The 144,179-nt window shown below is 37.2% G+C and overlaps 10 protein-coding genes and 1 non-coding gene across 37 annotated transcripts; 5 read left to right on the forward strand and 6 right to left on the reverse strand.

Moving 5' to 3' along the window:
- Nucleotides 1-373: 373 nt before the first annotated feature.
- Nucleotides 374-3,210, reverse strand: LOC143365361 (protein Fer3). Its single transcript, XM_076805510.1, has 4 exons — nt 3,052-3,210; nt 1,893-2,047; nt 1,026-1,185; nt 374-871 (listed from the first exon to the last, which is right to left on the reverse strand). Exons 1-4 carry the CDS (start codon nt 3,097-3,099, stop codon nt 719-721), a joined length of 516 nt encoding a protein of 171 aa, XP_076661625.1. The 5' UTR covers nt 3,100-3,210; the 3' UTR covers nt 374-718.
- A 6,438-nt stretch (nt 3,211-9,648) lies between these two features.
- L(1)g0196 (inositol hexakisphosphate and diphosphoinositol-pentakisphosphate kinase) lies at nt 9,649-25,668 on the reverse strand. 20 transcript variants are annotated; one of them, XM_076785977.1, is made up of 32 exons: nt 25,506-25,668; nt 25,208-25,270; nt 24,941-25,039; nt 24,766-24,873; nt 22,294-22,494; nt 22,090-22,230; nt 21,927-22,017; nt 21,713-21,867; nt 21,195-21,487; nt 20,877-21,071; nt 20,705-20,791; nt 20,435-20,623; nt 20,196-20,290; nt 19,987-20,124; nt 19,594-19,623; nt 18,015-18,249; nt 17,709-17,917; nt 17,404-17,630; nt 17,183-17,319; nt 16,987-17,101; nt 16,695-16,934; nt 16,505-16,624; nt 16,178-16,335; nt 15,937-16,085; nt 15,549-15,596; nt 13,348-13,662; nt 12,133-12,312; nt 11,667-11,943; nt 11,417-11,508; nt 11,218-11,329; nt 10,669-11,034; nt 9,649-10,584 (listed from the first exon to the last, which is right to left on the reverse strand). In XM_076785977.1, exons 3-32 carry the CDS (start codon nt 24,971-24,973, stop codon nt 10,107-10,109), a joined length of 5,214 nt encoding a protein of 1,737 aa, XP_076642092.1. In that variant the 5' UTR covers nt 24,974-25,039; nt 25,208-25,270; nt 25,506-25,668; the 3' UTR covers nt 9,649-10,106. The 20 variants fall into 20 exon arrangements, with proteins under 20 accessions (XP_076642092.1, XP_076642084.1, XP_076641982.1 ...); XM_076785969.1 differs by having other exon boundaries at nt 12,133-12,354; XM_076785867.1 differs by having other exon boundaries at nt 12,133-13,662; nt 20,205-20,290.
- Nucleotides 25,669-26,913: 1,245 nt separating this feature from the next.
- LOC143352958 (dolichyldiphosphatase 1) lies at nt 26,914-28,474 on the reverse strand. Its single transcript, XM_076786022.1, has 5 exons — nt 28,242-28,474; nt 27,758-27,858; nt 27,512-27,690; nt 27,220-27,447; nt 26,914-27,143 (listed from the first exon to the last, which is right to left on the reverse strand). Exons 1-5 carry the CDS (start codon nt 28,441-28,443, stop codon nt 27,014-27,016), a joined length of 840 nt encoding a protein of 279 aa, XP_076642137.1. The 5' UTR covers nt 28,444-28,474; the 3' UTR covers nt 26,914-27,013.
- Nucleotides 28,475-29,400: 926 nt separating this feature from the next.
- Marf1 (meiosis regulator and mRNA stability factor 1-like protein) lies at nt 29,401-41,901 on the forward strand. 3 transcript variants are annotated; one of them, XM_076786032.1, is made up of 24 exons: nt 29,401-29,721; nt 30,143-30,509; nt 30,596-30,739; nt 30,846-31,127; nt 31,429-31,595; nt 32,324-32,418; nt 32,500-32,698; nt 33,126-33,288; nt 33,375-33,665; nt 33,750-33,881; nt 33,968-34,120; nt 34,214-34,612; nt 34,864-35,039; nt 35,130-35,302; nt 35,395-35,606; nt 35,709-35,859; nt 35,951-36,126; nt 36,773-37,156; nt 37,242-37,445; nt 37,522-37,792; nt 37,905-38,305; nt 38,394-38,477; nt 38,574-38,955; nt 39,056-41,901. In XM_076786032.1, the coding sequence occupies exons 2-24, from the start codon at nt 30,183-30,185 to the stop codon at nt 39,109-39,111; spliced, it is 5,022 nt and encodes a 1,673-aa protein (XP_076642147.1). In that variant the 5' UTR covers nt 29,401-29,721; nt 30,143-30,182; the 3' UTR covers nt 39,112-41,901. The 3 variants fall into 3 exon arrangements, with proteins under 3 accessions (XP_076642147.1, XP_076642158.1, XP_076642168.1); XM_076786043.1 differs by having other exon boundaries at nt 29,416-29,553; XM_076786053.1 differs by lacking the exons at nt 29,401-29,721; nt 30,143-30,509; nt 30,596-30,739; nt 30,846-31,127; nt 31,429-31,595 and adding an exon at nt 31,610-32,069.
- On the reverse strand, nt 41,722-47,897 carry Nd-pdsw (NADH dehydrogenase (ubiquinone) PDSW subunit). Its single transcript, XM_076786132.1, has 5 exons — nt 47,807-47,897; nt 42,687-42,832; nt 42,461-42,596; nt 42,061-42,197; nt 41,722-41,983 (listed from the first exon to the last, which is right to left on the reverse strand). Exons 2-5 carry the CDS (start codon nt 42,766-42,768, stop codon nt 41,859-41,861), a joined length of 480 nt encoding a protein of 159 aa, XP_076642247.1. The 5' UTR covers nt 42,769-42,832; nt 47,807-47,897; the 3' UTR covers nt 41,722-41,858.
- Nucleotides 47,898-48,236: 339 nt separating this feature from the next.
- On the forward strand, nt 48,237-51,470 carry Rpl3 (ribosomal protein L3). The gene is made up of 8 exons (XM_076786120.1): nt 48,237-48,346; nt 48,713-48,905; nt 49,333-49,501; nt 49,771-49,906; nt 50,008-50,194; nt 50,418-50,620; nt 50,858-51,013; nt 51,213-51,470. Exons 1-8 carry the CDS (start codon nt 48,344-48,346, stop codon nt 51,411-51,413), a joined length of 1,248 nt encoding a protein of 415 aa, XP_076642235.1. The 5' UTR covers nt 48,237-48,343; the 3' UTR covers nt 51,414-51,470.
- LOC143361806 (small nucleolar RNA U43) lies at nt 48,565-48,640 on the forward strand. Its single transcript, XR_013083527.1, has one exon. It is a non-coding gene; the product is annotated as a small nucleolar RNA U43 (small nucleolar RNA).
- Nucleotides 51,471-54,414: 2,944 nt separating the features above from the next.
- Nucleotides 54,415-58,210, forward strand: LOC143353044 (uncharacterized). 2 transcript variants are annotated; one of them, XM_076786121.1, is made up of 6 exons: nt 54,415-54,724; nt 55,963-56,156; nt 56,938-57,100; nt 57,225-57,373; nt 57,464-57,814; nt 57,906-58,210. In XM_076786121.1, the coding sequence occupies exons 1-6, from the start codon at nt 54,664-54,666 to the stop codon at nt 58,047-58,049; spliced, it is 1,062 nt and encodes a 353-aa protein (XP_076642236.1). In that variant the 5' UTR covers nt 54,415-54,663; the 3' UTR covers nt 58,050-58,210. The 2 variants fall into 2 exon arrangements, with proteins under 2 accessions (XP_076642236.1, XP_076642238.1); XM_076786123.1 differs by lacking the exon at nt 54,415-54,724 and adding an exon at nt 55,642-55,666.
- A 753-nt stretch (nt 58,211-58,963) lies between these two features.
- On the forward strand, nt 58,964-63,003 carry LOC143353009 (prostatic acid phosphatase). Of its 3 annotated transcripts, none has more exons than XM_076786106.1 (8): nt 58,964-59,488; nt 59,575-59,783; nt 60,084-60,182; nt 60,512-60,934; nt 60,999-61,122; nt 61,184-61,395; nt 61,461-61,641; nt 61,722-63,003. In XM_076786106.1, exons 2-8 carry the CDS (start codon nt 59,685-59,687, stop codon nt 61,844-61,846), a joined length of 1,263 nt encoding a protein of 420 aa, XP_076642221.1. In that variant the 5' UTR covers nt 58,964-59,488; nt 59,575-59,684; the 3' UTR covers nt 61,847-63,003. The 3 variants fall into 3 exon arrangements, 2 of the variants coding, with proteins under 2 accessions (XP_076642221.1, XP_076642229.1); XM_076786114.1 differs by having other exon boundaries at nt 58,964-59,389; XR_013082042.1 differs by lacking the exon at nt 58,964-59,488 and having other exon boundaries at nt 59,536-59,783; nt 61,722-61,994; nt 62,074-63,003.
- Nucleotides 63,004-63,130: 127 nt separating this feature from the next.
- Mvl (solute carrier family member malvolio) lies at nt 63,131-68,341 on the reverse strand. 3 transcript variants are annotated; one of them, XR_013082037.1, is made up of 13 exons: nt 68,066-68,341; nt 67,674-67,870; nt 67,458-67,580; nt 67,146-67,372; nt 66,921-67,059; nt 66,586-66,741; nt 66,295-66,453; nt 66,176-66,226; nt 65,483-65,865; nt 65,189-65,399; nt 65,037-65,107; nt 63,898-64,052; nt 63,131-63,445 (listed from the first exon to the last, which is right to left on the reverse strand). XR_013082037.1 is itself a non-coding variant. In XM_076786085.1 (13 exons), exons 2-12 carry the CDS (start codon nt 67,848-67,850, stop codon nt 63,566-63,568), a joined length of 1,722 nt encoding a protein of 573 aa, XP_076642200.1. In that variant the 5' UTR covers nt 67,851-67,870; nt 68,066-68,341; the 3' UTR covers nt 63,131-63,445; nt 63,544-63,565. The 3 variants fall into 3 exon arrangements, 2 of the variants coding, with proteins under 2 accessions (XP_076642200.1, XP_076642187.1); XM_076786085.1 differs by lacking the exon at nt 63,898-64,052 and adding an exon at nt 63,544-63,590; XM_076786072.1 differs by lacking the exon at nt 63,898-64,052 and having other exon boundaries at nt 68,066-68,340.
- A 6,129-nt stretch (nt 68,342-74,470) lies between these two features.
- Nucleotides 74,471-128,372, reverse strand: LOC143353168 (parapinopsin-like). Its single transcript, XM_076786281.1, has 6 exons — nt 128,172-128,372; nt 114,621-114,715; nt 99,472-99,582; nt 84,012-84,271; nt 80,408-80,523; nt 74,471-74,668 (listed from the first exon to the last, which is right to left on the reverse strand). Exons 1-6 carry the CDS (start codon nt 128,370-128,372, stop codon nt 74,471-74,473), a joined length of 981 nt encoding a protein of 326 aa, XP_076642396.1.
- Nucleotides 128,373-144,179: the final 15,807 nt, after the last annotated feature.

Raw genomic sequence — 144,179 nt, forward strand, 5'->3', positions numbered from 1 at the left:
TTCATTACACAAGTAAATATCATCGGAATTATGTCATATTTAGTATCGTTTTCCTTAGAAAAATGCTACGAATATGATGGTGAAAGTCCCATAAAAAAATAATAATAAAGAAGTTTATTTTTTTATTTAAAGACCCGAGTAAACACACCGATGTACCCGACCCAATACGTATGTATTATGTGACACTCTTCGGCGACCGCGGCTGTCGAGTTTCACTGTCCTTTTCTCCGAGTTCACAATCACTCGAGGAGTTCCTACTTTGCGTTGGAGGAACATGAATGAATAGGAAACTATCATTGTATACGTGTTTAAATATATTTAAATATAATGACAATATAATATGTATACATAACTTACGTACATATATGCGCAAATTTGCATAAGTCATGGAAGACACGGATTTGTTATCTTACATCGTAGAATCACATAAACATTAAGTGTCGTTTAATGTTTTCTTTGTCATGGAAGAGTTCTTAACTGTTCATATCGCGGTATTGGCACTCGATCGCCAATACCTATACATGCGTACATACGTTTAAGTTTAAATACATCGTCGAGTCGTCGTCGTGTGTTAGCTCGCTTCCTAAGTTGCATTTCTCTCGTGACTTGCTTATCGACGTACGTACTGAAATTATGTTTCTTCGCGAATATTCCTCGGGTATCTTAAAAAATTTCGATCGATCAAATGGCTGGAACGGTCGATGTTCGCTATGTCGATTCAATTCGGCAAATAATACTCTCGTGGAATGTATTCCGGCTTGGGACTGCTCGGCTCGATTCCAAGCAGTTCCCCCATGAATGCGATGTAAGTAATTGCTAGACGCAGAGTTTCGATTCTTGACAGTCGTTTCTCATATGCGAATGTCGGTACCTGTAGAGAAAGCGATGGTTACAGAATGGACCGAAATGAAATTTTAGATGAACAAAGTTTCTAAATAAGGATTGGTGACAAGAGCTGCCGCATAGATGGCGCTCGCATATTTTTTATCAGACTTTATCTATTATCTACGGCTACGGAAACTCACTTTTCGGCGGAGTTTGTCGAACGCTTCGTTCAAATTGAACATTCTTCGCCTTTCGCGAATGTTCGCGGCTCTCCTCTGGGAAACGGTTGCCACCCGACGCCTTGGTTTCTTCGTGGTAGACGATGGAAGATTTGGAGATCTCCCGTTCGACGTATATCGACTGAAATCGAATCTTCTTTAGTAAGAATTTGAAAAACACCCGAGTAGTTTTGTTTTTTTCTATTATACCGTTCTACAATAATATAGTGACATACAATTTCTAATAATACAGTGCTCCGATATTTTATCGATTGTGTACGATATTTACGATAATGTAAGCTCATTATCAGTTTTAATAAACACGCTAAACGCCAAGCCTATTTTTCTTGATTTTCCATTTACTCGTCAAGCTAGAGAAGCAAGGAAGAGATGCGCCTATAAAGAAAAGCTGGTGCAGCGGTGTAGAATGAACGGAAATGACGGCGGCCACACCATACCGGTCCGCAGGGACGCTCGACGTGGCGTTTAAAATGTTTAACGTGTTAAACGAGAAAAAGTAGCTCGTAAACTAGTTCGTAATTCGTGGACAGGTATCTAGATACTTTACTGTATACGCACGTAGAGATTTTTGCTATTCGCCTCTGTGCTGTCGCGCAACTATGGCTTATCATTAAACTGCGGATCTTTATGTAAAATAAAAATGGTTTCCATCCGTTACAAGAAACAGGAGTCGAATAGAAATTTCGTTTGTTCCTTTAACGATTTTCATAGACTACAATTAATGCATTGATATTCTTAAATCTTTCCATCTGTTCACTACCTTAAATTGCACCTACTCATTTTTGTCCGAAATGCATAAAATAAAGTTTACGTTATCATTGCTATTACCTTTGATGCAGCAATGCACACGGTTGCCTATATAGTCCGTGATCGTTCACATGAGAGTGCGATGGTGGTGGTGCTTGATACAAAACAGAACTATCCCACATAGGGTAGCTCCCGAGTTCGCCACTGACGTATTGCGACATGTCCGCTGTAATCACCTATTTCATTTACTCCATTTACTTATATTTATTCTCATTTACGGCCGAGATTGTCGACTCGCGTCAAAAACCAATAGAAATCGTCGATCGAAATTGCATCTAATCGTTTAACCGAATTAACACATTGTATGCGGGACATTTCGCGCGCGGCCGATATTTTAGCCGTCGCGTAAGAAATTAGACATTTTTAGAAATCGCTATAACTTTAAAATAATACTATAAATAACAAAAGTAGTATATCAATCTAACAAGTATGTGTGTGTGGAACTGTCACAAAGACGATGGTAACATAATCCGTCGTTAAAAAATCAGTATAAATACGAGACCCGACTTCCACCACCAGCCAATGAAAACCGGATTTTTACGTGTCCCGGAAGCCACCTCCAGTCTAAAAAAAACGGATTCATCCGTGGCCTGACAACAATGTGTTAATTTGCGGACCCCAGGGCCAGCGAATAAAATATGGTGCTTTCGTTTTAGGCCATGTAGTCATAATTAAATTGTAGGGTGGCGTAATCTTGTCCTTGCAATATCTACAACAGTAGCGACAGATACACGACAATGTAAGTATACATACTATACGTACAACAGTTATAACAGACAACGATACATTTTTTCTGTAGCGGTAACGATTAAACGGTTCAATAAAGTTACAAGGTTTTCGCAACTTTTACTCGCTCTCTTTTATGGATTGAAAAATATTGATAAACCCCGTGTTCTCTGGCTCTGGATTTCACATATTTTAAACGCTTCAACCAATTAATTGTTTACTTTTGTGCTGAAATCTACGACGACGTAATAATTATTAATGATTTCTGACTGCAGCATCAAGCGGGATCAAGTTGAACGGGATCAGGCGGGATCCAGAGAAGAACTCGCAGCCGTTAATTACGATATGGTCGATTTGAACGTACAAGGTATAAAAGATCGATTAGAGGACGATTAGTCCAAGTATGTATGTAGTACCAGCGCGGCGAAAGAAGCGTATTCTACTATGTACTCACTGGTGCTTGATTTCCATTGATCTCCCACAGCGGTTCGGTGTAGCTCATATCCCGCGTTCTATCCAGCGGCGAGCGAGCTCAGGAGCACTGTGTTTTCGATGAAAAAAAAATGAAAAAAAGGCTCGACGTCGCGAACGGATTCTCTTCGAAATAATTGTTCGTCACCAGGACAAGTGTCACCTTCGATCTGAGGATGTCGAAGCAACCTTTGACCAGAGCGTATCAGGCTCCTAAACCTTTGAGCCCGCCCCCTTTGGGGACTACCCTATGCAGCCACGTTTATTCACCATTCTCGGACGCTTGCGTGGCGGTCCCGTGTTCTCATTCGAGAAACTCATCCCTGTCTAGATTCCCCAAGCGATCAACCATTGGCGAAGGGGCCACGGGACAGGGAACAGGCGGAGCCTGTGGGAACCCCTCGTTACGTTACTTGTCTCCTTTTTCGCGGCTGGGGTTCCACTGCAATATCGGGATTATCGACCGTGGTATTTTAAAGATGGACAAACCACCCTTTGGTATCCCGTTGATATTTTTCCGAATTTTAGCTATATTTCTCCGATATTTCTATTATTATTTTGTACGTTCCTACAGAATAGGTCTCTGTATGTATATTTCTACATACATGGTCTTTTATTGTACATACATAGAGAGGTGTCCCTATAAAATCTCGCATTTAACACTAGGTTTACGAAGCACTAAAAGTCACAATTTTGCATTACTTTATAAAAATAACAAGAACGTGCTACCCACATTTTTAGCAATATTTTAAAAATAATATATACCCAAAGAAATAAATTTGCTAAATAATTTCTCATCTATGCATCCTTAGAATCTTAATAATTTTAAATTAAAAATATTAGAACCCGTAATTTTGACGGGTCCCGTAAACCTAGTGTTAAACGTGTCCTCCGAAGCCTTTATTACCTTTATTAACATTCATATTATGTATTTTCTACATTCTTTTGGTAACCGTTGTCGCGCTTTTACAGAATGCGATCCGGAAAACCGGTGAACAATCGGTACATACTAGGAATAATTTGTCGACAAGTTCGTACCAGACGAGTTTTCGTTGCGCTCTTTTTTAAGAAGGATTCGTAAGAGTAGGTATCCTTTCACGCTTCGTTTTCTGTATACGCTGTGCCACGTGCCGTCAGTGAAGCGCAATCCTCTGGTAAATCTGATAAGTTTATTCTGCAACACGTCGATAGCATGGTAAAAACAGTTTAGAACTCATTTCGAGGGTAAGTAAATATGAATAAAATCTCAAAAAGGAACTTCAATGAAAGAGACATGTTACACTCGTTACGTGTTACCTTGGCTCCAAAATGTATGAAAATTTTGTTCCGTCTCCATTAGCCTTCAAGGAATTTTACAGAGTAGATCTCTGTTTGTATTTTTTCGTGTTCCTCTTTTGCAGAGTGTTGCAGAAATGTCGGAGATAATCGGACTGCGTCCAAGTCAATTGTAAGCAACAGAAGTTAAATGAAAATGTACATTATATTTTAATCATTTTAGAAAGTCGAAGATAATGTAACAATATTCTTAAATTCTTCTAATACCGTTTCAGCTTTAATACTAGACTGCGGATTTTATGCATTTATGACAAAAATGGGTAGGCGTAATTCAAAACAGTAAAAAGATTAAAAGAGTTCAACAATGTCGATATACTATTTTTAACATATAAAAATTATTAATGAGCAAAATAAACTTTTACTTAGTTCTTATAAATTGCAATTGATGTATAAAAATTTTTCTTATAATAATTCTTCGTACTTGTACTCGCGTCGTTGTCGCGGCTGTTGTTCTTTCTTCTTGTTTCTGACTGACTCCGAATGTCCATTCCAAGACAAATTGATTCATACATCGAGCCTCAGAATCGTAGCAGCAGGATTGTTCAAAAGGCTGTAACGGACTCTCTGTAGGAAGGGTAGCATATTGTTGGACGGAGGGTGGTCTCCCCTAAAATTAATTAAATAGATATTAGCCGATTCACTTGACGCGAAAGTCTTTTCCCTTCGAACGCGTCTAAATATCGCGCGGAATATCAACGTGTCGAATCCTATTGTGTTCGCTTGGAGAGGCGGGGGTGCGTAAACTTATTAATATTCGGCCACGAGAAGTCATTTTAACGGGATCATCCCTCTTCTTGTCATTCCCCGCTGCTGCTCTGTTATTGCAACACCCGATCGTTTAGCGTATCGTTGACACGCTTCGAATTCTCATAGAGAGAACTTATTCCAGTCTGACATTCGCAACATTTTCTCAGTCAAGTCTTTGTAGTAATCCGAGAATGAGATTCGTATATTTTTCGAAATCTTTCCATTTCGAATCAAAATAACACGAATAACAGTCTCGGCACAAGAACCGAGTAGAAACTTATTTGTCATTGGGTCACGGTTTTTATTAGACAGTGCCGTATTAATTGAACACGCGGTACGTATTCCGTAGGTTTGTATCCGCTAAACGTGTCGGCGGATCTTTAATTCGAGCCTAGTAATATGCACTATATCCATAACTGCAAGCTGACGCCACGGATCGATGCCTCGAGCGTCGGCGCGGAAATGCTTCATCCGGAATTTCGAAGCTTTTCTGGAACGAAAGATATTCGTTCCATCAAAATAACGATATCGAAAGGCTTGTTTTCTTTTATAATTTCAAGTCGAAAAAATAGTCGAAACTACCGTATGAAAAATGTATACATTATAAGTCATTTCGTACAGAACAATTTTACGTGAAGGATTTATGTGAAAAATGGCGAATATGTGAAATACAGAGCAGCGAAGACGGAATAAGAGTAGAAGAACGTCGTTATATTGTTTTCAATTTAACGAAACTATCAAAAGAAGAAATACGTTTTTCTGTATCCCCGGTTACTTACGCCAACGAGCAAAACTGAGTCTACACTATTTGAAGGAACATAACTTTTTAAAAATTAGATCAAATGACTTGAATTTTATTGAGAAGTTAGAAGGATTAGTTTATTAGACGAGGTGTAACAAATTTTTGGAAAAAGTTTGAATTGATCGGAATCGCAAAAGAAATAGTAAAAGTTGGTTTTTTTAGCTTTTTTATCTGAGCCTGTATTGAAAATTTAAAAAATGTGTTTGATTCGCTTGAATAAATTATATCCATGCTGAAAATTTCACCGATATTGGTTAATTCGTTTACGAGTTATAAACGCTTAAAAGTGGAAAAATTGCCGTTTTTCACGATTTTCGACTTAAAATCGCACTTTTAATCGTTTATAACTCGTAAACGAATTAACCAATATCGGTGAAATTTTCAGCATGGATATAATTTATTCGAGCGAATCAAATACATCCTTTAAATGTTCAATACAGGCTCAGATAAAAAAGCTGAAGAAACCAACTTTTACTATTTCTTTTGCGATTCCGACCAATTCAAATTTTTTTCAAAAATTTTTTACACCTCGTCTAATAAACTAATCCTTCTAACTTCTCAATAAAATTCAAGTCATTTGATCTAATTTTTAAAAAGTTATGTTCCTTCAAATAGTGTAGACTCAGTTTTGCTCGTTAGTGTATAATTGACGCAGAAAATGTTTATCTTGCAGAAAGATCCACAGTCTAAAATCAGAATGGAGATGGGTTCTGTTGGCAATTACAGTTAAGAGACTGCAGATCTTTATGCAAAATAAAATCTTTATACATCAATTGCAATTTATAGGAGCTAAGTAAAAATTTATTTTGCTCATTAATAATTTTTATATGTTAAAAATAGTATATTGACATTGTTAAACTCTTTTAATCTTTTTACTGTTTTCAATTACGCCTACTCATTTTTGTCATAAATGCATAAAATCCGCAGTCCAATAATTAATTAAATAGTCATCGAATTGCCCGTCAGATTCCAAAAAAATGATGCGACGTACGACACGTCTCGCGACGTCGCGTCGCGAAGGACATTAGGGATCAGAACGAAACAAAACAGAATAGCGATGATCCTTCCATCCTCCGATGGTCCCCTTCGGGTGCACGTGTTCATCCGATCTAATTCTGATGCGTTCCTAACAATGAACGAGCCCCTAATTCCGCAACGGGGTCACGCCACTGACAGAAGTTACGCGATTTCGTCACAGGGGTTTCCACCTTTTTCAATGGTTCGCAGCTTGTTACGCAAATTTGTCACGGAATATCCTTGCGTTAGGGAAACCTTCGCCGCAAACCTGATCCTTTCGAACAACTGATCTGCTACTCATCCAGCAACGAATTTCAAAAATCTCCTATTTTTTATATCATAGAACTTTATTTTATAATCAGGATATTGGTTATTCTATTCATTATTTTAACTAATGGCAGATGTATTACAGAATTTCTGCGGCAAACGTTCAAATTATTTAAATCTGTAGGGACGCGAAAGTCGTTGCTTTCTCACGTTATACATTTGTAAATAGATATCATTATTATTATGAGCTTTAGTTCATTCTGAACTTTTATATCTGTATATTTCTTGCCATCTTTGTTGATTTGTCGCTATTATCATTTACGTGAAAGTAATTGGTGTGAGAATGCAATTCCGGATAGAGTAATGTGCGTCCGTGAGAAGCTAGAACGCCAGAACTTGTAAGTACATAGTCTCGCGAAAGTATTCGAACGCCCTTTAAAACAGTATAACTTTCTTTAAATTGCACCAAACCACCTGACATTTTTTTAGCAATTAGAAGAATTGGTTTATCGAATGACGTGCAAAAAAAGATTTTGAACAAATTTTTACAATATTTATATTTTTACCACATTTTTAGCAATATTTTAAAAATAATATATACCCAAAGAAATAAATTTGCTAAATAATTTCTCATCTATGCATCCTTAGAATCTTAATAATTTTCAATTAAAAATATTGAAACCGGTCATTTTGACGGGTCCCGTAAACTTAGAGTTGAAGGCCCATTTATAGGCATCAATAATGTTTTTGAAGTAATCGCCGGTCCATGTTTACGTTATCGAGGTGTATTATTCTTATTTACAATTTATACTTTGTTTGGCAGTGTATTCGGAGCTCAATGAGACGACGAGCTAAGGTTTGTATTGAGACAGAAAGTGGACATATTGAACATTTCCACGAAGACGATGTGACTAATCTTTTCCGGACTTATGTTGATATAACTTTCTTTTTTTCTCTCAGCATTAGGAATCTGTTCTTAAAGTTTTGCCCACCATTTACGAAACACGGTGTCGGTGTTATTGTATTATGCGCAGTTATGTTATCGAATGCTGAGTAACCAAAGCTCGGTTAACGGACCAATTATGTTCAGTGATTTTAAACTTTCGAATTTCGCGCGTCCACAATCTTTCTCTCAATAAACGGTGAACGAACCAATAAACTAAAGCAATGTTATTTCGTTTTCGTTATTTTATTTATTTTACACTGATCATATGTACTCGTAAACATCTTCTACACGCAATTCGTTACACTAGAATTTGATCAAAACGTAGTACATATGTAACATTAATTTCTAAATTAATTGCATGTGCTTGCGAAAAATCGAAATATTGCCTGTCAATTTCTAAAAAGTTGTCTAACATCAGAACTTTGAACGATGCTTCGAAACGCTATCAAACATTAAATCTGCCAACGACAATCGTAATACTAAAAGCTCCAGACACATTTCCGAAGGACTAACGCGCCTTTGCGGTATTCGTTTATAAACGTAAAATTAATTGTTATCGGAGAATAGACGGAAATAACGTCGTTCAAAGTTCTGAACGAAACGATGCTTCGTTCGAGCACGATTCACAGAGTGAAACCAATTGGTAGACTCTCGTCGATGAAGTAAAATAACAATCTCAATTCCTTGTCGCCTAATTACAAACACGTAGAATGCTTCACTTAACTTTAACTCTTTCGAAGTACTTTTGTTCTTGTTCAAAATGGAAGGCGAGTTATTTTCTACGAAACGGTGAAGTCACTATCATTGGTCAATCTATTTCTACTGAAAAGATCCGTGTTCTTCTTTCGCCGATTTCAATGAAAATCAGTGAAGCAACCTATAAATGCACATGCATCTGTTCTATTGCCAATAATATGGGCGCGAAAAACAGTTGCAAATATAATCGGCTCAATTTACCTTTAATTTACCTTTTTCACCTTAAATATCTGACCACGTCAAGATCACAATTAATTATATCTCTGCAACTTTCAACCGTCGTATTTCCTCCGACAACAAGCTTGTTCGATACATTCGTGACAAAAATAGCATATGTATATCTTCTATTTACACAGAAACGAATGTTGGATTGTTACAGAGCGATTATAACACTTTGTACTTATTAGCCTTTGTACATTCACGAGAATCTATGTAGAGTATACGTGAATTTAGTTGTATACAAAATTAATAGAAAATTAATATTAAGTTGTAACAATCAGTAAAATACTGTGAGTGGCTTCTTCTATTCTGTGTGTTTGGTAAGTAACGAGAGCTTGTTGATCACTCGTGAATTTAAGTAGTTCGTTTCATCGTGACCCGACGTTTGATCAGTAAAACGATTCTTTTCGTTGATCAACCTTGTTCACGAAGCGTGCACATTCTGCCTATACTATCTACAAAAATACAATAGTAATATACACAAGCGTGAGTCAAAAGAAAATCAATTCCTTTATATATAATAAATTCATATAAGTACAAGATTGAACCATCGGTAGGAGGAATGTTACTTTTGCTATTGAATTAGATGTTATTGAATATTTCCTTTGCAGTCAACAATTCAATTACAACGGAGTACAGTTGTTTCAAGCTATCGACAGGAAATACATATATATTCTTATCCACGAAACTAGAGTTAAAGGAACTTGGTTCAGAACTGAGGTACTCAAATCCGTCTAGGAACGGTAAAGAAAATTCAATGTCGCCCCCTTCGAATAAAATGTGTAAGCTGCGTCTCTCTCTCTCTCTCTCTCTCTCTCTCTCTCTCGCGTGTGTGTGTGTGTTTGTAAGCAACAACCGTGTATGCAAAAATTATGTTTATAGTTGATCGTCTACTAAAATAGTGTTCTAATATCGATACACCAGTTTCAAAGGAGGTAATACTATTTAATTACTCTTTCTGCTCTTTCTTCTCTTTGTTTTCCTTGTTCTCGTGGACGTTGAAACCTATGGTTACGCTGGAGCTGTTCGTCAAACTGGCTGCCACGGTTAGTATTGGCTCTTCCTCGCTAGTTAAAGGCGAGGAAGGTGGCTTCGCGTCGACCAAGATCTGCTTCCAATCTTCCAAATCCTTGTCCGACATGTTCGACAACGAGCTCAATTTCGACGCGCATTTGTAACTCAGATTGGTCTGAGGCTTTGGAACGGATACTTTCGGAGTGGAAACGCTCTGCGACCGGGAAAAATTCTTCCTCTTGTGACTGTTGAACGAATGAATCTTTTCCGTGCTGGTGTCTCTGCTTCTCTGAGCTCTCTCCGCGTTCGAGGATTCAGCTTTTTGCTGGGTAGATACTTTCGCTTTATCGGAGACGTCCGCCTCTTTGATCCTAACATCCTCGTCCGCTATGTCCATGCTCTCGACGAGAAACCTGGAGAGAAATACGCGCAGTGTAACGAAAACAATTCTATACACAGATTTTCGTTGTCTTTCCGATTTTGTGAACGATACCCACCTTCCAATCTTTTTGCAGCTGGTGCTAGATTTTGTTCTCGATTTTTCCTGTTGCTCGAATATCCGCTTGACGTCCTGCTTCCTTTGCTCTTCGGTTTGCTTCAACGTTATCGTACGGTCCTCGTCGTCGTCCATATTGTCGAGAGGAAGATCATCGGTGCAAATGATTTTCTGTAGATTGCTACCAAAATTCGTTCCAAAAGTGCACTTTCGAATCTGTCCGTCCTCGTTGCTGTAATAGTCCGTGTACGACACGCTGCCACGACTTTCTCTATGCTCTTGATCGATGTTCATGCAGAAGTCGTTGAAGTCAACGTCCAGACAAGGAGTCGTCGGACACTTGGGGCCCGTGCTGAAAGATTGCGCCCTATAGTAAAGGTCATTGCGTTCTCTTTAGCTTTCCTACATCCTCTTTGTTAATCCTTGTGCAGGCAACCAAAGTCTCGAAATAATTCTCACGTTTAAGAAAAATTGTTAAAGAATATATGGTAAATGAGTATCTGGATATGTGATTGCCCACATAAGGATCAAGTATCGTTCAGATGCTTACCCTTCGTTGCTGATTAAGCTTATAGACATACTGCACTCTCCTGTGGAAGTTGGAGCAGGAGACGATGGTTCGGATGATATAAACGATTGTGGCTCGCTACTCCAACCAGTACCTAAATAAGAGTAATCGTGTAACGAGCAAGGAATTCAAGAGTACTCAGCTAGTAGTTGACGCGTTAGACAACATTGGATATACTCACTGTTGGGACTGGTTGGCGACAGTTGGTTCCTTACATCGCACGGTTCCCCATCGTTCGAAGACTTATATTGTATAGGAGTCGGGGAAATGTATCTAAGAGAAAATTAATTTAAACATAAGAACGGTACGAGACGCACGGTATTAACAGCTATGCATATAAAATGAATTCGGCGAAAACTACACAGCGAGAAATGATCATCCTTACCGTCTTAGAGAGAAAAAAAAATCGTATAAAAAGTCCTAATACTCACAAAGGTGGTTTATTTAATTTTTTCTTACGGTACCTGACAGCTTCCAAAGCGGAAGAGTGGTACTCGCAACTGATCCCGCCGACACTGAGATTAGGATTAACGGATTCATGAGTGGATCCACCCGGCGACGGATACTTTGGAGGCGACGAGGCAGGTGTACGAAACAGGGGAGCTGTAGTCATCATTTCCAAAAAGGAGTCCAACTGGCGAAGAGACAAGGCATTGTGGAGCGTCTCCAGTGGCCTGATAGGTGGCACACCACCGAAGCCTTCTATCGCTGATTGGGATAAAATCGAGTAGAGAAGGAGCGCTTCCGAATGTATGTAAATAAATATACATACACACATAACATATAGATATAGATATACATATACATATACATATACATATACATATATGTGTATATGTTCGTTCTAGGGTTTCGAACCGTTCCAAATATAGAAAGTTCTATAGTTAGGAAACTCACCAGCAACAGCGGACGCGTGAGGAGGAACCATGTCCTTCAAGTTAGGAGCACTGGAGGATCCACTGATAACCGCGGTGCTGAACAGACTGTTGGCTGACCCGGTCAGCTTCTTGTTGATGTTGTAGCCCAACAGCTTGAAATAACTCATCTGTCCGGAGATACTGTGACGGTGGCGCCTTGCTGTGCAGGTAGGGTCAGGTTGAATGATCGAAGGTCGTGTGTCTGGAGATGAGAAGGATCTCTGAGGCTGGAGTCGGGAGAACGGTGCACGTGGACACTTGGACCTATGGTTAGACTCGCGCGAGGGGATGTCATGATCGCCGTGAGCATCATTACCGTGCACAGAGGACGAATGGTAAAGCATACTAACACGATCGGGTACATCATCTACCAGTCTACCGTGCCACTGGAGGGTCACATTTGTGCAAGACCAACATCTGCGTACCAACGAACAACCGGCTGAGAAGTTCTCCGTCGAACAAACCGAATCACCGAGCAAAAAGTTATGCAAATTCGGACACGACATCGTTCCAGTTGGTCGACGAACACTCTCGAAAGCAGAACCACCACCGCACGTCCTTCGAACGGCTTCCTTGTCGAACCTCCACTTCCGTCTTCCCTTGGACACCGGATACCGTTCGCCCGACATACGTTCGCCGGATGCTAACAAGGAACAACCGAGAGACGTCGGCAGACATTGTCCTTGTCGAGACACGTTGGACGAGCTAACAACCTCTGGATCGAAGCTAACCGACTGCGGACTATCTTTCGCTCTCTCGTATCCAGAGCTGTCGTTGGAGGAGACGCTGCAAGATGAGCGATTCGACTCTTCCTGATAGAGGTTCAGATAACAAGAACAATTAAAGAACTTGTGAGACAACGAACGAGCAAAGTAGGTGTCGAAGTTGGATCGTTCCATGGGCGGCAGGTCCCTGCTTCGCATAATTAGTTCTGACACGTTACAATTATAACAGAGACACCTGGGCAAATAGGGAGACAACGAACGAGACCGTTTACCAAGCTGGGCCTGGTCTCGCGCTGTCCCTGGGACTCTGTCGCGATGGGATAACAAACGGGAGGACTTTGGTGTCCACGGATTGCTCCGTGAATCAGGCCTGATCGTGGTCGATCTAACTGTCGACGATGACGACGACGACGATTCGCGCGCGATATAGGGGACAATCGTATCTGTATGGGAACGTCCGTATTTCTTACTTTGAAAGCGTAGACGAGGGTCAGCCTCTTCGGAATCGGTATCGAGGCATGTCGAGAGACGAACCGTGGGGACCGGGACCACGATATCCGTGATATCCGTGATATCCGGGATATCCGAGGCTCTGCTGTTCGGCGAAACTAGAGGGGTATTGTGTAAAGTCACCAAAGGTGTTGAAGTGGAGGTTTCGATTGAAGGAACAGGTAACTCCGGTGAGCTGAAGGAGTGCGGCAAAACCACCTTCCCCGTAGGCACGTGCAGCAAAGCCTGGCTAGACGTCTCTATCCGGCGCTTTGTCATCCCATGCTGCCCCTTCTCTGTGTGTATACATTTGCATTTGCGTTCGAGCGTGTGTATTTGTGTGTGTGTGTGTGCGTGTTTTTTTTTTGTTTGTTTGTTTGTGTACATGCAGTCGCGTGAATGAAACGATGCAGTTAGAATGAAAATAATGGCAATTTAGCAGCGCGGGACAGGGCACAGAGGAGGGAAAGAAAAGAAAAGAAGAGAAACAGAGTATTAAATTAACCCGTCGTAGAAGAAATAAAAGTAATCATTGGCAAGAACCTTTGGCGCTATGTCGATGACACAAGTCTCTCAATGAAATTTTCGTTAATTCTTTAGCGGAACAAGCATAATTTGCAACTTGTACGACGCTCCAAAGGAAAGATTCAAAACCAATGGCGGAATAAACTAACTGAAATACAGAGGAAATATGACTTGTACTTTGATCCGCTTGTGATTAAAAGGCACAACTTTAGTTAGTGTTAGACACCCGTGGCACACGATAGCCATGCAACCAGTAGCCAACTAGACAACATCGATATATTAATAGAGAAATCATGATTATGAATCGTTGATTGTGGGGACCGATGACGATCAAAGACTCTGGAAACTTTCGATAGTGTGATTAGAATTGGTATTCGAAGGAACTGATTGCCATCGACGCGCTCGACAATCTAGGAACACAAAACTCTCGATGCACATTTAGTGTTGCATGTTTATGTATCACACCGGCAAAGAAAACGTAACGCTGCACACAGAAATGTAAATACGTGTACATAACACAAAAAAAAACTGCTTGTTATTATCGAATTGACAACGGAAACAACACGCTGGTGGCACCATTCAGAAAATCTCAAAATTTCAAAAGTTTCGGATCAGAACGTTCGACGAAACCGGACGGGATGAAAACGAATTATGAACGTATGATTATACAATGAGATTGATGTGTTAACGGTTTACGTGTAAAAGAAAAAAGCAGACACGATCTTCGAAAACAACTAAGCTCGGTTAATTGCAAATCCTGATGGAACAGTGAGCTCAGGAATGAAGGAATAATCAGGAGGACAACTGAATGAGTCACGCGACAAATACAGTTTTTGTGTGTAACTCAAACAGTCGCCGACATAAATTAGTTGGCTTCCACGCGCACAACTATCGCTGAGCAAAGAGTTATTTCAACTGAATTTTCCTTTATCAGCTTATGTTCGTGATGTTCCTCTTTCGTATTCGATCGATTAGCTTTCTGTTGTTCAAGCTCTGGCTCGTAAACTATTATGCTTTAACCGAACAACTAATTTCAATTTTACTCCAATAACATAATTGGCTTGGTATCGAAACACTTGAAAAATAAAAAACATGTGTCAATCATATGCTACAATACAGAAAAAAACCAGTGTGATTAAACGGAACATGGCACTTATAATACGGGAAAAAAGAACATTGCAATATCCAGGATTCGGCGTGACGCTAAGGGGAACCACTACAGTATACGGTGTGCATCTCATTCTATGGTTACTACGGTTACTGGTAGGACGGATGCTTAATAAAAAGATATCGTAGCACCGATAAGTATGCGAAGATGCTACATCGATAACGGAAACGGTAGGTGAAAACGCAAATTGCAGCAGTCTATGTTGCAACTAAAGATTGCTATTGACCAAGCAAAGATGCTTATTGTAAGACGATAATCGTAAGAAATACAAAAAGATTGTTGATCTGCAAAGATACGAAGAATCGAGTCCTCTCTCAGATTATACAGATTTAGATTTCACAGAAATCCTGCAACGATCATTGACTGAAGTGGGAACAAAAAAAAAAAAGAAGAAAGAGAAAACGAAAAAGAAAAAGAAAAAAAACGCTAGCACATTCTTTTCAACATTGTCCTGTTATAGCACCATAGCAGGAAGTCTGAATGACATACCTTCCTTGTTGACCGCGTCCAAGCTCTGATACTGCAGCTTGTCCGCAGCTATAAAAAGACATGAAAAAACACCAGACTTTGTCATGAAAAAATCGAATCGTTAATTCCCGTCGACCGGTAAATCCCATCCCATTCCATTCCCCTCCCCAAAAAACGTTTCAAGTTAGTTTTGCTTCGCAAGAAAGTTCCGCTAACTGGTTCTAGCAATACTCGACTCAAAGTGTATGCGACATCTATTTACACAGGTCTTTGAATCTTTGTTATAGTAAAAAAGTGAAGTGCTTGTAGATACATATCTATCATGCATGTCCAAAGATATTAGCATCGATCCACATTATTGCTTGGAGAAAAATATATACATTACCGACCAACGCCAAAGCACGCTTACCTTTCTCAGGCTTGTCTTGTCTTTGATGATCGTAACTGCGTGCACGTGGCTCCACGATTCCGCCTCTTTCCGCGTCGCGTCGTTGACGCTGACTAGCAGCCAACTGGCTACCGAGTCTAGCTGCTTCATGACCCGCCACTGTTCTAGCACTAAAAAGGATTTCGTCGAAATCACTGTAGCAGATCCTATATAGGTAATATTGGTTGCACCATTTTCCACCGTGTTTTACATCTGCGCGCACCTTATCGGAATTGGCGCGGAGCTCTGCAAGAATCCACTGTCAAATGGTTCATCCATTATGTTGGGTTCCAGGTCCATCATATCGACGGCTCTGCTCGTTGTTGGACTATCCATTATCGAGTCCATTGCATCGGTTTCCATCACCAGCGGGGGCGTGTCCTTTAAATTGCAATAAATATATTACACTATTCGAGTTCGAATTCTAATACCGATCATAATTATTCGAATAATGATAAAGTCGAGTCGTTCGAAAAGACTCTGCCGATAGGCCTCCGACAGCTGAAGCGTTTCGAAAAAGCTTTGTAAAAAAAAAAGAACGAGCGCATACAGATTGCATCGGTGGATTCATAAAATCGTCATCCGAAATTGCCAATTCGACGTCTTCTTCTTCTATCCGTGCACTGCACTGAGAAATAGTGTCTTGCGTGGATCCGCCGCCGCTTTCACCCTGAGAATACCATATAGATCGTATGGGTTTTTGATGTTTCCGTTCGAGGTAATAATTTCGGCAAACTTACGATATTGTGGCTACTCTCGTTTCGCGAATGAGGTCTGAACCCTGGCCCTGGCGGTAAATTTTTTTGTACGCAACAGTTCACGCCAGGACTGAAATGCAACTCAACATGGAAACGTTCTTCGCTGCTGGGATCCTTAGTTGGATCTTCGTACAGCATGACTACAATTTGCGACATGTAGTTTAATTCGGACACCATGCTAACGTACTCCATAGCTCGTCGCCATTGCTCGTCTTTTACTATCTATAACGTTTCAAACAAATAGAGAATGCAAAAATTGGCCACTATTACTTACATCGAGCAAGCCGCCGTAACGTAACACCGTTAACAAGGAGTGCACGTGACTCTCGCTGGTGAAATACAATCTTGTGCGCACGTGTCGGCCAGGACTCGAAACACCGTGAGAATATCTAGAATATTCGTCCCATTAAATGAAAATTTCAAAACAAAGCAAAGCAGTAATCTATAATATCGGCAATTCAATTGATTACCTTGGATTAAGTCGATTCACTGTTTCTTCTCCAGATTCTTCGATATTTCTTTGCAAATCGGCTCTGATCTTCTTCAAAAGGGGAGTACAAATACCTTGTCCTATAGTTAATTTCTCTTGTACCGTTAATCCGTATTCCTATTGTAAATAACAACGAGTCGGATTATTAGCGGGCGAATAATGTTAAGAGGAGAAGAGTAGGCCATTGAGAGAAAATCTTGCCTGTGGTATAACTATATCTGCCAAATATTTCGAGTAAATGTACAGTTCTTCCGCGTGCTCGAATTGCAACGTATGGTTATTGTGTTGCAAATCATACTTGATGCAGTCGTAAATATCAGGTATTTTTGATATATCGAATCTCTTGTTCTTAGTACAAAAATCCTTTTCGATCTTTCCCCAGCGGCGACCCATTAACTCCCATGTCTCGCCGTGATAAAGAATTGCATCTGCACATACAGATGTCGCGTGAATTTCCAAAAAATGTTCCCATAGAAGATAACGTGATCGTATATTCTATACAATACCTTTCGTTTTCGAATCATCTTTCTTAATCCTCACAATGTCCATTAGCTTCTGAATCAAGATATGTACATGCTGACAACAGCGAACCGGATTTTTAACAAAATCCATGGCTGCATTGATACTCAACGCGTTCCCAGGGTTTATTTGTTCTCTGTCCTCACGAGTAAACTCTCGGTCTTGTTGCAACAGCTCGTGAAGTTTCGTCTTGACCCTGTAGGATGGAACTCGTTGTTTCGTGTTCATAATGTTCATTCCCATAGTACATACATATATGTACGTATACATATATCTTCGAATTTGGTACGTACATGTTCTGGTATTTGCTACTGTCGCAATCGTTGTCCAAAAGACCATTGGTGTTTGCGCTCTTGACCATTTGCACCAATATCGGAGTCAATTCGCCCTCCAGGGCGAGCAAACCTTTCGCGAACGCCGCTGCAGTCATCTGTACTCTTCCCTCGTCGCTCGCATAGATCTTCAAATCGTGACGAAAGGTTGAATGAAGTCGCAACAGACCCAAACCTTGAGCACCGGCATAATCACCTACGTTCGCAGGAGAAAACTTTTTAAAACGCTTTGCAACGACAGAATGGAATTGAAACGTCTCTTTGAACCTTAACAAACATAGAGTACGAGTCTGATTCTGCGAGTGATCTATGTCCTGGTAAGAAGATCATAGCTAATCATTATAAAAATTACTCGATTAAATGTCATTTCACGCAAATACACATGACGGGTCTTGTTACCCATGATACATACAGTGTGTCCCACGAGCTCTGTCCACTTGAACATCTTGGTTATTTCAAACAATACGAGAAAATGTTACTTACAGAAATTGTAGGGTTTAAGAAATTACATAATATGGTATAAATGATATTTTTGCAAGTGGAGGCGTTGAGAAGATATAGAAGTCACCTTTGTTTTTTTAAATGGAATGTCCAATTTTTTATGCTTAATTTCGATAGGTTGGCGTATTCTAGGTATAAAAGTACTAAAGTGTATTTGTCCTAAAACTTGCCGATGCTGAGATATTTGACTGTTTTCATTCTATTACTTTCATTATGAAACGCATTCAAGGATATGCTCACTACGTCAAATGTAAACATTGGTAGGCTTTTCATGAAAAACATTCTGCATGAAAACAGTCAAATATCTCAGCAACGGTAAGTTTTAGGGAAAATATACTTTAGTACTTTTATACTCAGATACGCCAATCTATCGAAATCGAGCATAAAAAATTGGGCATTAAAAAAAACAAAAATGACCTCTATATCTTCTCTACCCCTCCACTTGCAAGAATATCATTTATACCATATTATGCAGTTTCTTAAACCCTACAACTTCTATAAGTAACATTTTCTCGTATTGTTTGAAATAACCAAGATATTCAAGTGGACAGAGCTCGTGGGACACGTTGTATATGAGGATAACTGTCTTGAACTGGTAAACACATTTGTACGAATAGTTTCTACATAGTCTTTATTAATATTTTGCAATGAATTTTTCTATCTGTTGTCTGTTTTGGTAAAACAAAAGAAAGTGCCCTGTTTAAGAAAATTGTTTAAGAAAGAATAGAAGAATGTGTACATGTGTGCAATTTTGCATGATAATGTATGAGCAGTGAAACACTACTAGAGAACAGACTTATTCCAGAATAAAATAGATATACATTTAATGCTACAGAAATGTACACAAGCATCTACCATCAAATTATGCAACGATTCATTGCAATGTTGTAGAGTGCACATACAGTCAGCACAGATACATTCTGAATGCTGGTTGAACTTTATGATGATCGTAATCGAACGCGCTATCACTATGTCTATGCATTATGACACAATCTACAGACAACTACGGAACAAGCGTTGATTCAGAATAAACAGTTACCGTGGTTTGGTAACATCTTTGAGTCTTCCTCTGAAATAATATTTGAAATTGTTTGTGAATTTCAAAGATTTCTTTGAGAAAAAGTAAACAATACAGAAATATTTTTACTACCGTTTTCAGCTAAGACGATTACAACTTACAAATTACATTAAATTACAAACTTGTCACGCTTTCAACAACTTTTTCGGCAGTTAAAAGGTAAAAGTGCTTTTCACCTGGATAAATCAGCTGGATCTCAACACAAAATATTTTACGCGTACGCTATGCAAGTTACAGCAACGTTATGCATTTCTGCCATCTTGTAAAAAACTTATTAAAGAAAATAAATTCTTTGTGGCGTATGAAATAACTTAAAAAATGATTATGACAAGCGTATGAACATAAGATACGAACCACTAAGGTGTCTACCTTGACCACCGGGGTACATGCAACGAAATATTCTTCCTAATTCCTCCGCTTGAATGCGACCAGCGGGTGTTAATTCTCCGCCCCATTTCAAGATAAGTACAAGTGACGGTTCTCCCAGCCGATCTAAAACCAATCAACAAGATGCGTAACGTCTGATCGACATCCAGTTTGATAACGTGAAAAGAATGTGTTACTTTTTGTACCATCATCCGAGGAACTTCCTCTCGGTCGTCCTCTTGGCTGATACTTCATTTGTACTTTACGATTTATTCCTGAGAAGTGACCATACCTGCAACCAAATATTAATCGTTTCAAGTTGAAGCAATTTTCGATGTCCAACAAACTTTCGCTTTTTTTTGCGAATTTTTTTAATGAAAGCCAAATTAGTTCAGCGGACAGTGTATTTTTGACGAAAGCAACATAAAATACCTACATTTCTAAAACGCTTTTCAATTGTTCGAGTTTTCCTTGCTTTTCTTCCAATTCCGGACCTGCAGCCCTGTGCTGTATCTCGGCCAGTAGACTCCGAGCAGTGTCCAATATCTCTTGCAGCTGCTTGGGTCGCTTCAATTTAATGTGACCATGCTTGTAACCGTCGTATTTTGCAAATATCTCGAAGAATCTAGCCCGAAGAGTAAAAAGTGCGAATCACGGTATTTTCGAAAGATTTTCTGCATCTACGCATCTATCTACGAAGACTTACTTCGGATGACGAACTTCCACCTTCATTTTTTGCTTTGGGGTTCTATCACCGTGTCTTATGACAGCGACAACACAACGTAATTCCATCCTGTGGCGACACAAAGATATTATGAAACATTCAAATTGTATTATAGAATAGCGGGTGTAGAAGAACGAAATAAAAATGTACTAACATCTTTCCAAATGTCGTGGGTACGATTGGCGGGTCGTCCAATTGAAACGGAACGCTCCATGGAATATGCAAAGTAGGTGCTAATTCCCTGAGAATCATGTTTCCCAAAATCTTTGCGCAATCGTCGTAGTACTTATTCGAATTTTTGACAAAACTGAAGCCATTCACGTCGCAGACGAACGATTGACCGTTTGCTCTGAATCAGAGAGAAAGAGAGAGAGGGAGAGAGAGAGAGAGAGAATGTGTTTTCATTTACTTTGATTATCGCGGTACACTTTGGATCGGTTGTTAGAGAGTTTCCGTTTCTGTTTCTACTCACCTAAGCAAATCAAAACCGCAAACCGTTTGCTTGAAAGCTAAACATACTTTTCTACTTATTAGCTTCTCGGCGTTGCTTAGTATGACAGGATACCGAATTTCTTTCCCTTCTGAGTCTCTTTCCACTTTTCCATCTAACGCAGGACTTTTCCGAGCCTCGGCGTGAGCATAGTCGGGCCCCACTGTGTAAACTTTAACATCTGTCCCATCGGTGGGCATAAAATCTTCATAAATGTAAGAACCCGTTTTACGTACTCGAGATTCTGGCGAATATACACTACTGCGACTTCCAATCTGTGAAACAACCGTGAAATAGTATAATTATGCCCCGTTGAACGTTGACGGTGAACCTGCAGAACAGCTACCTACCCTCTGATTTCGATGATTTTTCATGTAAAGTAAAAGATTGCGATTGAAAATATTGAGACTTATAATATATCCAAAAATCATCGAAATCGGAGGATAGGCAGCTATTCTGCGGATTCACTGCGTTGACTGGTAGCGGATAATAATTAATACCTTCCTGAATAATCTCTGGCTACCTCCACCCGCAGATGTAGGATAATAAATGTAGATGTTATGATCTTCGGCAGACACTGGCTTTTCCACAAATGGTTTGTTGAATGTAACACCGTTAACCTCCACATGATCTTCCGACTCCACCAACTCGTGATCTAAACAAATTCTTTTCATTATAAAGTGAATCTAAGTAAAGTGAAAGACTCTCACATACGTTTTGGATCGGACGAATCTCTATCTAGAACAGCATATCTTGGAATCTCGATACCTTCGCTGCTTAGAATAGCATAAACTCTCCTGCGATCCTGTAACATCAAATTATAAGTGAACTCTAATCCTTGTGATTTACTTAATTTGAATCCCCGCGATTTACTTACTTGAATATCATACTGCATTGGCAGATTATTGATAATGAAGGGATTTCTAAGATTAGCATAACTTATAGCTTTGTCGAGAGGAAAACCTTTACTGTGGAAACTTATTAAGCAGTCAACGATTGGCCAATCTTCTACGGATTCCTGTGTATGCAGACTTTCATGTAGAAACGAATCGACTAATCTTTCGTTTATCTTTTCTATTACCTTCAAGATCACTTCTTCAGGGAATACCACTATTTTAATGTACTCAAATTCTTCTAATCTCGTCAAAATTTCTTTCATCGGTTTACTCTGCGACTTCTTCGCCATCGCACAGACTCCAACCAACACTTGCTTCCCTTCTCCTTCCAAATCACTGCCACCCATGCATCCATCATCATTGCTGCACCCGTCCGACAGTTCGGCCTAATTAACAAATTTTCTCCATATGATTCGCATTAATTACTGTCACATCATCCATATTATTCCTTCTTTTCTTTTCTTTTGCTATACATTTGTAAAATGCTAATAACAACGTATTTATTAGAGCAACGCAATCATATTTGTTAGTATTCATAATATTACATTTATGAATATGTTTACACAAACTCAAGAATGTAACTTGCATTACTATCCTCTATGTAAATTCGGAATTTATGAATTTTATGAAAATTTGTGTTAATCATTGTGTTAAATACTGCTCACCCAATATGCTTTCAAACAGGATAAAAAACCAGGTCTGTCTAGAGTGTTTTCTGTGTAATTCTCATGCAGTCTTGATTCTCTATTCATTCTATTATATATGTGTTATGTACTTTACTTTCCATGCAATTAGATGTAAAAGTTATAGATCGACCAGAAGCATTATTCCCTACGTAAAAAGGGAAACATAAATGGAATCTAAAGATTATACTTTTAAGAAAATATAGTATCTGTTTGGCAATAAAATTAATAGAAGAAAAACATGAAAAATATATATATCACTTCTAATTGTTTAATTAAAATATTCGATGATTTATCAATTTATAGTTTCATTTAAAATGCAATTTATACTTAAATATATAAATTAATAAAACTAATAAAAACTTTGTAAAATGACTCTATGTTAAACTACTTTGTGGCTGTTCTAGTCTCATTATATCACTAGTCGGATAATCGTATGCTTAATCAAGAACAAGTACGAGCAAACAAACTCAAACCTGTTTGCTTAAAGATAAAGGAAGAATTATATTCTTAATAAATCCTATTTTACACAGTTTACATTACCATAAAATTGCATTGCTAGAATGTTTTGTACGCTATAGCGTAAGTTTCATTTCATACAATAAGTTAGAGAATAAACTTCTTAAAACCCTGTAATTCCCATGTTTAAATATATTCACAATATATTAGTGATAAATAAGCATAAGTGAAAAAGCGATGTATGAAACATTTAATAGAAGGAAAAAGAAAATAACAATTCTACCATCATTTGCCAATATGGTTCTGCTTCATTATCGCAATCAAAGATGTAAACATCAGGAACCGTAGTACACGAAGAAGAATTTATATTTTCCATTATTGATCCCGATTCAAAACGATCACGATTACCGTAACGAATGCACTTATCTAAATAGTGTTACTAAAACACAGTACACATACGAACAACAACCAGTAGAGTGCATCGCTCGAAAGAAAAATGATAATACACTTAAAAACATTGGTCTCTAACATACTTGCTATTTGTCTTCAAGAATACAGTTACTAAAAACAAGTATATTTCATATATTTTAAATCTATAATAGTCACAGATTTCATAAGTATATAATAAATTTAGATCAAAGACCTAAACTTTGACCTAGACTTTGATTCAAAATGATCGCACAATAAACACACAGAGCACATTAATTGTACATTCGTACACTAATCTTCTCAAGTACTGTTGATAACAAATATTCGCCGATTAAGGTTACAATGTATATAGAAAAACAGTGATCGTGTAAAATATGATAATCACGTATTATACATGCTATTAAAGAAGAATCCAAAATACATCTGGTACAGGCTTTATTTATAGGCCAATTTATTTTTAGACTAGCAACAGCTAACACGTATTTTTTGTTTTATAAATTACCAGATTATTTGCAAGTAATCGAAAAAGTAGATCAATTAAGCAGCAATGAAAGTATCGTAGCATTTAGATATGATAGGTGTTCACCTTTTTTTTTAAAAAGAAGAAGATAAATTGGTTAAGAAGTGTTACATAAACGTGCTACCTTAACGAAAACCAATATAGTCACAAGTGAACAGAATAATATATATGTAAAATAAATATATAGAATAAATGGAAAATGTCTCTCCTTAATTATCATCATCTTTCTGATAAAAAATTTATTCGCGTTAAACAGCTATAGATAACATAGACTTTAGATTGATTATCAATCTTGTGATAGTAAAAAGTATCCTAAAGTAGACTTTGAATACATACTATTCTCTGATAAATCATCCAATATTCATAAAATAACTTTTAATAAATTATACAAATACAAATGTGCTGTATATATGTATGTACATTAAACAATTAAATGAAAAAGTAATCTTCATTTGCATTCAGTATCGATAACATTACATACTCTTCGTTGAAAGAAATACAGTTTAGTTGATTAAAAATGATTAATTTCACGGGCAGAATGTTTTATTAAATAAAATAAAGCTTACTCTTTTTGATGAACGATATATAGAAGAAGCAACAGGACCCACAAGGGTTGGTTGAACTGTATTTAAATCCCCTACATAGAAAATTGGTCGACTGGCATTCCGTAGACCCTGTTAATACATTATTATTTAGGTAAAATAATTTTCCACCTTATAAACCAGTAGTATTCTTGCTTACCTGATAACCATGTTCCAATTCAGTGTAAGACATGTCAGAACAGGGTTCATTGAGGAAAAGAAAACAGCTCAGCTGTGATTCAAAGAATTTACTATAATTCTGAAACAAATACACACACTAATCATTTAATTGAACCACAAAGAAAACATACCATTCATTATCAAATACAATAATTAATATACAATGAAAAAGTTCGTTGATATTACTTGCAACGCATAGTTTTCACGTTACAGTGTAACAATAATACATTACCAATTATCGTCTTACCGTTTATTAAATTTACGTGTGTTTACGACTTATTAAGCAGGATATTGATACATGTATATTTAGCTGAAAGAATAGAAGGTAACCTCAGTGAAAAAATTAGGTTTATTTAATTCTGCACACAGATTGGACTCCCATAAACATGTTTTTTGAAAGAAAAAAGTGAAAGATTTCACGTATCAGTAAGAATTAAATATTGTCAAAAGTATCTCGATTTCATGTTACGACGCGAATTGACATCTGCTTACTGAACTGGACATCAATAAAGATTCCGTCGATAGGTACTCTCGGCAAAACTTACCAGTCTCGCTTACGAATTAATCTAGTCTCAACTTTATGTATGACAATAAAGATTAAATAAATAATTTCATCTGTTTATTTGATTTTGAATTCTTATCAGAGTTCGTCAATTTTTGGACATCTTGCAAACTTAAATCTCGATTCCTCGTATCGTTGAGTCATGTATCCTGAATACTATGAATCGATATACATATATATATATATATACATAACAGGCTGATAGGTACAGAATTAACCTTTTTTTCCTTTATTATTAACATTTTACATTTACACAATGATTTTTATAAATAATAGTAGGGTACAGGAATATAGAAAAGTCTGTAATTTGCTGCATTAACTTGATTCAAAGTTCATTTATAAAATTTTATTGCATATTTACATCGCAGTAATTTTTCACGAATGCATAACAAATTTTATGCGACTGCTATAGTAATAGTACTTAATTGAGCAACGTAATGGTGGTCTATGTTATGTGTATATGTATATAACAAAATTAATGGTTACAAGTGTAATTCGATACAAGACTAGCATTATGCGGTAAATGTAAATTACTCTGATAAAACAACGCTATCCCGTTTAAAATGTGAAAAAATCAGTACAGTCAGACGATTTCAATCAAACATTTGATCCAATGTTTGTTTTTGGTGTTAGATCTGAAAATTCTGTTTCAACTGCTCGCTTATTCTGTTTGCATTTTTTTCAAATCGTTTGATACGAGGTACATGTACGAATTTTAATAATAACAATAATTATTGTATAGCTGTTTAGCAGTAAACGAAGGAATTATATACAATGTTTAGAACTCTAAAACTTACAAACTGTTGCTGCACTTGCAAAATTAAAATGTTAACAATTCAGTAACAAGTCATAGCCAAGATTTCATACCTTTTACCAGTTCTATAAAGATGAACGGTAAAAATTTTCAATAAATTATCATTGCATATTACTGTTGTATGTACTGTATATCTCGTTCCGTTATTGTACTACACTTATTTACTCTTTTAAATTAACTAATATTCATTTTATACTATATGTATTATAAACAACATTTGTCTTTACAAAACTCAAAGATTTACATATATTATTTGCACAATGTATATACATTTATTAGTTATGAAAGCTATTAGATAAAAGATATATATATATCTTGTTAAGTATGGCGTATAAATAATTTATGAAAAATTATAAAATCTTAAGTATCGAAACATACAGGTTCCGAACATATAAATGTGAACATTTTTATGCAAAATTTGTACTAGTACCTTACGCGTTTAAATATTACTAATGGCAAAAGACTGCCACTCGTTATTCAAAGACGTTTCTCTGAACCAAACGAATTTTGGATTTGTTTAATTTCGTCTGACCGAAGGAATGATATCACTTGCTTTTTAATATACAATATATATGTATATACACATATATATTAAGTATATTAAATATATAGTATATATGTATATTATTCAGTCATTTATTTCCTATTTGTTTCAGCCTGTGGCTAGACATTAGACGTCATTGCGATTTCATTGATACAAGTTTACGTGCCCGTGCTCGAGCTTCCGTGCGAATATTTGTATACTCGAACCAGAGAATATTAGGAATTAATGTTGTATCACGTATCAGTAGGTACTCTGATATCCGCCTAAAATTACATTATGTTATTATAGTCTTTATATCGTAAGTTATATAAAATTTTCATTATAGACATTGTTACATACCATGAAACAATATGAGGAAAAAATGGTATAAATACTACATGCATTATTAGAAACCATATTACGCCCAATATAACTCCTATGAGCGCACCATATAGGACTTGAGAAATAGAATGGTATAATAAATAAACCCTACTGTACGTCACTAAAAGAGAAACAATTATACAGGCAGCTATAGTAGCGATTCTCCAAAATCTTTCCGAGACACTGCTATTATTGTTATGATGCAGCCTGAAATTAGGAGAACATTAAGGAATAGTTTTTCTGAGTATTCATTGAGAAAAATATGAATTACCTGATGCATATAAAAAGTGTTGAATATGCAGCAAAAAACCACATAAACTGTGCATGCATAGATGGCATACCGTATTCAACAAAAACAGCATCGCGTCTCATCGGTCTCGCTTCGCAAATTGTATGTTTCAATACAAAATTTATGAAATCATTTATTACAATACCGCTAAAAAATGTGATCTACAAGCACAAAACTAGCAATGTCATTTTTCTTGTAAATTAACAGTATTATAAGATTCTTACTTACCGTTTGCAAGTCTCTTCTAAACAAGATCAATGTTATAAAACCAGCTATAATAGCAAACGGTGCTAAACTTATCAGAGCTAAGAATTTTCCAAAAAGATCGCCTGAAAATATAATAATTACGTTAGAGAAAGTAGGTAAAAAATGAGACAAAAATACACAACATCGTTCCAACAACTATAATACTTGTCAACAGTTGAAAATTCATAGCTGCATCTTTTCAACAAGTATCTTTTCAACTATATTATAAATTTTTAATTAAACGATCGTGTATGTGTAAATTTCTGTGATAAAAAAACTAATGTCGTGGTTAGCGATACAAGCTGAGAAATACAAGCTAAATTCTAAATGAAAAAATGTTAGAAATACTATTCAAATAATAGATCTAAAAAAAGGAAAATAAAAGTATTAGTAGTCAAAATTTACGTGTATATTAAACGTAATCGAAATTTATATAAATTTTGTTAGAATATTGAAAGGTACTTGCCCTGGGGATACTCGACTAAAGTAAGAGACAAAGGAATCCATTCTGTATTTTGCATAGTATCCTCAAAACGTCTATGAACTTCGCGAAATGACTCGTCGTCTAATGTTGCCATGTTATCGAAATGTTTGAAGTGACCATAACTCGAACAACTCACCGCGCAGCAACAATCATGGAATCCACAGAGTACATATAGTGGTAGCATAGCCACCAGCTATCTCTCGTTGGTGCTGTAGCTAAAAAAAAAAAAAAATCATTACAATTAATATTTTATTTAATTTATATTAATTAGAGATTTTGTATATTAGATTTATATGTTAGTCACACATTATATATAAAACAAGTAAATTGTACGTCCTGAGATGATCCGTTTCTGTTCCATGCAAAAAGATGATATGGTTCTGTTCCATGCTAAAAAGTAGACATGGTTCTTTTCCATGCTAAAAATCAGAGTCGGTGGCAGCACTATATCGGAAACGCCGAAATCCCGAGCGTGAGCACTTCATATCCTTTGTTTCAACCAGAGATCAACTAACTTTCAACCGATCAACCGACAAAATCAGAGATCAACCGACTTTTGGGTTCAAATTGTTATTGTAATGAAAACGAATATGACTGAAAAAAGACTAACGATTAATACCTAAATCATATAAAAATAATAGCTAATACAACGAAAAGAACACGTATTTTTTTCTTTTAGTATATTACAATGTGGTACGTAATATTTCTTAAATTTGTATTTCTTCGTAATGTTCAATTTGGAAAAGACAATCGTTCCGATTGGGCAAGGAGAGTCACTATCACCAGAATGCTATCACTATACATTGTGGCATACATTATTTATATATATATATAAAATAAAGTGCAAAAAATAAAAGTCTGAGATTAAGTATACTTAGTTTTTTCAGATTACGTATTCGTTGATACTTAGGAATTTTCAATTTGCAAAGCTGCTTTTCGGTCTATAGGTTTTGGTCAAATGGAGAGAAAATCGACAAACTTTATTAGGATTTATAGAAATTTCAAATTTATTTTATTTTTAACTACTGAATACCTGTAATCTATTTCCGATAGATTGATATTTCTTTTATTTATTCGAGCACAATTTAGTAATTTTTGGCTAGTGATATAAAATTACTATTTGTGAACAGTCTGTCCAGTTCAGTCTCTGTTGGTCTCCATTGGCTTTGTGCTCGTGTATAAGATGTGTGCGTTTTCACATTTCACGGGACGCAAGAAGCGGGAGAGATAGTAAATCGGATACATTGATACATAGTAGTTGCACGTTCGTTTACTTACTCGGTGTTTGTTTCTTGTACGTGATATGAATTTTGGTCCTGAATTTCTATATTCGTACGATATTTCTTGTAATCGTTCTTTAAAAACGTATTGAGAAAGTTACATCTGTCTAACGTTTGACAACGATCTGTTTATCTGCGTCTCTTACATAGACTTTTCTGACTATAATGAGTTAATGTTTCAGGTAACGTACGAATCTTTCTACACTGTATTACGCTGTGAATGTTGTTGGTACTAATTTTGCATAACATTTTCAAGATTAGATATAATTATACGTGTGTTTGTTCATTCGGCTGCACATTTATTGCGTTTATATGTAGTATAGAAGTGCGATGAATACAACAGAATAAATGCTTCGATAAGATTTACTTAATTTTAAACTTCTCGAAACTATTCACAGAAGAGATAAGCTTTTATTTAACTCTAAGTTTCAAAGAAAAGTAAAAACATTTAAATTTGCAGAAAAATTTGCAGTCCAGTTATCAGATTATTGTACTCAATTTATCACTTGGATGATAACATTTCTTAGACTCTACTGCTATTTTTTTTCTTCCTTTGTACGTTTTAGAAAGTGTATTATGTCGTGTTTGTTATATTATTTGCAGGTTATACGCTCGGAATGCTAAATGATACCTCATAAAACACATGGCAGACCAAGACACTACGAATTATCATGCACTCTGTGCAAACGATAAAGACGAAATTGAAGGTCTTAACGAGAGATTGTTACAGTTACTATCCGCACAAAAAGTTTCGTCGCAAAATGTTGGAAGCAACACGTTACAAACACTGAGCGACACCAATACCAATAACGGTAGCTTTAGAGATGAAACGCAACCGTCTACTTGGCCATTGTTTAGTCAACGCAAACACGATTGTTCTCTTTTACATCATGAGAGTCCGATCAATTTGCCAACTTTACCAGCATATCTACCACCTATCGGAGTATTTTGGGACATAGAAAATTGTCATGTTTGCATCACATTGTTGACAAATAATTAATTAATTAGCAAAAGTATTTGTGTACTTTTTAATTGTATCGTGTACGCTTATTTCAGGTTCCTAAAGGACGATCTGCTATAGCAGTGACACAAGTAATTAGAGATAAATTTTTTAGCGGTTACAAAGAAGCAGAATTTATTGTTGTTTGTGATGTGCGGAAGGAGACTAGTCAGGTTGTGAAAGAATTAAACGATGCTCAGGTAAACTTATCAAATGTATTTGTAAAAAATTTGTATTATCTGTTCTACAGAAATTTTTGAACTTCTTCACTATATATACCAAGGATAACGTTATTATACACATTAGGTTAATTTAATACACGTTTCTGGAAGCTGTAAAAATGCTGCGGATGAAAAGCTAAAACAGTCCATAAGGAGGTTCGCGGATATACACGGAAGTCCAGCAGCTGTGATTTTAATATCTAGCGATATTGATTTTGCTGCTGATCTCAGTGATTTACGTTACAGAAAGAAAATCCATGTGATACTTTTACATATGAAGGATACTTCTGATGCGTTAATAGTCTGTGCCAATGAGCATTATGAATTTTCAGAACTTATGGAATCACTGCCGTCCAGTACTCTAGAGGTAAAAGATACAATAACATATGCTAGGTCCTACCAGTTAGTAATAAGGGGCTATCTTTATTTTTTCTTTTCATCACTAAATTTTTTTCATTATACAATAAACTGCTTTTCATAAGTTCTACGCTTTCTGATTTTTTTTTCATTTTGAACACTGTGTGTGTCTCTCCATCAATTTGTTTGTCTTCATTAATATTTCTGTTGCTATACTAACACATGATGTGTCTTTGCATGACGAACGAAAGTATTAGTTCTCCTGAGATTTTCAACTTTTTAGTATTTTGTAAAATTCATGTTCCTTACAGGTTACTGCATTTTATTATCTTCTAGTTTATAACCTTCCTAAAGATCAAGATGTTTCGTCCATTAAACGTCGCCTTAAACAATTATCAGAAAACTGTGGTGGACGTGTAATAAAAGTTCAATCGAGTAATGCAGTTATACGTTTCACTTCGCGAATCTTAGCAAAAAGGTATATATTTTTTATGTGTTAATCAATACTAAACGTTGCTTTGTACATATATGTACGGTACCATTCTGTAAGTTTCTTATCGTTTTTTCATTGAATTGCAACGCGAGCAATAAGGGTAGTACATTGGTAGTACAGCTCCTCGGGTTTAAAGAGGCCGCCCTTTCTACAACCAATCACCTATTAGTAATTACCGATACTCCATTGGACTGTCGGATATTAAGTAAACACCTACTTTTCGAGTAGTAGGGACAAACACATAAATAAGATAGATTTCAAACTGTGAACAGCAATGTAACGAACATAGTGGTACTGTAGAAAGATTATAATTTAGATTTGTACAACGTATTTGTTTCATTTATGTACATCGTGCTGTTACCGTTCAAACTTATTATCCGATATATCGTTATTATTTATCGTTTTATTTTATGTGTATTACAATGTTGACTCGATCCAATGATTTTATTTATATACAAGGTAAGTCGTTAGCGTATATGTATATTAAACAACAAAATCATGTATTTTAAGGCGACTAAAAGAATCCGTTCAAATATATTGTATGTAGGTTCCAAAAGGCAATTAACTGAATTTCGAATTTATATCATAAATATAACATGTTCTGTGTCCTTCAAAGGTCATTTATAGACAAATTTGATTATCTTCTGTAGTGGAACCTTGTAATTACAGTTACTTAGCATTGCTCAATAACAACGTGGCTTTTTTTTTGTTAGGGCTCGGAAACATATGAATAGAAAAATTGTCCTTGGTTCGGAAATTTCGGTAAAATTGCTGAATAAAAGCGAGAGTTATTTTCAAAAATTTCAAGGTAATTTATTCCGATATTATATCTCTATAGGTTGATATTGTATATGATACACGTTAATAACATAATTATTTATGATCGCAGGAAACTTTACAAACAGAAATCGTGCAGTGAGTGAATCAGAAATTGCAATTAGTTCGTCAAAAGAAATGTATAGTGCGAGTGCTTCGGTAACGGATGGAAGAACCCTTCAAATTCCACATTATCAGTCGTCGTCTCCAGTTCTTGGAACATATGCTTCGCCCTGGAGTGCTCATTGCACTCCTGTCTCTGCTCCACCAGGGTAATTCTATGCACCGCATCCAACGCTTTACTTGCCTTATCCATTTTATTTGTAAGCCAACAAGTTATTTCGAGTGGCATATATTACCAGCTAACTTTCTTTGTTGTTTTTTTTTTTTTTTTGGAGACCATTATTAGAAAGGGAATTCATTGAACTGCTTTTAGCTTTAGCACTGTCATTGAAACAAAATCTAGTAACAAGTTTCTGGTAGTTAATAATATATGTATTTAGTAATAAGTAATCTTTCACGAATGATGATATCCGAGATCAGAGCCTTCGAGTCGCGAGTAGACGAATACTACTGTCCTTGCTGATTCGGGCAATGAGATTGTGAGAACTTTGATCTTATCTGATTTGTCGTTACAAAAGATTACGATACAATTCTTCGAAATATCTCTCTTTCATCTGTTATATTTACCCTTTACAGAATGATTCAACAACCGTCAATTTTCGTTGGGAGATCATATTCGAGTAATAATAACGTAACTTTTAATAGAGCCTATAATGAGCTTGCAAGGGTCCAATCTCCATTATTTTGGCAAATCTCTGGTTCACCACAATTTGGTCATATGTGGGAGGAACAGTATAAAGTATGTACAATTGTTCATATCGCTTTCAGAGATGTAAAGGTTCACTATGTTTTTCTTACTAATCGATTTTTACTAATAATTTGAAGGTGGAGAAAAAATTACTTAGTAGAAGAATTCATATCCCGCAGGCTCGGGATAATACAGTCACGAATAATGTGTCCTCTCGAACTCCGGAGGGTTTGAGACGTATACGGGGAACACATAATTCTTTTGTTCAACCTCCCGAGTGGAGTGGGTCACGGCAGCAACATCCTTCGTTAAATGTTTCAGCGAATTTCAATGGAAACGGGCACTCTCAATCGAATGCGTTCAAACGTCGCAGTCCGTCTCCAATGTGCGATCTGCAACTGCGAGAACGAAATCAGTGGAATGGACAGGTATGAAACACATTGCACACATTGTCAATGAATCAATTTCCATATACCTATGTATTTTCATTGTTCGCCTCTTTATTTTTGAAGAGTCAACAACCTACGCCTGCATGTAACGCTAGAACACCGTCACCGTACGAAAATTCTGTACAAACAACCAGTCATCAAAACAATCGTACGTCTCCTTATCAACTGAGCGATGCAGAGAACGAAGAAGTGGAGGTCTTTTATTGTTTTTATTTATTTTAATTGTCATTCTTTGCGTCCTCTAGACGATTACTACATACAGGATCTATTTGTCATTTCAGAAATTCTTCAATCCAATAAATAGCCACAATGGAAGTTCAACGAACAACGAAACTTGCACACCTATTGAATTGCAAGTAACTAATCTAGACCAAAGTATTAATCCAAAAAAGATGAGGCACATGCTTGCCTCGATCTTTCTGGAACACGTAATGGTATTGATATTTAATATTTTTATTTTGATTTCTTCTTTGCGTTCGAATAACTAATAAGCAACTTAAATACTCACTGTACTTGTACTTTTTCAGGTATTAAACGTCTCAATTTTTACACAGTCCGATGGTAATTTTGCTGCCAGCGTCAAAGTACCTTCCTTATCAGACGCTCAATATGCGATTTCTCAATTACATCGACGCAAAGTCGGCTATAAACGTATTCTAATAGCGTACGCTCATAGCGGTAGAGCAAGTCCCCAGGTTGTACGCGCGCAGATTGTGATGTTGTTGCAAGAAGTACCAGGACATAAGCTTCCGCTTTTTAAATTCCGTGAAATGTACGAGAGTCGTTTCATGATTTCCATCAGCGTTTCGGAGCTGTACAAGATGAAGGATGTTTGTATCGTCACCGAGAATCCTGGTGGTAGGATGGTATCTCTAAATCCAGATCACAGGAATACCCCATCACCTTGTCTGAATACAACGGCTCAGGTGTGTATCGATGAATTCTTTAGCATTATCGAGCATTTGAAATTATAAGCAATTAATTAAAAATGATGCAAAAGAAGCCGAGTTCGAGCTTTTCCAGTAATAGTAGAGCTACAACATCGTTGTTCCTTTTACCGTCGAGGAGCTGTGACGACAGCTCAAAGCGATGAATAGTTTCTGAAATAATAAATATAGCTTACTCGTATCAAATGCATTGTATACACGAGATCAAAGGGCAATATCTCGTTTTTTAGGAAGAACAAGTAGAACTACCATACTGTACCATTCATATGATAAAACCATGGTCGGATAAAGGATGGGCCGAGCAAAAAGTAGCGTCGCTTCCTAATGTAAACATTTCTTTAAAAGTTCTTGATTCGCGTATACATCAATTACTAAGTACACACAGCGGAAGTTTACCACTGCCTAGGTATACCATTTACGATCTTATTAATATAATGTTCGACGAGTTCAGTACTGTATCTCTTTCAATCAATCTACTTGCGATTAATCGTTTCAGCTTGCCAAATTGTTATGAGGCCGAGTTCAAAGAAAAACTACAGGTAGTTGATAACGGGGTACCTCTGGAACATTTGGTATCCTGTTTGTCTTGCGTAGAATTGAAGCAAGGTATGGGCAGCGTTAAATATCTTATTTGGATAGGGAATCAAACTCTCGATCATAATCACGAAGGTAAGATCATTCGATCGGAATGTACATACGTAAGTACAGTATCGCTTTCTTGTTTTTTTTTAACGATACCCACGTGCAACATTCTTCTCCAGAAAACAAGTGTGTAAGTCCCCCACTTGCGAATCAACTAGCACTTTTTAGTCGCGAGTTGGTCGATCTTTTGAAAACCGCTCCACACTGTCAATTGCCGTTTACTCGATTTATACCAGCATATCATCATCACTTTGGACGACAATGCAGGGTCGCCGATTACGGATTCACTAAACTTATCGACCTATTGGAAGCGCTAACACATACTGTGCAGGTAAATCAAGGAAAAAATTATTTGTTTTTCTCTGTCATCCGTAGTTTGCAAGAGATTCAATTTAAGAAATAGAAATATGGATCATACCACCCGTCGTTTCAGGTGATGGGCGAAGGAAATAATCGAGTGGTAACATTGTCTCACCGAGCTCAAGTACGTCGTTTTACATCGGATCTGTTAAGAGTTCTAAAATCTAAAGCCAGCAAACAAGTAGCACTATCAGAATTCCCCAGTGTTTATGCCAGAGTAATAGGTAGCTAAACGTTTTTTCATTTGTTCAAGCATTTGTATTGTAATATCGTGTTGTATTGAGATCAGATAAGTAATCAGAGTACCATGTACAGCCAAGCCATGGGACATTGTGGATTACGGCGTTTGTGAGATTGAAGACATCCTTGGCGAAGTGTCCGAAAACACCGTTGTCGTCACAACTATCAACGATGGAGACAAAATGATAGCAATACCAAAACGGGAACAAACTGCGGAAGAGGTCGAACGAACGAAACAATTCGCTGTAGAGGTAAAATATAATAACCAGATATTAACAGTCCTCGGGTATCCAATCCTCGAGTCCGTGCTGTGGCATAGATCGTGTAGATCTACTGTTTTCTTGTGATCGTGTCGACCGCATCGAACGTAGAAAAAGGACAGTGAGTGTAAACATGGACCGCGCGGCCGAAGGCGCACTACATACACTGTTTACTCGATATATGTCCAAAACACGGGTCTAGCTAGGGACATATATCGGCCAGGAGATACTATTCTTTGATCCACGCCGAACGTAGAAAAGGACAATACTGAAAATAGGAAATAATGAAAAATAAAGAAGTTTTGTTATTGGATTAGTAGTGGTCTCACACCGATATAACGGACCCGTATTATGTTACACTCCTCGGTGACCGAGGTCTCTCGAGCTTCAAGGCCCCTCACGGGGTATACCCCCAGTGGAGGGGATAAACGAACTGACTAAGATCGTGTAGCTCCGTTCGGCATAGATCAAGACTTTACAGTATTCCACATCGCCCCCTCGGTCGCAGAAAGCAGCCCAGAAAATTATTGTCATAAATGCATGAAATCCGCAATCTAGTAATATGTAACGTTGAAACTATTTTATGGAGATAATTATACATATTTTAATGAAACTACATTGATCCCTTCGCGCACAGGTTGTGGAATTGTTACGGCACGCGCCTCAATGCAGAATGCAATTTAATAAATTTGTGCCTTCGTATCATCATCATTTTGGTCATCAATGTCGAGTGTCCGATTACGGTTTCACCAAATTGATCGAGCTGTTCGAGGCCATACCGGACGTGGTCAAGATCGAAGATAACAATTCAGGAGAACGACAGATCTCCCTAACGGAAAAGGAAGGTGTCCGCGTACTTTCCGAACAAATATCTAAATTAATCGCACGGTCAAAAGGTTGTCTCAGCATCTCCAGCATTCCACAGAGTTTTCTCCGACAGTTTGGTTACGCGCTAAAACCAGAACTGTTCGATTGCGCGTCTATCCTGCAACTTATGCAGAAGCTCGGAGATACAGTAAAGGTAGTCTCAACATCAAAATCAAGATCGAGATCGAAACTCGTATTCGCTTTCAGCTTACGTTACGTAACAACGCTTCAATTTTCAGATAATTTATTTGGCAACTGGCCCAGTAGTTGTGCTGATAGATAAGTCTCATTTGCAGCAATTAACGTTACAATGCCGTCGAATATTAATGGACAAACCTGAACACAAAACGTCGCTTAAACAGTTCCAACAATTGTACAGCCAGTATTATTCAAAGTTATGCAACATCGACGAACTTAAACAAAATCACTCGAACGTTGTTAAGGTAAGTCTCGAAACGAATGGTGCTGCAAAGAATTTGCGTATGATTTCTTTACGTAAGTGGAACGACGATTTTTCAGTTTACAACGGTAGATAACGAGGAATTCATAGAACTCAGTCCATTACATAGCTTCGCTTGCAACTTATACCGCGTGATGATGAATTACGGTGGAACATTGAGACTTCCACAATTTGAGACTGCATACTTGTCAACTATAGGATCTGTCTGTAAGCCGGCAAAATACGGATTTTCAACAGTGTTCGCGCTTTTGCAAGCCTTGCCCTGTACAGTCACGATACAGTTGACGCAACGTAACAAAACAATTATACACCTAAATAAGAAACTTGTTGGTACGTAACTGACTTGCGGACATGTGGAATTGTAGAATTGTGAAATAGTGTAATTGTTTATACGAAAAAGTGTTCAGATTTTAATGATGGATTTTCTCTCTTTCCGAAACAGCCGTTGGTATTCCATTGCCACCCGCTTCCACATCGGCATCATCGTACCGCGATACGGACTCCAGCAACGAATCGCTCGAAAGCGATTCCTCCTACCGTGTCAATGTTTCAAATACTCCGTTATCGTGCCCGTTAAAATGGGCAGGACAAGCCACCGAAAGCCAGATTTCCTGGAAGCAATCCAACGAAACTGCTCTTTGGTCCAAAGAATCTGATACGTACTGGAAGATGTCGACGTCGGAAGATCAATTGATTAATTGGTCGTTGCAGGAGAGCGGAGGCGAAAGTTTCCTTAAGAGCTTGATGCGCACTCCGATCATACCACCCGCGTTTCCACCACCACCACCACCACCACCACCACCATCACCACCGCCACCACCAAAACCAGATTCTCCACTCGAGGTATTTTTTAAGTATTTCATCCTTCTTCCGGTCGTACGCCAGTACTTCTGAACTTGTTTCATTGGTAAATCATTCTTCCGAACTCTAGGAGAGCAAAGATCAATGGGAATCTTCAGTTTGGACAACTCCCACCAAGTTCATGTATCCACAAGATGAGCATACCAATGTACAGGTGAGCGAATGGCTGCTCTTTTCTTGCATGGTACAATCAGAATTAACGCGATTTATTTTACTTGACTATCGATTTTTTTTTTTCTTTTTTGTATAGGTTCCTCCACTAACTCTACCTCTTTCTTGGAGTCAAATCCTATCGGGCGACAGTGTATCAAACTTGCTGTCACCGACAAAAAACCTGTTGCCGGCAGCTGCGAATCCTTTGAATCCGCGCACGTCTCCTTACTTCTCCTCGAAACGTAACTTGGTCGTGGCTCCTCATCCTTCCGAGCTACCGCTACCTTCGCTATCGTTAACTCCGAAGAAAAATGTGTTCACGGAGAACATTAAAAGCACGCAATTCTTTGCGGACAAGCGAGAGGAACATGCCAATATTTCAACGGACGAAATTGATTCTAAGAACACCGACAACGATAGCAGTATCGCAGAGGTTGCCGATACTCAACACGAAAAACAAAACACTCCCACGAAGCAATGTACGTAATCAGACACAGCGTTCTCTAGTTATTCTCAGTTATTCGATATATTATGTAGATAGATGATGCTTGTTCGTATGTCAACGTTCGTCTTTTGCAGTGTTCACGGGAAAACGTCGTTTAGCTGCTCAGTTCAATCAACCCATCGAATCCTAAAGAATGGCATATGAAGAGAGAGAGAGAGAGAGAGAGAGAGAGAGAAAGAGAGAGAGAGAGAGAGAGAGAGAGAGAGAGAGAGAGAGAGCGAGAGAGAGAAAGAGAGAGAGAGCGAGAGAGTTTGATAATGTACAAACGTCGTCGTCTACGCTGAAAGCGATGAAGCTCTGGCATCGAAGCTCACACACACGTGCGCGCGCGCGTGCACACACGCAACACACAAGCATCGCTAACACGCATTTCCCTTTGTTGAAATGTGTGTTATTCGGGATTAATAAAGAAGGGATTTCTAGCATCTCGGTAGGCTGTAACACAACGGGCTCAATACCTATTCATCGTTTCCTGAATGGTAGGTACCCCTCCTTATTTATATTTGAAACACAATGCTAGTAGTAGTATATATATATACATATATATATACATGTGTATATATATATACATATATATGTGTATATGTATATGTATGTATATATGGATTTGATACATACGCGACAAAGAGCAGAATATATTTTCAAAGAGTATGATAAAATATATATATATATGTATATGTATGTATGTATGTATGTATCTATGTATGTATGTATATACTATATATCTCCACACGATAATAATACCTATGTACTAAGTAGCTATGATTTCTAATTTGAAAAATGTGAATACGTGTGCGGCGTTTGTACCGAGTGATATGTATCGATTATACTGTATAAAAAAAATTCATGTGGCATTTTTCGTACTGTGATATAGAATAGAAAGGGAGAGTGCAAATGATATATAAATACACGAGGGTAAACTTAAAATTGGCAATAATTCCGCAAATTTCATAGGTTTGGGCCAACTCTAATATTAATCTCTGAGTTGATAACTGGCAATTGATAATAGTTCTGAAAAGATTCTGTCTAAAAAGAAGCATACGCCACTAAAATAAATGTTCTTCTATGTGTAATATTATACATATATGTATATGCAAAATATTTTATACATTTTGTTTATCTTTAATTAACAAAACTATCTATCGCGATTTGAATACCACTGGCCCGAACCTATTATTTATTGAAAATTATTGTTCTAAAGAATGATTTGCATTAAAAAATATTAATGAAATTGTCGTGTCTAGATATAGCGTCGTTACCAACTATAAAACCATTTGTGTCAATGAATTCCCTTCATTATTATCCGTTTGTTTTTATATAGCACATGTGATTTTTTAAAATTGTATTACAAGTGAATGTATTTCGAATGTTTTAATGATAATTGGAGGACCTTGTATGATACTTTGAAACGTCACACTGTCTCAATGTGTACGCGAAAGTAATTTTAAAACGAATGAAATATGAAATACCCGTATAGTCGTTGCCAAAAAGCTTAAAGTCGCAAAAATCGAAAAGAACGTACGAAATCAGACTTTTATGAAATCAAATTGAGACTAATTCCTCGAAAAGATTGTAATGCGGTGACAAGGAATAAAAAAAAAATGTTTTATCGAGAATAAGACAAAACGTACTGTAGACTCTGTAGAATCAATTGTATCGATCGGATCACAGAACATTTACTTTTAAAATGTCGGTACTATTTTATTAGAATATTTTGTGTTTTCATTGAAGAGAAAAAATTAATAATGTTGGCATTCGTTATGCTGCAACGTTCCATTATTAGTAGATTTAAAGACATAACGCAAGATAGTAACAGGAAAGATTGCTCTCCACGAGTTACACGTAAATGATCTTGTTGATCTCATATTTTATTTTAATTATTAAGGGATTTGTTCGATTGAAAATAAAGTACATGTACAGTTTCGCAGCCGTAAGAAAGTCCAAGTCGTGTATTTACTGTAACCGAGAGACACGGAAATTGCCACTACGTCATCGTAATTCGAAGTAGTTACATTGCTTGAAAATGAAAAAGAAAATAAAAAGGAAACAGAGTAACGATGCGATATATCAATCAATTTCATAGTATTAAAATTTACGATTCGTTGATCGACAATCATGTATTAGTATTTTTATGAGACTTCCCGGTATCCTGCGATCATTATCTATTAATTTATACGAATTATACGAAATACTTTTGTTACGTGTTATATATTTATTACGTAAGAATCGATTCTATTGTATTTTATATTTATGCAAAAGCTAGTGATAATTTTTATTTCGCTTATTATTTTTTCTTTTTTTTTTAATCGAATGAATCTGATACAATTACGATTTTCTATTAGTCGTGTAAGGAATGTTTTTTATATTCTTTTAAATTTGTAATATTACCCCACTTAACTTACGTTTCTGTAAGTATATTTATTGCTTTATGTATATGTATTCGGTATTAACATTCCGACTAATAGAAAATTCAATTGGTCTGTATGCAGGAAATGTTGATGAAATACATAAAGCATTGTAAGAAAACAATTGTATCGGAAAGTTTTATTGTAATAATGAACGTAAACAAAATTGTAAAGTGAAATCTTCGATGAAATCAATGGAATCTTCTGAACAAGTATTTATATGCCATTGAAATAGGAAACAAATGTTTTTATATGCTGTCAAAATAGGAAACAAATAAAAAGAAAATTACATATTGATTACACATTGAAATATTGATTACGAAAGACATGAAAAATATGGTTTTGTATACTTTATAAATTAGTTTATTTGGCTCGTTTTATAGAGTCGCTATACAATGATGTAAACGCAGATTTTCTCTTCCAATGGGCTATACGTGTTACATCGATTAATTATCTACAAAACTTAATATTATTAAGTGGAAAGATATTTTTCATTCATACCGCTTCCAACAGGTCCGTGTCGTCTTTCCCAGATCATACGATGCTTTTGTTTCATGAAAGCGGAACGCACATTGCAGTTAAAACCAAGGTCTCCATCTGTGTTTTTCAAGAAACATCTATATTAAATCGTATTTACATAGCTTTATACGGTATCTTTAACTGTAAAACCTTACATTTTATGAAATAGGCTGTGGCAGCATCGTCGTATGTCTTCTTTAAATGACTGCAAACTTCTTTATCCTCATAGTTCTCCCATGCGCAGTGTTCATACCGATCTCTTAATATACTCAAGATCTCCTCGTCGACCATTCTAAAACGAAATTTTACCATATAGACTTCATTTTGTACATTCGTAGCGTATCTGATTGTCTAAAGTTTTTTACTTGCAACAAAAGATTCCCGATCTTTGATCGTTTAAACATTTAGAAAAAACAATTATAAGACAAAACAATACATTTTTCCTGATCGAGAATCTTCCTTTGTTAATTTGTAATTCTGAAAGCACTCTGTATCAGATTGCAAAAACCTATTTGTATAAATAGACAATTTGAACGTTATGGAAACTGATATTACTTATCACGTAGAAATTGATAATTTGCCTCGACGTAACAAGCTATGTCTCGTTCATGACATGTATCAATTGTTGGAACTCGACGGAATTGTTGATGGTACCATGGATATTTCTTCTGATTTGGTTCGACAATTTTTTCTGTGAAACGTGAAGGGTTTAGTTAATCATTATTTCTTTCTGTACCTGTTATAATAATAACATAACCAAATGTGTCTGATTAGATAATACCTCGGACAAAGATGACTGGCGCATCTAGCATGTAAATTATGGATTTTATAAAGCGGCTGAATTTATTCGTATCTTCGTCCATTTCTTTGCGATCAATCTATACAAAGGGCCAGGAGAACGACTGAATTCACCTGTAAAGATTTGATTTAAGGGCCAGTTTTCCCAGGTGGCCTTGAACAGTCGATAGTACCGCTATAACGGCCACTAGAAGAAGCTAAATAGTAACATTTTCGTCCAGTATGGGGAGCTGGGTGCACTTTCCACATTCAGTGTCGAGTGGCATTTTCCGAGTATCCTCTCTGATTCGGTCGCATGATCTCTGACAATAGAGGCGATCTGAGCATGCGTGGTCGACATCATAAACGACGGCGCTGCCGTAGCTTCGTTCGAACAACCGTGTCGCGGCACACTCACACACCACCAAGTCGGCGTGTACGTGTACCGATGAGACTAGCAAGGGTCCGGGATGCCGCGAATCATTCCTCGATAATGCAAAGATGGGGCTTATCAGTAGTCAAAAGCGCTAGATAAAAGATAAATCTAGAGCGCTCGCCATCAAACAGGTCCGACTCTTGCATTTTCGAGCAATATTTTGCATTATTCGGTCGCATGGTGCCTGCCGTAGCTTCGTTCGAACAGCTGTGCCTCGGCACACTCACACACCACCAAGTCGGCGTGTACGTGTACCGATGAGACTAGCAAGGGTCCGGGATGCCGCGAATCATTCCTCGATAATGCAAAGATGGGGCTTATCAGTAGTCAAAAGCGCTAGATAAAAGATAAATCTAGAGCGCTCGCCATCAAACAGGTCCGACTCTTGCATTTTCGAGCAATATTTTGCATTATTCGGTCGCATGGTGCCTGCCGTAGCTTCGTTCGAACAGCTGTGCCTCGGCACACTCACACACCGCCAGGTCGGCGCGTACGTGTACCTACGAGAATAGCAAGGGTCCGGGATGCCGCGAATCATTCCTCGATAATGCAAAGATGGGGCTTATCAGTAGTCAAAAGCGCTAGATAAAAGATAAATCTAGAGCGCTCGCCATCAAACAGGTCCGACTCTCGCATTTTCGAGCAATATTTTGCATTATTCGGTCGCATGGTGCCTGCCGTAGCTTCGTTCGAACAGCTGTGCCTCGGCACACACACACACCGGTAGGTCGGCGTAACGTGTACCTACGAGAATAGCTAGGGTCCAGGATGCCGCGAATCAATCCTCGATAATGCAAAATGGCAGAGTTGGGCAAAATATTTATCTAAATAAAAATTTCGAATAACTAGTAAAAGATAAAAGATAATTTTTATTCCTTATTCGAAGGTTCAAGTAAAGAAAGTATCTTTATTTGATGTGTATCGAATAATTTTATTCGACGAGAATTTATCCGACGAAAAAAGATAATTTTTTTTATTCGAAGCGGATTTATTCAAACTTCGAATAATTTTTTCATCTTTTATCTTTATTTTCTATTCGAAGGCTTCTAATAAATCTTCGAATTATTTTTACCGAGCGCCGAGCTTCAAAGACCCAGCGACGACAGACGACATACAATGTAAGCGGATGGAGAATCGCGCAAGTATGAAAGTTTAAACTTTTAGATTTTTCAATATATCCTCATGAAATTGTGACGAGCGAATGGAGGGGATTTTCCTGATGAAAATAAGTTCAAATTCGAGTGTAATCGAACAAGTTTCATTGATACGTAATGTTACGATAAAAATTACAATCTCATTAAAGACAGTCCAAATGATGTCGTGTTTGGACTCATTTTCATCGGGATAAGCTCTACAATTCATTCGTATAAACAATATTGTTCTGATTAAAAATGTAAAAACATAAATTGCCAATAATGCTCGATTCTCCATCTGCTTACATTGTAGGCCGTAGGTCGGTCGCTGGTCTTTGAAGTCCGGAGCTCGTAGAGTCGCGAGATATCGGTGTGAAACAACTACCAATACAATTGCAAAACTTGTTTATTTTTCATTATTTTTTTATGGGACTTGCGCCAACAAATTCGTGGCATTCTTCTGATTAAAATGACACTAAACGCGGTACAAATTGGACTGTGTTTAATATTTTTAATTGTAGATATATTCGAAGGCTTCGAATAAATCTTCGGCTAACTTTTGCCAGCTCGACGAATAAACCGGTCGGACCGGAGGACAGAGAGCGCCGAACGTCGAAGACCCAGCCACTGCCAAACAGCCTACAATGTAAGCAGATGGAGAATCGAGCATTATTGGCAATTTATGCTTTTACATTTTTAATCAGAACAATATTGTTTATACGAATGAGTTGTAGAGCTTGTTCCGATCAAAATGAGTGCAAACACGACATCATTTGGACTGTCTTTAATTAGATTGTAATTTTTATTGTAACATTACGTATCAGTGAAACTTGTTCGATTACACTCGAATTTGACCTTATTTTCATCAGGAACATCCCCTCCATTCGCTCGTCACAATTTCATGAGGATATATTGAAAAATCTAAAAGTTTAAACTTTCATATGTGCGCGATTCTCCATCCGCTTACATTGTATGTCGTCTGTCGTCGCTGGGTCTTTGAAGCTCCGCGCTCGGTAAAAGTAATTTGAAGATTTATTAGAAGCCTTCGAATAGAAAATACAGATAAAAGATGAAAAAATTATTCGAAGTTTGAATAAATCCGCTTCGAATAAAAAAAATTATCTTTTTTCGTCGAATAAAATTATTCGATACACATCAAATAAAGATACTTTCTTTACTGGAACTTTCGAATAAGGAATAAAAATTTTTTTATCTTTTACTAGTTATTCGAAATTTTTATTTAGATAAATATTTTGCCCAACTCTGCCATTTTGCATTATCGAGCAATGAATCGCGGCATCCCGGACCCTTGTGATTCTCGTAGGTACACGTACACGCCGACCTGGCGGTGTGTGAGTGTGCCGAGGCACGGCTGTTCGAACGAAGCTACGGCAGGCACCATGCGACCGAATAATGCAAAATGTTGCTCGAAAATGCAAGAGTCGGACCTGTTTGATGGCGAGCGCTCTAGATTTATCTTTTATCTAGCGCTTTTGACTACTGATAAGCCCCATCTTTGCATTATCGAGGAATGATTTGCGGCATCCCGGACCCTTGCTATTCTCATCGGTACACGTACACGTCGACCTGGCGGTGTGTGAGTGTGCCGAGGCACTGCTGTTCGAACGAAGCTACGGCAGCGCCGTTGTTTACGTTGTCGGCCACGCGTGCTCAGATCGCCTCTCTGACAGGCATCATGCGACCGAATAATGCAAAATGTTGCTCGAAAATGCAAGAGTCGGACCTGTTTGATGGCGAGCGCTCTAGATTTATCTTTTATCTAGCGGTTTTGACTACTGATAAGCCGCATCTTTGCATTATCGAGCAATGATTCGCGGCATCCCGGACCCTTGCTATTCTCGTAGGTACACGTACACGCCGACCTAGCGGTGTGTGAGTGTGCCGAGGCACGACTGTTCGAACGAAGCTACGGTAGGCACCATGCGACCGAATAATGCAAAATGTTGCTCGAAAATGCAAGAGTCGAACCTGTTTGATGGCGAGCGCTCTAGATTTATCTTTTATCTAGCGGTTTTGACTACTGATAAGCCCCATCTTTGCATTATCGAGGAATGATTTGCGGCATCCCGGACCCTTGCTATTCTCATCGGTACACGTACACGTCGACCTGGCGGTGTGTGAGTGTGCCGAGGCACTGCTGTTCGAACGAAGCTACGGCAGCGCCGTTGTTTACGTTGTCGGCCACGCGTGCTCAGATCGCCTCTCTGACAGGCATCATGCGACCGAATAATGCAAAATGTTGCTCGAAAATGCAAGAGTCGGACCTGTTTGATGGCGAGCGCTCTAGATTTATCTTTTATCTAGCGGTTTTGACTACTGATAAGCCCCATCTTTGCATTATCGAGCAATGATTCGCGGCATCCCGGACCCTTGCTATTCTCGTAGGTACACGTACACGCCGACCTAGCGGTGTGTGAGTGTGCCGAGGCACGACTGTTCGAACGAAGCTACGGTAGGCACCATGCGACCGAATAATGCAAAATGTTGCTCGAAAATGCAAGAGTCGAACCTGTTTGATGGCGAGCGCTCTAGATTTATCTTTTATCTAGCGGTTTTGACTACTGATAAGCCCCATCTTTGCATTATCGAGAAATGATTCGCGGCATCCCGGACCCTTGCTATTCTCATCGGTACACGTACACGCCGACCTAGCGGTGTGTGAGTGTGCCGAGGCACGGCTGTTCGAACGAAGCTACGGCAGGCACCATGCGACCAAGTAATGCAAAATGTTGCTCGAAAATGCAAGAGTCGGACCTGTTTGATGGCGAGCGCTCTAGATTTAACTTTTATCTAGCGCTTTTGACTACTGATAAGCCCCATCTTTGCATTATCGAGGAATGATTCGCGGCATCCCGGACACCTGCTATTCTCATCGGTACACGTACACGTCGACCTGGCGGTGTGTGAGTGTGCCGCACGACTCTCATTCGAGCATAGTGACTGCTGACGACGACAATGATCGGAAAGAGAATACAGCGCTCGTAGCGAAAAATGCCGGAACTATATTTGAGCAAAATAATAGCTGTGGGATGGTTTTTCGGGGGCGGCAAATCCTTTGTTTAATACGTAATTATACAATATAATAGGCGTTGCATTGACATTGTATATGTCACCGCTAGAGCGCTCGCCGTCAACATTCTCAATAAGAACCCGGTTATTTAAGAAAATGTGTCCTTATATCTACATTCTGCCGAATATTGCAAATTACGCCTAGAAAACGCAAAAGTAGGACCTGTTCGTTCGCGAGCGCTCTAGATTTATCTTTTATCTAACGCTTTTCACCCCTGGAAAGCCCCATCTTTGCATTATCGAACAATGATTTGCCGCCTCCCGAACCCTTGCAATCTTTTTCGTTCTTGCGGATCTAGCGTTGTGTGGGGCATACCATGGCACACGCACACGGCACGTACACGGCACACACACTGTCATTTGAGCTTCTCCTAGCGGCCGTTTGTAGCGTGAAGATCGCTAGGAAGCTTCTCCTAGTTCCTGTTTGGAGCGTGGCGACTCAAGGCCACGTAGGAAAACTGGCCCTTAATATTACAGTCACAGAACCATTGGTCCAAGAACTACATACGAAACAGGCACTTTAAAAAAGGCCTGATTGTCTGGATTGGTTGTAGCGAAGAGTACACGTTAGACCCGATTTAAATTACAACGATTATCGTGCACATTTCATTTGGAATTAGAAGGAACTTTTAAATCGAAAAAATCGATATTTATCAATTTCATTCCTATTTCTATAAACTATTCAGTCTATAAAAATCATATATATATATAGTTGAACAAACATCTGCAATCTGGTCATTATATAGTTTTCTTTGTTATTGGATATGAAATAATGTTTATAAGCGACAAACAGTGTCTGAAAAATAACATATGTTTGAAATAAATCGACATGTTAATATAAATGTGTAAGTATGTATATATAACAATTTGTTTTCAATTTTCTCGGATTTTGTCCTGATCCTAGGGACTTTTTTCTTGTTACGTTGTGAACCTGATCAAGTCCCGAAGGTATAAAAGCGATTTTAGCGGAAGTGATCCTCCATTTTCATCGTTGCGAGCACAATGGTAAGTACGTTATACATATCGTCGGAAATTTAGCGAATCTTTAACGGATTATTATTCAATTCTTAATTTGGTGCAAGCTATAGTTAATAGTTGCATTAAATATTGCGCAACATAACTGTTACAGCGGTATTAGTTTTGAATTTGTATCGAATTAATCATAAAATGGTAAAATATTTGTGCAAGTAAATAATAGTTAGAGACCACGTGTTTCGCGTTCAATGATGATTCTAGATGTGTACAGTTTATGGTTTTAACTGAACAACCATGAGGATAATTCTAGGGCGGTCTGATTCCTGAAAAGTTCGAACATTTCATTCGTTGCGTTCGTTTCGCGAATTTAACGGAACATTTCGTTTGATTGTACAGTCGCACAGAAAGTTCAGTGCCCCACGCCATGGGTCTATGGGATTCTATCCCAAGAAGAGGTCTCAGCGTCATCGTGGCAAAGTAAAGGCCTTTCCCAAAGATGATCCCAGCAAACCAGTGCATTTGACCGCGTTCGTTGGATATAAAGCTGGTATGACCCACGTAGTCAGGGAAGCTGATCGTCCAGGATCGAGTGAGTAATGATTTCATGCGATTGCGATGGCAATGGAGATTAAGATTACGATTACGATGTTTAAGAAATTCCCTTGTTAGACAATGTGATCGCCGTTTGGCTGCATGCTTGCACTTTCTAAATTTGAAATAACCGACACGATGGCCTTAGTTCGATAGACGTAGAAATGCGTCGGTCAACTTTGGTCGTGGTTCAAGAGCTGCTTGATATTGTGCAGTACGGTCTTTACCACAGTGTCGGAGAATAGCTCTATGCCCTGCGTACGCAGCGAGCAAGGAGGCACGGCATATTCCATAATCTCTTGATAACCCATTGGGTAATGATCATCGAGACAAACCATGCCTGGCACACTTCTACTGTTTATAAATATATGTTATTCGTTTCGAACGTATCGTAACTCTAACGTATCGTGCCTGTGTTTTTGCAGAGGTAAATAAAAAGGAAATCGTAGAAGCGGTCACAGTCCTCGAGACACCACCTATGATCGTGGTCGGTGTAGTAGGTTACATAGAAACTCCGCACGGTCTACGCGCTCTCACCACAGTTTGGGCAGAACATCTTTCGGAAGGCTGTCGCAGAAGGTTTTACAAGAATTGGTAAGAAATTGCTCTCAGTTTGGTAATGCGGTGTTCGTGATTCCATTGTAATGCCGTTGTAAAACATACTAAAGTAATCTGAAATCAGCTCTCCGCTCGTTTCGAAGAGAGCAAACTTTTGGATTTAACCGCAAAGAGATGCACTCTTTGAAAGGTTGATCTAAAAATTGTGTACAGTCTCCGCTCAATATGAAGAGACTGGCACGTTACAGATGGCTACAGATTTAGATGTACAGAGAAAGACAGCCATTACGGTTACTTTTCTACAGGTACAAGAGCAAGAAGAAGGCATTTACAAAGGCTTCAAAGAAATGGCAGGATAATCTTGGTCGTAAATCCATTGAAAACGACTTGAGCAAGATCATCAAGTACTGCAAAGTTGTACGAGTTATAGCTCATACGCAGGTAACTTTCAAAATTGAGAACTACTTTCAATGTTACGCACATGCAAAATTTCGTAGGTGTTCGATGCGTTATAAAAATGTGTGCTCTCTGTCTGTGAATAGATGAGATTGTTAAAGCAACGCCAAAAGAAAGCTCACATTATGGAGATTCAACTGAACGGTGGAACCATCGAACAGAAGGTTCAGTGGGCTCGCGAACACTTGGAGAAGCCTGTGCCGATTAGCAATGTCTTTGCTCCGGATGAAATGATCGACGTGATCGGTGTCACGAAAGGAAAAGGATACAAAGGTTGGATCGATCGATTATTTGTTCAGAAATCTTGTAATCATAGTCCTGGACTATATGATGAGAACACGAAATGTGTATTTATCTGATTCGATTGAAGATAATATTCGTGCTGCCTTCCTACTGAAGTCCTTTGCTATGAATACATTTATTAACTTTTACTAGCTCAAATTATCTTCTTTTTCTACGCGATAGGTATTTAAAAAATACGACTACATAATTGCAGGTGTTACGTCTCGTTGGCACACAAAGAAATTGCCACGTAAGACGCACAAGGGATTGAGGAAAGTTGCTTGTATCGGTGCTTGGCATCCGAGCCGTGTGTCCTTCACTGTTGCGCGTGCTGGACAAAAAGGATACCATCATCGTACCGAAATGAACAAGAAGATCTACAGAATCGGTCAAGGCATTCACACCAAGGACGGCAAGGTATATATGCCTGTGTAAAATTCTTCGAACTCGCCTCGTCCCTACGTTTCTCTTCTTTGTGAAGATTAATAATCTCATACGAGGCGGATAGAAACGCTCTATGTAGTCATAGTGCCTAAAGACGTATGTACTTCTTACGTTTTAGGTCTCCCAAAGCATACGACATTTTACATACTTTTACTTCACCTATCGCGATAGAACCGGTCTTTAAATAACATATTTACCTCCTCGTTTTAGATCGTGAAGAACAATGCTTCTACGGAGTACGATCGTACCGAAAAGACGATCACTCCCATGGGTGGTTTCCCTCATTATGGTGAAGTGAACAATGACTTTGTTATGATCAAAGGGTGTTGCATGGGACCAAAGAAACGTGTGATTACACTGCGCAAGGTAACCTATTACAAATTCCAATATTTCTGGAAAAATTCTCTTTCGTTAGCTCACCGTGATGAATAAGTAAAGAGCCAAACATATACACTATATGAACCTGCAATGATATTTAATGATAGGACTGATACGCACGATAGAATATCAACATACACATTACGTTTCAATGAGATTACAACATAACGAATATATGTTTTTACAGTCTCTGTTGGTGCACACCAAACGGTCCGCGTTGGAAAAGATCAATCTTAAATTCATCGATACCAGCTCCAAATTTGGACATGGTCGCTTCCAGACTGCTGCTGACAAAGCTTCTTTCATGGGTCAACTCAAGAAGGACCGCATTCGTGAAGAACAGGCTAAAGCTACAACTTCTGCGCCATCGGCAGCAGCTGCACAGTAAACATTTTCTTTCTTGTGCGCTGTACGAAGTGGATAATAAAGTGTTTTTTAAAACAAATGTTATACCGTTTTACTTTTATTCTATAGAAAATAATGTTGGATAGTTGAACTCCTACAATTAACTGGTCACATTTTTTGCTCTGTGTTATCGATATCACGAGTTCTGACGCCAGAAACGTGCTTCAAGTTTTTGGCTTCATTTCACAGAGAATCAAGAAAAAATAGAGCTCAATTTGTAGCTGGAGATATTTTCTAGCGCGCGCTACTCTCGATTACATCCAGAAAACTCCTCCAATGGCATCAAAATGCTTGGATTTCACGGCATACACATCGTCAATTTTTGACCTACATAATCTCGTCAGCTTATGACCAGCGCACGATAGATTAAACCTTCCTCTTTCGAATAAGCCCTTTCCCAGCGAAAAATATTCTCATATAAGGACGACAAATTGAGACACGTGAAACCATTTTTTGCCAAAATTGGTCGGTAACGTAGTCACTCTACCTTATCGTGAATTTTTTATGCTAAAAATCAGAGTAGGGGACAGCACTGTATCGGGAACGCCGTTTTTAGCACAGACGAGGTATAGGAGTAGACCAATCACCCAATGTATTTTTCTGTCTCACGCTCGGCACCGACGAGATATATACGGATGGAGAATCGCGCATTATTGGCAATTTATGGTTGTATGTTTTTAATCAGAACAATATTGTTAAGACGAATGAGTTGTACAGCTTGTTCCGATCGAAATGAGTCCAAACACGACATCATTTGGACTGTCTTTAATGAGATCTTAATTTTTATCCTAACATTACGTATCAGTGAAACTTGTTCGATTACACTCGAATTTGACCTTATTTTCATCAGGAACATCCCCTCCATTCGCTCGTCACAATTTCATGAGGATATATTGAAAAATCTAAAAGTTTAAACTTTCATATGTGCGCGATTCTCCATCCGCTTACATTGTATGTCGTCTGTCGTCGCTGGGTCTTTGAAGCTCGGCGCTCGGTAAAAGTAATTTGAAGATTTATTAGAAGCCTTCGAATAGAAAATACAGATAAAAGATGAAAAAATTATTCAAAGTTTGAATAAATCCGCTTCGAAAAAAAAAAATTATATTTTTTCGTCGGATAAATTCTCGTAGAATAAAATTATTCGATACACATCAAATAAAGATACTTTCTTTACTTGAACCTTCGAATAAGGAATAACAATTTTTTTTTATCTTTTACTAGTTATTCGAAATTTTTATTTAGATAAATATTTTGCCCAACTCTGCCATTTTGCATTATCGAGGAATGATTCGCGGCATCCCGGACCCTAGCTATTCTCGTAGGTACACGTACACGCCGACCTAGCTGTGTGTGAGTGTGCCGAGGCACGGCTGTTCGAACGAAGCTACGGCAGGCACCATGCGACCGAATAATGCAAAATGTTGCTCGAAAATGCAAGAGTCGGACCTGTTTGATGGCGAGCGCTCTAGATTTATCTTTTATCTAGCGCTTTTGACTATTGATAAGCCCCATCTTTGCATTATCGAGGAATGATTCGCGGCATCCCGGACCCTTGCTATTCTCGTAGGTACACGTACACGCCGACCTAGCGGTGTGTGAGTGTGCCGTGGCACGGCTGTTCGAACGAAGCTACGGCAGGCACCATGCGACCGAATAATGCAAAATGTTGCTCGAAAATGCAAGAGTCGGACCTGTTTGATGGCGAGCGCTCTAGATTTATCTTTTATCTAGCGCTTTTGACTCCTGATGAGCCCCATCTTTGCATTATCGAGGAATGATTCGCGGCATCCCGGACCCTTGCTATTCTCGTAGGTACACGTACACGCCGACCTGGCGGTGTGTGAGTGTTGCGCACGACTCTCATTCGAGCATAGTGACTGCTGACGACGACAATGATCGGAAAGAGAATACAGCGCTCGTAGCGAAAAATGCCGGAACTATATTTGAGCAAAATAATAGCTGTGGGATGGTTTTTCGGGGGCGGCAAATCCTTTGTTTAATACGTAATTATACAATATAATAGGCGTTGCATTGACATTGTATATGTCACCGCTAGAGCGCTCGCCGTCAACATTCTCAATAAGAACCCGGTTATTTAAGAAAATGTGTCCTTATATCTACATTCTGCCGAATATTGCAAATTACGCCTAGAAAACGCAAAAGTAGGACCTGTTCGTTCGCGAGCGCTCTAGATTTATCTTTTATCTAACGCTTTTCACCCCTGGAAAGCCCCATCTTTGCATTATCGAACAATGATTTGCCGCCTCCCGAACCCTTGCAATCTTTTTCGTTCTTGCGGATCTAGCGTTGTGTGGGGCATACCGTGGCACACGCACACGGCACGCACACGGCACACACACTGTCATTTGAGCTTCTCCTAGCGGCCGTTTGTAGCGTGAAGATCGCTAGGAAGCTTCTCCTAGTTCCTGTTTGGAGCGTGGCGACTCAAGGCTACGTAGGAAAACTGGCCCTTAATTTATATTAATTAGAGATTTTGTACACAAGATTTACATGTTAGTTACATATTTCATATAAAACAATTAAGCTGTACGTTCTAATCCTGGTTAAAAAAATAATGTGCGTTCAGTTTTATGCTAAAAGACTGACCGGTTCTGTTCCAGGAAAGACTGACCGGTTCTGTGCCATGCTAAGGCTGAGCAGATGTCAGCACTATATCGGGAACGCCGAAAACCCGGGCGTGAGCACTCTCATTCCTCTCTGCTGGTAGTAACTAAAAAGTTCTTGTTCTTGCTGCAATTGACAGTAACCTGCAGTCACCTGCAGTAAATTGTCGTCCATTTTCGATCGCTGTCATTCATTTACCTTATGCCGTATGCATATGGAATATGCAATATGCAATAATGCAATTGATGGCGATGGTAGATGGTAGATGGTAGATGGTAGTCGAATCGTGCACATGTAGATTTTGCAACAAAGAAGGGGTTAAACGTCCAATCACTTAACGCGCATGCGCTGTCGTGAATCTGTGATTACCGGACGGACGGTCGCCAGTCATCAATCGGTGATCTGTCATTTGCTTGTTGTCCTGTTTACGCGATTCTCTACTTGCTCGTGTTTCGAAAGTGTACCAATCGATGTCTTTTCAAAATAATTCCCGTTCAAAATAACACCGGCTAAGTCAATTCGAAACGATCAATATAAACAAAAAACGAAGAAACGTCTAAGCGAAGCAGGTCTGTGTATCTATCTGTTAAAAAACTGCAGATTTTGCCATGACGACAGAGGAGAAGTTTCACGCGGCTGTTAATGTGATCAGGAGTCTGCCAAAAAATGGTAAACTTTCCAACCAATTATCCTGAATGATTTTTGGATTGAACGTCTCGCCGTATCAACGTGTATTGTGCATTCTGTTTTCTTCGAGAGTTTAATCTCCGTCCGCTCGAATCTTTCGTGGACAGAATGCAAAACACACTTGTTACGAGTCATGATACACGATTGCGTATCGTGTATGCAGTTCGTTACTTCATTTTTTTTTTCTCTTCGCGGAAGTATTTTTTATTTACACATCAGACCCGTCCAACTAGTTTCTTTGTCCTGTTAATTTGTAATACGTGAACGGAAAATGCATGCGATGCCTGCTTTGCACACAGACGACCAGCTCGTAACGCCAAGTAATCGTACAAAGTTCACGCCTGACTTGACAAAATATTTATCTATATCTTTTTATCTAAATTCATCGCAACAGAGCATGTTTTGTTCAGACCGTTTTTGTTGGTTTTTAATAATGATGCATTCCTTTTGTGATACACATACAATACACACTTTATACGTATAGGTGCAATAAATAGCAAATAAATATGGTAATGGCAAGCCAACGTTAAATAAACAAAAAAATTGTTGTGCATGTCATTGTTAGTTTAATTTATGCGTTAAAGGCCTCTGAACTTTGAATGCTCTAATCAAATTATTTCTATTTTCTTTGCATTCGGTACTCCTAAACGTATGTATTACAGGTGTTTCCTCTGAAGAATTTTTTTGTATCGAGTAATTTCATTTTTTCGCATAGCATTAGAGGAAATACATCCACCAACTGTTATTAAATTCATAGGCGTGGAAATGTGCTTTCCACTTATTGTCAGTAAATGTGTGAGTATTCTCATTTCACTTTCTAGCCAGGCACGAATGGGTGAACTGTACTTTGTGTTGAAAGCCATGATGTTCTTCTTCAGCGATCATGTACATATATATATTTGTAGATCTTTGGCTTTTTCTCTCGTAAGTCATTTAACACATACACTGCAGTACAATTTCATATCCTTTTCTGCTTGTGAAATCGTTTGCTTTTATTTGAATATATAGAAATCTCCTGCAGAGAGAAATATATAAAATTTTATCTTGATACTTACATATTGTTCAGTCAAAGGTCGACCGGTAAAAGCTTTATCAAAATTACCATGTAGTTTGTTCAAATATTTTTAAATATGATCGTTAACTGAAAAATACTAAACGTAATGGAATATCGAGAAGAAAGTAGTTCCATTACTTACATTATTGTTTTCATTACACTTCAGGAGCGTATCAACCTAGCAACGAAGTTATGCTACGCTTTTATGCATACTATAAACAAGCAACTGAAGGACCGTGTCAACAACCAAAGCCTGCTTTCTGGGATTTAGTCAAAAAAGCTAAGTGGGATGCTTGGACTCGACTGGGTAATATGAGTACAACAGAAGCTATGAATAATTATGTAGAAGAATTGAAAAAGGTCCATTTAAAAAGAATACATACATATATATATATATATATATATATATACAGGGTGCGGCGCAAATTAGTCCCCACAATTTTTCAGCCCCTTTGGGTGGTCGGACGGAAAAGTATTTCGTACCAAAGTTAATCAGTATTTAACTAACAAGAAATTGTAATTTTTTAAATTAAAAAAAATCGATTTTTAACAAAAAATCAAGGTCGCTGTTATATCTCTGAAAAAACCAAATTTACTATTAGCGTACCGGTTCATTGTTATAGTATCTCACAATTTCATGTAATGAACTAACAGGTCTTGCTTTGAGGAAATGAGCATTCACAATGTTTACGTTCATTTGTTTATCTCTAAATGCGACGTGTTGCTATTACGTACCGTCGAAATATTTCAAATATTCTGGCAATTGATTCATGGCGATATTATCTTTCAAGGTCATCTGAAAGTCATTGTATAGCAGGTCGTTGAATTCGTTTCGACGTCGCCTACAATATTATGAAATTAAAAATACCCTATTCCATTAAAAGATATGACAGCGACCTTGATTTCTTGTTGAAAATCGATTTTTTTAAAATTTAAAATATTGCAATTTCTTGTCGGTTAAATGATGATTAACTTTGGTACAAAACATTTTTCTGTTCGACCATCCGAAGGGGCTGAAAAATCGTGGGGACTAATTTGCGCCGCACCCTGTATACATATACTCACATTTATCTGTAATCGTGCTATAGTTTAATTTTACAATTTACCGACATTTTTAAATGCCGATTTATATTTGCATTAGATTGTGGAGACCATGTCTTATACAGACAAAGTGGCTAATTTTCTGGGAAGTTTGGATACATTTTATGAGAGTGTCCCACAAGAGGACTTGGAGCTACTCGTTGGCCCTGTTTTAGAGCGGATACGTTCACAACCTGGTTCACCACTATCTGGTTCACCTTTGGGTTGGTATTTATAAACATTAATAATAAGAACCTTGCTCTTGTTCAGATATTTGATAATCATCAAATGGATGTTATGTCATATAGAATATATATTCAAAATCTATAATAAACAAATATTACACAGCATCCAGAGAAACATCGCCGCACAGAGTTTGCAATATGACGAGACACATCGCGAGTAGTTTAGAAACTAGTCCAGCCAGTAGTAACAGTGCAAGTCCATTACCACCGGATAGCGACGGCGAGGAAGAAGAATTCATAGACACCGTCGAAGTAAGCCGTTAATATTAGAGAAAGTACACGATGTCAAACTAATAGTTTCATTTTGAATTGATACAATGGAATTTCATCTTTCACGTACAGACTGCTCCGGAACGATCGCAAAAAGACGCAATGAAAACTTCTACTTCCAGCCAGAAAATATCAAATGGAATAAACGTTAGCAACGATGCAATCAGCGAGCCGGTTGTTGTAAAGGAGAATCCTTCAGAATTGACTAATGGATACGCCAATATAAATGGTTACACGGAGACGGTAGCAGACAGCAAGCAAGACAGGAGCAGACATAGAAATAAGAGAGATGAGAAATCAAATGTTGACTTTTTTAATCAAATTGCCGCGACTATGCAAAATTTACAAAGAGACTTGGACAGAATAACAGCTAGAGTGCGCAGCTTAGAAGGTCAAGCATTACAAGCGTTGGCGCCGAAAATCGTAAGATTACATTCAATGGCCAAGTTCTAATTCAAACATTCGATCTTATCTTTTTCGGCATCTAATTCTTTAATGACATATTACATTTCAGAGACAGCCTACAACAGGTTCATACTCAAAGTGGTGGCCTTTACCGGAATGTTCCCCGCGATTGTTCACTATATTAATTTTGTGGCCGTTTGTAGCACAGTTTTTGATTTTATTCACGCAGCGCTATCGTCAACGGAGACTGTGATCGAAATGTTGTTGTTGTTATTTTGTTTAAAACCTATTCCATTACTTACTATTAAGTAACATCAAACGCAAACAACACGGAGATTGTAGGTACGGATGTATAGAAAAAACATTTTCTAAGAACTTACAATTCAAAAATGAACTTCGTGGTTCAGTCGTGTATCCTGCGAGAATCAATAACAAAGTGATCCTTTATCATGTAGAAAACCATTTTAGTAAAGTAACTATTCGTGTAAAATTTTCGAATTCCATAAATTGCTGGCATATATGTTTCTATATGTAGCAATCTGTACAGAAAGATTTATTTATTTTAAAAATCTATAGTTGGGGGAGGGGTGGGGTGGGGGGGAATGGGGAAGTTAGTCTTTGAGTATGTTTATATATTCGAAACAGGAAAATTAATCTGGTACCTAAGGTGACTTATATATACGATAAATAAATATATGTATTCGCATATTGTAATATAGATGAGAAGATTATATACAAATTTTATATTGTGAATTCAGGTTAAAGGTATAAAGTAGAATTTATTAAAATGTGCAATCTTAAGGAAAACAAAAAAAAGAATGAAAAAACGGAACTGTAATTTGGTTGAAACGATTCTGTTACTATTCTTTATTATACAATGAAATCCTCTTCTTTTTCCTCTTTATTTTTACCAAGTATTATCATGTAATATTAAAGTTTAAGATAGTTGTTTTGTGAAATTTATGTACAGACATTGTATAAAAATATACAATTTTTAATTATATCTTTTAATAATGGCTATCACTCGTCATTATTTTTCGTCGACAATTAATCGATCGACCAGTGCCATTAATATATAACTACAACGACGATTTTCCCATCATACATTTCGTATATTTCTTAATTTTTGTACTATTGCAATAAACTGATTAAACGCATATATCTTTCCTGTATGCATGCTTTTTATAGCTCGAATAATCACTCTGACCCTGTGCTCGAATAATCGTAAAATAACATTATCGAGACCGAACTTCGAAGCTCCTATCTGACACTGTTACATAAATTAATAAACCGTTTCATGTAATTACACGATACCGATATTGTTAATTGGTAACGCGATTCGATGCGTTAATATGTATGTATCTTTATCTATTTATGTTACATTGCGCGATAATTTACAGCAATCGAAAGTCAAATGTAAACATGGATATATGTATACATACCTATGTATATATAAACAAATGTGTACGCACTTACGTACAGCATAATGTGAACAAACGTGTTAAAGTAATTTCAAAAAAGATTTTCAAGATGAGTACCACTGTCCAAGTGAATAACCCTACCCCGGACTCGGACCCGGACACCACGATAATGGTAGACAACCGATATTGGCGACAACAAAGCATCGGAACAAATTTCGCAACGATTAGGTTTTTTAAACGCCGCGTGTTTGTGTTTCAAGCATGATGTCGCGTACGTATACATAGTCTCTAACACATTTCTGTCGAGCGGAACGTATTTATATACATGTAAGTCATAAAATGTTAGGATTGTTGCAGTATTCCACAGGTTGTGGTAATCAATAGATCGATGTGTAATTGAATTTCCACGTGAAACCTCTTCCCTGAGGTTTTGAAAGTGTAAGGGAAATTAACAAAAAGCTGCAAACATGGATAGAAATCTGCTGACCAAAATCCTGGCATTATCGGTGTTGAGCTTATCAAACGCGGAAAACAAAGATACGGGGACCATTGTTTTCGCCAATATCGTAAGTTTGAATTCTGCTATTTATCCTGACATGAGACGCATCGAGAAACAATGGCAATTTCGCTCTTGATTACACGTCGGTAGAACTTTAATGTTAAAGTATCAACACGTACGCGCACATATTCCAATTGTTGATAATGAGGAACATTCATAGAAGAAACGTTGAAAAATAGCCATTTATATAGCAGCGAACATAAACGGATGTATTCCTTAGTTTACATGTATACTCTTTCAATTTGTGTAATTTTATAGAACGAACAATGCTTCTATATTCATATTTAGCATTGTCTTTATTTTATAGCTGTACAGACACGGAGATAGGACACCTATACGACCTTATCCTAATGACCCTTATAATAATGAGAGCCTTTGGCCTGTACCATATGGTCAGTTAACAAATGTAAGTAGTTAGTCATCACACATATATTTTAACAATAACGAATAGAACACTATACAGGGTGAGTCCGAAGAAACAGAACACCTAAATGTATTTGTTCTTTTCGTTGTACAAAAAAACTTCTTAGGACAAAGTTATACTGTTTGAAGGGCCACATGTAACGGTGTAAGAGAAAAAATTGCCAAGGTCATTTTTTTATGAAATTTCAAGGTCATCAATGTTTTTAAAGATCCCTTTAAGTCCCGTTTTAACTCTTTTTGTTAAGATCCCTTTAAGTCCCTGTTGTAACAGAAAATAAATACCTACTAACATCTTTATTGTATGTTGGATAGCTTGGAAAACATCAACATTTAATGTTGGGTCGTTGGCTCCGCAAACGCTATTCGCATCTTCTGAGCAACTCGTACTCTCCATATGACATCTACGTTCAAAGTACCGACGTAGATCGTACTTTAATGTCAGCAGAATCGCATCTAGCTGGCCTATATCCACCATACGGTAATCAACAATGGGACAGTATTCCATGGATGCCTATTCCAGTACATACTATTCCCGAAGGTGAGGACTATGTGTTGGCTGCCAAGAAACACTGCCCCAGATACGATTACGAATTGGAAAAAGTTCTTAACTCTGCCGAAATCAAACGTATCGATAAAGAAAATCAAAATTTATATGCATATTTAACAGAAAAAACAGGAAACAATATTTCCTCTCTTAGAACCTTGGAACAACTTTATGACACCTTATTTATCGAGGTAAGATTAACATATTATATTTTTTGTGGATTGTCACCGAATAAATTGGATATACTTTGTTCAGAGTATCTACAACAAAACGCTACCAGAATGGACAAAGTCTGTATTTCCTGATAAACTGAAACCTATTGCAGCCACAAGTTTTACAATCAATGCTCACAATAAGATACTTAGAAGTTTAAAATCAGGTAAATAGAAAGCAAAAGAAAAAAGCTGTTAAATAAAACAATATATGCATATATAATACAGGATCACTATTGGGAGAAATGATAAATCATATGGAGAAGAAGTCGAGAAATTCACTGAAACCAGATAGAAAAGTATGGATGTACAGTGCCCATGATGAAACCTTAGCCAACATGTTGATGACGTTGAATGTATTCGATCCACACTGTCCACCTTACGGTGCTATGATTCTTATAGAGTTGAGAACAAACTTGAAAGATCGATATTTTGTAACGGTAAGTGTTTGAGGGTATCTGAAATCTATGGATCAAGATTCCCTGACCATGTAAACGATTTGCAGGTTTCATATAAAAATTCTAGCGACGAACCGATTCTTTTAACGCTTCCCGGTTGTACCGCATTATGTCCTTTAAACGATTTGATTATATTAACTAAAGATGTTATACCTTTGAATTGGGAAGAAGAGTGTGCAATGGATCGAGACAAATTTGGATATAATATAAATACAACTACAGTCATCGGTGTGTGCGACAATTCACTCCTATATGTACAAAAATAATTGATCATATATGCGATTCATAATTGTCTATTTTGATTTCAGCCACTTTGACGTCTTCTATACTGATGTTAGTTTTATTAATTTTATCTATAATTGGTTTTATTTATTGGCATTATAAACGAGAACATAATCAGTATTACCTTCGGTTAACAACGGATCCTATATAATAATATATGTACATTATTGTTCAAACTGAAAACATATTCTGTAGACAGTGGTATCTTTGTAATCAAGCGATTAGAAACGTCAAGGCAAATGCTAAACTCGTATCTACTTTTGCATACATCGATAAATGGAATATTGGCACAGAAAAAGGTATTCAATACCCATTGTATCCAGCACTTCAAAAGAAGCGAAACATTTGTACTTTTCTATCGATGATAAACTATTTTAGTTTACAAGCACACAAACAATGAAGGACAATTCTGTCTTTAAAAAAAAAAACTAATACCTGTAATATACTATATACTATAGTATTGCAAAATAATTGTTGAAAACAAGGCTGTTTTTTAAGATGAATTTTATAATCATTTTGACTGGCCTTTTGGGGGAAAAAGAAACATGTTAGACTTTTAATAGTTTTTGTAATTACTAAGTGCTATGTTACTTAAATTGATTTTTATAAACATGTGAGAAAATGATCTGTGATGCAGGATGAAATAGTTTACAAAATAAAGGCGAGAGAATTATGAATTTAAAATACAATTTGGTTCTTACGATATAATTAGTTTTACATAGTCGTGTGTGATATCGATAAAATTTAAACTTTTTAATGAAACGTAAGAACCGTAAGAACCATGTTTGTCTGCGATATGCCGGCAAGAGTCTAGTCATAATGTTTTAAGTTACCTACAAGAGCTAAAGGCATACGTTGTTCTTAAGCAGGAAAGGATATACCTAGCCGTTTCACTGTTACGCTCTACTGGACTAATGTTTAAATGCGGATAGATTGATATACGTGTATCTGTAAAGAGACAATATGTAAAATCGAAGAAAGAAATGATATTTTACTTAAGTAGGTGTCGTTAACTTGAACATTTTTAAAAAATGGACCACAATATTATTACGTATTTCCCGTTGCTCGATATAACAATCGGTGTACAAATATACATATAAGAATATAGCACTCGAAATATTTTTGTGACATTCGAGGATGAATAAACGATATACTACAGACGAAAACAATTATTATTCTTTACTCTTCAGAAGTGAGAAATTGAAAGAAATTACCTGTTCACGTGTTCGCAGAACCAGCACCGCTCGACAGTAGTAGATATATAGAATACACGACGGCTTTGTGTTGCATACCTTTCCTACGACTCAGTACTATTCATCTTTCGAAGTCTTTGTTTTTCTGTATACAAACAATCATATTTATACAGAAAAGGTTGATTGTTTAACAAAACGTTAATTTCGTTGAATTTCTGTGGAACTAACTGGAACACAATACGTACGTTTTTCTTAACATTGTTTTATAACAATATAACGTTCATTTATTTTAAAATTAAATAGTATACAAATAAGTGTGAATAGTCTATGTACACAATTGAAAGTTTTAAGTACAAATATTTTCTATTCTGTACAACGTTGAAATCCGTAAAAAAATATGAATCGTGAGTATATGTATTATGTACTACCTATTAATTAGGCTTTACATCACGTATGTATACATATATGTACATGCGATATCAATCATTTATTAATAGTCTGGTATCGTGCTAAAGTTGCCATTCCCGTTTTCTTGAATATTGAACGCTGGATTTGATCTGAAATATTATTGTAAATTAATTGTGTATCTCGATTAAAGAATGACAGTAGATTTAAAATGAACTTATATTTCTCATAATCCAGGGAGAGAACTTACCTTTCTTGGGAACGTTTCAAAATCAAGTTAGAGTTTGACTGTCGACCCTTTGGTTGGTTAAAAATGCGTATGCAATGAAAATGTATTTAGTTAACACAAGTCAAGGAATAGGTACCGTTAAACTGTTACGGGGACTATGACGATCAAAATCACGTATGACAGACACACAGCAACTGACAAATAAGTGTACGAATGTAATAGATACACTAAGCAATCTCTATGAACGAGAATTTCAACTTGCATGGTGTCATATTATTTTGTGTGTGTGCGTGTGTGAATGTTTGCGCGTGCGTGTTTGTTTGTTATTTAAAAAAGGAAAATGTTTGAACAACATTGCCAGATGATATTACATACCATATGCGATGATGCGTTGAAATTGGATATTCTTGCAATAGTTTTAAAACAGACATATATTTTCTGTACTTGGAAGAAGGCGTCTTGTTTAAAATAGTATATCACAAGTCAAACTCATTTACGTACTTAATGATGTTTCTGACTCATTGAAGAAACTATGGATGAAAAAGGAATCATTCGAACTTTTAACTACGCTTGATTCGTTTGATGTTTAATACCTATTAAATACTTAAATACTAATTAATATACCGCTAAAATATATGTATAATAACATGCTTCTATTAAATGTTAATAGTATTTCCCTTATTTAATGATTCAAGCGTAAATCGATTGACATCTATCACACACAGTACATTTATCTTTCCTAAATAAAATACTAATTGTAAGTAATAGAAAGCAACACAATCGGTTTTTCATATTTTGTATGTTAGTGTTTATTAAAAAACGTATACATTGTTAATAAAGCATGTATATACATATACATTATGTATACATTGTATATCCTCAAAGAATTGTTCACCTTCAGACATTCTGCGCTGAATTCTTCTGAACTTAATTCAATGCATACAAGGTAAAGAACAAAAATACCGGAGAATTAGGCAAACATCTCTGATATTTTTGGACAAGAATGCAAGACAAAGTAAATTGTTTCGACATGCATCCACAAATACAGTAGATATTTACGTGATCCTTGTACGTCTACGTGATCCATTAAATGAACAACATTGAGCATACGCTCACGCACGGACAAACGTTTATATTAATCTTGATTAAATTAAAAAAATCGTTATCTTGAAGGATTGTATAAAGACGATTAGTACACTTATGATATTGCACGACATTAATCCAACTAGTATAACAATTGTGCACATGCATACAACATTTTGCTAACAGACACCACAAATATCCGATGAACCTTTACACGAGACACGAACATATAAAAATCGTTCATGAAAAACATAAACAAGATCTTTGAAATGACTGAGTTACTGCTAACTGTAATTGTTTACAATTTACAAGCACGCGGAAAATAATATTTTCGTTTGCATATTAAAACAATATAAACAATATAAAACAGATAAATAAATCGGAAAATAAAATACCGTTAAAAATGGAAAAATAGAAAAACACAATCTCACCTTGCATATATAGTTGGATTTGATAATCCAAGCGTCGTAGTTACAGGACTACCTATATATGTTCTTACAAACTGTAACAGAGATAAATGAAGTGATAAACTCTGAACGATGCAACAATACAGCTAATGTCAATGATACTCGTTCGGACGTACCCAATGATCGGCAAGAGAAGTTGCACCCATACTAACAGCCATATGAATGACCAAGTAAAGGCAAAATAGTAGATATAAGATGGAGTATATCGAGATTGCTAATATCACTGCCCAATGATGCGGTAAATCTTCTTGGACCGTATTTATTACAAAATATATATTTATAGTTATCACTAACGCAGACAGTGCTGTCGCAACAATTTTGTTTGTTCTGTAATTTGGAAGAATGGTTTAGAATTTAGAAACTCGACAGACATAGAGTATTTGGTGGACGAATACTGTACGATTACGTACAATCCATTTCGAAATTCTCCCATTATTTGAGAGCTGCTCGTAAATGCTATAGTTGGCAAGGTTGCAAACGGTAATTGAAGCGTCATAATGGCGTTCAAGATGTCGTTCATTCCAGTTAAATTGTCTATATCGCTGAACATTGCTACGAGGAAAGTGGGAACGATGGCGATCATTCGAGTAAAAAGAACTCGTTTCCAACGAGCCCACTGAAGATTCAGAAATCCTTCCATTGCGAACTGTCCCGCGTACGTGCCTGTCATCGTTGAGGATTGACCAGCGGCAAAAATTCCCACGGCCCAAATGTACATTGCCGCGGCACCAAACGCGCAACCGAGAAATATGCCACCTTTGTTAAGGTCTACCGAAACGGTTTCGTTATTTTTCTACAATTGAAATATGATTCGGTATAATAGGATCCTTCTTGGTAGTGGGATTCAACAAATTTAAGAACAGGTTCACACGCTCTAGTCTTTCCTTTTCAAGAGCAATGCAAATTACTGTTATCAATCGTTTATTATTTTTTTATGTAGTTTATATCGCACGTGCACTAAAGATGATAAAAAAAAGGATTTCAAATTTCTAGTAAAAGTGGACTTTAAATAATAATAAATAAATGCTGAATCCCACTGCTGATTAAACCGATTACAATAATGAATTCATATACATATATAGCGATACAATTTAATTACTCACTGGAAATGTGTCGATCCACACAGTGTTATTATGAGCCTCGCATACTTGTCGCTGAAATGAAATAGACATATATAAAACTACGAGTATTTTACAATTGACATTACATTTTCTATACTCACAACTTCTAAATTAGTTTTATTATGAAGTCCATATGCAAAAACTGCTACGACAAATACGTTTATGATGAAAGAAACCAACAATGCTATGCAAGCTTCGATAAAATAATACATATTTGCTTCCTTCACTTTTTTTGGTTCCCTGCGATCGATGTCTCTTGACTAAAAATTATAAATGGGTGTGTTAAAGTAAAAATTTAAGTAATTTTTCGACGTTCTACATATATATGAATGTGCCTATTTTTTTGACTTCAGAAAAGCAGCATTACATGTATCTTTTTTAATTTTCCTTACTTTCACTAATGCACTGTGAAGATATAAATTGTGCGGCATTATAACTGCGCCGACAATGCCTACAGCCTGTAGCAACATATTCCTGTCGTAGTCCTTGTACCAGGGCACAAACATGCCTTCTATTACCTCGCCTTGCGGAGGCGCGGAGAGAATGTACTAAAATAAACAAAAAAAAAAAAAACAAAGATGTAGAAAAGGGAAAGAAACAATTTTTTTTATTTAATTACGCTTTAGGCTGAAACTGGCCTATCAGCGGAAAGAGAAAAAAAAGAAATTGGTATATGTATGTATTTTTTTATTTTTATTTTATGTTTGAATGTACGAATATGACTTGCCTCGTAACCAAAAGTCACAGCCATTATAGCAATTAGGAGTCCAAAAAAGAATTCCAATTTTCTCAAACCATATTTATCTAAAAATAAAAAGGTAAAAGTGTCGATCACCGTGATGAGTACGCCGCCCCATATGGGTATTCTAAAATGTATAAAAAATTGTTTGACAAATCTATGTAAGTCAATTGAATGTACATGACAAAAAATTAGAAATTGAAGTGAATTTACGCTTTGTTCGTTAATAGAGATAGGGCGATGGCAGTTCCTATTACTTCTTGCATGTCGCTGCCGATAATGGCTATCTCCATCATTATCCATAATATTAGTCTAGGTACTTTCTTGTATTGCCTATAACACATTTCAGCTAAATGTAAACCCGTTACAACGCCAAGTCTGGCGCTCAATCTTTGCATAATAAGCCCTAGAATCGTCGCGCTTAATAGTACCCATAATAACTGAAAAAAATGTGGACACAATAAAAAATAAAATAATTAGTTCTACTACTGCTCTATCGAACAAGAACAAGCTTGGAAAATATACCTTGTATTTGGCTGCTACTCCGGACTGCAAATCAGACTCTATATTCCCAGGATCCAGATAAGCTATGGACATTAAAAATCCAGGACCCGTAAATGCCCATAATTTTCTCAAACTAAAGGAACCCTATAAAAGGTTTATTCGACATTAGTAACGGTCGACGATTGTAAAACTATGCGTTCTCAAGTAGAATGAAATGAATAATCTTAAATACGTTACACTTTCTATATTCGGTACAGGAACCTTCTGGTCAGCAAAGTACGCTTGATTACTTTTGGGTGCTAAAGATGTGTTTTCCGTCGCTTTACCATTATTCTGCGCTTCTTGTGTATGTTGATGAGACACTGTTGTGATTGTTGAATCATTGTCGTGTTCGACAACGTAATTGTTCTGCATGGTATATCGATGGGACGCGTCTAAATAGGAATCATCGGTTTAAATACATTTAACGATCAAAGAATCGAGATCTACCGATGTTATGTTATATAGTTGAGCAACGCGTGAACGTGTTGATCGAAAGCGTAGCACAAACACGAATCATCTAAATATCGAAATGGCTGTTTTCTAAAACAATGCTTCGAAACATAAATGTTAATTGAACATTTTGTTACCGTAAACTGTTAGAACTCAATGGAATCGAAGGAGAAACATAACCAAAGAAATCTGAAAAAATGAAATGAAACACAAATGGCATCGACCGTACGCGACCAAGTGATAACACTCCGACTCAAGCGACTGTGCGACTGCAAGTGACTGCAAGCAACTGTGAACCACTGTGAACTGTAACAGCCTAACAACTACAGGCAAGAAGGCAACAGCCACCGACAGCAGACTACAGTAACAATGAGACTGGGCAGATACTGGCAAACAGCAGCAGTGAAGATAGTGATATTGAAACTGTCATCTACTAAAATCTGCTTCACCCCTCCACAACGGTCGATTTCCTTCATGTGATTTCCGAATTCCATAAAAATTAATCGAATCTAATCGAGCCGAGACGAAGTGGGGGCGTTTCTGATTTATTATTTAAATCTTCAAATCTAATGAACGCATAATATGCACGCAACTGCCACGTATTTGGTCGTATGGTGTAATAATAAGAATCGCGTAACGGCGCGTGATAGACACGAGTACTCAAGGGATTTCCCGTCTATATACATACACATACTTACGATTACGACTGTCGTTGAATGGAAACGACTGTTGCTATTATAAGATGAATAATAACTAAGTAGCTGCGACTCTGGAACGAACTCTTTCCGATTCTGACATTTGTTTCTACGAAAATGATCTACAGTGTACGTTTACTGATTTAATTACAAAGTAGCAATAATCAAGACTAGACTAATACCTACTTGGTTAGAGGAATCGGTAGCACCGGTACTTATTAGAACTGACAGTTTACTTTACCGATACCACTCGATCGTGACAATGATAAAGACTTGATTAACTTTTTGATCTATTTCACGTATCCTAATATCAAGAGTTTAATCGACTATGCGATTAGATACGACTACGAAAGTATGTTTATTGGTTATCGATGTCTATACCCTCGCGAGAGCACGTAACATTTTTTAATGGACTTTGACAAAGTTTCAGGAAACAGTTAAAGCAATAACTTTTCGTTATGTTTTACATGTATCGTGCGCGTTTACATTTATACGTATATGCATATTTACGTATGTAGATAGGTACATATGTATATGCATATACATGTATATGTATATGTATATATAATATCAAGAATGACACAATTTCTTATCAATTTACTATTAGCTCGAGACAAATTTTATAACGTTATAACGCTCAGTTATAACGAAGAGATATCATCTTCATTATGCATGTGCAATTTATTTCGGGAATCGTGTCTTTGCATTAACCGATTCATCGAATTCGTGGGAGTAATAGCGGATATACATAGAGATATGAATATATATACCTACGGATACAGAATGAATTACACGAAACGCATGACACTAACGATCACCGTGAATCACCGTAGTCGTAGCGGTAATTCCGGCGCACAAGGAAAATTCTAAATAGCATCTTCATTTTTCTATGCGAATGTTTTTCAAGTGTTGCACAGAAGATTGCGAAACAGTCGGAATAAAACGTGACCCGCGAGTTATTCAGGAAAATACTAAAGCGTTTGTGAGTTTTTACATATGTTCTGCGACCAGCTGAGAAAAGGGAAAAAAGGTCAAACGATACCTACATACACTGGCTCACGAAAGTATTCGAACGCCATTTAAAACAGTATAACTTTTTTTAAATAGGACCAAACGACCTGACCTTTTTTGAGCAATTAGAAGAATTGGTTTACCGAATGACGTGCAAAGAAGATTTTGAAAAAATTGCAAGTGCTAGGAATTATAAGAGCAAATATAAAAGGCACTTTCCAAAACTTTTCTATTTGAGCCTGTAATGAAAATTTAAAATATGCGTTTTGTAGATCTATGTTAGTTATACACATGCTGAAAATTTTATCGAAATCGACACGCATCGAAAGATGTTAGGATCTGTGGATTTTAAGCAGAAACTGACCAAAAGTCGTGAAAAACTACGATTTTCAACACTTAACTATTTATAGCTCGTGTGTATATTAATCGATTTCAATGAAATTTTCAGCATGTGTATAACTAACATAGATCTACAAAACGCATATTTTAAATTTTCATTACAGATTCAAATAGAAAAGTTTTGGAAAGTGCCTTTTATATTTGCTTTTATAATTCCTAGCACTTGCAATTTTTTCAAAATCTTTTTTGCACAACATTCGGTAAACCAATTGTAGATATCGCTTTTGTTAGCGATATCGAGTTTGTTATCAATCACAATGTTACGTAGTTCGAACCCTAACCGATACAATCGCGTACGTGACTACAAATTCACTGTATGATAAATAGGTAAACAAGGTGAATAAGGGAGGACGCTTGTTCATTGTTCGACATTGTAGAAACTTGCGAGAAAATCGCATTATTCACAGATTTTCCTTGACATACTAATTCTACGCGAGAAGGGTAATATCAGCATAGTCAGAAAAACGGGACAGTGCGTACCCTTTGCTTCTGTTCGTGGAATGTTGAAACGATTTATTTGAAAAAAGGCCACTTCGGAATTTACGAGCATACTTCGCGCATGCTGCTGACTTTAATTGTTGGAAAAACTGATTCTCGGCCATGAAACGTGTCTCGTGTAAACTGACAATAAGGTTTGCTCGGCGAGAAACAAGGCACGAAAGGATAAAGGATACCCCAATCTTGACCACGATGATCATGATAAGAGCGAGGGTCGTCTGCGCTATAATTAGAGCGAATAGAGTCAGTTGTTCCGTTCATGGCTATCAGTCGTTGCCAATACGTTGGTTTTGGACAAGTTGTTGATTGTTCGACAATCCTACCCGTTACTGTGGTTGTTGTCGGTATCAATGATATTATATTTACAGTTTTGGAACGTAAGTTCTATGGTGCTCCGGCTCCGGAATGTAATTACAGTAAGTCATACCAGGCAATTTTCTTTCATTATTCTTTGATCTGGAAATCGATCTTGAAAAGATTTTAAGATTTCAACATGTGACGGGTTAACGATCAACGCATCGGTTACGTAAGGTCATAGACTAGAGATAAGAATGAACGGAGTGGATAGGAGAGTGCTCACGCCCGCGTTTTCGGCGTTCCCGATATAGTGCTGACATCTGCTCAGCCATAGCATGGCACAGAACCGTGTCGTCTTTCCTAGAACAGAACCGTGTCGTCTTTTAGCATGACACAGAACCGTGTCGTCTTTCCTGGAACAGAACCGTGTCACCGACGAGATATATACACAGACGAGGTATAAGCACAGACGAGGTATACCTCGTCTGTGGTATTTTGTCTCACGTCCGCGGGGCTCTATGTAGAGCCCCCTCACCATTTTTGTGTCACATCCTGCCGTATCGGTCGGAACTAATATTGTGGAACTAATATCACAGACGAGATGTAGGAATAGACGAGTTCAGTCATCTCATCTTATGCTGTGTCCTGTCGCACGACATGAAATACCGAGTAATCATAAGGGGGCCGGCAGGGTTTGAAATCCATATACGTATGCATGGGTCAAAACCTTTTCAAACTATCGCTTCAATATTGCAATGAGCAGTTTAGAAGTGGTCAATTGTGTTTCCTAAAAGTCCAATCTATGTCTGTATAGAGCCCAAATTGCGAATTTCTACCTCATCGTGGAGTAATTTGTAATATTCGGCAGAAAATTCGAATTCTAAAGCAAGTATGACGTCACAAGATGGCTGCCGCTGAGAGATTCTCTTAATTTCGAGAGATTTAGTGTTCGTATCGAAAAAAAGGCTCTATACAGACGTAGCAAAGACATGTACAAACACGGTGGTATGCATTTTTAATTGATTACTTACTTATTTAAGACGTAAAATGTATAGAAAAAAGGCACAATTTTGCTGTTCCGCTTACTAGCACCACGGTCTTTCCGCGGCAAACACTGTACGTTGCGATATAATACGGTCGATAATGCAGATCGATAGTATAGGTTCACGTATGTACGATATATATGCTGCCGAATATTGTAAATTACTCCACGATGAGGTAGAAATTCGAAATTTGGGCTCTGTACAGACATGGATTGAACCTTTGGGAAAGACAATTGACCATTTATAAACTGCTCGTTGCAACATTGAAGCGGCAATTTGAAAAGGTTTCTGACCCTTGCACTTGTCGCTACGCATCTCGTAACGTCAGGCTTGCATGGTCACGAAAGCAATTTTAATCAAGTAATAACTTTCAATCGCAAAATGATCTTCCAAAGTGTACACATTTGACACAATAGGAAGAAACAAGCATTACAGTTCGCAGTATTTGACTGAAGAAAACAGAACTAAAAATATGATTTAACAATGTTAAGGTTTGAACATAACAAGGTCATGGTTTGAACAAAATGACATCGCAACTCAAATGAACAATATTCGTAATTTTGAAAAATTGTCTATTAATAATAATTTCCGTACATTATTCCTTTCGTTATTTCCTAACTCGTGGGGATCTGGACATTGTCAGCCAGGCCTGTCCTGCTTAGGTACAGGTGTTTCCATATTTTATGGAAACCCAGCCTTTTCTGCGCCAATTTGATTTTCCCCGTCGAAGGACCCGAAATGAGAGAGCACTTGAGAGTGCCATAAACCTCCCCCCCCCCGTACCAGGACGAGAGAACTGTCCTGAGACCATGCTACAGGACTGTTTTTTTTTTTGCACCATTGTCGTCGTGAACGAACGTTTTGAAGACATTACACAGCAAACTGTGTAACTCGTCGTAGTTTATTTCTCTCATGAAGCCAATAAACGCTACGCCTTTTCCGATATAACACAGAATTTTGTCCCTTTTGGTTTTGTTGTAAAGTGTGTTTGAAAATCAGACATAAAAATATAAAAATATTTAAAAGATCAAATTGTTCATATTTTATTACTTGCTTGTTTCAAATTGTACGGAATATTACATCACGGCTTTCTTCTGTGCGCTTGGCGCGTTTAGTCTTGGACGAAACGTAGAAATGGTCGTATGTCTTCGTCATGTCGTCCGCGATATATTGTATTAGATGCATTAGCTGAACAAACATGAACGAGAAAGTCCTTCTCGTTCAGCGAAAGTACTACGGACCAGATTTTCTTCGGGAGGGGGGGGGGGGATAATTTGTTGGTTTCGTCTATGGTGCGTGTTGAGCGCGCCGGTGTCGGATGACAATATGATACCTTTATTCGAAGATCTATTCGAATAAAGTCTGATTATTTACTATTTATTTATAGAATAAAAAATTATCCGTTATATTCCAGTAACTAACTAGAATGAAATATGTTGTAGTCCATGTGACAGTAGAAGAGGTTTAGCAATAATTTCTTTTTTGCAGCTTGAGAACTATTTTTAGAAATTACAGGCTAAATTATTTTTCTGACTTTATAATGTAATGAAGAAAGGGTGATCCGTTTTTTAACACGTCTATTTAAAATCAACAATTTTTAAGATATCGAGATGTAACATCACACAAACGTAATAGTAACTAGTTCGAAATCCGGAAAATCACAGCAAATTTATAAAATTTTATATATAATTATTATATAAGTAATAATATATAATAATAGTAAATAATCCTGTTGTTCAATCGATTGAAAATATAAATACATAGTGATAAAACATAATAAAATTTAAAAAAAGATGCGTTAGTAGGCAGGATTTGAACCCTGGTCGTCCGGGTGAACGCTTGGCACGCTACCGTCGCGCCACACCAATTTTTGTAGTCTAGAAAAAATACGGCATGACATAGAGGATATATACATTTATATATATATATTATATGTATATATAAATTATTATATATATATATTATATGTATATATAAATTATTATATATATAATATATGTATATATAAATTATTATATATGTAAAGAAAATATAATTTCTTCATTTCAAACATAGCGCGCTCTGTACGTTGCGCGCCAGTGACAAGTACAAGTACATACTGAGGAATGTGGAGAGTGGGGAGTATAGCGGGAGACAAAGAGAACAGGAGATAAGAGAACACACGTGCCGAGATCCATATCACAATAACAACTGTTATCGAATAGTAATTAAAAGTTATAAGTTATAGAGAGAATAAGGAAGAGATAATAATAAGCTTGAATTGTCGTTTCTTTGTTACAGGTGAGATTGTATATAATGTAAATAGTCGTTAGAACGAGTAAATAAAATTTAAACTTTGTTACAGAGAAATAAATTTCAGTTTATTGTTTCCATCCATTAATAATAATTGTCTTATATATTTAATTTATATATATATTATATATATATATATATATATATATATATATATATATTATTTAATATCACAGCGATTTTCCTACCGCGTGTCACCAGTCTCTACACATTTATGCGCTTCGTGGCATAAAAAGAGCTGCTTTGCCGAAACCAGGCCGTTTGTTCACACTGTGCGCCGTTCCGAGGATTACAGCTCCGAGAGTCCTTAATTTTGCTCATCCTGTCTGTTCCGGACGGTCAACGCCATGTTTTGGTTCTCCCTCCTCGTGCTCCGTACGCCGATTATCTTCTTCAGAGACCTTGAGAATTCGCTGTTTAGGCCTGCGTAGATGATCGGGTTGTAGCAAATAGAGGACTTCGCTAGCAGACATGGCAGCACGGTTACCGTCGCTGACGGCTTCGCCTGTGAATGACAGCAAATGTCAGCGACTCTACGACTCGTATACAGGGTGTCTCACCTAACTTGACCATGTAAAATATCTCGCTTGTTTATTTTTATGACAGAAGAAAATTTCAGAGGAAAACACTAGTTGGTTCAGAGGAGCAAATATTGTGATAGGCAAAAATTTATATTTTTTGAGATTTCGAAGTCATCGAAGCTTTTTTAAATGCAATGATATATTTTTATTACCGCTATATGATAGCCGAGGTCAAGGCGAATCCAACGACCTGTAATATTGTGACCTTCACGTGACTTTGAGTACGAAAAATTCATATGTTATCATCAACGATTCCACACCATACATTTACACTCCATGGACGCCGGTGTACAACTTGTTGAAGCCATTTCGGGTTTTCAGTGCGCCAATAATGCATATCATATGTATTCGATTGTCCACGGTTAGAAAAAGCTAGTAGCTTCGTCAGTAAAGAGAACGCCATAAAAGAAATGTTCATTTCTTTGTATTTGCTGCAATGCTCATGTACAAAAAGCAACACGATTCTCAAAGTCGTTGCCATGAAGCTCCTGATGTAAGGAAATATGGTATGGAAGAAATTTATGACGTTGCAATATTTGGCACACACTTGCTTTGGAAATGCCTAAAGAATGTCCAATTTTTCGACAACTTGTAGTAGGATCAATATTGATTCTAGCCAATACAAAAGTTTCGCCATCTTCCCCAGTAGCAGGCTCTGAACGTTTTCTGTTCGGTGATTTAATACTCCCTGTTTTACAAAACAATTGCACTATGCGGTCAAAACTTTTTCGAGAAGGATGATTTCTCTCAGGGTATCTTTCTGCGTACAGTTGGGATGCTTGTACTGGGTTACTTTTAGCCTCACCATACACTAAAATCATTTCTATCTTTTCTGTATCATTGTACACCTTTTCGTTTCAGAGAAGTAACGTTATCTTTTACAATCGAATAAATCCCGATGAATTTCTTAAACGTACTGATTTGAGTCACTGGAAGGGGAAGAATTTGTATCGGTGTTTACAATTTATTGTAAGCGTGTTTAAAGTCATTAGTCAAGGTTCAAGAACATTTCTTGAAACCCTAGGGCGATCATGTCATCGTTATTTCACTATTTACATAAGGTTTCCTACTTTTATGAATTCTTCGTACTCAAAATCATTCGAAGGTCATAATATTACAGGTCGTTGGATTCTCTTGACCTCGGTTATCATATAGCGGTAATAAAAACATATCATTCAATTTAAAAAAGCTTCGATGACCTTGAAATCTCAAAAAGTATAACCTTGAACAAATTTTTTTACCTATCATAATATTTGCCTCTTTGAACCAACTGATGTTTTCCTGTGAAGTTTCCTTCTATCATAAAAAACAAGCGAGATATTTTAGTTGGTCATGTTAGGTGAAACATCCTGTATTGCAACTCTGTCGCACTGGAGCGACTATGTTTACGTTTATCTTTTCTATCGTCTCGATAGAGTAATACAGTTAATTCTCTATAAATGTCGCCGAGACATGGTCGATAAATGTCGCGGTATCATCCCCCTATCACGAAGTATAACCCGAGAGAGGTCAAAAAGCTCGAGAGACCTCGGACGCCGAGGAGTGTAACACAGTACGGGTCGGGTATATTTGTGCGAGACCAGGAGACCGCTACTAATTCAATAACAGAATTTAAATATTGATGGGACTTTCACCAACATATTCGTGGCGTTTTTCTAATGAAAATGATACAATTCAAGAAATGTGATATAATTCCGATGGATATTTGCACGTGTAATGAACGATTAATGTTTCGAACGCAAAGAAGGACAAAGTATTGGAAAGAAAGAGACTCGGAGATTCGAAGTGTTCAGGAAAGATGAATGGTGAGCTCAGGCCTTTAAATCGAAACTTAAACTTTTTTATTACGAATTATTTTTCTACGAGACTTTTACCAATGTATTTGTGCAATTTGTCTTATAAAAATGATACCAAACACGATATCATTCGGATCATATTTACACTAATTTTCCGTTAACATAATTGTAATGAGAAGTAACTATCATCGTTCATTACACAAGTAAATATCATTCCGATGATATCGTACTTTGGTATCGTTATCATTAGAAAAATGCCACGAATACGTTGGTGAAAGTCCCATAAAAAAATAATGAAAAATAAAGAAGTTTTGTTATTGGATTAGTAGTGGTCTCCCGGTCTCACACCGATGTACCCGACCTGTATTATGTTACACTCTTCGGCGACCGAGGTCACTCGAGCTTCGCTGTCCTTTTCTACGTTCGGCAGTGTGTCAAAGAATATTACAATCTTCGAGACGGTATTTGTCGCTGCCGGACCCTTGTTTTTGACATGCATCGTGTAGGATAGGTATGTTTACACTTCTCGGCGCTGTTCTTTTCTACGTTCGGTGACTCCTGCACGATAAATGACATCAAGACTCGTGTTGCTGACATATATCGAGAATTCACTGGATCGTTATCGAATTGCTCTATACCAGTGATGAGCAACTCGCGGACTGCGGTGGGCCAAACACGTTAACATGTTCACGGACAGTAAAAATTTCAGTGAGCTGCAAAAATAGACAGGCAATTTTTCTTGAAACTAGTTGTACTATCCGAAATCTGATTAGAAATAAACAATAATAATAAGTTAACTGTCATTAGTAATGACAAATGAAATGTATATTAATTACAAAAACAAATTTCAATTTGAAATGTATATTAATTACAAAAACTTAAGGTTGTATAGAATTAAAGGAATAAAAATTGGCTTTAAAATTTGAATGCTATAGCATTCACGTCATTTTGCATCACTATGAAAATGAATGCTATAGCATTTGCGTCCGCGAACGTGTTAATAGATTTTTGTCTGGCAGTGATCGTTTTAGCAAGGTATAATAATATTGAACTATCTTTGTGCAAAACATCTTGATACCCCGCCTGACCCTTTCGCCGCAATTTAAGTTTAAATATCAACTTTCAGAATTTCCAAGAATGAATCGTGCGGAAGTTACGGTGTATTTGATATTTTAGGTGAATTTTTTTAGGAATATTTCCAAGTAATAAAGGAAAATGTGAAATGCATATGATTTATTAATTCTGTATGTATAAAAAAAATGTATTAACAATTTTTTTTGTTATATAAATTATTTCTTTAACGCTCATTAAACCACTGCCAGAAAAATGCCTGTTGCATTTTCGCGACAGTGGTCCAGTGAACGAAATCTTTGTTTATTTAACAAAAAAATTGTTATTAAATATTTTTTTATACGTATGAATGTCATATTTTTTTTTATTATCTACTATATATGCTTTAAAAATTTGAATAATGAACGAAAGATTTGTTTATTTAACATAAAGAAATTATTATTACATTTTTTAATTTAAACAATTAATTATAACTAACTATTTCACATTTTTCTTCATTATAAATGATCTATCCCTAAAAAATTTCTTGATATGAAAGTTGATAGTTAAACTTAAATTGCGGCGAAAGGGTCTCGAAGAGTTTCATGATTTTTTGCACAAAATTAGATCAATATTACACCTTGCCAAAACGATTAGTTCCAGATCGAAGCTTTTCAAAGAATTTTTTGTATTCCTCCATAAATAAAAAATGAGCGTAACGCAAAGAGGCTTCCGGTTAGTCCATTTTACTTAATGTTAAACAACCTTTTTTGAAAAATTCTTTTGCCAGTTAATAGTTGAAACCATTTGCAATAACCCTTTTGATTTGTAGACCCCTAAGTATTCAATTATAGGCGGTGTAATTGCATAATTATCGCACTGAAAACTGATGAATTCCCAGGAGTGAAGAGATGGTTATTTACCATTTGTATATCTCCGTAAAAAAAATTTTTTTTAAATCGGACTTTGGCACATTATGCACTAAGTATTAGGCTATACAAAAATAATTTTTTTTGTAAAAATCGAAAATTTATAAAATGGATTTTTTGCCGCCTTGGCACCACTGTGCGGCGAGCCGCACAGTGGTCCAAATCGGGAAATTCAGTGACTTTTTGTTATAACTTTTGTACCATAAGAGTTATCGGGATGAAATTTGCACTAAAATTCATTAAAAAAAATAGTCAATTTGAACTAAAGAAAAATTAATATTTTTAAATTTGTTAAATAATAATTTCTTATTCATTTTCATTGATATTTTTCACTAAAAAAAAATTGTTTAAATACAATCTTCCAAACCATTTTTTCTTTCTAAGTGTGTATTTTATATTTGTTTCACACATGCAATGTTTAATGAATTGGGAAAAATGTAAATTTGAGGAGTCGGGTAAGGTAAAAACGTCACATAACTGTGTCAAAAGATATTTTTTATAATAATTGATAATATTTGTAATATTGTATATAATATAAAATAATTTAGTAACATTTTTGTAAATCTTTTGTGATAAAAATGTGATAACAATGATGGTTTTATAATATACTAATAATAACATGAAATATGAAAAAATAACATTTGTTTATACTTTGTCAGTCTTCATTCTCAAATGGTTTTGTCTAGCATTATTTTTTATAGTCCATCCATTTCAAAGCCTGCCTTTTCTATTATTTAATTATTAATAATTCAGCTTCTGGTTCTAAATTTTGTATTCTTTTCTTACATGATTTCACTCGCATTGCTGACATGTGCGGGTCCGATGTCAATAAAAGTCTATAAAATACATCTTCATTTGTTAATATTCTGTCTGATTTTCTTGTATGTTTGTATTTAAATTGTTTAAAGTCTTTGTGACGTGTTTCTTGAGCCTCCTCCGATAATTGTTCGATTGGTAATAATGCGTGTTTTATTACATCTGCACCATGCATTAATAACTTATGGACTGAAGCAGGCATGGGATACCAATCATAATCGTAACATTGTCAGTTTTAAACTGCTATAATTTGCAAAGGCGGAAGAGTGCGGAAATAATTTTTATACCATCATATAGAGGAAGGTGTACTGAAAATAGTCCAATTTGTTAGAAACTGGGACTTCCTGGGACTTTAAAGATATCTCTTACCGAATATAAAAATTTTTTTTAATTTTCTCCATTTAGTCCAGCATTAACTTTTAATACATTGTGCAGACTAATTAATAATGTAAGACACGATTTCTTATCGCAAAAATCTGCTCTTTAATTTAAAAAAAAAGCGCGAGAAAATATTAAATAGGAACGTCAGGGCATCGCATCAAAGTGAAGCAATTTTTCTCGTGAAAAATACTCTTCTTAAAATGTCCAACTTTCAATATTTATTACAACTATAATATTTAATAAATTGTACTAATTTCTCCATTTCCGAGGTCTATGGACATTTGGGAAGCAATGTTCATTGATCAGGTATCGATACATGAAAGTTCATTTTCGGGCCAAAAGTCACTGAATTTCTCGATTTGGACCACTGTGCGCCGTCACGGACGCGTACGAATATACAGGATTCATGTAGTAGTAGCGATAGTTTTTCGCGTATATCTCGAAAACTATTCATTTGCGCCAAAAATGACACGTATACTTTGTGTTCAGCATATCAAAACGAATAGAATGGCGTAGGTCGTGTGTCGAAAGGAAGGGGAGCGTTTTCCCAAGTTCAGCCATGATTTGTACCCAGATGTTTACAAGTAAACTCTGGACGGTCGAGTCCCAATAGGTAAACGCCGTTATCCTCCTCGCGGCTTATTGCTTCGACGACTTCGGACTAGCTGGTACACTTTATCCAGTTACTTACGTCGAAATACTGAACGGCGAGAGCTAACGCCGCGTAGGGTGACCAAGCGAGCAGGAAGGCCATGATCATCAACGCGACCATCTTCCTGATCTTCGCTTCTCGTTTTCCTCGTGCACCTGAATCACAAGACCGACGTTTGTTGGAAGTAAAAAGGGCGCCTGGATTACCAACCGATAAAACTATCTCGGCGTTCTCTTTGTGAAGCGGAAAGGGCGTCTCTCGAGCCACCCCCCTCAGCGAAACACGGATATTGCTATTCTATCAGGTGTAAGGAAATGCAATAGCCGTTTCCCCGGTCTTTTTCAGATAGCAAAGGTCCCTCCGAGAGAGAGAGAGAGAGAGAGAGAGAGAGAGAGAGAGAGAGAGAGAGAGAGAGAGAGAGAGACAGAGAGAGAGAGAGAGGTTCTTGTTGTTCTTGTTTCCTACTAATTTTTCCTGCTTTCCGGCCAAATATTCTGACAGCTGTTTAACCCTTAGCACTCGAATGGCGACTGTAAAGCGTTACTAAAAATTGCTGTATCATGATTCAAAATATTTTTTACATTATTAAATTTGTTTGTATTTAATAAACTACTAAACATTTTAGTATTGTGCGAATAACTTGCACCATTTTGGAGGGAAAGGGAAGCTAGGGAAGCCCATTTTGGTAGCAAGGGAAATATTCTAGGTTGGTAGAAATGTTTCGTTTTGGAGCTAGAATAGCTTCGAGTGCAAAGTGTTAAAGGGTTTGAGAGGTATCACAATAACAAAAAATCAATACTACTTCCCATTTAAAAAAATATTGTTATAATAATATTACATTATAATAATATTATAATACATACTAAAAAATTAGCCCCCTTAACCATTTAATTTACAAAAAAATAAAGTCGACATTTTCATTAGATTCTGAGCAAACAGCTTGTCACACTTTATCTGGTACACCCTGTATATGCCCGTATCAAAAGTATTTTTTTACCGAGTTTTGTCTGTGCAATTAACAAACTACTTTCTCGTATTTTATTTCTCAGAGTGGAAGAGGCAAGTGTTTTACGTGGTCTCCTCTGAGGATCTAGGATGATAACGAAGATTCTGTGGTTATTTACACCTGGTTGGGAGCAATATGAGAAAAGCGAGATTCGGTTAAGTTAACCCCTTGCCCTACAATATCGAGTCAGACTCGTGATGAAACCGAAATAAAATTCTATTTTGTTGTAGTTGATATATATCCTTCGGAGAAAACATAGGCATACAATAAATATAAACGATGAAGAATTTATAATCATTACAATCACAAAATAAATATCAGTGCAAGGGATTAACCAGATAGCTGTTGCGACGTCTTTGAAAAATGTGTAGCTAAATTGCGTTGCAAAAATTAACTAGTTAGATGTTTTGACGAGTATATTCGTCAGAACACAAGATATTGCGATTTCTTCGTGACGAGTATACTCCTCGAAAAGAGCTGATTGGTTAAGGGGGCCGGCAGGCATTTGGCCTTTACTGTCACGCTATGTTACGCTATGCCTTTTTTTCTAGACATTTTACGTCTTAAATAGGTAAGTAATCAATTAAAAATGCATACCACCGTGTTTGTACATGTCTTTGCTACGTCTGTACAGAGCCTTTTTTTCGATACGAACACTAAATCTCTCGAAATTAAGAGAATCTCTCTGCGGCAGCCATCTTGTGATGTCATACTTGCTTCAGAAAGCGAGTTTTCTGCCGAATATTACAAATTACTCCACGATGAGGTAGAAATGCACAATTTGGGCTCTGTACAGACGTAGATTGGACTTTTAGGAAACACAAGTGACCACTTTTAAACTGCTCATTGCAATATTGAAGCGTTAATTTGTCAAGATTTTGATCCTTGCAAGTTTATATACGTATATTGCAGAGAAATTCTCTTAATTTCGAGAGATTTAGTGTTCGTATCGAAAAGAAGGCTCTGTACAGACGTAGCAAAGACATATACAAACACGGTGGTATGCATTTTTAATTGATTACTTACTTATTTAAGACGTAAAATGTCTAGAAAAGAGGCACAGCGTAACATAGCATGACAGTCAAGGCCAAATGCCTGCCGGCCCCCTTAAAGGTCGATGCACATCTCACCGGCCCGGCCGGCCGGCTCAAAATTATAACCCTGGTTTTGGCCCTAGCGTTTACTGGCGGCAACCGTGTCAGGCTTTGGAACCGAATTTCTTCTCTGGCCTCTCGACCCTTTCCAGATGGCCTTTCGAGAGCGCGTTGACAGTTCCCTGCTGTGCGTGGCACAAAAAAAAATGTTTTTAGGGGCTCCACAGCTCCTTAGGTAATCTATCCGTACCTCTCCTTTACAACACCATGGAAATAGGAAACGTTCCTGGCACTTACAATTAGTGAAACAGCATCGCACATCCTTATACAGGGTGGTCCACACAATTGTTTCAAGTCATAACTCCGTTATTATTGCATTTACGAAAAAATGATAAAGGAGAAAGATAAATGGTTCGAAGAGCACTACATCTGTAGGCCTTTAAATTTTTTTTAGATGCTGCAGTGCATGTGCAATTAACAATTGCATCATTTCTTTAAATAGAATAGATTCTTCCTTTCATTCTACGTAAAAAATGATTAGGGTACCATGGCAAAAAAATTATTAGATCTCGAGATATTTTCAAAAAATGTCTTTATTGAAGAAGATACTCAAACACTTCATAACTATGTTGTAAAGGTAAACACCCTTTCGACATTGTTATCATAACAGAAACCGATTTGTACGAGTGAGCATTTCATAATTCAGTAGCAAGTCACGTATCGTAACTCGAGTACGAAAACTAAGATTTTGAAAAAGTGTAGCTGTATTTCACTAAATACAAGAAAATGTATGACATTTTTTGAAAATATCTCGAGATCTAATAATTTTTCACATTCAACATGTGTTTTTGATTCACAAGAAAAATTACCTGCCTATTTAAAATACGACAGATGTTCCCCTCAAACCCAACAAATGGTAGCTCGAACCTATAGCTCCGAAAGGGAGTACCGTATTATTAATTATTCTGGTAGCTTTTTCCTAATAACGCTCAAATTCCTTAACAAAGTATTCCCCATCTATTACCACGAGGGACTCTGAAATGTTCTAGTTAACAGCTTTTGAAATAAATAATGACGAATTGTTTCACCGCACAGATTGTCAGATGATATTCTTTCTTTTTCGTTAGCGTGGTAATAAATTGTTATTTCGTTTGTTACAACGTTCAAATTCCTTAACAAGATCTATTACCACGAGGAACTCAGAAAAGTTCTGGTTGATAGTTTTTTAAATAAATACAGCATGTTCATTCTGTCTTCGTACTGCCACGCTACGAGCCGGCCGGCTAGCCTGCGAACATTCTCGTCGAGAATGCTAGCCGGCTAGCCGGCCGGCTCTAGCATTGGGCAGCGAACCCCTGGGGTTCTGGTAGCAGAGGACACGCTGTGCCTTTGTTCCGAGCCTCTCGAACCCTCTCTAATAGCTGTCCCGGACCCCAAAATGCTTATAAACGGGGAAAAAACGGCCGGTCGGCCGGCCGGTGAGATGTGCATCGACCTTAAGGGGGAAGACAAAGGAGCAGAAAGATGAGCATAAATAGATTACCTGCTCTCTTCTTGGATTTCCTCAAGGTCGCTATGATCGCCAGGTAACTGGTGCTGATGATTGTCACGGGAATGACCAGACCGAAAATGAACAGGAAGCCGATGTAACTGTCGCTTTTCGTAATTGGATCGTGCACCCCCCAGGACACGCTGCAGGACACGTTTGCTGCTTCCGGTCCGTAACTTCCCCAGCCGAAAAATGGCGGCAACGAAAGGCAAAGAGCGTAGATCCAGACGAAGAAGCCAAGCATCATGGATGTCCTATTAAAGGCAGACCAACCGACGACGGGAACAATGAGAGATTCCTTCCTGAAGACACTTCATTACATTCTAACACTAATATGCATGATCCTCTTGCGATAATAAGGTAAGCTCGAGTGTATGTACCAAAAACAAATGGCAATTCGTAGAATTAAAGAAGCAACCACGATAATCGCAATAACGAAAATTTATATCACCTAATGTGCTCAGAATGACGTCTACGATCGTCCAGCCCCTTTTATTCGTTTCTAATGTTTGCACCAGGGACCAAAAAAATAATATTTACTCTAAAATTTTCCACGATAAAAATGATTAATAAACCCTTGCACTCGAAGCTATTTCAACTCCAAAACGAAACATTTTTTCCGACCTAGAAGATGTGCCCTTCTATATATTTTTTTCCATGTTATACATACGAAAATGGTGCAACTTACTCGTACAATACCGAAGAGTTTAGTAATTTGTAAAATGCAAACAAATTTAATATTTTGAATAATGACACAGCAATTTTTAGTGGTGCCTTACAGTCACCATTCGAGCGCTAAGGGTCAATTATTATTGAAATTTAAGATAATCTATACAAAATATAAAGAAAAAAAATCGAAGAATAAAATGATTAAAAAATATCGATTTTTATACCTTTTGGTTACAAATGACAGCTATTAGTGTCCAAAAAATTGGATCCTCCTCGATAACTGTTATCGATAAAGAAAAACTGTTATCGATGAAGAAAAACTGTTTCGATTGCTCAAAACAATTATCTATGAGAGAAGTTCATTTCGATCGTTCATAACAGTTATCAATGAGAGTAGATTATTTCTATCACTCATAAGAGTTATCAATGAGAGAAATTGATTTCGATCGCTCATAACAGTTAAGGATGATCGAATTTCTTTTCACTTGTTCATAATAATTATTGTTTGAGAAAATTTATTTCAGTTGCTCCTTTAATTACTGAGTTGTCTACTATTTTACGGATGGATCAAGCCTGTGAAATTCATTGAGAAGGTTTCGTACAACAAGACGAATCAACAGACCATAAGAACAACAAAAAATCTGAAAAAAAATTTTTCAAAATTTTTTCAACTGGGAAAATCACAAATATAGACTTCTGCATTTATCAAAGCTAGCGTGCATAATTTACGCTATGCTCGCAACTCAGGTTAGCGTTGAACGAACCTTCTCTGCTCTAAGATTAACGTTAGATGATTTGCGGTGTAATTTGTCAAGAAAACATTTGGAAAAACTCATGTCTGTCACATTGAATTTTGATTGTAGCAATTAATTTCGTGAATAAAACATTTATTAAGTAACTGATTGCCTATTATTTGAATGTTGTACTATTTAATAATAACTATTTCAAATTTCCTTCATCAATAACTGTTATGAGCGATCGAAATGATATTCTCTCATCGAAAACTGTTATGAGCGACCGAAATAAATTTCTCTTATCGATAACTGTTATGAACGATCGAAATTAATTTCTCTCATTGATAATTGTTATCAGCGATAGAAATAAATTTATCTCATTAATAACTGTTATGAGGGATCGAAATAAATTTCTCTCATTGAGAACTGTTATGAACGATCGAAATAAATTTCTCTTATCGATAACTGTTATGAACGATCGAAATGAACTTCTCCTATCGATAATTGTTACGAGCGTCCGAAATGAACTTTTTCTTTTGATAACTGTCATTAGTGATCGAAATAAATTTCTCTCATTGATAACTGTTATAAGTGATCGAAATGAATTTTTCTCAACGACATTTACCAGTAACAGAAAAAATTTTCGGTTCCTTATAATCCTTATTTCTACCCAATACGATTTTAATTGATGTAATACTTGTTATTCAATGACTTTTTTCTTTTTGGTTATTACAGTTATGGTCCCTGGTTTGCACAGGCAGCTCTAATATTGTTTTTACTACTCAGTAGCTTCGACCTGTTTGTAGCTAGTCAGATCGCCTACAGCAAGCAGCATAGACAAAAATTAATAGCGAATAGTGTTTAGCATTTCCGAAAGCATTCGCAATGCATCGACGTAGATATTTACGGGTATCCTTTCTCAATATTATGTCGCGTTCAAGATTAAGTCGCTCCGTAAATGACGGTTTGAAATTAACTTTGACTTAAGAACAGCAGCTTGTCTCCTGCAACCGACATCCACGACAGGGAGCTGAAAACAAAGAGAGATGAATATTCACTCAACGCTCATCAATCATTCAGAGAGCTGCTCAACAATTTGCTTGTGTCCTCCCCGGTTTCGTATTAATTTTCCGTCCGTTTAAAATGTTACTGCCACGTTCCTGTCGAGATCTTTCCGAGAATCCTTCGAGAAAGATTGGACCGCTACACTGTGTTCGATTTCAAACGGAACAATCGAATGTCTCGTTAGAAAGCGTCTGTGGAGCTTGATTTTTTTTTTATCGCTTTTTGTTTATACTGTAATTACCCGAAAGCGGCTGAATGCCTCCCTATTGCGGCAGCCCCTTCGATTGTAATTAACCTGATTTTATTGAAATATCTTCGGACGACTTACTCCACTGTAATATTGCACAAGAAACAGAGATATTATCGTTTTTGTGTTCTTATAAATTTTAGATTTTCAGTGGTACGAAACTTTCCAGTTAACTCGATAATTATAAATCACAGTGAGACAAGTTTTTCCGACTTTTGCAACTCGTCAAGTTGCCGATCACCTATCGAAGATACAGTGTTTACTCGTTGTGTCCAATACACGGGTCTACCCAGGGACATATATCGGCTAGAAGGTACTATTTTTTGATATTCTGCCGAACGTAGAAAAGGACAGCGAAGCTTCTTGGCCCCTCACGGGGTATACCTCGCGGCAGTGGGGATAGTTTTGGGACTTTTATCGGTTCGATATTTGAGACATATATCGAGTAAAGGCTGTACCTACCTCGGTTGCAGGAAAAATTGATGGGAGAAAGGGTTCTGATTGTGTCGGAGAATCTATCCGCGGCGATCTACATTCTCACAGAGTTGGGCAGTATCTAAATAAAAAATTATTTAAATAGCTTTCAGATACAGATACTCTGTATCTTTTGTTTTTAGTCGAAGTCGGATGAATCGCGAGAAGTTATCTGTATCTTTATTCGTCGAGCGTCTGGTTTGGAGAGTTTTATTCGACCTGCCTCTCGGATGATTTTCTGGTTATCTTCGGGATTTATTCGAGAGTCGGATACAACGCCACCATTTATTCGACGGATTTATTTATAGATACTCGGTGACGCCGAGTATCCGTCCGATTTTAGTTGACGAATAAAGAAAAATTCAGAATTTATTCGAACCCAGATGTGGCGGCGAGATTTATCCGTAACTTTTATTCGTTATTCGAAACTTGATTTGGCCAGACGATTTATTTGACCATTTATTCGTGACGAGTATTTGCCATAGATGAAAATCACATGTATCTTTTATTCGAGATTTTATTCGAGGCTCGGATAACCGACCTTTTTATCCGACGTTGCCAAGTCGTAATACGTAAATACGTACCACGGTATAGTGACTACCATTAATAACACTGTCCAACACCAAAAAAATTTTGCGATACCTGTTGGGTGATTCTTATACACTTTGTCATCCTAAAACCGAATCTGAAAGTAGAATTGCTCCATCACGCAACGTTTTCGAAAAATTTTGGTTTTTGTAAAATACCCGATTTTGATACGAAACGACGTGTTACGCAAAAACTAAACACGCGAGAAAGTTAAAATTTGAGTCAAGAGATAGAGGGGACTCTCCTCTACATATTCATATAGTCAATTATATTTTTATGTAATTCCTAATAGTTGTAAATGGTTGTTAAAGTTTGAAAATGTGCCGACGCGGGTACTTTGTACGCTCTATTTTTGTATTTATGTGAAAAATCCTTTATCTAGCAGGAATTTACTATACAGGAATGCATTCTACAGACATTTCTGGTAAAGAAACCATTCACGAAAAGTATTTGGTTCCCTTAATGTACGAGAAGGATCAGAAAATGTTAATTGACAGCGTGTGCGCGACGCGTTCGCGCCAGACGGCCATTGCAGCCTTTTCGCGACTCGCCAGGGCCGTCGCTATGCGTAGTCGACGTTGGTACCACTCATGTATGTCTTTGCTTACTATTTACATAGATTTTTTTTTGTCTTTTTGGGTGCCAATCATTACAAAAGATTATAAAAATAGGAGTTATATTCACATTTCATTGTGGAAATGCTTAAGAAAGAAAATTGACCGCAGCAATGCGGTGACTGGAAAATTTTATTTTCAGTAATTGTTGTCTTATCTTTATAATTGTAATACCAATGGACATTCAAGATTCTTCCGATTAAAATAAGTCCAAACACTATGTAAATGGGACTATTTTTATCGATTTTATTGATCGAAGTACATAATTAAGACATAGATCTCTCTATATTAAATCGATAAAATCTCGCGGAAGTGTATAAATCAGCCGGACTGTTTTTGTTCTATTCATGACGAAATTATTTTAAAATCAAAACAAGGAATACAATTCCAGCATTAATCTTTCATCAAGATATTTCAACAATGGAAAAACGTTACAAAGGAAAAGACTTATGTGCGGATGCTTGCTGATTACTGCTGGACACTTATTATTGAAAATCGGGATACCAGGAACAAACGTCAAGCAAGGCGGAAACATTTTAAATTTGTTTACATCAGAAATAGGTAAGTTTTTGTATTCAATTTTCTTTATTAAGCATTTCCACAATGAAATGTGAATATAACTCGTATTTTTATAATCTTTTGTAATGATTGGCACCCAAAAATGCATTTAATTAAGCATAGTAAGCAAAGACATACTTGAGTGATACCAACGTCGACTACGCATAGCGACGGACCTGGCGAGTCGCGAAAAGGCTGCAATGGCCGTCTGGCGCGAACGCGTCGCGCACACGCTGTCAATTAACATTTTCTGATCCTTGTCGTACATTAAGGGAACAACATACTTTTCGTGAATGGTTTCTTTACCAGAAATGTCTGTAGAATGCATTCCTGTATAGTAAATTCCTGCTAGATAAAGGATTTTTCACATAAATACAAAAATAGAGCGTACAAAGTACCCGCGTCGGCACATTTTCAAACTTTAACAACCATTTACAACTATTAGGAAGTACATAAAAATATAATTGACTATATGAATATGTAGAGGAGAGTCCCCTCTATCTCTTGACTCAAATTTTAACTTTCTCGCGTGTTTAGTTTTTGCGTAACACGTCGTTTCGTATCAAAATCGGGTATTTTTACAAAAACCAAAATTTTTCGAAAACGTTGCGTGATGGAGCAATTCTACTTTCAGATTCGGTTTTAGGATGACAAAGTGTATAAGAATCACCCAACAGGTATTGCAAAACTCGAAAAAAGTTTAATTTTGTTGGACAGTGTAATCGAACACTTTTTATCGTTTAAGCTTTAAACGATTATTTACACAAATAAATTTTTATTATTTAAACAATGGTTTAAACAAATAAATTGTTATTACTGAAACAAATGTTTACACCTGTTAGCGTCAACGCATTTTTAACGAGAGGTTTTGGTGGGAATGACCGAACGGATGTTTATTCCTCGACAGATTTATGGCAGGGCTCTATAACGTCTGTGGCCCGTGAGGCTAAACAGTCCTGGCAGCAGGCGACGCGATAGCTAATGACCGATTTGGGTCTCACAGCTATCGATTGTCTAAGCATTGACTGTTTATTGAAGGTGAGAATGTTTAGAGAAGGCAAGCGACTAATAATTTTATGTAATTTAAAATAAAATGAAATAAGAAGAATACGCCTATGTACAAGATTTAATGAAAATTTATGATATAGCTTATGATATAGCTGATAAGCTTATTATTTACACGAAAAAGGTATACTTTTTTTTTGTAAGGAAGAGGAGGAAAATTGCCTTACGCACACCCCAGAATGGGGTAGTGTGGAGCTCGATTTTTGGCGTACCCATACCCACTAAAAACCTGACCTCACCCAGGACGGTCAATGGACCGCCCCTCTACTTCCATGCCTCTAGCCAGTGGCATGAGAGAGAATGAAAAAGGTATACGTAGGTATGCTAGTTGTTATCGAAATTTACAACAGTAGAGCTTCAACTTGTTCATCAAATGGTAGCTTGTTTTTTGTTTTTGGTTCTGAACGAAATTTATTTATTTAAGGGTCAGACGAAACCAAAAGAAAATTAAAAACACCTTCATTCGAGTTATTTCTTGAGTTTTTGCGAGCGTGACAGTCGTGGTGCAGTGCACCAATTCGTGATTCGCACACCGAAACATTTTGTTAAAAAATGACAAGAAACAGAGAAGAACCATAAACACCCAGTTGAAAAATCAGTTGTTTATGTCGCCCAGAAATACTGTTGCGTAGCAACATAAACGCGTCCTAAACAAAACACTACAGATTGGCGGCAGCAGTGCATATAGCGAAATCAACTCGCCATTTATCGGTGACGACACCACGTTTTTCACCGACATTTCATGAGATAAAACGCAAAACCGCAGGTTGCCGCTGTTGAATTTTGGATTTATTATTTACTTCGACATCTACAAACGTGTTTTTAGCATGCTAACGTTAGCGCACGTTGGCGCAAGAGAGATATCGCTTTTTAAACTTCATTAACGTTGCTCTTTTCCACGTTTAATGGCACTACATGTAAAACTGCTCGAAGAAATTAAAAATAAATAGTTTCCACGATTGTTTCCGAGTCTTAGTACTCGAAGTAAGCCAGAAAAAAAATATTTTTCGTATTTCTATTTTTACAGGCGCATACGGTTTCTTCAAACATGCGCTTGAATTCATTCTGAAACCTAGGTATGCTTAGCATGGCCTTTAATTCATTTTTATGGAATTGCAGAATTTGATTCATCCTTGAAACGTTTTAATTTACTCCCCTACTAAACAAAAATATAAAAAATTTGATTTTATAAGACACTTGAAAATATGGAGTTTTAGCCGCGCTCTCAGACCATTGTGCGTCGTATTGCCAAAGACAAGGGTCTCTTTGTCCTGAAGGATCTGGCCACGGAGTGGGGAAGGCTATGCCCTTTGGTAAGAGGACTGTGATGAACCCCACGGCACTTACCTCAGAACCTTGGGACCAGAAACTCGTAGTTTCTAACACACCAGTACATTTTTATTACTTAAACGGTTGTTTAAACAAATAAATTTGTATTATTTAAACAAATGTTTAAACCAGTACATTTTTATTATTGAAACAAATGTTTAAACCAGTACATTTTTATTACTTAAAGGATTGTTTAAACAAACACATTTTTATTACTTAAACAATTTACGTCACGTTTTGCAGTGAGTAAAAGTCTTTATAATAAAAGGAAATGTCATTGGGTTTCACCATCGGTACTCTGCTAGATATTAAGTTCTAAGGCAATTTTATAAAAAACTCTTTAGATTATGTATTATGTACAGATACACGTACATAGGCATGGGCATTGCATGCAATGCATTTTTCTGTCTACGGTTCTGACTTACCGACTCTGTAGAACATGCTCTGGTACGGCAGCGGACTCTATCGAAATGGAACGGTCAGCTAATGAAATAAAATTCGTTGATGAACTTCGAAGAAAACGTTTCAATACTGGCACCGTCTAACTTATCAGATTTATGGCGTGTTTAGACTTGTTTTCATCAGCAAACTATTTGCAATCTATTAATAATGTTCGCATGGCAGGATTATGAATTATAACAAACATTTTATTGTTATTAATAAGTGAAACGCTTACATTGTTGTTTCCAGGCGGCACACGAAGCGACGCTCCATATGGTCGTGATTCAGTATCAGAGGCAACATTGTAACCAGTAGCGTATTGGCGTTTACCAACTAAATCTAATATTATTTCTTATTAACGTTATCATAATGATATCATTACCTACAGATTGAAAATGTTTTCCTGAATAAAATAAGCCCAAACACGGTACAAATCGGATAATAATATCATCGGGTTGTGTTGCCTTTTTGTTGCGCCTTCGGCCACGCGGCCGTGTTTGCATGCTGTCCTTTTCTATCTACGTTCGCCGCAGTCGAAGCGGCCACAAAATATACATATATATGTGCAATCACAGCGACGATATACATATGTATATGTGTGCAACGCAAGACGTCGATCCCTGCCGAATGATTCCGAGAGTAGAAGAACGAAACATGTGTTACTTTCTTTTGGCTGGAGGTGTGCGTTGTTTTCAACAAATGCAATCTTTTCATAGAAGGGAACTTTTTAAAAATTTGCCAAAAAATGAGGATAAAGCCCCAAGTGTCCTCTTTACAGACCTGTTTTTAAAAAGATGAACATTTTAAAATTGACGAAATTAAAATTATCTGAAGCGAATGCTGCATTTACAATAAATGTTGAACCGTGAGAGATATTAGGATAAAATTCGCAGTAAAACTCATTAAAAAATTATGCCGATCCACTGATAACACTGTTCAACACCAAAATCGTTTTGCAATACCTGTTGGGTGATTCTTATACACTTTGTCATCCTAAAACCAAATCTGAAAGCAGAATTGCCATCACGCAACGTTTTCAAAAATTGTTGATTTTTGTAAATATGCCCGATTTTGATACAAAATGACGTGTTACGCAAAAACTAAACACGCGAGAAAGTTCAAATTTGAGTCAAGGGATAGAGGGGACTCTCCTCTTTAACTCTGCCTCTTTAACTCTGCCTCTTTAACTCTGCCTCTTTAACTCTGCCTCTTTAACTCTGCCTCTTTAACTCTGCCTCTTTAACTCTGCCTCTTTAACTCTGCCTCGCATACATCGGCCGATCGTCATCATACACACACCCGAATCGGATCACCTACATCGCTCGCAGTCGTCGCACCTTTCTTACTGTCTCTCTCACACACTCATGCTCTCTCTCTCTCTCTCACACCCATTCGCACGCGCTCGCTCGGGCATTCACCTATCGCCGTGTTTATATTTTTCGGCAATCCGCGGACGACCTGCTCGACAAAAACGCTGGTCGTTTTTGCGTTTTCGCCGACCTAACCGTCGATTTCCGCTAACGGCTCCGTCCCCTACACTATTAATGAGTTTCAATAACAAACTAATTTAAATAGAAAATGAAATTTTGACAGAAAGTATAAGATTATGTAAGCTCGGTATTAATGTGCAAAACTTGGGTCCGGTCAGAGACATTCAGTTTTCAGGAAACGCTTACTGTGATACCCTGTCGAATGGAGAAAGGGACAGCGAAGCTCGACAGCAGCGGTCGCCGAAGAGTGTCACATAATACATAAGTGTTGGGTCGGTTACATCGGTGTGACACCACTACCAATGAAACAACAAAACTTCTTTATTTTTCATTATCTTTTTATGACTTTTTGACAAACAAATTTGAGACATTTTTCTGATGAAAATGATATCAAATATGATATAATTCCGATGATAATTACGTGTGTAATGAACGATTAAATTTTCGGATGCAAAGAAGGACAGCCCATGAGAAAGAAAGAGACGTGGAGAGCCGAAGCGTTCGGAAAAGTTGAAAGACTGGTGTAAGCTCGGGTCTTTAAATCAAAAAATAAACTTTTTTATTATTAATTATTTTTTTATGGGACTTTTACCATCATATTCGTAGCAATTTTCCAATGAAAACGATATCAAATATGATATAATTCCAATGATAATTACTTGTGTAATGAACGATTGATGTTTCGGACACAACGAAGGACAGCGTGTGGGAAAGAAAGAGACGCGGAGAGTCCTTCACAGTGCGGACAAATAGCCGAATTTCGGGCAAAAGTCTAGATGTCGTTACTAATGTATATGTATTGACAATTACTCACAGAAAATGAAATTTAACAATACAATTAATAAATATGGTTATACATAAAGTTTATTGCTTATAAAATATAAAAAATATAACATATAAAGAAACAATACTATAAGGTATAAAAAATAGCAAACAATACAATTATAATTAAAACTTAAAATGACAGACACTTTTCAAAACTTTTTTATTTAAATTCGCAATAAAAATTTAAAATATGTGTCTTTATAAGCAAAGGACTCAAGCGCGTATAATTCCATAACGCTATTTCCGAGCGGTTCAAGTACCTACAACTCGAAACTTCAAACTGTTATATCTCATCATGGAAGTATCTGACAAAAAAATGTTTCAGACAAAATTGACTTGTTTTTTCCGGTAGAATCTAAATATGTAACATTTTATAGGGGGTTCCATTTAAAATTATAAAGGTACCTCCCCTCCCCCGTTAAAGGGGAAGGGAGGCCACTGCACGTTTATGTAGTCAGAAAGACCCTTCAGTTCCATGCAATTTAAGACTAAGAACTTTAAAATCGATGGCATAGTTTTCGAGATATTGAGCTGTTCAGAGTTATGTGGGCCACCCTGTATATAAAGACTGCCAGCCTTACGGGAGAATGTGTCGCTCGAAAAATGCGGCGTTTTCTACCGCTCTCTAGGATTGATTTTGGCTGGAGTAAGAAACAGAAGGCCAACAACGGTATTTCGTCGGTGCAGAAGACCACTAAGGAAATTCTCGTCGGTGAGAAGGTGAATCATCACGGACCCATATCGATTATCAAATGTTACATTCTCCGACCAGAGTTGGGAAAAATATTTATCTAAATAAAAATTTCGAATAACGAATAAAAGATAAAAAAATTTTTATTTCCTTATTCGAAGGTTCGAATAAAAAAAGTATCTTTATTCGACGAGTATCGAATAAATAATTTTATTCGTCGAGAATTTATCCGACGAATAAAGATAATTTTTTTTATTCGAAGCGGATTTATTCGAACTTCGAATAATTTTATCATCTTTTATCTGTATCTTTTATTCGAAGGCTTCGAATAAATCTTCGAATAACTTTTGCCGAGCGCCGAGCTTCAAAGACCCAGCGACGACAGACGACATACAATGTAAGCGAATGGAGAATCGCGCACGTATGAAAGTTTAAACTTTTAGATTTTTCAATATATCCTCATGAAATTGTGACGAGCGAATGGAGGTGATTTTCCTGATGAGAATTAGGTCAAATTCGAGTGTAATCGAACAAGTTTCACTGATACGTAATGTGACGATAAAAATTACAATCTCATTAAAGACAGTCCAAATGATGTCGTGTTTGGACTCATTTCGATCGGAACAAGCTCTACAACTCATTCGTCTTAACAATATTGTTCTGATTAAAAACATACAACCATAAATTGCCAATAATGCGCGATTCTCCATCCGCTTACAAAAAATTGTTCTTCCTTGAATGTGGATGGTACCATGGTATTGAGTTGTAAAAGAGTGTTAAACAGAGCTGCAATGCAGCCCATAAAAAATTAGTAGAACGGTGAAATAAAGAGTAAACTAGAATGTTTTCGAGTAAAATTATTTAAAAATAGTTCTAATGTGTTTTTAAAGTCATCTAGTAAAAATCTTATGGTGCTGAGGTGGAAAAAATATTTATTCATGAAAGAAAAATTCTTTTCATTAATAATAACAGTAGCTAAATATATGAAAAAATTTAAGATAGTGTTGATGACAATAGCTCATTATTAAATTAATATTCAGGTTGGTCGCTTTTAAACTTCGATATGAGATCTGTATTTGTTCGAATTTTTCTGGATTTTCCATTTTTTACAACTAAAGTTTGCAACTACAAACTTGGAAAAAAATAAAATACGTATCATTACAATTAATATTATTCTTAATTTATATTAATTAGAGATTTTGTACACAAGATTTACATGTTAGTTACATATTTCATATAAAACAATTAAGCCGTACGTTCTAATCCTGGTTAAAAAAATAATGTGCGTTCAGTTTTATGCTAAAAGACTGACCGGTTCTGTTCCAGGAAAGACTGACCGGTTCTGTTCCAGGAAAGACTGACCGGTTCTGTGCCATGCTAAAGCGGCGATGTTACGAAAGTGGGAACGCCGAAACCCCGGGCGTGAGCACTCTCATTCCTCTCTGATATTAGTTCGTAGCAGCGTCGAATTCAAGTTCGAAACAGAATAAATCAATAATAATGATTACTAGGAACGGCATTTGAACTATTTTTCTTCTGATTCAGCACTGTATATCTTACTCGATATATGTCCCAACTATCTAGCCGATAAAGTCCGAGAGCTATCCGCACTACCGTGGGTTATACCCCTGGAGGGGCCAAGAAGCTTCGCTTTCCTGTACAGTGTTTACTGGATATGTGTCCATAATACGGGTCTACCCAGGGACACTGCTGAACGTAGAGAAGAACAGCGAAACTTCTTGGCCCTTCACGGGGTATACCCCGTGGCAGTGGGAATAGTTCCGGGACTTTTATCGGCTAGATATTTGTACACATATCGAGTAAAGACTGTATCAGAAATGATTCCCTGTTCTATTGAAGACGCTATATATTTTCTGTTCATCTCTCTCGTAAGCACGGCTAAACATTCTTTCGTTGCACAATAAGCTGGTTCTCTCGAACAAAGCCTGTACCCGACTCGTTCTTCACTCTCAATTGAGTTAAACGGCTTATTTGCTGGCTGTACGAGAACGTAATTATTTTAGAAGAGGCATTGTGTACCGAAATGCAGGAATAGTTTCGTTGGAGTTTAATCATTAACGTCTTATATACAATATACACAAGTGTGTTTGTGTGTGCGCGCGTGCGCGCGTGTGTGTCTGTGCATGTGTCTATTTGGCAAGTAAGTATTTTCATTGCTATTATTTGTACCGTTGTTATTTTTGCTTATGCCCTTCTGCTATATTTATTTCAGTGTTGTGTTATAAATTTTCTTAATTTTCGTTCATTTTCTTTAGGATACCGTTTGTCTGATGTTTACTTTTAATTGTAATGTTACATTTCAATTGTAATGTTTAATTTTAATTTTAATTTTAATTTCAATTTTAATGGTCAATGTTCAATACTAATGTTTAATTTAATGTTTAATGTTTAGACGTCTTTAAGACGTCTGTGTGCTATCTGGGAGTATGCCACGCAGGCTAGAAGGAGTACAAAAGAGTAAAGAAAAATGGACAAAATATTAATTTAAAGCTTTATTTCGACGAGCACAATTAAAGTGCAAAACTGTAAAAATTGTTTTCAATCCCTATTTTCGATAAATATTCCGTATATTGTTAATATTAACGAAAATAAACTGCTGTGTTTTGCTTATCTTATTCACTTTGTAATTATTAGTACCCAATCTTTATCATTCCATTGAAAAATAGGTTGTATTATCACGTTTCATGAAGATTAAAATATTTCACTATTCTCCTGAAATGATTTATATATAAACATTATTCTATTGTTTTGGTTTTACATTACATATTTTTAGTGTATTTTACATGGTATACAGTTTTGTTCATTTTTTGTTTTTTCCATTATTTATGCTAAGTTTTTATGTATTTATATTCTATCTATATTATTTTGTAACAGAGTTATATTTATGTTTTGTAGAAATAAGTATAAAGAAATTTCGAATTGCGGTGGGGGAAATTTCAAAGTCAAATTAATTTTTTTAAATGGAACCATGTATTTTTTGTCATAACACGATAGCATTTTCCGAGACGAATTCAACGACATATCACATTATGGTATTTACTGTTACAAAACATTAGAAACTATATTATAAATTTGTAGCTTCTTAAGTAGGCAATGGTAGTACATAGTCAGTTGCCGGCTATTAGCTGCACACTGTAAACAAAGATCGACCTTCTTGTCATTTGTTTTGAAGAGTTGCCTTATTTGTCTCGAGTCTCATTTATTTTAGTTGAGAAAGTGCAATACTAGAGACTCTAATAATTTCGTTGAGTTCTGTTTGATGATTTCTAAGTTATCTCATTCCAGAACTTTCCCTTCGGGAAAAAGCTGAATTAGTTTGTCTGCGTGGTGATGGATATTTATTCTATGCAGAAGTGGCTCGGGAATTTCATAGGCGGCATCTTTCTCAACGAAAGCCAACAGTTAAATTAAACATTGATAAGCGCAAAAAATAATGAAATTATTTAATTAACTAATAAACAGAGCAATTTTATGTACCTACATTGAATAAAATTGCTGAGGATATGAACTATAAGTTTTATGTGTATTTATTTCGGTAACTTAAGAAACTTAAGGAGACATAAGGAGGACCATCTTTGTTTACAGTGTGCAGCTAATAGCCGACAACCAGATATGTACTGCCATTGCCTACTTGAGAAGTTACAAAATAATATAATTTCTAATGTTCTGTGACAGTAAATAACATTATGTGATACATATGTCGTAGAATTCATCTCGGAAAATGTTATCGTGTTATGACAAAAAAAAATATATAGTTCCATTTAAAAAAATGAATTTGACTTTGAAAGTTCCCCTACCGCCATTCGAGTCCTAAAAAAATTACATCATAAGATTGTCCCCTTCATACCGAACAATTTTTGTAAACAAATTTTGTCGTAACTTCAGTGCGTCACGAGATATTTTCGTTTTCAGATAAACGAAACACCTTGTATGTTCTTCAGTAGCTGTGCATTAAGAAAGCCAAAATAGAATTTTATTACGGTTTAAAGGAAACTAATAACTAGACTGCGCATGTTTATGCAATTTTCAATTTCTGTAGGCAAATTTTAGGAAAGAGAAAACAAATAAAATCTAATTTTCTAATTTTTGGTCGTCACCTTTGTAGATTTGAAAAAGATAAAAATCGCACTAAATTCTGTGGAATTTTATATTGTAGAATTTTTAAAAAATTTTCAGAAGCCATAAATGCATGAAGACCCACAGTGTACTAATAACATACATGTTTATTAGACTGTGTTCAGAATCTTCATCACGAGTATGACTCGATATTGTAGGGCATGGGGTTAAGCCGAGGCTGTTAATCGTTTCCGAGCAAAGATAAATGAAAAGAAGGCGAGATGATGCGCGTCGCGGTCGAAATTGCTCGGCCCCCGTGAGAGGATAACAATCGGTTGGCAGAAAATAGGAATAATCGCGTGTCAAGTGGAACGGTTACGATCCATTTGGTTGATGGTTGGTCGACGCACGTGCGTCGAGCAACGGAGCGACAACGGCCGATGGTTTTTCGAGCGGAACCGGGAGGCCGCTCGACCTGTCCTACAATTCCAGTCGGCCGAGAGCACCGCGGTTACTCGAAAAAAGAGCCAAATCCCTTTCGAAACGCGGCTCGAGGACCAGATAACAGCAAGTTGAACGTTATTTACCGTATGGATAAGGTTTGCATCGGTCTAGCCACCAGCAGCCATCTTTCCACCGCCATCACGGTCAGGTTCCCGATGCTGGCGAATCCCAGGGTGGACATGAACCAGGCGTAGCTAAAACAACACGAATCACATATCAGTCAAATATTTAACGCGTCGACTGCCAACTCAGCAACCCTAAAGATTGGGTGAGATCAAAGATTTTTCATTTATTTTGGTTGAGACCGTAGCCACATTTCTACCGATTAATATACTTCTTCGTTTTATTTATTTTCTTTTTGTTTTCGATCAACAGAAGAAATTGTGGCAACAGTCAACGCGTGTTCTTCAACGTACTCAAAAAATATGTAACTCGTGTAATTTTGAATGTTTTTACTTAAAAAAAAAATACTTTATGTACATCATGTATGAAGTAAATACGTGCGCAAAAAACTAATACAAAATATTTAATAGTTTTTCTGAAAAGAATTTTTAAAAACCGGAATACAGTGTTTACTCGATAAATGTCTACAACACTTCTGGCGAGGGTTATATATCGGATAGGAGAAACTATTCTTTGATTCACGCCGATCGTAGAAACGGACAGCAAAGCTCTAGAGGCCTCGGTTGTTCAAGAGTACATACTCGCTTGAAAAGTCGCGGGTTTCTCTCGGAATTTCATGAAAATCGATGTCTTTAGGTCGGGTGTATGTTTCCTCTCGTAAAACAAGGGATCGATACGCGGCGTTTTCGAACTTATGCCAACTCGAAATGATTTGAGAAGCGCGAGAATGGACAGTTTCGATCGCAGACCGCTGATTGTCGGCGACAACGTAATTATAGCGGATAACAGATTGCGGTTCGTTAAGCGCAAATGCCGAAGTGAGTGTCACGAGAGCCCCAGGGCACTTTCGTTTACCGATTGCAATTGAAATGACGTCGTCGTTAAAGTGAGCGTCCGTCGATCGGACTCGTTATTCGAACGCAAACACCTGACACATTTTCAGTTTCCCTTTGGCTCATTGTGCCAAATACCACGGCAATTAGTACCGCTCGCCACATTTTTCCTTGTCCTTTCTCATGTTTTTTCTTGACTTTCCCATTCGTCTCCCTTTCTCCGTTTTGGTTGTGACCAAATCTTCTGGCTTCGCCAAGACTCCGTAATTTACGATAAGGTAGAGTGACTATGTTACCGACAAAAATAGGCGAAAAATGGTTTTACGTGCCTCAACTTTTCGTCCTTATATGAGAATATTTTTCTCTGGGAAAGGGCTCATTCGGAAGAGAAAGGTTCAGTCTAGTGCGCGCTGGTCATGAGCTGACGAGATTATGCAGATATTTGGTAATACAAGCGTTCGAAGTAGGCCAAAAATTGACGATGTGTATGCCGTGAAATCCAAGCATTTTGATGCCATTGGATGAGTTTTCTGGATGAAATCGAGAGTAGCGTGCGCTGGAAAATATCTCCAGCTACAAATTGAGATATATTTTGTCTTGATTCTCTGCGAAATAAAGCCAAAAACTTGAAGCATGTTTCCGGCGTCAGAATTCATGATATCGATAATACAGAGCAAAAAATGTGACAAGTTTAGTCACAGACTAAAGACCCCTCGGATCAAGACCAAGACGGACCTTAAGTCTGTGAATGGAAATTATACAGCAGCTACCAACCTGCTGACACTGAAAAAGTCACGTGACTATCCCGGGCCCTTAATACTCTGAAATGGCTGTATAATGTCGGGACTCCGAGCTAATCACAACCGAGCTTCTTTCGACTGTGTTCGAAACTGTCGGGTACCTCCACAGAATCGGGATTTCCGAAAATGTCGGGCTGCCTGAGCATTCATGTGATGCGGATACCCGCCCGAGCTCGCTCGACTTTTTCCATGTCCGACTCGAACACCCCTAGCCAAATGGCGATAAGTTTCCTCGATGCAGTGGCGAATTAGTATCGTTTTATTTAAGCAATGATCGAATTTTAAACGACAGAAAACATTACGTGTTATGGTCCTTCCTAGTCTTTAAAGTCTTAAAGTTTTGCTGCTGAAAAATTGTACATCGCGAGCGATTACTATTGTGTACAGTGTTTACTTTATACAGGGTGTTTAAAAAAACCATTAAATATTTATATGGTATATAGAACACATTGTGCTGGGTAAAAAAGTCTTAATTAACAGAGGTCAAAAGATCAACCGTTTCTGAGATATAAACATTTTTCTTTGCTAACATCATTAATAAAGATATTAATGATTAACATCGTTGCTAACATACATAACTGACTGATTCCGAATGAAATCTACTGTCGGCACTTGAATGAGGACATTCAGAACGCGGTTTATAAACATTTATAATGCTAGCAAACAAAAATGTTCAAATCTCGAAAACGGTTGACCCTTTGACCTATGTTTACCAAGGCTTTTTTACTCAGCACTGTGTCCTATATACCATATAAATATTGAATGGTTTTTTAACACCCTATGTATGTCCTACATGGCTAACCGATAAAAGTTCCAGAACTATCCTCACTGCTGCGGGGTATACCTCGTGAGGGGCCGCAAAGCCTCGCTGTACTTTTCTACGTTCGGCAGTGTATCAAAAAATAGTTTTTCTATCCGATATATGTTCCTGGGTAGACCCGTTTTGTGGACATATATCGAGTAAACACTGTACAGTGTCCCAACGATTCTCTAAAACGATTCTCTAAATAACTGATGGGACTCTTTGAGTGAAAGCTCACGGTAGGTCTTGCATTCCTTTCGAAGCTTTGTTAGGACATGTTGCGCCTTAATTCGATGGTTCCATTGAGACATGGGGACACCATGATTTCCCAGAAGAATTTTATATCCAATTCAATATCTTACAGGCGCGGCAGCGTGGCACTAGCTTCCAGCTGATCGAGTCAGGAATGCGAATTAACGCAATTTCCAACTGAGGGTATTAGGGCCGTGCGAGCACTCGAAAATGCAAGTCGAGCTTAGCTCGGCTCGATTGTGCGAGTCGAGTCGAGTACCCGCACGAAGCGAGCGGCTCGCAACGAAGGGAACGGCTCGCAAACGAAGCTAGCGGCACGTATGAAGAGATCGACTTGAAATAAATTCAGGCGTAAAATGACATGATGCGAGTTACAGCGGGAAGATCAGCACATCGATATTATCAAGAATTTTAGTATATTGAGAATGCTAAATGTTATTATATATTTTGATAGTGAAATGGATATAATGTTGAGTAATGTTGATTCAGAATTTATATAACCCATATTGAAAATAATTATGCAATAACAACTGTTTCCTGGATTTATGTAAATAACTAGATGTGATCTGTAAAGAACGTTATTTTATATCATATATTCCTTTATATTATACTCCGGTTTACAAGTAGAAGCCTTGACCTTCGGGTCACCGTTTGTGTTGAAACTTCGCACACTTATAGATCTCGTTCTCCTGTTCACGAATATATACCATTATAGGGGCAAATACTCAATACTTTTCGATATATTGACGATTAAAGTTTCATTATTGCCTATGTAATGCCGTATTTTCTATAGGGTACAAAAGTCGTTGTGGCGCGACGGAAGCGTTCTAAGTTTTGAGCCGAACGATCAGTGTTCAAATCCTGCCGACCAATGCTTTTTTAAAATTTTATTATATTTTATCATTGTATGTTTATATTATTAATTTCAATCGATTAAGTTTCACGCATAAAATTGCATTTTGAATTATAAATAGCATGTATTTATTTACTAACAACAGGATTATTTACTATTATTATATATTATTATTTATATATCAAATATATATATTAAATTTTAAGAAGTTTTTTATAAATATCCTGTGTTAATTTTCCGGATTTCGAACAAGTTACTATTACGTTTGTATGCTGTGACATAAGTTCATCTACCTTTTTTTGAACAAGTGCAGTGTTTTCTCCCTTATATGTTATTGTCCTTTCGAACGTTGATTGATACTGACATCCAATGTTAGAATACGTGTGGTTCGATGCTGGACAATCCAACGATAGGGAAATTTTTGAAAATGTAAACCAGGTGTGCTTTCCAATGGAACTATTAAAAAACAAATGTTATGTGATCAAAGTGTATTTATACGATGTGCAAGGTGTTTCGCTTCATTATGTTTTGTTTGCTTCTACGACAAATACCACTGCTGTACATAACAGCAACTGTAAGTATTTAATCATAACTGTTCTACTTCTATTAGAAAGTAAATACATGTTATTTATATTTCAAAATGCAATTTTGTGCGTGAAATTTAATCGATTCAAATTGATAATATAAACATACAATGATAAAATATAATAAATTTAATAATAAAAGCATTGATCGGCAGGATTTGAACACTAGTCGTCCGGGTAAAAACTTGGCACGTTACCGTCGCGCCACAACGACTCTTGTAGCATAGAAAAAATACGGCATTACATAGGAAATAATGAAATTTAATCATCAATATCTCGAAAACTATTGAGTATCTGCCCCTATAATGGTATGTATTCGTGAACAGGAGAACGAGATTTATAAGTGTGCGATGTTTCAACACAACCGGTGACCCGAAGGTCGCGGCTTCTACTTGTAAACCGGAGTATAATATGAAGGAATATATAAAATAACGGTCTTTACAGATCACATCTAGTTATTTACATAAATCTAGGAAATAGTTGTTATTGCATAATTATTTCCAATAAGGGTTATACAAATTCTAACTCAACATTACTCGACATTATATCCATTTCACTATCAAAATATACAATAACATTTAGCATTCTCAATATACTAAAATTCTTGATAATATCGATGTGCTGATCTGCCCGCTGTAACTCGCATCATGTCATTTTACGCCTGAATTTATTTCAAGTCGATCTCTTCATACGAGCCGCTCGCTTCGTTTGCGAGCCGTTCGCTTCGTTTGCGAGCCGTTCGCTTCGTCGCGAGCCGCTCGCATCGATGCGAGTAGCTTGCATTTAATCTTGGACAGCGGACGAACACGATAATTAACTTTTCACTTAATGGAAAGATAGACGTTCATGTTATTATATTACGTTTCATAAATCAATTATCTTCTCCGTATATGACATAGCGACGATGGCACTTTCACCAAGCCGGCCATCGGGGAAAATATAAACATTTCCTTTTATCAAGGAAACGCCTGATCCTCTGGGAATGTAAATATAGATTTTACTCTATATTTGTCGCAAATGCCTAGCCCATAAAAGTCCCAGAACGTGAGGCGCCATGAACCGAGGCCTCTTGATCAAACAATAGTATCTCCTGGCCGATATATGTCCTTGGCTAGACTCGTGTTTTGGGCATGTTAGGCGTAAACACTGGATTACCTTGCATCAAGAAAACATTCGGTCTTCAAGGAAAATAAATAGATAAGTAAATAAATAATACTTTCCTTCATCGGGAAAATGTTCGGTCTCCGAGAGAAATATAAATATTTCCCTGTACCGAGGAAACACGTTTGTCCTCTAAAAAAAATTGAATTCGTTAGAAATGAAGCCGATTTCTACTCGCCCGATAAAGGATAATATTATTTATTTACTTATCTACTTATTTTCCTTGAAGACCGAATGTTTTCTTGATGCAAGGTAATCCAGTGTTTTCGCGATACATGCCCAAAACACGAGTCTAGCCAAGGACATATATCGGCCAGGAGATACTATTTTTTGATCCACGCCGAATTTAGAAAATGGCAGCTAAGCTCAAGAGGCCTCGGTTCATGGCGCCTCACGTTCTGGGACTTTTATGGGCTAGGCATTTGGGACAAATATAGAGTAAAAACTATATTTACATTCCCAGAGGATCAGGCGTTTCCTTGATAAAAGGAAATGTTTATATTTTCCCCGAAGGCCGGCTTGGTGAAAGTGCCATCGTCGCTATGTCATATACGGAGAAGATAATTGATTTATGAAACGTAATATAATAACATGAACGTCTATCTTTCCATTAAGTGAAGAGTTAATTATCGAGTTCGTCCGCTGTCCAAGATTAAAGCTGCGCCCACGAAAGCAGTTTCTTCGTCGACAAACATTGTTCGACGGGATCGCAGTGTTTGGGTTGCTCTCACAAAGCAAAAAAAATTCGAAAGAAATTTTACCCCGAAAGCTACATTTATCAACATTCCGCGGAGATCAAGGGGGAAAGAGTTTTCCTTCTTGTTTCGATCGAGACACGCAACGAACCGTATCGAGTTGTTCATCGATTATCCGACGAAAAACTGCGACTTCGTAATTGTAATTTTTACACTTCAGAATCCAAAGGGCTCCTTCTTCTTCTTGATTATTATGTCTGTCAAGATTTCTATCGATTCTAAAATTGAAAGATACCAGAGTTGGGCATTATTTTGATAAAAAATGATTTAAATAACGATTCGAATAAAAGATGCTTTATCTTTATTCGTTATTCGAAGGTTCGAATAAAAATAGTATATTTTTTCTACGAGTATCGAATAAATAATTTTATTCGACTTGAACTTATCAGACGAATAAAGATATATTTTTTATTCCAAGCGGATTTATTCGAACTTCGAATAATTTTTATTCTTGTGCCTTTCACGACACATTGTGGTGTTTACGCACCACTTTCACGAACAGGGCTTTAACAAGGTTATGTCCGCTATTAGTGCGACGGACCTGCCGTCTATAACGAAGCTGAATGAAGCTGAACGAAGCCAAGGAATGTGGAGAGAAATTTTGGTGCCAAATTCAAAGCAAATTGTTTGCTGGTTGTATTCGAAGCCTTCGAATAAAAGATACAGATAAAAGATGAAAAAATTATCTTTATTCGTGGGATAAATTCTCGTCGAATAAAATTATTTATTCGACAAAGATACTTTTTTTATTCGAACCTTCGAATAACGAAAAAAAAAAAATTAATAATTTGTTATCTAACTAATGCCCAACTATGTCTGGAAGTAGCGCATTCGATTTCCGGTTCGGCGAGGCGCATATTTTGCTATAACTTTTGAACTAAAAAAGATATCAAAGTAAAATTTAAACTGAAAAAATTAAAAAGAATCGGGTTTAATGGTATGTAGTGAAATATATTTTGTATTTTTAAATAATTCTTTTTGTTTTTTAAATTTAATTACCCTTAAAAAATGTTCAAAACTAGTTATTATAAATATTGTTGTTCAATCTTTTATCAATCCCAAATAATTAAATTTATTAGAATATATACGCTGCAAATGAAAAGCAATATCAGAAGTAGATTGAATAGGTAGCTATTAAATAGTCAAATGAAATTAGTGATATCAACGTCGTATTTTATTAAATTAAATTTAAACTACGTTCTTACGTTTGGCTAATATTGAACTAATTTAATTTCTTATAATTATGTTATTACACTGTTGTAGTTGTAATTGCACAGGGAAGAAGACTGATGTAGTAGAAAGACCAAGAAAAAAGTGTTTAACGAAAAAAAAAAATCATTCCATGCGGGATTCGATCCGGGACCAAAATATTCTCAGCCGGAAACGTTACACGTTATTATTATTATTACATTACGTCTCCTTCGATGCACTCGCGTAACATCCGTAATGGAATCAAGAGGAAACAACATTCTTTTGTTTCATTCATCATATGAATCCTCGACATGAGATTTAAAATTGTATCAGCAACAGCGCCATTGTAGAATATCGGTTCCACAATATTAGTTCTGGATGATACGGTAGGATGTGACACGGAATGGTACGGGGGCTCTAGAGCCCCCCGAGCGTGAGACAGAAAATACATGATTGGTGATTGGTCTACTCCTATAACTCGTCTGTGCTGTTAGCTAGTTTTCTTCGTTGTACTTTGTTCATAGTTTATGTTTTTATTTGTATAGTCCATGTGTGTTAGGTATAGTGTATTTGTTAGTGTATTCGCGTGTTTAATTAAGTTTATTAGTGAAGTTTATATAATGGAGGCTTTCCGAACAAATCAAGACTTGTTCTACATTTTAAAGAACTCGGATAAAGACTTAAGTTATAACATATTTTTATGTAAAAAGATATGTGAAGTACTGGATATTTCACCAGAATATTTTAACAAACTGAAGGTCAGTTTAAACAAACTATGTTGTAAATTAAAAACGAAATGGATCCAATCATGTTATATTGAAATATACACAGATAAATTTGAACAATACGCACAAAGCACAGCAAAATATTTTATTAACCACAACGTGTGGTATTATATCCCAGCCTCCATTCATAAATTATTAATTCATGGAAAGGAGATAATATAGCACGTATTACTTCCGATTGGCCAATTATATCTGAAGAGGCTCAAGAAACAAGACATAGCGATTTAAAAAAAATTAGGACCAAAAATACTCGGAAAATTTCTAGAATCGCTACAAATGAAGATACACTTCACAAATTGTTATTAACATCGGACCCACATATTTCATCCACGAGAATAAGATCTTATAAGAAGAAAATCAAACAATTAAGTCCAGAGGCTGAAGAATTATTAAAAAAATAAATAAAACAAAAGCCACTTGTACCTACTTCTTCAAAAACAAAATGGTAAGATTAATTGGTATACTTCTTATTTTATCTGTTGGAATTTATTTCATAAATAGAACAAAATGAATCTGTTATTTCTTTAGAAGGAAGGATCGTTTGAATCGGCTTTTGATATACATTGTATCTGCAGTTAATATACATTGTATGTTGTCCCCGGCATGGGACCCTCGATCCTCTGATGTTCATATTGGACTGTTGCTCCTCTGTTTCGTTTTCTTGTTTCATTCGGGACGTTTCTCTCAAACCGTAAAGACGTGTCTGACGACGTGCTTTTAGAGAATCTATTGAAATATAAATTCTATTTCGTATACAGATAAAGAGTGTGATTTCATTATATATACCCATATTCCAATGTTAGAAAAATCGAAGTAAACAAACGGTCGAGGCAGACCATGTATCTTTTGTCAGAGCGTTGCCCCTCGCAACTGAAACAGAGGCATACTGTCGAGCGCGTCCTCACGGCTGCGGATTTTTGGGACGGCGGTCATTCTTATTCTGACTGTCGTCGTGTACGTTTGTTGCGAATAAAGATTCATAGCATATTGTAATACGCCCACATTTATTTAAGTTAACGATATCGCGTTATCTATCTCTTTAAGACTTTCTTACATATCAGAAGCGGGATTAACCGTGTGTGAAGTGCGCATTTTTGGAGTACACTTACGTGCATTTTGTGTACAAACTGTTAAGTGCTCCAGACTATAAAGTGTGCGGTTAGTGTAAGGGTTAGTGAGTAACCAGTATTAAGTATAGACGTTTTAAACTTTGAACTCTGAACTTTTGTGAACTTTGTTGTACGTGACAAGACAATTCGAATATGGAGCGTGCATCGTGTAGCCGTGACGGTGACGAAAGGGTACCCGACGCCTTGGAGTCGCGTCTTAATAAATTGGAAAATCTGATGGAGGAGTTTTTAAAACGCTCTCGTTCGCGTACACGGTCGCGTGTGTCCCGACGGCGGGATTCGAGCTCGCGTTCGCGTAGCCCCGAAGTACGGTCGCGAAGCCCGCAAAGACGACGCTCCGAGTCGCGTAATGTTCGGCTTGATCGTGCGGAAGAAGACAGCCTGAACACGCGTAGCTCCGCGTCGCGCGCGAAGTCACCGCAGCATGTGCGTCCCGGGGATGAACAATTGATCCCGATATACGATCCATCGAAAGAGGATCTTTCGATTGAGAATTGGGTTCGCCACGTGAATGAGTTGGCGTCGCGTTTCGGTTGGGACGATCTCAGCGTGATGCGGTTAATCGCGACACGTTTACGGGGGCACGCACGCCAGTGGTACGATACGCGTGTGCGAGTCGCGACTACCTGGTCGGAAACGAAAGTGCTACTTGTTGCGCAATTTCGGCGGACAATGCCATTTTCGAAATTGCTCTGGGAAGCAGATTTATACGAAGCAAGGCCAGGACAATCGTTGGGAGATTATTGCTTCCAAAAATTGAACCTTATAAGGCGCCTGGACATCAATGTGCCGGACGACAAGATTGTGGACACGGTGATTTTCGGCGTACCGGATGAAACGATCGCCAGGACATTGAGATCGGCGAAACACACCGACCCCAACGACTTATATGCGTCGATGTGTGCGATGGGGAATATGCCTGGTAAGGACGAGAAGAAGACGAAGCAGGAACGCCAGGTAGCGGTTCGCCCAGCAGCACCAAAGTACGGCGTAAACGAAAAGCCACGGACTGTGGCATGTTACAATTGCGGCAAAACTGGTCACATGGCAAGGGATTGCAGAAAGCCAAGAGCGGAATGCGGCCTGTGTAAGAAGTTAGGTCACAGACGGGAGGATTGCCGGCAACAAGAGGTAAATATGGTACAGATCATTAAAAGCAGTACTAATATTTATCAAATATTCGTGCGCGTTAACGGTCACAAGGTAGAAAGCTTAGTAGATACCGGAAGCGCATGTACGATTATGCATTCGTCAATAGCGGAAAAGTTCTGTATTGATACGAAGATCGTGACCGATACGGTATTCAGGGGATTTGCTAATCGATCAGTAATAATAAATAGAGTCGCGCCGATTACAATAAGAGTCCAGAATGTAACGGCGGACGTAGACTCATTTATTATACCGGATGAGTATACGGCCCATGATGTAATTCTGGGAAGGGATTTCTTACAGCAAGAACACGTGATAATGTTGAAACGGGGGAACCAACTCACGTTTAACGATATCAGAAATTCAAGAAAGCCTCAAATTATTTCTGCAATGGATATTTACGTCGTCGAAATAGATCCCAAATTAAATTTAGGGAACATTGGGAAAACGGAGCGAAAACTTTGCGTCACATTGATCGAAGAATTTCGCGATTGCATATCGTCGTCAATGCGAGATTTAGGGAAAACGAATACGGCTGCAATGGAAATTAAATGTCTTACGGACGAACTGGTAGTATATCACCCGTATCGTCTCGCGGAACCGGAGAAGAAGATCGTTCGCGAAATAATTAAGGATTTATTAGACAATGGAATTATTAGAGAATCTGATTCGCCGTATGCGAGCCCGATCACGCTGGTGAAGAAGAAGACAGGGGATACAAGGATGTGCGTGGATTATCGCAAATTGAATGCGATAACCATAAAGGACAAATATCCCTTACCCCTCATTGACGACCAGATCGACAAGCTAGGAGGCAATAAGTATTTCACAGGTCTTGATTTAGCATCAGGGTATTACCAGGTACCAGTTGCAGAAGATTCCATTGCGAAGACGGCGTTTGTCACACCGGAAGGACACTACGAGTTTTTACGAATGCCTTTTGGCTTAACAAACGCGCCAGCCGTTTTTCAAAGGCTAATGAATAAGGTTCTGGGAAATTTGAAGGACACAGCGGCATTCCCTTACCTGGACGATGTCATCATACCCTCGAAAACGGTAGAAGAAGGCATCGAAAAATTACGGAAAGTTTTGGAGGCCTTTCGAACACATGGCCTGACCCTTAAGTTGGAGAAATGTTCTTTCTTCAAAGAGACGATTGAGTACCTGGGTCGTGAAATAAGCGAACAGGGGGTAAGGCCGGGTCAACGAAAAATAGACGCCGTAAAAAATATGCCACCGCCTGAAACGGTAAAACAGGTACGTCAATTCCTGGGATTAGCAAGTTATTTCAGGAAATTTATCAAGAACTTTGCAACGCTTGTGGAACCTTTAACGCGTCTCACACGCAAGAGTGTACCATGGCAATGGAAGGAGCCGCAGGAAAACGCCTTCCGACGGGTGCAAAAGAAATTAACAGCACGACCGGTGTTATGTATCTTCGATCCAGCTCGACCTACCGAACTTCATACTGATGCGAGTTCTCTGGGTGTCGGAGCAATATTGTTGCAAAAACAAGAAGACGGAAAGTTGGCAGCGGTTGCTTATTTCAGTAAGCAAACAACAGCGGACCAAAGGTGCTATCATTCCTATGAATTGGAAACAATGGCAGTAGTTTTTGCTCTGCGGTATTTCCGGGTATATTTACTGGGAATAGAATTTAAAGTCGTAACGGACTGCAACGCGTTAAGGACAACCTTTTCGAAGAAGGACTTATTGCCACGCATAGGACGATGGTGGTTGGAAGCGCAAGAATACACTTTCGAAATCCTGTATAGACCGGGGACGAAGATGGCACATGTGGATGCACTCAGCCGAAATCCTCAACCAATCGCTCTTGAGGTCGCCTACGTGGACATTACGGAGGCGGAATGGATAACGTCGGCACAGATGCAGGACGAGCAATTGTCACGGATCCGAACAATTCTCGCCAACAACGAAAAGTCACCCGAAACAAAACATTATTTTCAAGAGTATGCGTTAAGAAAGGATAAGCTATACCGACGGTTAACAGGTAATAAAACCGTGTGGGTTGTTCCGAAAAACGCTAGGCTCCAAATATGCAGATTATGCCATGACGACGCTGGACATTTAAGCACAGAGAAGACATTGGAACGGATACAGCGGAACTATTGGTTTGCGAATATGCGACGTTTCGTAATGAAGTACGTAAACGCATGTCTAAGCTGCGCATACTACAAGCATACGTCAGGGAAGAAACAGTGTAAATTAAACACTATAGAAAAGATCCCAATTCCGTTTCACACGTTGCATGTAGATCATGTAGGACCATTCGAGACGAGTAAGAAGGGTAATAAGTATTTACTCGTAATGGTGGATGCGTTCACGAAATTCATGATCGCGGAGCCAGTAAAAAGCCAAAAGACTCGTCACACTGAAAAGGTGTTGTTAAATTTTATGTATTTATTCGGTGTTCCGACGAGGATGATAAGTGATCGTGAAACGAGTTTCATGTCACAAAGGTTTGCTACTCTGTGCAAAACGTATGGCATTAAACACGTAGTTAATGCGGTAGCCACACCAAGGGCAAACGGACAGTGTGAACGGTATAATAAAACTATCGTTGACGCTTTAGCGACAAGCTCAGCAGGTCAAGATCCACGAGACTGGGACATCCAGGTAAAGAAGGTGCAGAGTGCAATGAACACCACGCACAACAAAAGTATTAATACGACGCCGATGAAAGCATTGATCGGGTGCGATACGAGAACAGTAGCCGAAGGAACACTACTCAGTCTCGTACAAGAAGGAATAGATCGATTGGATTTGGCCGCGTTACGAGGAAATACGAGCAAACATATTTACGAAGATCAACGTAAGCAGAAGGAGCGGTATGACCGTACGCGAAAGGAAGCGCGCAGGTATACTGTCGATGAACTGGTATTGGTACGAATAACCAGTGAACCGGCAACGGGGAGCAGCCGAAAGTTGCTACCGAAATATAAAGGACCGTTCAAGGTTCGAGCGGTGCTGCCAAATGACCGCTACGACGTAGAAGATTTACGAGAAGGGGTGAAACGATTACGAACAGTCGTTGCAGCCGATAAGATGAAGCCGTGGATTACGATCCAAGGGGATGACCACGATGCTGAATAAAAGCGATTTTTATATATCCTTTTATTAATGTATACAGGGACTAAAGATAGTCGCCAAGTAAGTAGTTTAAACATTATCTCACATTTTGACTATGTTCACAGAAAGGAAAAGACAAGCCGAAGGTGTAAGCTAAACACGGACGGTAGAGAAGGAGGAGAAGGGACCTTTGCCCGACGACCAGGCAAGATCCAAGGAGCGAGGGCAACGGCCTAAGCACCTGATCGAGGAGGACGACCAAAGGGTGTCATCCACCACGGTTCCGATGGGACCCACACAAGGAAAAGAAGGATGCAACGGCATTCAGGCACAAGGTGTGTCCCAATGCCAAGGATAGATACAACGGTATCTTAGACAAACGAGGAAAAATCACTCAGGGCTGCAACGGTACCCCAGTAAGACTCGACACCGAACCAGACGGACACAAGGTGTGTCTCAGGCAGGGTGGTAATGAGCAAAGGATGCAACGTGCATCATAAACCGAGAAGGGATACGACGGTATCCATAGTTGATCGTAAGCGATACGACGGTATCGTGTTACGACAACAACCTTTATTTTCAGCCAAGTCTACACAACGAAAAGTTTTGTAAACAAAAAAAAAACAACAGAGAATTGTACTGTAAGTCTGAGGACAGACCTATCGTCAGTATGGCCGAATGTTAGAAAAATCGAAGTAAACAAACGGTCGAGGCAGACCATGTATCTTTTGTCAGAGCGTTGCCCCTCGCAACTGAAACAGAGGCATACTGTCGAGCGCGTCCTCACGGCTGCGGATTTTTGGGACGGCGGTCATTCTTATTCTGACTGTCGTCGTGTACGTTTGTTGCGAATAAAGATTCATAGCATATTGTAATACGCCCACATTTATTTAAGTTAACGATATCGCGTTATCTATCTCTTTAAGACTTTCTTACACCAACATTATCAATTAAAAAAATATTAATATTACTTTTGCTCGCAATATATATTTGTGACGTTAGATACCTTACTTAATAACTTGTATACCTGTACATTTCATCAAAAATTCTAATAACATAATTACATTATATATAAAAAAACTATAAGATTTGAATATCGAATTATTATACAATGGTTTTAATAAGGAAAGCAACTGATTCAACAACTAAATAAAAGTTTATAAAAATAATTAATTAACAAATTAAACAAAAAATATATTCTAACATGTATTATTAGAAAGAGATTATTTTATTATATTGTTTAGTTGAAACCCCATTTCAATATCTCAAACGGTTCAAAAGTTATACACAAATGTCCTTAAATTCTGCGATCCGTACCCCTGTGCGCCGGTTAGCCTTCACAGTCCCCGTAGCTTTATTAATCGATACGTATAAACGCACACAAATTAAAATGTGAAATGTAACGCTTTTTCCGGCAAAATTCCCTTCGCCTGTCATAATCGCAATCACCCCTGGCTGGTGGATGAAGAGTGCACAGCACGGTTTACCTTGGCAACACGTACAATTCCCCGGATAAAAAAAAAACAGTGATAAGAGAGGAAAACGGCAATACCGTGCCATGATTTAATTATTTTATACCGCAAACGGAAACCGAATGAATCGACAACGAACACGACGAAGGACAATGCTCGTTCTCGATGAAAGGGAATCGACGCAGCACGGTGGCCGCAATTGCTCCTCAGAGAAATCCCGTGTAATTTCAGTTAATAAACAATAAGTTATACCATAGACACATTTCGTAGCCCCAGTACCATCCTCCAGTGATTGCGGATACCATAGCGATCGGATTTCCAAGGGCGGCCACTAAAAAATCGCCAACCTGCACAGAAAACGGAAATTGTTTTTCGCGTGATTTCGATTATCCAATATCCGACTGCGGATGCTCATGCCAAATAACGTTTCCGCGATTCATTTGACAGAAATTCATTTATCGCGTCAGTCTGCGTGTTGGATCCGTTCTAATATTTAACCTTTTCGTTACGGGTGCCGTCAATATCCGGCACCGACGTGCATCGTGCACACTTTTCGGCGCGGTGCCCCGTTCAGTGGCGTCACTCCGGCGCGGCGGAGCTGACTGCCGTAACGAAAGGGTTAATCCCACTCCGTTGATATCGTACTGCGTTTTTCGTATTAGTATTTAATAGAAACGCACGAATATCCGCAATCTGCTTATCATTAATATTAGAATTGCTGGAAGAATTTCTGTTCATTTGATGAAAAAGCAACTTGTTCGAATCGATGTGTATCGAATGTATTATATATTGTTTCCTAAATGTCCATGGCATTCGAAAACGGCGAAATTTACGAGATTTATGAAAAATTGTAATTAGAACAAGCATTTAAAAGTCAACACTTTACGAATCCCATTTTTCACCGAAAAAACTACCTCATTTCTTATTGATATCCTAGAGAATATATTTAATATTATGTGTCCATTTTTGTTTCAAACGAATAGTATTTGTCTATATTGAGAGTATATCCTGTTTACTAAGATTTAATATTTATAATTTATTGTAAACTAAAGAGAATCTTCAAAGTTTTCTATCATTGGTAAAGGATCCATATAGTTCCGCATTGTATCAAAGTACATTATTTTCAGTGCACTTTTCTCTATAAAATCATCCAAGATTCACATCCCATTCGGTCCCGATACACAAGTTATTATTGTTTAAAGAGCCTCTGTTACCGGAACCGCGTGGAGCATTAGGAGGTGTTCTGCGATTCTTTTACGATAAGACGTCCAAATAACCGCAATTTAAGATTAAAAAAACACATTATTTCCGAGAATTAAAGATTATTTTGTTATTTCAAAACCCGGTAACAGCTACGGACAAAACCTGAAAGTCAAGTATCAATCAAAATATCACCATTTGTTTTAATAATGTACCAAATATCATTCTTTATTCACATGTTATTGCAATTTTTCGGGCATTTCCGATGCTATGACAAGAAATGCCTTTCCGCAGGGACCACCCCCCAATTACGCTTCTACGAGCTTGGAAACTTCTCTCCATTTAAACAAAATGAAATATGGACGACGCGACGGATGCCTGCGGTATACAGTGGTTTACTCGATTTGTGTCCAAACCACGGGTCTAGCGAGGGACATATATCGACCAGGAGATACTTCGATCAACGCCGAACGTAGAAAAGGACAGCGAATCTCTAGGTGGCGGCCGAGGTTTTTTGGCCCTTCGCGGGGTATACCCCGCGGCAGTAAGGATAGTTCTGGGACTTTTATCGGTTAGGCATTTGCGACATATATAGGGTGTTCATACTATTACTAGCCAGCGTTTTTCTTGTAAATAGTTAATATTAAAAAAAATGAAAGAGGAACAATTAGTACTGTTTTTTATACGCAACACAATGGCGTATGTAATATTTTTGTGTTTATACTATGTTGTTAGATATAAAGGTGACCTTCATTTTTTTTAATGGAATGTTGTATATTCTTGTACATCACAGGAAAGCGTGCGTCTAGACGAATTCATCCGTATACTGCACAGTGACCTTCAAGGTCATGCAAGATCAGAAGTGGAAGAAACATTTTGAATATTTCATACCAATGTGTTTACAAATTTTCCTTATTCATACGAATCGGATGATGTTGTCATTTACATTCAGTGTTTATAGCTAATTTCAGTTTAGACTTAGATAATTTCAGTATTACTTCCGAAACCGATTAGTAATATCGCATAGTAATGTATCGTTATTCGGTGGACGAGAAGGCGGATATGGTACGCATTTATTACTAGTGCAATAGAAATAAAAGACGAAGTAAATTCAAATACCTAGAAGAATATCCGCACAGAGTGCAACCAAATGAAAATCAGTTTGTTTTGTGTGCCAAGCGTTTGGAGGAAACAGGGTCTTTCCAAAATAAGTGTCATAATCAGAAATGTCTTCTTTCTGAAGATAAAAAGTTAGAAGTCCTCTTACATTTTGAAGAAAATCCGTCAACTTCGGTACGAAAAGTAACTTCCGCGTGTGGTATTTCAGTTGATTCAACTCATAACATCTTAAAATTACATAATTACGAACCCTTTAAATACCATAAAGTCAGGGCCCGCTCTAGGGGGGGGGGGACAACCCGGGCATTTGCCCGGGGCGCCAAAATTTAGGGGCGCCATTTTAGCTTTGGCTGTAAGTGTGAGAAAAATATTGATGTGTTAAATACCCAATTAATAGAAAATTTCAAACTACCCTTGCCAGACAATTTTGCTAAAAAAAAAAAGGTCAATTTGTTCAGCGCGGTGCTTAGTGCTTAAAAAGGGGCGGTGTTTGAGATTGGCTGAATGTGTCGGCAGCGTTCCCGCGCCGACGCGGATCGGCGCCCCGCAATTGGCTGGATCGCGGAGAGAAGCGAGATCAAGAATCGATTGCTAGCTCGCTCTCTAATTGGCCCGCGCCGACGAGACGGGTTACGATCGATTATCATCGTTTCGCCGGCTTTCTCGCTCGTCCTGTTCGTTTCTAACGCTCTAACTAGCTATCTCGCAATCGATCTTTATCTCTGCTTCTTGTTCACGTGAACGCTTCGCGCCTTTTGACCGGTTTCGCGCCACAAGAGCTATCTCCGCTATATTCCCTTCTGGAATGTTTTGTCAAGATAGTCTTTGATAGGAAACACCCTGGCTAACCCTCCGTTTTACCCTTTTAAACAAAGATTCAGCTGCAAAACCTTAAACTCACTCGAAACGATAAATGCGAGTATGCGTCCGTAGAATAAAACAGACACATTTCCCTCTCATTTTTAGGGTATATAAACCCATTCATTTTCATCCTCTTCGGTTCAGTCGAGATTCAGAAGTGATTCGGTCGCGGTATAGTAATCGTGCAGTCACGTCGCGTTACACGCGTAATAGTCAGTTCTAGTGAGATCGGGAAAGTCCCTTTCGAATCAAACGTAACCATATAGATTCCGTTAGTTCGGTGTATATTCTATTTGGCTTTCAACAATCGCTCTCCGACCCCATATTGCCAGTGCGTCAACACCGTGCAGCATAGGTAACAATTTCTCGAATTGTATACTTACTACATTCATTCGCGACACAAACAACTACATTTGTAATTATCTTAATTCAGAATATATTTGTCTTGTTTGTTAACTCGCGTAATCTACAACTCTTAATTATTGCCTAATATCCTAATCTAATAATTGAACGTTCCCACATGATACAATCTTACCGCTCGGATTGTATCAATTAAATTATATATAAGTTAGGAGGCTTACTAATCTTAAATTCAAATCAACAAAGATTTCAACATTAACTAACAAATAGAAACCATATTCAAGGGGTAATAACCCCCTCGCCGGCCTCTCGCGTTGCTCGCAGCCCTGGCTCGTAACACTGCAAAACGTGACGTAAATTGTGTAAGTAATTAAAAATTTGTTTGTTTAAACAATCGTTTAAGTAATAAAAATGTACTGGTTTAAACATTTGTTTAAATAATAAAAATGTATTTGTTTAAACAATTGATTAAATAATAAATAGTGTTCGAATATTAATGGGAGTCACTATACCATAGTATAGTACGTACTTGCATATTTCAACGTAAGTATTACGACTTGGCAACGTCGCTCGGTCTTTTATCCGAGCTTCGAATACAATTTCGAATAAAAGATACATGTGATTTTCATCTATTCCTCATGCTCGTCACGAATAAAAAATCGAATAAATCGTTTTCCCTACATCGAGCATTCGAATAAATCTCCAGGTTACGCGGAAATCGTACGTCGAAAATCAAAGATACATTTTGTGTTGCGAGTATCTGCCGAAATTCACCGTCGAATAAATGGTGGCGCTGCCTCGAGCTCTCGAATAAAAGTCAAAGATACTTTGCAACTCATCAGCTGCACAGACGAGGCATACGAGTAGACCAATCACCATATGCGGTTTCGTGTCTCACATGTAAACATCTGGTTTTCTTACGCCCTCTACGCTGACGAACGATAAATGTTGGAACTAGATCCACAAAAATGATCAATCTGGTCAAATACAAATGATTGACGAGTTATGTACATATGTGATGTTATGACTATATGTTCAAATTATATTTTTTAATTTGGTGTCATCTTGTTATATATCTACAATTATCTTTACCAATACAATATTAATAAATATAGATACCACGTTTCCAAATTATAGAAATACAATTTTCATAAATCTTGAACGTAAATAACATTTCTCCATACGTACCCAGTTAGCCAAATGCCTACTCGACCAAATCGAGTGGAATGTGTGCTGAATACATTGCGAGCAAAAGACTTATGTATTTGGTACCAAACCCTGCTCAAAGCAGAATTTGGTCCTCATTTGGTATGATTTCGTCGCCAAATTCCTAGTCAAATGCGGATACAGATGGATGTCAAAATCCATGCCAAGTCTCCACGTAAAATTCCATGCGGAATCATGCGGTATTTGGAGCCAAACTTTGGCTTCGTTATAGAAGGCAGGTCCGTCGCACTAAGAACGGACGTAACCTTGTTCTAACAGTAAATATCGGGAAAAATTGAAGTAAATCTTCCTGTGTAGGGTGGGAAAAGGTATTTTATTTAAGTTTCGATGCGTAATAAAGGTAAAATGCTGCGTGAAAGACAATTTGTCATGAAAGACAATGCGCCGTGTTGTGGAAGGCGAAGCGCAGAGAGCGTACGTACGAGAGAGAGAGATAGAGAGAGAGAGAGAGAAAAGAGCGCGAAGAGTGTGCGTGCGAGTGAGAGAGGGAGACAGACCACTGGCCCGCGCGACTGCCGCCGATGAACCGCAGGAAACAAAATCCACGCGGTGTCCGCGCGATTCTATTTTTTATGATTCTTATGAGATCGTTCAGTTGGTGGGCGGATTTGGCGCGTTTAGGATGTGTGTTAGCATGAATGGCTTTTTTACTTCGAGATCGTGTCTGCACTGTGCTGTGTAGTTATAATTGAAGACATTTCACCTCATAAGTCGAAATGGCAAAGTGAGTATATACATTATTCTAGAATTAAAAAAATTTTTTTTCTTCGAAATATGTCGATTCTACAATGAGAACAGAACACATATCACGTCCTAATGTAAGGCCCTTTTTGTTTGTAGGCAGGAGAAACTTCAAGAGTGGTGCTGTCCGTGTCCGCTGATGAGAGGAAGCAACGCGAAAAGAAATAAATACATATTGTTCGGTCCCACACAGACCGAACGTGAGTTATGATAAACACGGTCGGCTGCGATAGCCAAAACACTTTAGGCGAAGCGACGGTCCCAAGATTTGGAGTGTCATCGGACACCACTTGGAGACCTCCGTGAACGAGCCCATTGAAAGGGCAATATACAAACATTTAATTTTCCAGACCATCTTTCCCATATCCCTCACACCTAATCCATTCAGATCATCTAAACACAATTCCACCAAATCGCATCCCCACTCCGACGACCAAATGCACCACCCATTAACCAATAGAAGAAGAGCCCGAATTGACTTTATAGACGACACGACACCGAACCGCAGAAAGCTAAGTACGAGGTTATAGTGGAGCGGCGAGGCGAGCATAGCGGAGAACAGAGCTGTGCGGTGAGCAAAGCGATGCGGTGCGTGTTTATAGTGACGCGGTTAGTAACGAGGAACAAACCATCTACTTTTTCTTTAGTATGCATCGAAATGCCGTCACGAAGACTTCGAAACCTCATGTTGGCCGACAATATTCTTACTAAATATTATATATTAACTTCAAATTGTGTAAGACGCAGAATTAGGAAGTGGTCAGTCCATCCTATTAATAAAGATAAAGAAGGAAGTGGGGAATTTAATCGTTTATATTTTTTAAGTTGAGGCAGCATCCCGATAAATTTAAACAGTATTTTAGAATGTCGATCGTAGCATTTGATCGGATTTTAGAATTGCTACGTCCAAAAATTAATGTCCAATGGAGTAATTTTATTCAGAATCCAATCAGTATTGATGAACGCTTAGTTATTACCATAAGGTAAGTAAAGCTAATTCCGTATTATATAAAAGGAATCATATTTTTTTATATTTCAATAATTTTTATTCATTAAAATTTGAATACATTTGTAATATAACTAATTAATGATACGGATGAAGATTAATTGAAATTCCATTTCTTTTTTGAAGAATTTACTTTTTACTATAAGATACCTCGAAGAGAACACAAATCGATCGCGTCGAGAAACTCGTTGTACTGTTATGCGAGACTACCGGACTTATCTATTCTCTATAGATAAGTCAGACAAATAGATGAGTCAGAACTCACGGGCTTTCTCATCTACTAGACTAACAAGGGAACATATTCAAGTGCGAATTTCCGATTTTGATGAAACTTATGTGACATATAGTTCTTTGAAAAATATTTGACACGTATTTTTTTTTATCGGCAACCATCCACTTTGAAGGGGTGAAAACAGCCCTCAAAGTTGGGGGTCAAAACCATATTTTTTGAAATACCTCGGAAACCAGAGGTCGAAAAAATTTGAATTTTTTTTTTAAATTGTGTGTTTTTCAATGAGAAATGTAGTCGCGCAAGAAAAATTTAACAAAAGTCTTTTGTTTAAACAATATATTGAAAATTTGATTTTTTTTTGCAGTTTCTCTTATTTATTGTTAGTTCATTTTAATGTAAACTTGGGTGTGTGATCTTTGATCAAAATTAGGGTTTACATGTTTCAGGATTTTTTTTTTTTTTGCCATTTAACAATAATTATGCATTATGGAAGATAGTCTTGCATCTGCCGTGCGTAGGAAGGAATTGTGGCTTGTTTTATCGAAATATAAGTATTTACTATAAACGTGTATAGTATTTTAAACAATACCACTGGGTTATGTGTCGTTTATTGTTTTATTAGTAGCTAAAGAAGGTGGCGCAGGTAGCAGCGTGACGCGGTGCTAATTACCGCGGCGGAGTAAGGGTACCGACTTTTATAGCCAATTCGCCTGTGAATTTCTGCAATCGTTGGGCCTTCGGTCAAAATATCCCTGCAGCCTTTTTAAACTGTGAATCCTCGAACCTGGAGTTTCCCTCGTCATTTATGGTAGCTCTAAAAAGAGCTGATTTTGAAAGAAGTGCTGTCCACAAAGATTATTCTACATAATTCTGGCAATATTGATGTCCTGTGATTGTTGGGCCTTCGGTCAAAATATCCCTGCAGCCTTTTTAAACTATGAATCCTCGAACCTGGAGTTTCCCTCGTCATTTATGGTAGCTCTGAAAAGAGCTGGTGCCAATGCCGCACATCAGTTTTACCTCGGTTATATACAGCATTTAAGAAGGACCCAAATATTTTCAAACAATTCCATTGGTTGTTAGAGTGAGAGAGGGGGAAACGTAAAACAGTCTTCAGAATGTATAAATATGGGCACTTTGCTGTATGTGCTATTAGTCTTTCTGCATTACGGTTTGTAAAGCAACGTACATATCAAGAAGTTAAGGCTACTTCTTTCGGATTTTTAAAACGGTGCCACATATATCAAATAATTTCTGGCAATAATAAAGTTCGAACATTATATTAATTTTGCTTTTGCTTATTGTTTATTTGTATTGTTAGATTCGTTTTTACAAACATGAAGGTCAATCCGGTGAACGTTATAAATATTTTGATGGCAACATATAGCAGTAACAATAACGAGGGAACACCCACGAATGGAAAGGAAATTGAACTGGCAAACATAATTATAGACCTGATTAATAGCTACAGAGAAGCAGGGTACATGAATTTCGAAACGCAACAGGAATTAATATTCGATGACCTAACAGACGAACCGACTTCATTTAATGTTCCCGAAGATGAAGAAGATTTGGAATCAGCGTCAACATCTAAACCGTCGTCTTCAAGTTCTCCAGACGAGAGTCCAGAAGAAATAGAATTTGGAGGCATTGATTTAGATTATAAGAAGAAAGCTGTAGATTTTTGGAAGAGTGGAAGAAAAAGACCACTAAACTTCGAAACTGTGAAGAACAAATACAAGAAATTGAAGAGAAAATCAGATTTATACAGATGGGAAGAGCAAATTAATACAGGCGGATCTCGTTACGATAAACTTACAGCAATTGCACATGCTACACTTGAAAAATTTATTGTAGCGAGAAATAATAAAATTTTGGTACACGACGTAGATTTGAGACGGTGGGCAATGCACGAAAATTTATCAATAAATTTAGAAGGATTCCAGGCATCGTCCTTTTGGTTGTGGAAGTTTAAAGAAAACTATAATATAGTATCGAGAAAAACGACGAAACTCGTTACCCGCCATCATACTAACCATTTAACAGATTTGACCGCAGCAGCAGAAGATTTTGTGAATCATGTGAAAGGGTATTTTGAAAATTATGGCGCAAGCAATATTTTCAACAGTGATCAAAGTGGGTTCCAGTTGGAATTGCACTCTGGTCGAACACTTTCACACAAAGGTGAAAAAGAAACGGGTGCTCTTGTCCAATCGATATCTTCAACAACGCACAGCTACACTATCCAGCCCACAATTTCAGCTGACGGACAGTTGCTATCGCCATTATATATTGTTTTGAAAGAAGTCAAAGGGCAGTTAGGACCTCGTGTACGAAGAAGTGTGTTCACGGCACCTAATGTACATATTGAAGCTTCCACATCGGGAAAACTAACGAAGGAGTTATTTAGAACGTGGTTGATTGAAGTATTTCTCCCATCTGCTCCAGAAAATTCTGTTTTACTTCTTGACTCGTGGAATGGATACAACGACGAGATCATACGTAACGCCCTGCCAGAAGACAAACAATTAGAGGTATTGACGATACCAAAAAATACGACGCCATTAATCCAACCACTTGACGTGTATGGATTCCGCATTTGGAAGAATTTTGCAAGAAAACTTTCCGATCTTGCAATATTGTTAAATATTGATTTTAATCTACACGCAAGAAATAATATTATTAAATTACAGTCATTAATCCACAACCAATTATCAGCTGCGCGTTATAAACGGCTGTTTCAATATGCTTGGTTCCGCAGTGGATATATAGAAGAACGGCCAGGAGAATTTGAAAATCCCGTAGAGTTCTGCTTTACAAAATTAGATGGTTTAACGTGTTTCCATTGTTCAAATGTAGTCGTACTGAAATGTTCTTGGTGCAAAGAACATTTATGTTTTTCTCATTTTATCATCGAGTATCATTATTGCCAGAATTATGTAGAATAATCTTTGTGGACACCACTTCTTTCAAAATCAGCTCTTTTCAGAGCTACCATAAATGACGAGGGAAACTCCAGGTTCGAGGATTCATAGTTTAAAAAGGCTGCAGGGATATTTTGACCGAAGGCCCAACAATCACAGGACATCAATATTGCCAGAATTATGTAGAATAATCTTTGTGGACAGCACTTCTTTCAAAATCAGCTCTTTTTAGAGCTACTATAAATGACGAGGGAAACTCCAGGTTCGAGGATTCACAGTTTAAAAAGGCTGCAGGGATATTTTGACCGAAGGCCCAACGATTGCAGAAATTCACAGGCGAATTGGCTATAAAAGTCGGTACCCTTACTCCGCCGCGGTAATTAGCACCGCGTCACGCTGCTACCTGCGCCACCTTCTTTAGCTACTAATAAAACAATAAACGACACATAACCCAGTGGTATTGTTTAAAATACTATACACGTTTATAGTAAATACTTATATTTCGATAAAACAAGCCACAATTCCTTCCTACGCACGGCAGATGCAAGACTATCTTCCATAATGCATAATTATTGTTAAATGGCAAAAAAAAAAAAAATCCTGAAACATGTAAACCCTAATTTTGATCAAAGATCACACACCCAAGTTTACATTAAAATGAACTAACAATAAATAAGAGAAACTGCAAAAAAAAATCAAATTTTCAATATATTGTTTAAACAAAAGACTTTTGTTAAATTTTTCTTGCGCGACTACATTTCTCATTGAAAAACACACAATTTAAAAAAAAATTCAAATTTTTTCGACCTCTGGTTTCCGAGATATTTCAAAAAATATGGTTTTGACCCCCAACTTTGAGGGCTGTTTTCACCCCTTCAAAGTGGATGGTTGCCGATAAAAAAAAATACGTGTCAAATATTTTTCAAAGAACTATATGTCACATAAGTTTCATCAAAATCGGAAATTCGCACTTGAATATGTTCCCTTGTAAGGCAAAATTACTCACCGGTACAGAGATTTCATGTTAAAGTCCAACCCTGCGAAAACTCCGACCTCCACGTCATTCCCTATCTCTAAGGGCTAGTGTCATCCATCCCCACCAAACTTCCATAGTTGTACTCTTATATAAGGCCCTGCGAAAGGGCGCGGACACAGAGAGACAGACAGAGAAGAAGCTACAAGTAGCCCGTCAGTCGACTCGTTTGTTATAAAGTTATTCGTCGTGTACAAAATCGCTTGTATTCTTGCTTGGCGACCTATTCCCAAATAAACCTAAGTTGTGCTGGAAGAGTTTGGAGTTTATTCGAGGATACTCTTCATCTACCCCTTCCTGCGGCATAACAGTACGCGTCATACCTCGCCAACTGACTTGTGAATGTTAAGTTAAAATATATTGAAGTGTTGTTCCAAAAAACGTCGAGTTTCATTTCAACTAGACGTAGCTATCCCGTAACTCCGTCAAGGCCCGAATATCGCCCGCGAGCAGGCGAAACGGGATTTACGACCCCGCGAAGTCCGACAGGCGGACTGACGACAATTTCGGACACCTCACATACAGGGTGGCCCACATAACTCTGAACAGCTCAATATCTCGAAAAAACTATGCCATCGATTTTAAAGTTCTTAGTCTTAAATTGCATGGAACTGAAGGGCCTTTCTGACTACATAAACGTGAAGTGGCCTCCCTTCCCTTTTAACGGGGGAGGGGGGGTACCTTTGTAATTTTAAATGGAACCCCCTATAAAATGTTACATATTTAGATTCTACCGGAAAAAACAAGTCAATTTTGTCTGAAACATTTTTTTCAGACATTTTCATCATAAACATGTTTAAGAAAATTGGATAATTGGATGTCCAATCATTTGAAGAAAGTGCACATTTCGAATTGAAGTTTCAGAGATACCAGTTTTATAAAAATTCAGTAGTTAGATATTACTGAAACAATTTTTCTCAATTTTTTCGGAATTTTTTATAAATTGCATCGTCGTTAAAAAAAAATCAATTGTTTCGATGCCTTCTGACCGTTTTGTAGGTGTATTATGTAATATTGAACATTTTTATATCGAGGAAAACAGTGTAGAAACTTAAAACTGCAATATAAAATATTTTATTTGCGTTACATTTCAATATATGACTCTGACTCTCAACAGTTTCGGTTGGCGCAGGCCGTAACGTCTCCGGCTGAGAATCTTTGCGTCCGGGGTCGAATCCCGCATCGAATGAAAGTTCAAATTTTTAGATTTTTCAATATACCTTCATAAAATTGTGACGAGTGAATTGTGAGGGGCTTTTCCTGAAGAAAATGAGTCCAAACTCGAGTGTAGTCGAACAATTTTTATTGATTCTTAATGTTGATAGAGAAACGAGTATTATTGGCAATTTAAGCTTTTATATTTTTAATGCGAATAGTATTTTTAATACGAATAAGTTGCAGAGCTTATCCCGATGAAAATGAGTCCAAACACGACATCATTTGGATTATCTTCAACAAGATTGTAATTTTTATCGTAATATTACGTATCAATAAAATTGTTCGATTACACTCGAGTTCGGATTCATTTTCATCAGGAAAAGCCCCTCAATTCACTCGCCGCAATTTTATGGAGGTATATTGAAAAATCTCAAAGTTTAAACTTTCATTCGTGCGCGATTCTCCATCTGCTTACATTGTATGCCGTTTGTCAATCGCTGGGTCTTTGAAGATCGGCGTTCGTCGGACCTCGTCGTCGTTTATTCGAGCTGGCAAAAGTTATTCGAAGATTTATTCGAAGCCTTTGAATAAAAGATACAGATAAAAGATGAAAATTTATTCCAAGTTCGAATAAATCCGCTTCGAATAAAAAAATTGTCTGTATTCGTCCGATAAATTCTCGTCGAATAAAATTATTTATTCGACAAAGATACTTTTTTTATTCGAACCTTCGAGTAACGAATAAAAATAAAATATCTTTTATTCGAATCATTATTTAACTAATTTGTTATCTAAATAGTGCCCAACTCTGTCTGGAATGCGCTATGCATTCGATTCCCGGTTGCACATTTTGCTATAACTTTTGAACTAAAAAAGATGCCAAAGTGAAATTTCAACTGAAAAAATTAAAAAGAATCAGGTTTAATGGTATATACTGAAATATATTTTGTATTTTTAAATAATTCTTTTTGTTTTGTAAATTTAATTATCCTTAAAAAATGTTCAAAACTACTTATTATAAATATTGTTGTTCAATCTTTCTTCAATCCCAAATAATTAAATTTATTAACAGCGCCATTGTAGAATATTGGTTCCACAATATTAGTTCTGTATGATACGGTAGCATGTGACACGGAATGGTACGGGGGCTCTAGAGCCCCCCGAGCGTGAGACAGAAAAATACATGATTGGTGATTGGTCTACTCCTATATCTCGTCTGTGTCAGCTGTATCTTCGAATAAATTCTCTCAAATAAATTCTCGCCGCTAGAGGCGTCGAATACGCATAGCCGTTACTTCGCGATTCGGATGACCCACGGACGACAAATGAAAATCGTGAAAAGTATCTGACGGATAAACTGTGGTGAATATGTATCCGAGAGAAATGAGTTCGAATAAAAGATAGCTTTCAGTTGTTTGTATTCGAAATTTTAAAATAAATTTTTGCCCAACTCTGATTTACAGTCTTTACTCGATATATGTCCCAAAAATCTAGCCCATGAAAGTCCCAGAACTATCCTCACTATCGCGGGATATACAGTGTTTACTCGGTATATGTCCCAAATACCTAGCCGATAAAAGTCCCAGAACTATTCCCACTGCCGCGGGGTATACCCCGTGAGGGGCCAAGAGCTTCGCTGTCTTTTTCTATGTTCGGCAGTGTATCAATGAATAGTATCTTCCAGCCGACATATATCCCTGAGTAGACCCGTGTCGTGGACATATATCGAGTAAATACTGTATCTTCCATTAATAATTTTCATCTTCTCTACGTGTACAGTCTTCCGGCGTTTCTACTGTTTCAAATTGCACCTACTCATTTTTCTCGTAAACGCATAAAATCCAGCACGCAGTCCTGATTTCCGAGACTACGATTGTTGAGATTACACGCGCTATCGTCTAATTTCGATTGAATTTTGAGATATTCAAGTCAGATTACTCACGACCAGGTTGAGCAGGATGACGTTTACCGGTGTCCACAGGTTGCGGGCGTCCTTGACAATTATGACGGCGACCGTCAAGTTCATTATAAGCCCGAAGAATTCGATGAGGGCGAGGGCGAACGCAACCCCGACGTAAACAGCTGGAGGAACATAATTATCGTTGATGTATTCTGGGACTAAGGTACTGTGATTCAACGTCATTGTTCTCTTCGTTGTCAACAAAAAAGATTTACACTTCCGGTACCGTGTAACGGAAACCGCAACGTGCAACCGACACTCCGGACAACTGAGAGACCTTCCCTCTTTGTCTTTTACGTTCTTCTACTTTTCACTGCCGCGTACTCTCGCCCTCTCTAACGTCGACGCGAACAGTGGACCGCACGCATCAATCAAAACTATTGGCGATATCACGAAGTCTACCTACCCTTATATAAAGCCCGACCGATACTACCCCCTCTCCTCCGACTGCACGCAGTCTTTAGCACCCAACACGGCCGGCTACAACCAACCCCCTTCGACGCGAAAAACCAGCATGCGCAAAATTACATTCTCTCCCTCTCTCTCTGTTCTGTCGTCGACCCGATATCCCTATCTCAATTGCCCGAGGAAGATTCGACGAGGAGGCATGAATGAAGAGATACTACCGCGAAAGAGTCTAACGCAACCCTCCAATAACCAATTAACTTCATTCCCGATGAGTGTTATTTTGTGACGGAAAGAATTTTGGAGAACAATTGTAGTCTTTATTCCATATTTGTCCGAAGTATCTTGCCGATAATAGTCTCACAAGTATCCCCACTGTTGGAAATGTTCTTTAATGGTACGTTATTCAACAAACTACACTTTATACCGTATATACTTTATTAGTATTATAAAGGCGTTTTTTAAAATAACGGCACAATGTTTCCGCGTATCCTGTGTTTAATCCTTATGTAAATAGTATAACATAAGTGAAAGCTCTTTACAAAGTTGCGACCTGCACGGGCTAACTGCTTCTACCAGACTGACTAATAGACTACGGTCTCGACTTTATGACCCCGCCTGAGTTCTTCTGTCCTTGGGAGAACCGCCCCTTACGCCTAAATCCTTATACCTAAGACGCTTTGGTATCATTGAATTCCAACACCCACTGCCGCGGGATTTGCAGTCTTTACTCGATATATGTCCCATATATCTAACCTTTAAAAGTCCCAGAACTATCCTGAATGCCGCGGGGTACACCCCGTGACGGGCCAAGAAGCTTCGTTTTCTACGTTCGGCAGTGTATCAAAGAATAGTATCCTCTGACCCAGTGATGAGCAACTCGCGGACTGCGGTGGGCCAAAAGTGGAAATCTAATACTATGCGCGGGCCGCAACGAAGACAACACTAAATACTTTGTTGCGTCGCCAGTTCCAATTTCGGTCTGTATATTCGCTACGGTCTCTTAATGTCTCTTTAATGATTTTATTATTTTGAGACCCTGGTACACGCTTAAGCATTGTATCACGACTTAACCACCGAACTTTACTGTTAAACAGAATATCGCCATATTCGCTTTCCGTATCTTTCAAAAATTCTTTAAACTCACGATGGTTTAGTCCTCGAGATCTAATAAAATTTACAATTTTAATAATAGGTGGAACTAAATTAGACATTTTTGGAACCTTTAGCACCCAAATTTTCTTGGTGTAAAATACCATGCGAAATAAATATTTTGCGGTCTGTTAAATTTTTAATATCTTTCGATAATAATCTCGACAAACCAACATTCATACTCGACATGGCTCGAGCTCCATCTGTGCTTATTCCAACAATCTTTTCCATTGGGATATTTAATACATTCAGTATCATTTATGTCATAACTTTCATCCACAGCTAGAGAAATCCGTTCTAACTTGGAAATATGTGTCCGCAAACTTTCCTCAATAATCTCTGATAGTTCGTCAATTCTCCTTGCGACTGTAAATCGCGACAAGCTAATTTTGGAAATTATATCCTTTTGATTGGGGAAGGCGGCATCTGCTATCGTTTCATCTTTTCTGCCAAAATTTGACTAACAAGGTAACTCGCACGAACTGCCCTATCTGCGGTGGATGCAGTACTCTCAAGTGAATTTCGCAGCTTTAAATTTAAACTTGCTTGTAATTGAACCACCATGTCTTTGCGTAATTGTTCTTGCAAATTATTAAAATTTAAAGAATGTTTACTATCATAGTGTCTCTTAATATTATATTTTATCAACACAGATATTTTATCACTGCATATCAAACAAATAGCACTTTCATTGATATAAGTAAAAAAGTAATCGTACGTCCAACTATCGATAAACTGCCGATGTTCATTTTCAATTTTACTTTTACCAGAATTCGAGCTCATGGCAAAATATGAAAATACTCGACCGTTATGCGAAGAATGTGTTTCCTGGCGCAGTTCAGCGAAGACTGTCGAATACTAGAAAACATAGCCGAGAAGCAACAACAATGTATTGCAAATCGTGGATGAAGGCCTGCGGGCCACAGCGCACAGTGGTCCGGATCGTAGAATTTAGTGACATTTGACCAAAAAGTCGACTTTTCGAAATTGGAAACTAATCAATTTGTATTGCTTTGTAAATGTCCACAGACCTCGAAAATGAAGAAATGACCGAAATTGAATACAATGTTCGGTACAACTTCCTTTAAATAACCGTACAACAATCTTTTCCTACCTCGTCCTACTTTAGAACTTATAGTTGTTTAAAGCTGACAATGTCGTGGCGACCCACAGTGCGGACAAGTCGGCACATCTCACTACATTTTTATTTGACGATGCACAAAAATTTCCTTTGGCAGAACTCTTTATTAGCAGGAAATGCATATTATTATTCATTTCAAAATCATTTAACAATTTTTTTATGCATAAAAATTGTTTTCTTTTTTTTCAACTTATTAATTTTATTGTTAAATTTAATTTTTTGTGACTAATTACCATTGCATATGCATTAGTAACCAAATTTAGATTTTTGTAAAAAAATTTGGCCATGGAGGCACTCTCTAAAGTGCCAAAAATCGAAAATTGTTATATTAACTGTAAATGAGTGCAATAATAATTCTGTGTAATGGAAAGTTCTTACCAAGGAATATGCATTCTTTATACATTTAATAAAGTGGATTTCTTTTTTGTACAAATTTTCAACGGTGGTTTTATTTGTTAATTGCATATAAAACTTCAAATTAACATAAAACAAAAACGGCAAAATATATCCTGAGATTCATGCATATTCGGATACATTACTTATTATAGTTTAAGAATTTCATAGTTTTGTCTGCGACTTTTTGCGACTCTCAATTTTATAAACTTTTTAAGAAGTGTCCATACCTTTCCTTTAGGATCTATCGTGGAAAATTTGTTATTTTCTTTTTAAATGTATTAGTTATATTGTTAAATTTCATTTTTTGTGAATAATTAACAATAAGTATACATTTGTAAAAAATTTTGCCATTTGTTCGCCACAGTTACAGTGGCGAATTTACCGGGAAAGTTCAATATTCGTGTATATCACGATATGAAATACATTTCTTTTGCAAAACATGCGTATTAGGATGGAAATTGTTAATAATAATCATATAATAACCATTTTTATGCATAATACAATTTTGCAATAATTATATATCAATCATTTTTATGTATTTTTAATTTGTTTTTAATATATGTTTTATAACTATTGAAAAAGTAATAAGAATGTAAGGATAGATCGAAATGTGCAAGATCACGAGAGTCAATGATTTTGAGTCGCAATCAAAGTACTGAGAATGACTCGGATAGCGAAGCAGCAGCAGCATGCTCGGATAGCATTTTGTTGAGTTTATTCATTTTATTCACTAGTATTATAATTTCTTTAAGATTATTATTGTTAATTTTACATATGGTTCATTTATTATTAATTTTGTTCTAAACTGGTTAGTTTTTAAAAATAAATTTGTTAATTTTTAATAATAAATTTTTTTTTCTAAAAAATTTTTTTTTGTTAAAATTATAAACTATATTGGTAAATTTAATTGTCTGTAAAAAATTTCCTCTATATATGCATTAATAACCGAACTACGAGAAGTGCCGAAAACAGGCGATTTGTCCGCACTGTGCGACCGCGTGGTCGCCGCGCGTTGGCCGTTGTGATGCGCGAGATAACCCAAGAACACTTAGCACTGAAAACCGAACTCTAAACATCCGAAATGCTTATATTTATTATTAAGAAAAAAATTTCACGTTATACTTCAAACAATTTCCTCGCCTTATGAAATAGACACAGATAAATTTGGACAATACGCACAAAGCACAGCAAAATATTTTATTGATCACTACTGGAAAGGAGATAATACAGCATGCATTACTTCCGATTGGCCAATTATCTGAAGAGGCTCAAGAAACAAGACACAAAGATTTAAAAAAAAATAGGACCAAAAATACTCGCAAAATTTCTAGAATCGCTACAAATGAAGATACACTGTACAAATTGTTATTAACATCGGACCCACATATTTCGGCAACGAGAATAAGATCTTACAAGAAGAAAATCAAGCAATTCAGTCCAGAGGCTAAAGAATTATTAAAAAAATAAAGAAAACAAAAGCCACCTACTTCTTCAACAACAAAATGGTAAGATTAATTAGTATACTTCTTATTTTATCAATTAAAAAAATATTAATATTACTTTTGCTCGCAATATATATTTGTGACGTTAAATACCGTACTTAATAACTTGTATACCTGTACATTTTATCAAAAATTTTAATAACATAATTACATTATATATAAAAAATTATAAGATTTGAATTTCGAACTATTATACAATGGTTTTAATAAGGAAAGCAACTGATTCAACAACTAAATAAAAGTTTATAAAAATAATTAATTAACAAATTAAACAAAAAATATTTTCTAACATGTATGATTAGAAAGAGATTATTTTACAATATTTTTTAGTTCAAACCCCATTTAAATATCTCAAACGGTTCAAAAGTTATACACAAATGTCACTAAATTCTGCGATCCGGACCACTGTGCAGCGTCGCAGCGCGCCGTACCGGGTTCCGGCGGGACGCAGTCAGTATGCTACTAGGCCAAATGCGGCCCGCGGGCCGCATGTTGCTCATCGCTGCTCTAACCGATATATGTCCCTGGGTAGACCCGTTTTGTGGACATAAATCGAGTAAGCACTGCACAATGTCCCAAAACGATTCTCTAAATAACTGATGGGACTCTTTGAGTGAAAGCTCACGGCAGGTCTTGCATTCCTTTCGAACTTTTGTTAGGACATATTGCGCCTTAATTCGATGGTTCCATTGAGACATGGGGACTCCACGATTTCCCAGAAGAATTTTATATTCAATTCAATATCTTACCGGCGCGGCAGCGTGGCACTGGCTTCCAGCTGATCGAGTCAGGAATGCGAATTAACTGCATTGTGATCCCTGGTTCCCCGTAAAATCGAACAACTTCTAACTGAGGGCCCGGGTATCGATTCCGTTATTTTCACTTTACCCGCGGCGGCTCAGGACGGAAAATTTCAAGAGAACCACAATGAAGTAGAAAATTACAGTAAATTATCGTTGTACGTCAGTGCCAATCTCACGTTTCCAAGCCAGTGGAACACCTCACACCACCGCGGTGAGTGGCCGAATCGCGAGAGCCGTCGCGGCCATAACATTGTCGGCTATATCGGTGTGAGACCAGAAGACCACTCCTAATCCAATTACAAAACATCTTTATTTTTCGTTATTTTTTTATGAAACTTTTACCAACATATTCGTGGCATTTTTCTGATTAAAATGGAACCAAATATGATATAATTCCGACGATATTTACGTGTGTAATGAACGATGGAAGTTACTTCCCATAACAATTATATTAACGGAAAATTAGTGTAAATGTGATCCGAATTATATCGCGTTTGATATCATTTTAATCAGAATAATGCCACAAATGTATTGGTGAAAGTCTCATAAAAGATAATTAATAATAAAGAAGTTAAATTTTTCATTTAAAGGCCTGCGCTCACGCGAGCTTTGATTTGTGCCGGCGGCGGCGACTCTTCGCGGCTCTTTCCTTCCCATACGCTGTCCTTCTCTGTGTTCGAAACTTTTATCGCTTGTTATGTCGCGTAGCGAAATTTCGGTTACAATCAATAGTGTCCGAGGAACCGTTGCCGGCCGAGGATTTAGTTTTTTATTAGCATGTAGCACAGGGTCGTATGGCATAAATACTAAGCCGGAGCGGCGGGACGATAGCATTTTTCTTGATTCAGAACTAGTGAAACATTGGCACTAAGCAAAGGTTACTCTTGTAAATATCTTGTCGGTTCGATTCTAGTTTCTTGTAATAAACTATAATATACACTTGACCCTCCGGTTCATCATCATTTAATACAGTCCACTCACAGAAGTATAGAAGTGCGAGTTTAACTATAGCAAGTAATAGAAAACGCGCACACAACATGTTACACAAGTAAATATCATCGGAATTATATCATATTTGGTTTCATTTTAATCAGAAAAGTGCCACGAATATGTTGGTAAAAGTTTCATAAAAAGATAACGAAAAATAAAAAAGTTTTGTAATTGGATTAGGAGTGGTCTTCTGATCTCACACCGATATAGCCGACAATGAGTTACCCACTCCTCGGCGACGACGGTTCTCGAGTTTCGCTGTCCGCTTCTTCGTGCAACATTATATCGGAGACGGATATTCTCTCCGTTTGAATGCCAGTCATTTTGGTACGCCATAGGTTTCTTATGGCTTTAACACGCGATGACTCGGTTTCCAGCGTGCCCTGTGTATTTCAAATGGGACGCTCGGTGACAATCACCGCTCCGTATGAGTGTCAGTGAAAAGAACGGCGGTAGTGACCTACAACGATAATTTACTGTACTTTTCGGTCGTTAAAAATTCAATGTATCGAGTTTCTGATGGAAATCGGATTGATTTCTGACGAATTCATTTTTTCTTGGAGGACAAACGTGTTTCCTCGGTGCAAGGAAATATTTATATTTCTCTCGGAGACCAAACATTTTCCCGATGAAGGAAAATATTATTTATTTACTTATATACTTATTTTCCTTGAAGACCGAATGTTTTCTTGATGCAAGGTAATCCAGTGTTTACGCGATATATGTCCAAAACACGGGTCTAGCCAAGGACATATATCGGCCAGGAGATACTATTTTATGATCCACGCCGAACACAGTAAATGTCAGGTAAGCTCTAGAGGCCATTTTCTACGTTCGGCGCACAGTGGGCAATTTGGACGAAATCGGATTCAAGGTCAAGGAACTTTCGATAGGAATGCGGTAGAGCGATGAAATTTTTTTTAAATGAAAGTTGAAACTTAGTAGAATATGGGAAAAGTAGAGAGACTGTGGTCCGAACGTTTTTTAACCTCGAGAAAATTCGTTAAACGCGCACAAATTCAAGAAAATGTTAGTTTTTTCAATACCACGCCCGGAAAAAATTTTTTCTAACATGCTATACATCATTTCCCATAGATTTTTTCACGCTGATTTCAAATCTGGTCTCAAAATTTGTCTACGACCTCAGGATTTTGCAAAAAATAGATTTTTGTGACGAAAAACTAATGAAGTCATTTTTTCGTGAAAATGATTTTATAACACTCTACTTTGAAGGTATATTGTATTTTCATATATAAAATTCAATAAAAGTAATAATAATGACGCATTTGAACGTTTTGAGTTACTTACGGAACATGAAGCGCTTCACATCTCGTCACCACTTGACGTATCGCTGTTATTGCTACTGGCACTTTCTGCAAACTGTCTGTGGTTGTAATGTAGTATAAATTAGATATCTATTGTCCATAATTATATTTTCATGTACAGAGGAAGTAAGGTAAGTATTTAATCTTTTTAACTTACGCATTTTCTTCGACGAAGTTTCTACATTCTGCTGCTATTTTCTTTCTTCGGTAAAACTTTAATCGATCTTTTAGTAATATGATAGAAAGGGTCTAGGGGGATAAGACAGGTCTAGCGGCCCCGGCGGGAATTTTATTGGTATTGTGTGGAAAACCATCATTTTAGGTTGAAAAACAATCCCCTAAAATTTTAAGTCGCTAACCCTTCATTTAAGGGTGATATGAGGGTAAACACCCTCAACTTTAACATTTTTTTTCTCGGTTGTTAATTAAGATATTGAGATGAAATAAAATCGAAAATATTCGAACTTACTTCCTTCATATCATATATTTTTTTCATAATTGTAATTAAATTATTAAGACTAGAAAAAAATTATTTAATTTTTAATTTTTTTTTAGGCGTGGGGGTGGCAAGCAACCCTTCGAGTGACCACTTCCAAAAAATTCAAGAACAATGTTCTGTTACCTATCTAATACGTACAAAAGTTTCAAGATCGTCGGATTGGTGGAACATAGTTAAATATTGAAAAACAAATGAAATTACGCCATTATAATAGTATAATGTGTAGTGCACTGTTTCTTACGACTAATTATTAATTAATAATTCTTATCAGGAGATTATGTCCCTCCTTGATCAATTATTCGCATCGTATTATATTCTATTCCTGTCTTCCCGAATTTGCAATATAAATAGACATTATGTAGGTGTAAAAGAAAAGTTTAGGAATCATAATATAGATTTATTCAATCTTCGTCACTATTTTCCTCAATTACTGGTACAGTATGTGTCGTATCAAATATATTGGTTAATATCTCCGCTGGTTTTACAATTTTGGATTTAAATCGCCCATGAGATAAATAGTAAATAATGGTAGCGACATGGGAGCAGCAACCTACTGTTCTGTTGCCATTAGCACAGTCTAATTCAATGTAGCATTGATAACTTTTGCGATTAATATGCCTCGAATGAACTTTCACCCTTATAATATTTTTAGTTTCCTTTAAATATTCCATATTTAAAATATCATCATTCCTCATTAACTCCGCTAGATAGCATACCGCCTGGGTTAATTGAGGTACCTGTACATAATATTACATAAGTAGCATATAGTTTTATATGTGATAATGTTATACATATGCAAGAAAGTATGTTACCTGTGAATAAGATTTTCAAATCTTTCTCAGTCATTTCTGGAAAATCCATTACAACGTTGGCAGTCATTCGTGTAAATGGTTTTCTACGGCGATTTAATTTTTTTCCTTCTACTAGTTCCTGAAGCGTTTGTTTTTATCCGTTGATTCTTCATATAATCAATAATTAAATCTATTTCTGGATCTGTATCTAATCTTTTACCAAATTCATTGTGTAGAAAGTTTGCTATTCGACACAATGATTTAAGACATGGTAGAAGTTTATTGTCTATTTTGTGGTGTAATAAACGATAGTTCTGTGCAATATCGCCATGGACAGCTTCAACAATCCATCTTAATTTTGTTACGAAGCGTGATGAATTTGCTTTTGCTGTTATCAATTGTGCTCGATTTCCTTTACAAGCTGGCATTAAAACATTATATCCTCTATTTTTCATATGCTCGACAACATCTCGAAAACCACGGTCCACAACGCAAAAATCATTGGGTTGTAAAAGTGAACTTATTCCGTTAGGATCTACTAATAAGATTTTCATGATTGACGCATCATTCATGGTACCATTAAATGGTCCTGCCGTGTCAATAATATATCCATTTGTTGTGCAAATTGTAAACGGTTTACATAATGATGTTTTCTTCTGTCCAGAATATGATTTCCTTCGATATACATTATTTTTACTTTTCTCGTGTCTAACATATGTTCCATCAAAAATGACTACTAATTCAGAATCTTTTATTTCAAAAAGTTTCCTTGGTGCGTACGCTGTTTCATTTAAAATGAGATCGGCTCTGGATTTTGCATTTATTCCGAAGTGATTTCCCAAAACATCCTTTTCAAATGCGTTAATTATTTGATGGAAATATCCTGACACTTGTTGTTCATGTTGCAGACCGAATATATTTTTAATAATTACTTTAGAACTGCCACTTCTAAGTTTAAATAAAAATATAATTAATGCTTGTTTCACAGTCGAGCGCGATGCAGCGGGTGTTTGTGATTTTGGGTTCAAGACCGAGCGAGTGTTGGGGACTTTTAAGTGGAAGTCGCAGAGAAACCGAATGAGTGTAATATAGATATTTGTACAGAAATTATATCTATAATACGGTTCCATTAACTGTTGTATATGTATCTCGTTACATTGTATCTCGCGGTGTCTTTAGGTATCGAATCAAAGACAGAGCCGCGCTTCTTTTTGGTCCGCCGACGTGTCCCATTCAGATGTTTTATTTTTCTCCAACGTATCGACGAGCTGCCGAAGTCGTTCAGTAAAAGCCTAGCCTTAGTAGAGGAAACATCGATCAAATATCGTTCATGATCATATCTGTGTTTTTTTTTATTCTTTCTAAATAAGTAAATACCTTGCTTCCCAAAACCAACAGGTTATGGGCCCAGGCACATAGTTAAAGTAATTTTAAAGTTACTTTAAACTAATTTGAACTAATTTTAAAGTTATTTTAAGTTTTAAAGTGAACGGGAAAGAGACGTGTGATACTGTGAAAATGAGTGCAGACACGAAGAAGACAAAGCGAAACATCAACCCCTTCGATGGGGAAAAGTATAGCGTCTGGAAACACAGAATTCGGGCATTAATAGCAGAAGAGGATGCACTGAAAGTTTTGGACTTGGATCGCCCAGAAACCCCGGGAAAAGATTGGATGCGATGCGAGAGAATTGCTACGGGAATAATTATTGAATACTTAACAGATTCAATGTTATGTTTCGCAACGGAGACAGATACGGCTAGGGATATAATTAACAAATTGGATGCGATATACCAAAGAAAAAGCCTCGCAACTCAACTTGCTGTCGAGAAGAAGTTATTGTGTTTTAAATTTAAGGAAGATATACCACTTTCAAAACATTTCATACTTTTCGACGAAATGATAGTGGAACTACACTCTGCGGGAGAAACACTGTCCGAGATGAGTAAAGTAGCCAGATTGTTATTAACGTTACCAAATTCATACGATCCACTCGTCACCGCAATCCAAACCCAATCAGACGAAAATCTAAGCCTCGCATTTGTGAAAATTAAATTGCTAGATTATGAAGTGAAACTACGAAACGAGAAAAGTGAAACAAGTGCAAAAGTATTGCATATAGAAACAAAAAGGGATAATGAGAGGATAAAGAGAGATAAAAAATTTAAGACAAGTTTTAAAAGAAATGAAAATAATCATCAACGTCGTTCTTTTAAAAATAAAGGATTTAACAAAAACTATTATAAAAAATGTGATTATTGTGGCAGAAGAAACCACGAAAAGAAAGACTGCTACTATTACAAAAGGAATTCTACGGCTGAAGAGCGGCCGCGAACAATTCAAACCGTTCAAGTGCAAGGAGAGCGTGAAAGCTTCGCGTTTATGACAGGAGTTCAAATAAAAAATAATAAAAGATCAAATGATTCTGCTGAAATAGATTTTATATTGGACTCAGGTGCTACAGATCACTTGGTTAATGAAATGGATTTTTTCGTGACTTTATCAACATTGAAGAAGCCCATTCATGTGTCAATTGCAAAGAAAGGAGAAGTTATCACGGCAACGAAGATTGGTTCGATTAAAATAACGACAAATCTAGGAGTTACCGGAGTTCTGGAGAATGTATTATACGTACCCGATGTCCCAAACAACCTACTTTCCGTTCGCCGAATCCAGGAAGCCGGAATGAGAGTCATTTTTAGCGAAACTGGCAAAGTTACAGTAACGAAAGGTGGTAAGACCATACTCACTGGTAAGTCAGTACAAAATTTAATATGTGTAACATTTACTATTGATAAAACTATGTGTGATAAAACATATGCAAATACAGTGAAGATTCGAGTTTTGTCACTCCCGACGTTCCCAGCTATTGTCACCCGGACACCTCACACCACTCGAGAACCGGCGCGACGCGGCCACAACATTGTCGCGTATATCGGTGTGAGGCTAGAAGACCACTACTAATCCAATTACAAAACTTCTTTATTTTTCATTATTTTTTTATGAAACTTTTACCAACATATTCGTGGCATTTTTCTGATTAAAATGGAACCAAATATGATATAATTCCGATGATATTTACTTGTGTAACAAGCATTAAAAGTTTCGAACACAGAGAAGGACAGCGTATGAGGAAGAAAGAGACGCGACGAGTCGAAGCGTTCGGAAAAGATCAAAGCTCGCGTGAGCGCAGGCCTTTAAATGAAAAATGTAACTTCTTTAGTATTAATTATTTTTTTATGAGACTTTCACCAATGTATTCGTGGCATTATTCTAATTAAAATGATACCAAACGCGTTATAATTCGGATCACATTTACACTAATTTTTCGTTAATGTAATTGTTATGGGAAGTAACTTTCATCGTTCATTATACAGGTAAATATCATCGGAATTATATCATATTTGGTGTCATTTTAATCGGAAAAATGCCACGAATATGTTGGTAAAAGTTTCATAAAAAAATAATGAAAAATAAAGAAGTTTTGTAATTGGATTAGTAGTGGTCTTCTAGCCTCACACCGATATACGCGACAATGTTGTGGCCGCGACGGTTTTCGAGTTTCGCCGTCACCACCTGGGACGCCGGCGAGAAACGTCCGACGTTCCCCGGATTTGTCACCCTGAAGAACCGAAAAAGTGACAAAACTCGAATCTTTACTGTAATATCGTAGTACCAAACACATACAAATTGTGGCATGAACGTTTGGGTCATATTGAGAGTTCTAAATTCGTTAAAATGAAACAGAATGATTTAATCGTTGGTAAGAAATTAATAGACAGAATTAATCCTACACAGGATTTATGTGAAGCTTGTGTGTACGGAAAACAAGCGCGTCTGCCTTTCTCAAAAGGAAGGGACAGGAGTCACATAACTAGACCTCTGTTTACTGTCCACTCTGATGTATGTGGACCAATTAAACCAAAAACAATCGACGAAAAAAGTTATTTTGTTACATTCATTGACGAATTTACACATTACACGGTCGTTTATCTCATCGCGTTTAAATCTGAAGTGTTCAAAGTTTTTCAAGACTTTGTAGCCAAATCTGAATCACACTTCAGTTTACAAATCGCAAATTTGAATTGCGATAATGGGACAGAATACTTATCAAATGAATTCAAAGCTTTTTGTGTGCAAAAGGGTATTCAATATCAATTGACAGTTCCGTATACGCCTCAGCAAAATCCCATAGCAGAACGAATGAACAGAACTCTATTAGAAAAAGCTCGCGCCATGATTCATGGTGCTGTTTTATACAAAGAGCTATGGGGAGAGGCAATATTAACAGCAGCCCACTTAATTAATATTTCTCCAAGTAAAGCCATCGCGGAGAATAAAACTCCTTTTGAACTATGGCATAATAGGAAACCAAAATTAAATCGTTTAAGAATTTTTGGTAGCACCGTCTACGTGCACGACAAAAATAGAGAAAGTAAATTTGATAAGAAATCGTTTAAAGGGATATTTATAGGCTATGAGAAAAACGGGTATAAAATATTAAACGCGAATACAGGAAAATTCATGATAGCCCGTGATGTCATTTTTGATGAGATTAATTTTAAAAATTCAAGACCTTTTGTACACACAAATAACTTTGAAGAAGAAAGTATCGTAGCAATAAAATCACAAGAAGCTGATGAAGAAAAAGAAATCAGCAAAAGTCAAAGGAGCGAAACAATAGTGTCTGATAAAAGGAATATCGAAAACACTAATGCTCAAATTGACTCTAATGAAAGTGGTTCGCGAAGAAGTGCAAGAATTAAAGTCAAACCTCATATAAATTATAATGAGGAGCATGATTATCATGCTTATGCACTCGCAACAAATTGTGAAGTTCCCAAAGCGTATAGTGAGATAAAAGACCGTGATGATAAGATTCAGTGGGAGAAAGCGATAAAAGATAAAATCGACTCCCTAATATATAACAATACGTGGAACCTAGTTCCCCGTCCAAATAATAAAAATATAGTTGATTGCAAATGGGCTTTTAGCATTAAAATGGATGAAAACGGAAATCCATGCAAATTTAAAGCGAGATTGGTTGCAAGAGGTTTTAGTCAACAATATTTATTAGACTATAATGAGACCTTTGCGCCTGTAGCTCGCATTGCAACTTTTCGAATGCTTTTGGCCTTTGCAAATCAGTATAATTTATTAATTCACCAAATGGACGTTAAGACAGCCTTTTTGAATGGTCTACTGAAAGAGGAGATTTATATGCGTGTACCAGAAGGTATTCAAGCGCAAGAAAATCAAGTATGCAGGTTGAATAAAGCATTATATGGCTTAAAACAATCGGCCAGATGCTGGTTTCAACTTTTTGAAGTCACTCTCAAAAACCATGGCTTTCAAAACTCTTCTGTAGATCGCTGTTTATATTTCCTCGATAGGAATCATATTTGTAAAAATATATATGTCATTTTGTACGTTGACGATCTCTTAATAGTTACATACGATAGAAGCACATTAAAAAACTTTAAAGATTATTTAAAAAGAAAGTTTTCAATGACAGATATGAACGAAATGAGATTATTCCTAGGAATAAACGTTGAAAGAAAAGACGATATAATCACTCTAGATCAAAGCGTCTATTTACAGAATGTTTTGCAAAAGTACAAAATGAGTGAGTGTAATAGTGTAAGTACTCCATTGCCTGCAAAATTAGACTACACAGCCTTAGATTCGGATGAATATTTTGATGTACCATGTAGGAACCTTATTGGCTGCTTAATGTATGCTATGCTATGCACCCGACCTGATTTATGTTTCGCTGTGAACTTGCTCAGCAGATATCAAAATAAAAATAATAAGGAACTCTGGCAGAATCTAAAAAGGGTCTTAAGATATGTGAAAGGATCGTTAAGATACCGTTTAATTTGTAAAAGAAATGATTTCAAAACTATATTGACTGGTTATGTAGACTCTGATTGGGCAGGTAATGAAATCGACAGGAAGAGTACTGTTATGCCGCAGGAAGGGGTAGATGAAGAGTATCCTCGAATAAACTCCAAACTCTTCCAGCACAACTTAGGTTTATTTGGGAATAGGTCGCCAAGCAAGAATACAAGCGATTTTGTACACGACGAATAACTTTGTAACAAACGAGTCGACTGACGGGCTACTTGTAGCTTCTTCTCTGTCAGTCTCTGTCCGCGCCCTTTCGCAGGGCCTTATATAAGAGTACAACTATGGAAGTTTGGTGGGGATGGATGACACTAGCCCTTAGAGATAGGGAATGACGTGGAGGTCGGAGTTTTCGCAGGTTTGGACTTTAACATGAAATCTCTGTACCGGTGAGTAATTTTACCTTAGTCTAGTAGATGAGAAAGCCCGTGAGTTCTGACTCATCTATTTGTCTGACTTATCTATAGAGAATAGGTAAGTCCGGTAGTCTCGCATAACATCCCCTTCCTTATTTTAAAAGAATATACCTTGGTAAGGTATGTTCTTTTTACAAGATTGGTTTGAGTACGGTTTTACGCTTTGACGGTTTTACATAAATTGGTACGGGTTCGTCGCTAAGTTCCTCGACAGTGAATGCTTGGTCATTTTGAGGTTTTGATGTGAACCTGACAGAATACTGAGGTGACGGTGTCGTTACATTTTCGTTATAAACGTGGGTACCTCCTGTATTGAAACAGTTTACATACTGATTGCAAGGTTTGAAGCATAAACTTATGAGTTTCCAGACTTTTAATTTGCATAATACATATAATAGAGCTAGTAGGATTAAACTAACGGTGATAATTTTAAGTGTGGTCCAGATGGTTTCGGTTATACCTAAAGATATGTGATGAATTAAAATATCTTCTTCTTCTTTACACGTTTAGAGTAAAGTTGTATCCAGATGGGATTTAGAATTTTGATGATGGATATTTGACATTTCCTACTTTCTGGGAATATATGAATTGCTTGCGCTATACATTGGTCTTGAAATGATGAAGTGAGAACTGGAGTCGTTCTTTCACAAATTCGGATTTTCT

Source organism: Halictus rubicundus, chromosome 1, assembly GCF_050948215.1.
Source record: "Halictus rubicundus isolate RS-2024b chromosome 1, iyHalRubi1_principal, whole genome shotgun sequence".
NCBI classification, from domain to species: domain Eukaryota; kingdom Metazoa; phylum Arthropoda; class Insecta; order Hymenoptera; family Halictidae; genus Halictus; species Halictus rubicundus.

What these genes read in the sequence shown, in the direction of transcription:
- LOC143365361 (XM_076805510.1), bottom strand. Translation starts at nt 3,099, where the DNA reads ATGAGCTACACCGAACCGCTGTGGGAGATCAATGGAAATCAAGCACCA. An exon ending in TGTGCATTGCTGCATCAAAG is followed by an intron (nt 1,186 to 1,892) that starts GTAATAGCAATG and finishes ATTCGATTTCAG; the next exon opens with TCGATATACGTCGAACGGGA. An exon ending in TCGACAAACTCCGCCGAAAA is followed by an intron (nt 872 to 1,025) that starts GTGAGTTTCCGT and finishes CTTTCTCTACAG; the next exon opens with GTACCGACATTCGCATATGA.
- LOC143352958 (XM_076786022.1), bottom strand. Translation starts at nt 28,443, where the DNA reads ATGCTACCACTATATGTACTCTGTGGATTCCATGATTGTTGCTGCGCG. An exon ending in ACACTTTTTATATGCATCAG is followed by an intron (nt 27,448 to 27,511) that starts GTAATTCATATT and finishes TCCTAATTTCAG; the next exon opens with GCTGCATCATAACAATAATA. An exon ending in TTTCCTCATATTGTTTCATG is followed by an intron (nt 27,144 to 27,219) that starts GTATGTAACAAT and finishes ATGTAATTTTAG; the next exon opens with GCGGATATCAGAGTACCTAC.
- Marf1 (XM_076786032.1), top strand. Translation starts at nt 30,183, where the DNA reads ATGGCAGACCAAGACACTACGAATTATCATGCACTCTGTGCAAACGAT. An exon ending in GGAAGTTTACCACTGCCTAG is followed by an intron (nt 35,040 to 35,129) that starts GTATACCATTTA and finishes TAATCGTTTCAG; the next exon opens with CTTGCCAAATTGTTATGAGG. An exon ending in TGTTTATGCCAGAGTAATAG is followed by an intron (nt 35,860 to 35,950) that starts GTAGCTAAACGT and finishes TACCATGTACAG; the next exon opens with CCAAGCCATGGGACATTGTG.
- Nd-pdsw (XM_076786132.1), bottom strand. Translation starts at nt 42,768, where the DNA reads ATGGACGAAGATACGAATAAATTCAGCCGCTTTATAAAATCCATAATT. An exon ending in GCCAGTCATCTTTGTCCGAG is followed by an intron (nt 42,597 to 42,686) that starts GTATTATCTAAT and finishes CACGTTTCACAG; the next exon opens with AAAAAATTGTCGAACCAAAT. An exon ending in TATCAATTTCTACGTGATAA is followed by an intron (nt 42,198 to 42,460) that starts GTAATATCAGTT and finishes ATTTCGTTTTAG; the next exon opens with AATGGTCGACGAGGAGATCT.
- Rpl3 (XM_076786120.1), top strand. An exon ending in GAGTTATAGCTCATACGCAG is followed by an intron (nt 49,907 to 50,007) that starts GTAACTTTCAAA and finishes GTCTGTGAATAG; the next exon opens with ATGAGATTGTTAAAGCAACG. An exon ending in TTCACACCAAGGACGGCAAG is followed by an intron (nt 50,621 to 50,857) that starts GTATATATGCCT and finishes TCCTCGTTTTAG; the next exon opens with ATCGTGAAGAACAATGCTTC.
- LOC143353044 (XM_076786121.1), top strand. Translation starts at nt 54,664, where the DNA reads ATGACGACAGAGGAGAAGTTTCACGCGGCTGTTAATGTGATCAGGAGT. An exon ending in ACTATCTGGTTCACCTTTGG is followed by an intron (nt 57,101 to 57,224) that starts GTTGGTATTTAT and finishes AATATTACACAG; the next exon opens with CATCCAGAGAAACATCGCCG. An exon ending in AAGCGTTGGCGCCGAAAATC is followed by an intron (nt 57,815 to 57,905) that starts GTAAGATTACAT and finishes ATTACATTTCAG; the next exon opens with AGACAGCCTACAACAGGTTC.
- LOC143353009 (XM_076786106.1), top strand. Translation starts at nt 59,685, where the DNA reads ATGGATAGAAATCTGCTGACCAAAATCCTGGCATTATCGGTGTTGAGC. An exon ending in ACTTAGAAGTTTAAAATCAG is followed by an intron (nt 61,123 to 61,183) that starts GTAAATAGAAAG and finishes TATATAATACAG; the next exon opens with GATCACTATTGGGAGAAATG. An exon ending in AAATACAACTACAGTCATCG is followed by an intron (nt 61,642 to 61,721) that starts GTGTGTGCGACA and finishes TTTTGATTTCAG; the next exon opens with CCACTTTGACGTCTTCTATA.
- Mvl (XM_076786072.1), bottom strand. Translation starts at nt 67,850, where the DNA reads ATGCAGAACAATTACGTTGTCGAACACGACAATGATTCAACAATCACA. An exon ending in TCTCTATTAACGAACAAAGC is followed by an intron (nt 67,060 to 67,145) that starts GTAAATTCACTT and finishes TATACATTTTAG; the next exon opens with AATACCCATATGGGGCGGCG. An exon ending in ATAAAACTAATTTAGAAGTT is followed by an intron (nt 66,227 to 66,294) that starts GTGAGTATAGAA and finishes ATTTCATTTCAG; the next exon opens with CGACAAGTATGCGAGGCTCA.
- LOC143353168 (XM_076786281.1), bottom strand. Translation starts at nt 128,372, where the DNA reads ATGACGTTGAATCACAGTACCTTAGTCCCAGAATACATCAACGATAAT. An exon ending in TCATCCTGCTCAACCTGGTC is followed by an intron (nt 114,716 to 128,171) that starts GTGAGTAATCTG and finishes TTTTCTGTGCAG; the next exon opens with GTTGGCGATTTTTTAGTGGC. An exon ending in ATGCAAACCTTATCCATACG is followed by an intron (nt 84,272 to 99,471) that starts GTAAATAACGTT and finishes TGCCTTTAATAG; the next exon opens with GACATCCATGATGCTTGGCT.